General features: G+C 41.8%; 1 protein-coding gene across 1 annotated transcript; it reads left to right on the top strand.

Moving 5' to 3' along the window:
* The first annotated feature begins 50,871 nt into the window (after positions 1 to 50,871).
* Positions 50,872 to 137,505, top strand: jcada (junctional cadherin 5 associated a). Its single transcript, XM_028804341.2, has 4 exons — positions 50,872 to 51,177; positions 117,043 to 117,434; positions 129,945 to 133,558; positions 134,719 to 137,505. The coding sequence occupies exons 2-4, from the start codon at positions 117,136 to 117,138 to the stop codon at positions 134,751 to 134,753; spliced, it is 3,948 nt and encodes a 1,315-aa protein (XP_028660174.1). The 5' UTR covers positions 50,872 to 51,177; positions 117,043 to 117,135; the 3' UTR covers positions 134,754 to 137,505.
* Positions 137,506 to 144,179: the final 6,674 nt, after the last annotated feature.

The raw sequence follows: 144,179 nt of genomic DNA, 5'->3' as shown, positions 1-144,179 counted from the left end.
ATACCAGGGTCATTAAACCAGGTACTGGTACTTGTGGCAGTGTGGGCAGGTGCCAAGTCCTGGTGGAAAATGAAATCAGCATCTCCATAAAGCTCATCAGCAGAGGGAAGCAAGAAGTGCTCAAAGACGGCTGTGCTGACTTTGAACTTGATAAAACACAGTGGACCAACACCAGCAGATGACATGGCTCCCCAAATCATCACTGACTGTGGAAACGTCACACTGGACCTCAAGCAACTTGGGATTCTGTGCCTCTCCACTCTTCCTCCAGACTCCCGGACCTTGTGACGATGCAGGTTCTGCTCCATGCTCCCATCCGCTGTTCGGGAGCCCTTGAACCCTACACCGTCGATAATGTTATCAAGATGAGCTAGAAAGTGAGGCAACATAGCAAAGGGGATGGTACAAATATGCAAAGCTGCTTTTATTTAAAATCCAACAATCCAAACAAAAGTGTTCAAATAAATAGTGCAGTCAAACCAATAAATAATCCATTAAAAGACGATGAGGTTAAAACGTTGCTGGATGCAGCCCTTTAAATCAATTACAAGCCCAATCCCGGTGCTTCTTTTACATTAGCGTCTCACCTGCTTCTCCCGTTAGGGCCCTGCAGCAGGCAAGATGCTCTCTCTACAGCTGTCCTTCTTTCTCTTACACAGGTCTGAAGGTCTCCCAATCCTGGCTTCGGTCGCGCTCTCATCCCAGGCCTGAGACTTGGAGTCCTTGACAACCAGGACGCCCACGTCAAGGACCTCTCCACCAAGCCTCCCGACTCCCGCTGCCATCCTGGCCTTACGCGGCCAGTCGCCCTTCACTGGTCACTCCGCTACTCGATCACTCAGTGGGAGCGACCACTACTACGACTCCCAGGTGTCGGCCTAACACCCAGGTTTTCCGTTCAGCTGACTGCGAGCATTCACTCACTCACTCACTCACCCACACCGGCTCTCTCTCTCTCTCTCTCTTCTCTCCTGCTCCTCGCTCTCCAGCAACCTCCGTCTTTCTTTCTCTTTCGTCTTTTTTCCCCTTTCTTGTTCTTTTCCATTTTTCCCCTTCAAGCCGACTCGCGCTTCTATAAATGCTGAGAGGGCATAGCAGCTGCAGCACATTAGCATCCCCAGGAACAATCATGGATGTGGGCAGTCTCTCACCTGTGCACTTAGGTGAGAAACGTCCACACTGCAGATTGCCCTGAGACCCGCTTTAGCCACAACTACCATGCCCCCTCGCTAAGCTGCGAGCGCTGTGATTATTTAAAAAACTGGCCTTTGCTGAGAGAGCTGTGGACCCGCTATACCACAGACCTTGATTTCCAAATGAAATACAAAATTGACTTTCCTCTGAAAAGAGGACTTTGGAACACTGAACTATTAATAGTCCAGTCCGTGTTCTCCTTAGCCCAAGTAAGACGCTTCTGATGTTGTCTCTGGTTGACACAAGGAATGCTGTGACAGTTGTAGCCCATGTCCCCGATACACAGGTCTGTGTGTGGCGGCTCTTGAAGCACCAATGCCACGGTCCACTCCTTGGGAATCTCCCCCAAATTCTTAAATGGGCTGCGCTTCACAATCCTCTCAAGGCTGCGGTTATCCCCGTTGTTTGTGCACCTTTTTCTGTCAGATTTTTTCCTTCCACTCAACGTTCCATTAATATGCTTGGATACGGCACTCTGTGAACAGCCAGCTTCTTCAGCAATGTGGCTTAGCCTCCTCGTGGAGGGACGGTGTCAATGACCGTCCTCTGGACAACTGTCATGTCAGCAGTCAGATTGTGTGGCCTACTGAACCAGACTGAGAGACCATTTAAAGGCTCAGGACCCCTTAGCAGGTGTTTTGGGTTAATTGGCTGAGTGGAGTGGGACACCAGGGGCCTCATGTATAACGCCGTGCGTAGAACTCACACTATAACATGGCGTAAGCACAAAAGCGGGATTGTGCGTACGCACAGAAAAATCCAGATGCAGGAATCTGTGCGCACGCATACTTTCACGTTCTTCCACTACATAAATCCCGATTTGCGTGAAAAGTAACGCACGTGCACGCGCCTTCTGTCCCGCCCCAACTCCTCCCAGAATTACGCCTCTTTGAATATGCAAATCAGTATAAATAGCCTTCTGTGAAAAGACAATGGGAAAAGCACAGGGGAAAATATAAGAATTTCAGCGAATACCAAGTGGAGGCAAAGGAAAAACGTACTATTTGTTGGTTTAAACAGTGGGATAATCAACAAAAGGAAGCTGATCGAGTGACAGAGTGTCGGAGAAACTCGAAGGCTCAACTTCACAAAGTCGCACAGTGCCCGAAATAAAAAAGAAATCACATATCAAAGTCGCTGTGAAAAGGCAAGTTGTAGCCCACCGTCTGAGTGTTGTATGAAAGCGTATTAGGGTACAAACAAAAAACATAGTCACACAGTGGGAAAAAAGCACGAAATGTCAACTTTAATCTCGAAATTTCTTAAAATCGTTTATTTTAGTAGTTTCTCAAGTAGCATGTTAAATGCTTTTTTCTGTGTTTGATCTTCTATGTGCTCTATGTGTGTGAATCACTACGTGCTTCCGTTCTTTCTCTTTCTCCGACAGGACACAGAATGCATTACATTCGAGATATTACAGCTCTCTGAATAATTAAAATACTGAGATGTATACGTGATATCATTTTCATGATGATAGGAATGAAAGCATGTTATTAAACATGGGAACACGGTGGCGCAGTGATTGTTCATATCTCACGCAAGAGGCTTGTTGCACCATGTGTGACCTTCGATGAAATAATTTATTACAGAAGTACTGTCTCTTTCAAACGTACTAACCTCCAATTCCTGTCCATACTTTTCTTTCTCCAATCGCCACACAATCAGCTCTGTAATAGACGTGAAGCCATTTGTAAGCTTAGAACGCCGATTCTTCAAAACTTTTAAGGAACATTGAAATATCTTCGTAGTACATGTTTAATTATTCTATTCGTCTATCCTTCCAGTGTCGCGTCAGCACCAGCAAGAATACAGCGCAAGGCAGGAGCTATCCGTGAACTAGCTAGCGCTGCGGCACCGTGTCCTCACATGTTGAATTATTAGCAATACAGATTATTTAAATGAAGTTAAAGTTTTACCTGTATACTATAAGCAACATATTTTGCTGCATTTCATCTTAAAAATGATATTGTCATCATACGCGCTTTATAAAGTAGCGCAGGTTGTGCAATATTATAACTGTAGTGCAAGTTTACAGTGAGGTGATTGAGTGCGTTTATAGTTCTTGGGATGAAACTGTTTCTGAAACGCGAGGTCCGTACAGGAAAGGCTTTGACGCTTTTTGCCGTGGTTGAGGTAGTGTGTACTTGAAACTGTATACCGATAATTCTCTTTCCGATCATCTGCTGCTGTGATTCACACTCAGATACAGTGATATAAATACTCCGAGTGGTGCAGTGAGAGTAATATGGAAAAAAATGATCCGCAGTGGCAACCCTTAACGGGAGCAGCAAAAAGAAGAACAAGATGCAGTGAGCGTAACAACGCTAAAGCAGTTCTGGTATTTGGAATACTATGGCTATTCCCTGGCCCATTATATTGCAGCAGGTTAATTACAATCAGATGTATTACACTAATAAACAATATGCAGTTAATTTCAGTATATTTATAAAGCTGCGTCAGGAATGTGGAGCTAAGAAAGAAAGGATGAGCACACAGGAACAGTAGTTTGACCATTCTGTGGACCATTATATTGTTACAGGTTAATTACAATCAGATGCATTAAATTTATGAACGATATGCGGTTAATTTCAGTGTATTTGATAAAGCCGCCGCCGTGGATGTGGATCTAAGAAAGGGTAACCACACAGGAACAGTAGCACTGCTTTGACGCTGGGTGCCGCCAGTCTGCAAAACCGGGCGGAGAAATTGCGTACGCCAAGGAATGAGTTACCGTGGAAATGTGCGTGGCTTTACGCCAAGTTTAGGTTTTATACATCGCGATTTGAGCGTGGAAAGGTTCGTACGCAACATTTCTGTGCGTACGCACCGTTTATACATGAGGCCCCAGGAGTCTACAATATGCAACTTTTTCACAATATTCAAATTTTCTGAGATACTGAATTTTGGGTTTTCATTAACTATAAGCCATAATCAGCAAAATAAAAAGAAATAAAACGCTTGAAATATATCACTCTGAGTGTAATGAATCTAATGTATATAATATACGAGTTTCACTTTTTGAATCGAATTACTGAAATAAATTAACTGTTCAATGATATATTCATTTATTGAGATGCACCTGTATGAAACACCATTTCAAACCTCCAATAATCAGATACATTTCTTCTCACAGTAAATAACAGTGCTACATAGCATCTGTAGTGGGAAACTGCAATGTCACCGACATTTTATAAACTACTAGTTGATTACCCAGTTGCTTCACTCATTGAGTGCAAGGGAAAAAAAAAAATGTAGTCTATAAGTTATTAAACAGTAAAACATTAACATTTAAGAAGAAAACATACATTGAGCACTGCTGGAGTGGTTTCAGGTAAACTACATTTTAAAGGCTCTATAACACAACAGGTGAGTAGTAGATCCCTTGTGAAAGGCGCTACACGACAGCTGCGGTATAGAAATTACATTTTCTATGTGATCGTCCAAATTTTTGCCTGACAACCTTGCACTACATGCCTGTGATTTACTTGGTAAAATAATTAATCACAAAAGCAACCTTGAATGTTGTGGGGTTTTAGTGACCCAAACTCACCTTAAGGGACAGTAAGTAGTTGTGCAGGGTAATTTACAAACAGAGTCCTGCTTCGATGGCGCCGATTACACTCATTCACAAAGATTTCCACTCTCCCAGGAGCTGACAGGGCACTTGAAGTGTCACAAAAAGTGTGAGAAGAGAGGACGCTGCCCAAAACTGAGAAGCTCTCGACTCGGCGGAGCAGCCCAACATTCCGCACCTCCCAGCATCCACTTTGTTCTCACGACCCCTCGCCGCTCAAGGCGGTCTCGTCTTCACATTGTTTACAGCTCGGCGCAGTCAAAAAGTAGAAAGATGCAAAACTGTTTTCCTCATCTCTTCTACTATCAAGTACAGTGGAACCTCGGTTTGCGAGTAACTTGGTTTACGAGCGTTTTGCAAGACGAGCAAAAATTTTTAATAAATTTTGACTTGATAAACGAGCGAGGTCTTGCAGTACGAGTAGTATGTATATGCTTTGTCTGCTGAGCGTCATGTGATCACAACTGAGCTGATGGTTCTTCTCTCTCTCTCACTGCGGGATTGTGGGCAAACCTCTCCTATTCTCCATCTGAGTCGGCGTACCTCACTCATATAGTCAACATCCGTAAGAGCGTATAGTGTTTACTACAGCATTAGCATTGTGACTGTGTGTGCGCGCGCTCGTGTGTATGTGTGTGTGCTTGCTCACGTGTGTGCTGTGACGTGCAAGTCCCCATCTTGCACCCAAAAACACGAAGCTGAGTCTCAGTACTTTAGCAACACCAGCTTTATTCAGCTTGAAACAGCAACAGCGTGGTTATTTATTGTAGCGGGATCTGCCGCTCGCCTATACACAGACACAGCAGTCAGGCAGGGCCGTGCGCATTTATAATGTTCCTTGTTCCTTGTATCACCCATCGACGGCAGGCACTTATACCATGTTCACGATCTTTTCGGATTCACTTTTACGGCGAACTGCTACAGTGCTGGGAGTCTGCGATTGCTTTGGGAAGCTCTTCCACGTGTTGTCCCGTTGGGTGCAATCCCACAAGAGTTTAGAAACTCACTCACACCAGCCATGATTCTTTTCAAAGGTAAAGTGCAGGTTAATTTGTTTTATGTATTTTTACTTTATATTTTGTATTAATCATTTTTATATGAATAGTTTTGGGTTGTGGAACAAATCATCTGAGTTTCCATTATTTCTTATGGGGAAATTCACTTTGATATACGAGTGCTTTGGACTACAAGCACATTTCCGGAACGAATTATGTTCGCAAACCGAGATTCCACTGTACTGCCAACTAAAAAAAAGTTACAATGTGGCAGTTTCAGCGACAGTCATGTGGACGAATAAATAAAACTTCTCTGTCAGAACGCACCTGGCTAGTTCTTGTATTATAATATGTTCTGTGGTCTCTATCTATCTATCTATCTATCTATCTATCTATCTATCTATCTATCTATCTATCTATCTATCTATCTATCTAGGTAATTTCCATATCGTGTGGTCATACGTAATTTCCGTTTCATACGTAATTTCCATATCGTGTGGTCATACGTAATTTCCATTTCAAACGCGAACAGAATTTTATATACAGTATATAGATTCAGCCAGCAGGCTCTTGTCTAATGCCCTGCTAATTTTCTTCATATTAGGGTTGCACCCTTTTTGCCCCTTCATACGTATAACAAATAGACATTTGGTCTACTGTGGTGAGATTTAGGAATTTCTGTATCTAATGAATGCAGTTGTTTTTCCTAGAACTACATTTACAGACTTCTTTGCCAAATTGTTAATTCAAAGGTTTTGGTGCCAAGAATTCAAATGTTCTGGCCAACCTGAAGGTAACTGTTAAAAAAAGGAGGTAAATTGTTTCCTTTCATGGCAGCCTGAATCTCTTCCAGGTTGTAATTATTTTTGAACATGGACAAGACCAGGCAGGCTGCTAAAACAGACATTTGCTTAGCAGAAGTGGCGCTTGATCATCAACGTGGTCAACGTGATTAAATAAAACAAAAAGACATGCAAGAGTGCGAAGTGGACGACACTAGAAGTCTTCTGACGGCCGTGGATTTGAAATGTAGGTATTATCTGAAAAAGAACACAAAAGTGCACAAAGTTCTATAGTTTGAAATCGAAATTTCTACTTTTCTTCAATATCTCTGAACATCAGAACATTTCTACCTCTGTTTTGTAACTCCAAATCCTGTTGCAGGTTTGAGGTACCGTATAATTAAACCAAAACAAAGAATAGACTTAAGTGAATAAGATATACAAACACTTTTCAAATCACCTGCTTCTGCTTATTTTGTTTTTTTGAGACAACAAAGCACTTATGACTCAGAGAGGGGGGTAATTGTTATGGCCTGTTTGTCAGAATCTTCAGTAACTAAGTGAGCTCAGTTTACCGATGTTTCATGAAGAACGTTGGGTAGGGTGAAGTAAAATCAAAAGAAACTGCATCACCAGCTAGGGGGTAACTATAGAAGAAAGCAGGACTCTTGACCAACAGGTCTATTGTGTTGATCTGATAAGCAGTTAGTAATGGATGCACAACTCTGAATCCAAGAACTTCGACTTTTACTCAAGTATCATTTCTGAGTACTTTTTACAGCTCTGAAACAAAATATGAAAAGTAAAAAGAGCTCCGGGCGGCAAGGTGGCACAGTGGGTAGCGCTGCTGCCTCGCAGTTAGGAGACCTGGGTTTGCTTCTCGGGTCCTCCCTGCGTGGAGTTTGCATGTTCTCCCCGTGTCTGCGTGGGTTTCCTCCCACAGTCCAAAGACATGCAAGTTAGGTCCTAAATTGTCCCTAGTGTGTGCTTGGTGTGTGGGTGTGGGTGTGCCCTACAGTGGGCTGGCACCCTGCCTGGGGTTGGTTTCCTGCCTTGCTCCCTGTGTTGGCAGGGATTGGCTCCAGCAGGCCCCTGTGACCCTGTAGTTAGAATATAGCAGGTTGGATAATGGATGGATGGAAAAAGAGCTTCAATAATGGCTTACTGAAACAGTCTTATTCTGTCTCTGAATGTTCAAACTGTGAGAACTGATTTTTTATGTAGTGCTATATTTGTTCTTCATTTTCTTATTATGACTAACACATATGTAAGCTCTGGGAATTATTTTTAAACAAGTGCGTAAAAGGATTTGTAGAATCAGTAAATCACACTCATAATTATACAATAGCAGAAGTGTATCCTATCACTCCATTTGAAATATTTTATACTCTTCCATTAAATCAAATCAAAGCACATGGGCAATAAATAGAGTGTACCATCAAGGGTACAAGTTTAAGAACCCGAGACCACACACTAAATATGATCTCATACATCCTGCCACTTTATTAACACTTTTAGGGCTAATTATTTTTTTTTTGCCCTTCTGTCTCAGGGCTGAATATTCTTCCAAAAAGCTCAGTTTTCTAAAGCAATGGTTTCTTGCATATATCAACATAAAATACTGGGTCACAACACCACAAAGGTTGAGACTGGCTTAGAAGATGAAAATGTGTCAACATAAACCCACAACCTACGGAGGTTGTCTCCCATCTTGTTTACATGACTGTTGTTCCTTTCCCCATCATGCAGCACTTTGCACTTCTCTGTGTTAAACTGCTTTTTCCAAGTGTTCACCCAGTTCTGAAGATTGTTCTGTTTTTGCTGCCTCCTCAGTATCTGATGTCACTCCAATTTCAATTTAATTTGTACATTTCTCAAGTTTACTAACTACAGGTGCTGGTCATAAAATTAGAATATCATGACAAAGTTGATTTATTTCAGTAATTCCATTCAAAAAGTGAAACTTGTATATTAGATTCATTCATTACACACAGACTGATGTATTTCAAATGTTTATTTCTTTTAATGTTGATGATTATAACTGACAACTAATGAAAGTCCCAAATTCAGTATCTCGGAAAATTAGAATATCAATTAAGACCAATGCAAAAAAAGGATTTTTAGAAATGTTGGCCAATTGAAAGGTATGAACATGAAAAGTATGAGCCTGTACAGCACTCAATATTTAGTTGGGGCTCCTTTGGCCTGGATTACTGCAGCAATGCGGCGTGGCATGGAGTCCATCAGTCTGTGGCACTGCTCAGGTGTTATGAGAGCCCATGTTGCTCTGATAGTGGCCTTCAGCTCTTCTGAATTGTTGGGTCTGGCGTATTGCATCTTCCTTTTCACAATACCCCATAGATTTTCTATGGGGTTAAGGTCAGGTGAGTTTGCTGGCCAATCAAGAACAGGAATACCATGGTCCTTAAACCAGGTACTGGTAGCTTTGGCACTGTGTGCAGGTGCCAGGTCCTGTTGGAAAATGAAATCTGCATCTCCATAAAGTTCGTCAGCAGCAGGAAGCATGAAGTGCTCTAAAACTTCCTGGTAGACGGCTGCGTTGACCTTGGACCTCAGAAAACACCAACAGATGACATGGCACCCCAAACCATCACTGACTGTGGAAACTTTACACTGGACCTCACACAATGTGGATTCTGTGCCTCTCCTCTCTTCCTCCAGACTCTGGGACCTTGATTTCCAAAGGAAATGCAAAATTTACTTTCATCAGAGAACATAACTTTGGACCACTCAGCAGCTGTCCAAAGGCGAGATGCTTCTGACGCTGTCTCTTGTTCAAGAGTGGCTTGACACAAGGAATGCGACAGCTGAAACACATGTCTTGCATACGTCTGTGCCTGGTGGTTCTTGAAGCACTGACTCCAGCTGCAGTCCACTCTTTGTGAATCTCCCCCACATTTTTGAATGGCTTTTGTTTCACAATCCTCTCCAGGGTGCGGTTATCCCTATTGCTTGTACACTTTTTTCTACCACATCTTGTCCTTCCCTTCGCCTCTCTATTAATGTGCTTGGACACAGAGCTCTGTGAACAGCCAGCCTCTTTAGCAATGACCTTTTGTGTCTTGCCCTCCTTGTGCAAGGTGTCAATGGTCGTCTTTTGGACAACTGTCAAGTCAGCAGTCTTCCCCATGATTGTGTAGCCTACAGAACTCGACTGAGAGACCATTTAAAGGCTTTTGAGTTAATTAGCTGATTAGAGTGTGGCACCAGGTGTCTTCAATATTGAACCTTTTCACAATATTCTAATTTTCCAAGATACTGAATTTGGGACTTTCATTAGTTGTCAGTTATAATCATCAACATTAAAAGAAATAAACATTTGATTAAACATCAGTCTGTGTGTAATGAATGAATCTAATATACAAGTTTCACTTTTTGAATGGAATTACTGAAATAAATCAACTTTGTCATGATATTCTAATTTTATGACCAGCACCTGTATACTAGAATCAGTGTAATCAACCCTTTTAGGGCTAATTATTTTTTTGTCCTTTTGTCCCAGGGCTGATTATTTTTCCGAAAAGCTCAGTTTTCTAAAAAGCACACAGAGTAATGGTTTCATGCATAAATTAACATAAATACTTATTTATGACAAATGTTACTCTGTTTTATGTTCCATGTGCCTCTACAATATGTATATTTGCATATTTATTACATACTTATTATATTCCTGTTTATCTCATCACTCATAAGCTGAAAGGTACTTTCTGGAAAAAAAACGCTTGAAGTAGTGGAGTGTTTGGTAATCTGTAGTGTCATTTGATGAAGTCCAGTAGCCAGCTTGCCCCCCACGTAGTCACCTTGTGTAGTCATCCCAGGGTGAACATGAGAGTGTTCAGCACTATGATCAGCAGGCAACCAATCAGCTGGGGACTGATCAACTGAAGCAGGTACCTGTCTTTTGTTTTTGATTTCCAGATCATTTGCATCAAAAACAGAGTTCGATAAGTGTCTCTGTAGTCCTCTGAGGCGAACGTTGGCATAAGTGTGTCACCTGCACGATCAGTTGAAGAGCGATCAGCAGATGCAGGTACCTGACTTTCATTTCCAATCTCCAGATCATTTGAAAAAAAAGTTCGATAAGTCAGAGTCCGATTCATCGATAATACACAAAAAAATAATACAAACGGAGTATTTTGCTTTGCGCATTTGCTTTAGTCTCTCACCCAATGTCGATGGCATTCTAGACATCGTTTACTCTGTGCTAACTCACATACGTGCTCAAATTTGACGTCAAGTCAATGAGTCTAACTGTCCTTCCAGCAAGGACAGTCTACCTCGGTGATTCCCAATGTGGGGCAATTAGATTTTTTAGGGGGGCAATTCGAGAATTTAGGAACGTTAAACAATTTATAAAATGAAAAAACAGAAATTCGCTGTTAAAAATGTTAGAAAAATATAAATTATTTTTATTTTAATTTTTTACAGAGACATTTATATATTTATGTAAACATAGAAGGAATGGTGAAGAACCCTTTAATTTGATTTTAAAACCGGCTTGGGTTTTTCTACTTAGAAATCATTTTTACCATTAAAATAATATGAATTGTAACAATGATTATAACATTTTTGCAATATAAGAAAACATAAAATGATCAAAATATTACAGAAAAAGCTGTCATTAAACTTTTTTATATTTATGAATATCACATCTCTTATTATATGTTTTCAAAACTGTATTAGCTGTATTTTTGTATTACTTCATATTATATTTTTTCTGTGGTGGGTTGGCGCCCTGCCCGGAGTTTGTTTCCTGCCTTGTGCTCCAGCAGACCCCCGTGACCCTGTAGTTATGATATAACGGGTTGGATAATGGATGGATGGATGGATTATTATTATTATTATTATTTTTATTCTGCTTTTGCAGCCAGGGAAACTATACGGGTGGCTGCCCCAAACCTTCATTGTGTGTCCAGTCCTTTATTTCACACAATGTGTTTTGCTACTCTATGGTAACTCATCAAAATTTATAAGTTGGCCAGAGCCATCAACTGAAGCACGATGGCGTGTAAACAAACAAACTGACACCTGTAATATTAGCTTTGTAATAGCGTATAATAACACAAGGGGTGGGCGGCATGGTGGCGCAGTGGGTAGCGCTGCTGCCTCGCAGTAAGGTGATCTGGGTTTGCTTCCTGGGTCCCCCCTGCGTGGAGTTTGCATGTTCTCCCCGTATCTGTGTAGGTTTCCTCCCACAGTCCAAAGACATGCAGGTTAGGTGCATTGGCAATCCTAAATTGTCCCTAGTGTGTGCTTGGTGTGTGTGTGTGTCCTGCTGTGGGTTGGCGCCCTGACCAGGATTGGTTCCTGCCTTGCGCCCTGTGTTGGCTGGGACTGGCTCCAGCAGACCCCCATGACCCTGTAGTTAGGATATAGCGGGTTGGATGATGGATAGGTGGATGGATGGATTATATATACAGTGGTGTGAAAAACTATTTGCCCCCTTCCTGATTTCTTATTCTTTTGCATGTTTGTCACACAAAATGTTTCTGATCATCAAACACATTTAACCATTAGTCAAATATAACACAAGTAAACACAAAATGCAGTTTTTAAATGATGGTGTTTATTATTTAGGGAGAAAAAAAATCCAAACCTACATGGCCCTGTGTGAAAAAGTAATTGCCCCCTTGTTAAAAAATAACCTAACTGTGGTGTATCACACCTGAGTTCAATTTCCGTAGCCACCCCCAGGCCTGATTACTGCCACACCTGTTTCAATCAAGAAATCACTGAAATAGGAGCTGCCTGACACAGAGAAGTAGACCAAAAGCACCTCAAAAGCTAGACATCATGCCAAGATCCAAAGAAATTCAGGAACAAATGAGAACAGAAGTAATTGAGATCTATCAGTCTGGTAAAGGTTATAAAGCCATTTCTAAAGCTTTGGGACTCCAGCGAACCACAGTGAGAGCCATTATCCACAAATGGCAAAAACATGGAACAGTGGTGAACCTTCCCAGGAGTGGCCGGCCGACCAAAATTACCCCAAGAGCGCAGAGATGACTCATCCGAGAGGTCACAAAAGACCCCAGGACAACGTCTAAAGAACTGCAGACCTCACTTGCCTCAATTAAGGTCAGTGTTGACGACTCCACCATAAGAAAGAGACTGGGCAAAAACGGCCTGCATGGCAGATGTCCAAGACGCAAACCACTGTTAAGCAAAAAGAACATTAGGGCTCGTCTCAATTTTGCTAAGAAACATCTCAATGATTGCCAAGACTTTTGGGAAAATACCTTGTGGACTGATGAGTCAAAAGTTGAACTTTTTGGAAGGCAAATGTCCCGTTACATCTGGCGTAAAAGGAACACAGCATTTCAGAAAAAGAACATCATACCAACAGTAAAATATGGTGGTGGTAGTGTGATGGTCTGGGGTTGTTTTGCTGCTTCAGGACCTGGAAGGCTTGCTGTGATAGATGGAACCATGAATTCTACTGTCTACCAAAAAATCCTGAAGGAGAATGTCCGGCCATCTGTTCGTCAACTCAAGCTGAAGCGATCTTGGGTGCTGCAACAGGACAATGACCCAAAACACACCAGCAAATCCACCTCTGAATGGCTGAAGAAAAACAAAATGAAGACTTTGGAGTGGCCTAGTCAAAGTCCTGACCTGAATCCAATTGAGATGCTATGGCATGACCTTAAAAAGGTGGTTCATGCTAGAAAACCCTCAAATAAAGCTGAATTACAACAATTTTGCAAAGATGAGTGGGCCAAAATTCCTCCAGAGCGCTGTAAAAGACTCATTGCAAGTTATCGCAAACGCTTGATTGCAGTTATTGCTGCTAAGGGTGGCCCAACCAGTTATTAGGTTCAGGGGGCAATTACTTTTTCACACAGGGCCATGTAGGTTTGGATTTTTTTTCTCCCTAAATAATAAAAACCACCATTTACAAACTGCATTTTGTGTTTACTTGTGTTATATTTGACTAATGGTTAAATGTGTTTGATGATCAGAAACATTTTGTGTGACAAACATGCAAAAGAATAAGAAATCAGGAAGGGGGCAAATAGTTTTTCACACCACTGTATTTTTTTTAACAATTTCTTAGTGATTTCTTTGTCAGTACCTTAACTCTTTGAGGGCTGAATATTGTCCTCCCTGTCGAACATTGTCAGTACAACAATTAGCTGGGGACCAATCTGCTGAAGCTGGAACCTCACATTCGTTTTCAATCACTTATATCAAAATCTGAGTCTGACAAGCCATAGTCCAGTTAAGAGATAATAGGCAAAACGTTGTCCACGGAGTATTTTGCTTGACGCATTCGCTTTGATCTGTCGCCAGATGTCAGTGCCATTTTTGCCATTGTTTGTGCCATGCTACTCATGTGAGCGCAGGAAATCTTGGTCAAACCAATGAATCTAACTTTCCTTCTAGCAACGAGAGTCCAACTAAAACATAACAGTTGGTTTTGTCACAGTTTACAGTTGATTACCATCGTCAACTCCTCCTTTTGACAAAAGTCGACATCAGCCCTGAAAGAGTTAACCTGTAATTGCTCCAGGGGCGCTGTACAATGGCTGACCCTGTGCTCTAACCCCAAGGGGTATGTGAAAACTAACAAATTCCTAATACAAGAAATTGTATAAGGCGAAATAAAGAACAATGACAATGAAACAATCCTTTCCCTCTTTTGTTTCCATGTTCTTTGGAAGCTTGTTTAGACCAAATTAATGACTTTATGGGCTTCCTCCACGTGAGTAGGAGTTCACTTTTTGAAAAGGTAATAATAAGAATAAGGTATATGTTAAAGTGGGGGACACCTTGATTTTAGAGAGGCCTAGGTGGGGCATGGCCAAAAAAAGGTTGGGAACCACTGGTCTACCTATAATGTAACACTGAATTTTATCGTTGTTTATAGCTCTTATTGACCTCTGCCCTTGGATGTTGACTTTAGTCCCTCAACACCTTGTGTCCACAAAAGTTGACATCCGCCCTAAAAGAGTTAATATAATAAGTATATTATAGCATCCTGGCCAGGGGGAAGACCAGGAGGGGGGAACGTGACTGTTGGGTCAAGTGAAGAGCATGGAGATATGATTGATAGTAAAGGGAAGAAAAGAGATAATGCCCTAAACGGAAAGGAAGTAGGGATCTCTGAATGGTTTGAGGAACAGCTAAGAAGTTGTAGAGGGAGAAAGATGGAGAGTTGAGCTCTGTACTTGAGGTGGGTTACGGATGTGGTACCGGAGTTTTTTTTTTTTTAGGTTCATTGATGGCGTCTCTCAATAAAAGATTCATAGATCATTTTAAATAGATGTGGTGGAAGGACCCCGGCCAGGACGACTCTCCCTTATATGGACTGGAGGAGCAAGCCTGGTCAGGACAGTACCTCCCCCGGAACACTAGATGCAGTGCCTAGGACTCCTCACAGGGCTTCATGGGAGTTTTAGTTTGGTGCAGCCCTGTTGGGATCCTTGGGAGCCACCAGGGGGTACTGTAACTGCTGCTGAGTCCTACAGAGCAGCTCTTCCGCCACACCCGGAAGTACTTCCGGAAGTAGGGCATCAAGCACCTGGAGCACTTCCATGGTGCGTTATAAAAGGACCCAGCAGCCACTACTCCTGGAGCCAGAGTCGGGAGGAGGGAGACGAAGCTTTGCCGGGAGGAGTAGAGGAGACAAAAGAGAAGAAAAGTAATGTGTGTTGTGATAGTGCTTGATGGGACTGTGTTGTGCCTGTGGGAAACGGGGAAGGCGTTTCCCACAGGCGAAGAAAAGAAAATAAGACTTTTAAGCGTTTTATTAGTGTGCCTCCTGCGTCTGCCTGTGTTGGGTTAAGTGCTGGTATAGCGCCATCTACTGTCACATAAATCAAGTTCAAAGTTGTTAATTTTGCTTTGACATTCATGTACTTTTCTTTTGACTGTTTGAGTAAACTTCAATCCCTTTTGATCCTGCTGTGTTTCTTCCATTTGGAACCTGTCATAGTGAGGTCTCTACAATATATTTGTAAAGAGTCCAGAAAAGCCCCAGTTTCTGAAGAAGACATTTGTGAACTGTGTGGCACGTGGCTGGGGGTGGTACCCAGTCAGGACGCCCAGCAGGACTGGAGGAGGACCACGAGGGGGCGACCTCCCTGGTTCCTTTGGGGGGCCACGGGTACAGAGCTGGGAAGCTCAACCCTGTAGGGGCCCGTGGTCACCGCCAGGGGGCGCCCCCATGCCTGGAGAACCCTGGACCCCAGAACTTCCACCACACCAGGAAGTGCTGGGGGGGAAGACGAGTGGGGACACCCGGAGTGCTTCTGGGTACGCAGCCGGCATTTCCACCACACTGGGGAGTGCCGGTGGGAGATTGCCGGGAAGCACCTGGAGCACATCCGGGTGATTATAAAACGGGCCATGTCCCTTCATGGAATGGCTGGAGTCGGGAGGTCGAGAAACGAGGTCTGGAGGGAAGAGAAGGAGGTGGCCTGAAGAGTGAGGCATAGTGTGGTGTTGGCCTGAACTTTGAGGGAGTATCTTGGGGTTTTGTGTGCGCACTTATTGACTTTGTAAATAATAGAACTGTAAATAAACGTGTGGTGGTGCTTTGTAACATGTCTTCCTGTCTGTGTCCGGGGCTCGTTCCACACTGGCGTAGCCTGCTAAACCTTCAGTATATATGACTCCTAGAGCATGGGTTTAGCTCTCCAATCCTAAATTCTAGGCTTAGGACACTCTTCTTGCAACATCCTCTCTTCTCTTTTCTTCTGAGGTGGAGTTCATTCCTTGTCTTGATCTGGAAATGCACTGCCTTTATTCAGCCTCTGCCCTATTGTCTCTTGTTCTAGGGCACAGGTGTCAAACTCCAGGCCTGGAGGGCCGCAGTGGCTGCAGGTTTTCTTTCTAACCTTTTTCTTAATAAGTGACCAGTTTTCACTGCTAATTAACTTCTTTTCTTTAGCCCTGTTTTAAGGATTCAGTCCCCTGAATTGATTCTTTTCTTCTTTAAATGACAGCCAAACAGAAATTTGACATGAAGCGAGCCAACAGATTATCAATTAAACTGGGAATTCAAACTCCAACCAATTTTACTCCAACCAGTTTGTTAATGAGATGCTGATTCTTGTTGTTAATTGAACCCGTCATTTAATTCCGTGACTTGTTGCTGCTCTCATTCTGCCACAGCAGACATTTCCAAAACTGTTGATCGTCTGTTTTACTAAGACCTTCACCCTTCTTTATTTTCAGCTATTGTGTGATGGACACAGGTTAGCTGGTCATTTGGCTGCTTGTTTTGTGTCTCATTATTGTTTGGCTGCTAATTAAGGACAAAGAAACAAGGGGTCTGAGTCACGTCAATTAAAACAAAGGCAAAAGAAGTAAATTAGCATCAGAAACTGATCACTAATTAAGGAGACGGTTAGAATGAAAACCTGCACCCACTGCGGCCCTCCAGGACTGGAGTTCGACACCCCTGTTCTAGGGTCACCTGACTGGGTGTGATGTCTGTCTGTCCATGTACCTGGTGGGGTGAAGCTCTAGGTATCTTACTTGCTGTCACTTTGCTTCAGAGAACTTCCGGTGCTTCTCCGAAAGCAAGTAGAACAAGCTCCGAGGCATTCAGAGTTTCTTTCTAAACCCCAACATGCCCTCCTTGTGCACCTGACCTGTACCTCATAATAATATACAGTAGAGAAGATGGAGTAAATGTTGAAATTTTCTTGCTTTGGCAGCCAAAAAATAAATAAACACAAGGCCAAGAACCTATCACACAATATTCCCAGTATATATTAAATGTGAATTATCTCAAAACAAATATTGTCCCTGTGCTTGTGTGACTGTGGCTAGGGTGAAGATGGGTACAAAGGGAGAAGACATTAAACCTAGCAATGAGCCTCCTAATGTGGGTATGCTAGAGTTTAGGCTGTAAATAAACAAGCTCCATTTCATGCCTTAAGTTCTCCGTATTTTTAGTTAGATGAGCCATAATGTTTTCCTTGCTGGATTCAGTCTTCAGAGTGAGTGGGTGTTCATTCAAGAACAGGGCAGAGCTGTTAGAAAATTATGCACTGAAATGGATCTTATTTCCAAGTACTGTTTAGATAGGTGTGAGGGCTTCAGTCTCCTCTAATAGGTTAGGAGGCCCCACACAAAACCTTTTTATTTGCTTTTGTTGTCTTTGTTTGTTGACATTTGGGCGAGGCCTACAAGTTTTGGAGATGAAGGAAATCTCAAGAGAGCACAAGAAGAATATTTTTCAATGAGCCAATGTGGCGTGTGTTAAGTACAGGAGTGTAAAAGATTGGATTCCTCTACATTTATACAGTCTTTTACTTTATCGCCATAAAGTGGATAGTTGTATGGAATTTTATTTGGTGTTGCCTAATTGTAAAAGACAAACAAAAAGTTAGAGAATGGGGAAAAACAGCAAAACCAACCAAAAATCTAAAAAAAAAAGGCGACTGAAATTCTAACACAGACAGCCAGTTTGTTAAATGAACTGCTTAAACCAGTTCTAAGTAGGAGGCCTGAATCATTTAATGCTGAGCAACAGCAAAAAGTTTATTTCCGGAGTGAACACCATCTTTAAGTGACAGGTATAGTACTTGTGAAAGACCAGACACTGGGACACACACAGAAGTCCAAACACACGCTTTTATTTTGTTTCTTCACTACACAGTCCTTTGTACCTCACACACAGTGCAACAACAACAACAACATTTATTTCTATAGCACATTTTCATACAAAAAATGTAGCTCAAAGTGCTTTACATGATGAAGAAAAGAACAATAAAAGACAAAGTAAGAATTAAAATAAGACAACATTAATTAACATAGAGTAAGAGTAAGGTCCAATAGCCAGGGGGGGACAGAAAAAACAAACTAAAAACTCCAGACGGCTGGAGAAAAAAAAAAAAATCTGCAGGGGTACCAGGCCATGAGACCACCCAGTCCCTTCTGGGCATTCTACCTAACATAAATGATCAGTCCTCTTTGTATTTAGGGTTCTCATGGAAGGACTTGATGAGGATGGTCATGCAGACTTCTGGCTTTTAATCCATCAATGTTGGAACATCATGATGCTTTGAGTAGATGGTGGTGGCGCATGTCGCCACTACAAAGAAACTGGAAAAAGAAACAGAACAGAGAGTAGGGGTTAGTAAGGATTTTAGAGCCATCATGAATAGTTATTATAATGAATTGAATATACAGAGGGCGGCACAGTGGCGCAGTGGGTAACGCTGCTGCCTCGCAGTTGTGAGACCTGGGGACCTGGGTTCGCTTCCCTGGTCCTCCCTGCGTGGAGTTTGCATGTTCTCCCTGTGTCTGAGTGGGTTTCCTCCGGGTGCTCTGGTTTCCTCCCACAGTCCAAAGATATGCAAGTTAGGTGGATTGGCGATTCTGAATTGTCCCTAGTGTGTTCTTGGTGTGTGGGTGTGTTTGTGTGTGTCCTGCGGTGGGTTGACACCCTGCCCGGGATTGGTTCCTGCCTTGTGCCCTGTGTTGGCTGGGATTGGCTCCAGCAGACCCCCGTGACCCTGTGTTCGGATTCAGCGGGTTGGATAATGGATGGATGGATGAATATACAGAGCATCAGGATTAAACTAAAGTGAAGTTATGAGAAGGCCATGTTAAAGTAATGTGTTTTCAGCAGTTTTTTAAAGTGCTCCGCTGTATTAGCCTGGCGAATTCCTATTGGCAGGCTATTCCAGATTTTAGGTGCATAACAGCAGAAGTCCGCCTCACCACTTCTTTTAAGGTGTGGCGGAAGTACTGCATGTGAATCCAGCTCCTCTTCTGGAAGCACTTCCGGGTGTGGTGGAAGTGCTGCAGACCTTGTTTCCGGAGCTGTTCAGGCACCCCCTGGTGGTGGCCACGGACCCCAACAGGTTTGAGCTTCTAAGCCCCCAAGCCCATGGCCCCGATGTAACCCGGCGGGGGGCGAGGCTGCCCTCTCATGTCCTGGAGTATGAATTGCCCTTTTCCTGGTCCCCTGCTCTTCCAGGCCTCCCGGTAGGGCACGATCCCCGGCCATCCATCGCGCACTCTATAACACTCAGACAGGTGGAGTGCTTCTCAGATGGTCATCCTTCTGACAGGTTCTCCCATATCACCAGAGGACTTCTAAAGCTCCATTTGAGTGACCACTGAGTACTTAGGCACTGCATTGACCAAAGCCCTTATTCCACGATTGCCCACTGTCTTCCCACTGTCCTCCTGGGAAATGACTGTATACCTCTTCCCTGATATGTGACTAACTACAATTGGCTGAATCAACATCGATAAAGGGCAGCATGGTGATGCAGTGGCTAGCGCTGCTATCTCGCAGTAAGGAGACTTGGGTTCACTTCCCAGATCCTCCCTGCGTGCAGTTTGCATGTTCTCCCCGTGTCTGCGTGGGTTTCCTCCCACAGTCCAAAGACATGCAGGTTAGGTGTATTGGTGATCCTAAATTGTCCCTAGTGTGTGCTTGGTGTGGGAGTGTGTGCCCTGCAGTGGGCTGGCGCCCTGCCCGGGATTTGTTCCTGCCTTGCGCCCTGTGCTGGCTGGGATTGGCTCCAGCAGACTCCTGTGACCCTGTGTTAGGATATAGCAGGTTGGACGATGATTGACGTCGATGACTGAACATCCATAAATCCAGCAGTGCCTCAGATCAGTGACTAGATTTTGTGTTTTTATTAATAAACCCCTAAGATAGAAGTAAGAATTAAACCCTGTGTCAGGAATTCTCTTTTAAATAAAAGTCGAGATCACCCTTCTAATGTTTTCAAGGTTGATGTCCTTTATTACAACAAGTTTGAGGCCATCCCGCATATGAAGGTCAGCTTTCTGTGCCAGACTGAGTAAGGTTTGGAGGACTTTCAGTTTACAAAGCAAGGATAAATTGCATAGCACAGATAAGTGAAAAGTCAAGCAAAATGACCCCTTTTATTGGCTAACTAAAAAGATTACAATATGCAAGCTTTCACGGCAAGTCAGGCCCCTTCTTCAGGCAAGATGTAATCATAGCACAAGTAGGAAATACATTAATTTGCACCGATAAACGTACATGTAAATGATAACATATATGACACCCTATATCTTTATATTGTGTATCTAAAGGTCCAAAAATAGTTACACAGATTAAAAGTCTTTGGCAAACATCTTATCATTAGATAGGAACTTCCTACAGTGCATCCGGAAAGTATTCACAGCGCATCACTTTTTCCACATTTTGTTATGTTACAGCCTTATTCCAAAATGGATTAAATTAATTTTTTTCCTCAGAATTCTACACACAACACCCCATAATGACAACGTGAAAAAAGTTTACTTGAGGTTTTTGCAAATTTATTAAAAATAAAAAAACTGAGAAATCCCATGTCCATAAATAAGTATTCAGAGCCTTTGCCATGAACCTCAAAACTGAGCTCAGGTGCATCCTGTTTCTCCTGATCATCCTTGAGATGTTTCTGCAGCTTCATTGGAGTCCACCTGTGGTAAAGTCAGTTGACTGGACATGATTTGGAAAGGCACACACCTGTCTATATAAGGTCCCACAGTTGACAGTTCATGTCAGAGCACAAACCAAGCATGAAGTCAAAGGAACTGTCTGTAGACCTCCGAGACAGGATTGTCTCGAGGCACAAATCTGGGGAAGGTTACAGAAAAATGTCTGCTGCTTTGAAGGTCCCAATGAGCACAGTGGCCTCCATCATCTGTAAGTGGAAGAAGTTCGAAACCACCAGGACTCTTCCTAGAGCTAGCCGGCCATCTAAACTGAGCGATTGGGGGAGAAGGGCCTTAGTCAGGAAGGTGACCAAGAACCCGATGGTCACACTGTCAGAGCTCCAGAGGTCCTCTGTGGAGAGAGGAGAACCTTCCAGAAGGACAACCATCTCTGCAGCAATCCACCAATCAGGCCTGTATGGTAGAGTGGCCAGACGGAAGCCACTCCTTAGTAAAAGGCACATGGCAGCCCACCTGGAGTTTGCCAAAAGGCACCTGAAGGACTCTCAGACCATGAGAAAGAAAATTCTCTGGTCTGATGAGACAAAGATTGAACTCTTTGGTGTGAATGCCAGGCGTCACTTTTGGAGGAAACCTGGCACCGCTCATCACCAGGCCAATACCATCCCTACAGTGAAGCATGGTGGTGGTAGCATCATGCTGTGGGGATGTTTTTTAGTGGCAGGGACTGGGAGACTAGTCAGGATAAAGGGAAAGATGACTGCAGCAATGTACAGAGACATCCTGGATGAAAACCTGCTCCAGAGCGCTCTTGACCTCAGACTGGGGCGACGGTTCATCCTTCAGCAGGACAACGACCCTAAGCACACAGCCAAGATATCAAAGGAGTGGCTTCAGGACAACTCTGTGAATGTCCTTGAGTGGCCCAGCCAGAGCCCAGACTTGAATCCGATTGAACATCTCTGGAGAGATCTTAAAATGGCTGTGCACCGACGCTTCCCATCCAACCTGATGGAGCTTGAGAGGTGCTGCAAAGAGGATTGGGCAAAACTGGCCAAGGATAGGTGTGCCAAGCTTGTGGCATCATATTCAACAAGACTTGAGGCTGTAATTGCTGCCAAAGGTGCATCGACAAAGTGTTGAACAAAGGCTGTGAATACTTATGGACATGGGATTTCTCAGTTTTTTTTATTTTTAATAAATTTGCAAAAACCTCAAGTAAACTTTTTTCACGTTGTCATTATGGGGTGTTGTGTGCAGAATTCAGAGGAAAAAATGAATTTAATCCATTTTGGAATAAGGCTGTAACATAACAAAATGTGGAAAAAGTGATGCGCTGTGAATACTTTCCGGATGCACTGTATATATGATAATTCATCATTTCCATGGTTCGTCGTGTGGTGGGTACAGCAATGTACTGTATCAGTGCATGGTCTCAACTTCCTCTCCTTTCTCCATGGTGAATGTGCAGGAAACTGGAATGTGAAGGTACAAAGGAAACTTGGTAACGTAGAATGTCACACATAGAAAGTTCTCCCCAGTACCTCTTTAGACGCTGTAACAAAAGGCGCTATACCAGTGCTTGACCCAGCACAGACAGACATGGTAGGCACACTAATAAAAACCACACGTTTTTATTTTTATATTTCTTCGCCTGTGGGAAACACCTTCCCCGTTTCCCACAGGCACAACACAGTCCCAACAAGCACTAAGTACACACAATACTTTTTTTTCTCTCTATCTCCTCCACTCCTCTCCAGCAAGCTTTGTCTCCCTCCTCCCGACTCTGGCTCCTTGAGCAGTGTCTGCTGGTCCCTTATTCAAGTCACCCGGGAAGTGCTCCAGGTGTTCGTTGACCCACTTCCGGTAGCACTTCCGGGTGTGGCGGAAGAACTGCCCACACAGGCTCAGGGACAGTTGCAGCACATCCTGGCAGCACCCCTGGCTCCCAACAGGGCTGTAATGAACTCCAATTCCCATGAAGCCCTGCAGGAGTCTGAGGTATCGCTGCCATGCAGGGGGGCTGCCATCTAGTGTTCCGGGGAAAGTGATGCTCTGTCCACACTTGGTCCCCCGGTCCTTCCAAGGTAGAGGCATCCCAGCTGGGCAGGGACCCCGACCACCCATGACAATGTTCATATTACACTACTCCAGGCGTTATGTAAAATCAATGGAAATGTATTTGTTTTTGTATACACTGCAGATATGAGGTATTTGACAGATCTTTATTTGCAGTGGGGACTGGTGTGTTTTATGGAACAGACAGATGATTTGTTTTGTGAGAACACTAAAGTGCTCTCTAATAAGAAGCTTGTATGTCCTCACCAGAAAAACATGCTGTTTTACAGAGAGAACTTGCCAAACCTCACAGGGCCGCACGATCAGTTAAGCTTATTATCTGTAGAGCAGAGGTATATTGAGGTGAAGTTGCTTCAGCATGGATAATCCATTAGAGCATCATTAGTTTTATTCTATCGACTTCCTCAGATGTGGGATTTCCTTTTGAATGTGAAAGTTCATAGTTAATCTGTGGATGGTGTTCTTTTTTAAAACACCTTAACAATAGATAATTCTGATTATGTAGTCAGTTGCTAAATATTCATTATTTGGTGGATGAATAGTTGCATTGAACTGGAGATGATGTTTGGAAAAACAGCAAATACACTTAGACTGTATAAATGTTATACTAATGTAATTCATAGATGTTAATGAATTTAAATTAATTTAAAATAACTTTTTTATATTACATTCAGATTAGTCATAAGTGGAATGGGATTGCTGATTGGATTTAGTTTTTAAAGATTTTAAATTTCCCGAAAAAGGAAATCAGTATTATTAAAAACTTCAACCATCCTACGCAGTCTCTTGTCTCGTGACTTTTTTCTAGTAAATGGTACAGGGTCATTGTCACTCACACAGTAGATTAAGGATCACTTTCTATACACAGATCATACGGTTAGTTAAAAGGCAATCATAATAACAAATATTGTAGGATCGAAAACACTTGTATGTGTGTAAATCTATATATATAAAAGCCAAATACCACTAACTCACTAATCACAAAATCTCCCGAATAATGAGGACTTGGGACTTGAAGATTTTTTTATATAATGGATACAGTAAATGTATATATCTTTGTGGACCTGGAGAAAGTATATGATAGGGTGCCTCGAGAGGAGCTGTGGTATTGTATGAGGAAGTCAGGAGTGGCAGAGAAGTACATAAGAGTTGTACAGGATATGTATGAGGGAAGTGTGACCATGGTGAGGTCTGCAGTAAGATTGATGGATGAATTCAAGGTGGAGGTGGGATTACATCAGGGATCGGCTCTGAGCCCTTTCTTATTTGCAATGGTGATAGACAGGTTGACAGACAAGATTAGACAGGAGTCCCCGTGGACTATGATGTTTGCTGATGGCATTGTGATCTGTAGCGAGAGTAGGGAACAGTTTGAGGAGTCCCTGGAGAGGTGGAGATATGCTCTAGAGAGGAGAGGAATGAAGGTCAGTAGGAACAAGACAGAATACATGTGTGAAAAGGTCAGTGGAATCGTGAGGATGAAGGGAGTAGAGTTGGTGAAGGTGGATAAGTTTAAATACTTGGGATCAACGGTACAGAGTAATGGGGATTGTGGAAGAGAGGTGAAAAAGAGAGTGCAGGCAGGGTGGAATGGGTGGAGAAGAGTGTAAGGAGTGATTTGTGACACATGGATATCAGCAAGAGTGAAAGGGAAGGTCTACAGGACGGTAGTGAGACCAGCAATGTTATATTGGCAGGAGACAGTGGCACTGACCAGAAAGCAGGAGACAGAGCTGGAGGTGGCAGAGTTAAAGATGCTAAGATTTGCATTGGGTGTGATGAGGATGGACAGGATTAGAAATGAGGACATTAGAGGGTCAGCGCAAGTGGGACGGTTGGGAGACAAAGTCAGAGAGGCGAGATTGCGTTGGTGTGAACATGTGCAGTGGAGAGATGCTGGGTATATTGGGAGAAGGATGCTAAGGATAGAGCTGCTTGTAATTGATTAATTACATCTGATTGTAATTAACCTGTAACAATATAATGGTCCACGGAATAGCCAAAGTATTCCAAATACCATAGCTGCTTTAGCGTTGTTACTCTCACTGCACCTTCTTCTTCTTCTTTCAGCTGCTCCTGTTAGGGGTTGCCACAGCGGATCATCTTTTTCCATATTACTCTCACTGCACCACTCGGAGTATTTATATCACTATATCTGAGTAGGGAATCACAGCTCTACAGCAGCTGATTGCAAAGAGATTTCTCATTATACAGCATCAAGCACAAGCTGCCTCAGCCATGCTGTCTATTGAACTGCTTTCATATGGCAAATGCTTCAGAGCCTTTCCTGTACAGACCTCGCGGTTCAGAAACAGTTTCATCCCAAGAACTCTAAACGCACTCAATCAGTCCATCAAGTGCTCCTTGTAGAACTGTTTGTACTTATTAGTACAATTACCTCACTGTAAATTTGCAATATTTGTGAATTTCCCATTGGGATTAATAAAGTATCTATCTATCTATCTATCTATCTATCTATCTATCTATCTATCTATCTATCTATCTATCTATCTACAGTTATAATATCGCACAACATGCACCACTTTATAAAGCGCATATTTACATATGATGATGATATAATTTTTAAGATGAAATGCAGCAAAATATGTTTATTATATTATGCAGATAAAACTTTAACTTCATTTAAATAATATATACTGTTAATAAATAAATGTGAGGACACAGTGCTGCAGCGCTAGCGAGGAGCTGGCACTCTGTTCATGGATTGTTCCTGCCTCATGCTGTATTCTTGTTGGTGCTGACGCGACACTGGATGGATAGATGGATAGAATAATTAAAACAGTACTACAAAGATATTTCAATGTTCCTTAAAAGTTTTGAAGAATCAGCGTTTTAAGCTTACAGATGGCTTATGTCTATAACAGAGCTTATCGTGTGGCAATTGGGTATTTGGAGAAAGAAAAGTAAGGACAGGAACTGGCGGTTAGTACGTTTGAAAGAGACAGTACTGCTACAATAAAGTATTTCATCGAAGGTCACACACGGCGCAGCAAGCATCTTGCGTGAGACATAAACAATCACTGCGCCACCGTGTTCCCATGTTTAATAACATGCTTTAACTCCTATCATCATGAAAATGATATCAAGTATACATCTCAGTATTTTAATTATTCAGAGAGCTGTAATATCACGAATGTAATGGATTCTGTGTCCTGTCCGAGGAAGAGAAGGCCCGGAAGCACATAGTGATTCACACACATAGAACACATAGAAGATCAAATACAAAACAAAGCATTTAACGTGCTACTTAAGTTACGATGGGATTTGAGAAACTAGTAAATGATTTTAAGATGATGTTTATGATGTTCTACTTTAATGACAAAATAAACTACGTGATTAAAGTGGAAATTTCGAGAATAAAGTTGACATTTTGTGCTTTTTTCCCCATTGTGTACTCTTTTTTTTTCTCTGTACCCTAATAAGCTTTCACATGACACTCAGATGGTGGGCTACGACTCGCCTTTTCTCTGCAACTTTGATATCTGACAACTTCTTTTTTATTTCGGGCACTGTGCGACATTGTGAACTTGAGCTTTCGAGTTTCTCCGACACACTATGTCACTCGATCAACTTCCTTTTGTTGTTTATACCACTGTTTAAACCAACAAATAGTACATTTTTCCTTGCCTCCATTTGGTATTCGCTGAGATTCTTCTATTTTCCCTCGTGCTTTTACCATTGTCTTTTCACAGAAGGCTGAGCTTAAGGGCTATTTATATTGATTTGCATATTCAAAGAGGCGTAATTCTTGAAGGAGTTGGGGCGGGACTGCAGGTGCGTGCACTTGCATTACTTTTTACGCTGACCAGGATTTATGTAGCGGAAGAACGTGGAAGTTGGCATTCGCACAGATTTATACATCTGGATTTTTTTGTGCATACGAACATTTCTGCTTTTGTGCTTACGCCATGTTATAGTGTGAGTTCTTTACGCACGCCGTTATACATGAGGCCCCTGGAGTCCTGTGTGCAGTTTTGCTCTCCGGGCTACAAAAAGGACACAGCAGCACTAGAAAAGGTCCAGAGAAGAGCGACTCGGCTGATTGCTGGACTAAAAGAGCTGAGCCTTTATAGTTTAAGCAAAAGAAGATTAAGAGGAGACCTGACTGAAGTGTTTAAAATTATGAAGGGAATTAGTGCAGTGGACTGAGACTGTGACTTTAATGTGAGTTCATCAAGAACACGGGGAAACAGCTGAAAAGTTGTTAAGGGTAAATTTCGCACAAACATTAGGAAGTTTTTCTTTACATAGAGAACCACAGACACCTGGAATAAGTAACCAAGTAACTTCCTAGTTACTGCCTGCTTAAAAAATGGTTGTAAAGAATGAAAAGAACTTTGCAGAATAAATAAATTATGAAACAATGAAGGCAATTATTTATGAATGTTTTAAATTTAAATTTTACACTTAATGCTTTGCAAAATTCCTTATGATGGTATTATCTGTGAAGGGCACTATATCAAATTACGATTAATTGATTGCATTTCATTAGGTCATACACTGTGATTAAATAGTTAATTTGCTGCAACCAAGGGATTTACAAATTAGAAGGTGCATTACTTCAATTTACTTAAATTAATTTGGCCAACTAATCAATGTTCTTCTTGTTCACACACAAAATACTGCATTTATCACATCCCTTATGCTGGTTCAAATTATTCATCCTCACTTCTTCATCATGAGACTAACACTTTAGCCTGCTGTCTAACAGTCTCACATTCCATTACTTATGCCAGACATTTTAAGAAAAAAACGTGTATAGTATTATTAAGAAACCTTGAATCATAAGAGCAGACAGAGTTTTTAAAAAAGAGCTGATACAAACACCCAGAAAACTTTAAACAGATATAACAATGCAATTGCAATATGCACAATAAATGAATTTTAAAATGGCAGTTTTCATGGTGAGCATTACTATGAATCACAAAGGAAGTCAAAGTAAGGAAATGCAAGATTACAACATAGACTAAAAAAGAATTCAAGTCCAATCCTAGATAGTTGACAGCAATTTTGCCTGGGAGCCATGCCTCCTAGAAACTCTGAATAACATCCATCCATCCATCCATTTTCCAACCCGCTGAATCCAAACACAGGGTCACAGGGGTCTGCTGGAGCCAATCCCAGCCAACACAGGACACAAGGCAGGAATCAATCCCGGGCAGGGTGCCAACCCACCACAGGACACACACAAACACACCCACACACCAGGGCCAATTTAGAATCGCCAATCCACCTAACCTGCATGTCTTTGGACTGTGGGAGGTAACCGGAGCACCCGGAGGAAACCCACGCAGACACGGGGAGAACATGGAAATTCCACGCAGGGAGGACCCGGGAAGCGAACCCAGGTCTACTTACTGCGAGGCAGCAGCGCTACCACTGTGCCACCGTGAATAACATATCTTACCAAACTAAATGTGAAACTTTATAATAATATGAATGCAAATAAAAATATAAATGAAAGCTTTAAAATTATATGACTGAAAATATTGCTTTTTAAGTGCATTCACATGTAATGCATGAAGCACTTTTGCGAAAGCACACATCTGTCTGTCTGTCTGTCTGTTCGCATGACACAACTTCAGCCCTCTGTGGACCAGTGTTGTTGAGATGTGGCACACTTATTTTTCAATGAACAGTTCAAATTTCGTTCAGATATCTTGAACAGATTGACTGTACAAAGTTTTATTGATTTTATTAAAATCAAATAACATTCCATACAAACAAGTCAAGTTTTACAAAGCTGGTTCGAAACAAATCATCCCCCACCCCATGAGAAAGAGAGCTAGGCCAGCAGAGTAAAACTTTAAACTAGTAAAAATAAGTTAGTCATTTTCCAACCCGCTATATCCTAACACAGGGTCACAGGGGTCTGCTGGAGCCAATCCTAGCCCAGCACAGGGTGCAAGGCAGGAACAAATCCTGGGCAGGGCGCCAGCCCACCACAGGGCACACACACACACACCAAGCACACAATAGGGACAATTTAGGATCGCCAATACACCTAACCTGCATGTCTTTGGACTGTGGGAGGAAACCCACGCAGACACAGGGAGAACCCGAGAAGCGAACCCAAGTCTCCTTACTGCGAGGCAACAGCGCTACCACTGCGCCACCCATACAAAAAAGTAAATAGATAAATTGATAAAGGAATAAAAAATAATTAGAGTTAAAAAAAAAGAAAAAAGGAAAAAAGGAGGGGAAAAATCTGCTTCCTCAATTAAAATGCTTATTCTAAAATGTTGTTGATTAGATCCTACCAGGTTTTGAAAATGTTTTGAACAGATCCTCTAAGAGAGAATTACATTTTTTCCAATTTCAAACAGTATAGAACATCAGTTACCCACTAACTTAACAGAAGTGGGTTAGGATTCTTCCAATTGAGCAAGATAAGTCTACGAGCTAATAGTGAAGTAAAGGCCATTACAGTTTGTTTGTCCTTCTCCACTTTAAGCCCATCTGGGAGTCCACTAAACACAGCTGTTAGTGAATTAGGAGGGATTGTGACACCAAGGCGCTCTGGATTTTGGTCCAGAATGATGTTAATTTGGTGCAGGCCCAAAACACGTGACCCAGTGAGGCTGGAGCTCGATTGCAGCGTTTACAGGTTGGATCTTGCTCTGGAAACATTTTGGACAATTTTAAACGAGACAGATGTGCTCGATATATGATTTCAAGTTGAATAATTGTATGCTTTGTGCATTTGGAGCTCGAGTGTATTCTGTGCATGGCTACCTTCAACTCCTTTTCTGATATGTTGAGTGAGAGATCCTTTTCCCACTGTACTCTTGGATCTTGGAAAGGGAGGGACTGTAAAATGTTTTTATATATTACAGCAATGCTGTCTGAGTCCTCGAGACTGATCAATATTCCTACCGGCATAGAAGTAGGTGGGATCTGAGGGAAATTGGGCAGGTTCTGCTTAACAAAGTTTCTGATTTGAAGATAGAGAAAGAAATGTGTTGCTGGATGTACCAAACTGTAGATTTTGCCACTCGTAATATTGTAGCAATTTCTCAGATGGGTTTTTTCTGTTTTCGCAGCTTAAGGATGGCTTCTTTCACCTGCATGGAGAGCTCCTTTGACCACATGTTGTCTGTTCACAGCAAAATCTTCCACATGCAAGCACCACACCTCAAATCAACTCCAGGCCTTTTATCTGCTTAATTGATAATGACATAACGACAGACTTGCACACACCTGCCCATGAAATAGCCTTTGAGTCAATTGTCCAATTACTTTTGAGCCCCTGAAATGAAGGGATTGTGTTCAAAAAATGCTTTAGTTGCCTCACATTTTTATGCAATCGTTTTGTTCACCCCACTGAATTAAAGCTGAAAGTCTGCACTTCAACTGCATCTGAGTTGTTTCATTTAAAATTCATTGCGGTAATGTACAGAACTGAAATTAGAAAAAAGTTGTCTCTGTCCAAATATTTATGGACCTAACTGTAGGTGAATCGTGCAATTCCAAACATGCAAAAGAAGATACACTTTCATGCTGACTTTGACAGACAAAAATATTATACAACGGTCCTCAGTCTGACTGCCCATTTCCCAGTTGTGTCTATCTGTCTTGTCTTATAATGCTTGCCTAGCAGTTCTTATATGGTGAACCCCTGTGCTAAATCGCTAAATCTGGCTCTGTGTCAACTGTGCATGTGAGTAGAAAAGGCAGATTTATAAGATATAACGTATATACTCACGTATAAGTCGGGTCTTGAAACCTGAAAAATCAATCGTAAAATCAGACCCCGACTTATATGACCGTTCAAAAATGCGACACTTCATTTTTTAACATCTTCTTGCTTCCTCCAATCTTGCACGAGCTTCTCAGACACATTGAATTTTGTTGCAGCAGCGCAGTTACCATTTCTTTCACTACATCAATGATGTTTAATTTTAAACCAGCTTCATATTTATTTTCTGATCGAATGCTCCATCATAGATAAGGGATGCTCTTACGATAAAGGTGTATGAGAGTGTGAAATACAAAAAACACAAATCAGTGCAAACGTTACTTCGGAATAGTTTGGGTCTTACCGTGTGGTCACATAGACACGAGAGAGAGAGTGAGAGAGAGGTTAGGAGCACACGCTGATACAGCGCATTGCTGCACCCACATAGAACAAAAAGGCCGTGTGCCCCGTGGTTACTTTCTCAAGTGTGCGTTAGCATATCATAATCTCTTGGACCAATAGTGTGAGTTTTCCACATTCGACCTATACGACCAACATTATAAAATACCAGGTGGCGCAGTGGTAGTACTGCTGCTTTGCAGTAAGGAGACTGTGGAAGATTGTGGGTTCGCTTCCCGGTTCCTCCCTGTGTGGATAGCGCTTTGAGTACTGAGAAAAGCGCTATATAAACGTAATGAATTATTATTACTGTAAAATCAAGTCCCAATTTATCTGTGGGAGAACTTACCTGCGAGTACTTACGGTACTTGCACAGAGTACAGTGACATATTAAACTTATACTCTTATTACACATGGAGCTATTGAATATGACTCAGTGGATGGTGATAAATAAGATCACTGCCAGCAGTTGACCGTACCCATTCCAATAGTGTTGGTGCATTATCATGAAGGAAGTCGTCGTTTTTGAGGTGTGTAAATTGTGGTTATGAAGAAAAGCAACAATTACCATATAGGCTGTGGCATTCAAGTGATAATTGATTGGTATTAATGGCCCCAAAGTGTGACAATAAAACTTTCCCCTTTAGCCCACCACCAGTCTAGACTTTTGACTCAAGTCAGATTGGGTGCATGAACTTACTTTGACATTGACACCATATTCTGACTCTACCATCAGTATGCATCTGCAGAAATCAAGATTCATTAGACCAGGCTATGTTTTTCCAGTCTTCAGCTATCCAGTTTTGGTGAGCCTGTGCCCACCGCAGCCTCACCTTTCTATTCTTGGCCGACAAAAGTGAAACCCGAGGTGATCTTCTGCTGTTGTAGCCCTTCTACCTCATGATTCAATGTGTTGTGGATTCTGATGCTTTTCTGCTCACCACACTATTAGAGAGTGGTTATCTGAACTCAAACCTGTCTGGCCAATCTCTTCAGACCTCTCTCATCAACAAACATTTCCATCTGCTGCTCACTGGATGTGTTTGGTTTATTTGGCACCATTCTGAGTAAACTCTATGGATTGGAAATCCCAGGAGTTCAGCAGTTACAGAAATACTAAAACTGGCCCATTCTGGCAGCAACAAACATGCAGCGGTGAGAAATCACCAAGATCACACTTTTCCCACATTCTTGTGTTTCATATGAACATTAACTGAAGATCCTGACCTGTATCTGCAGGATTTTATGCATTGTAAACACTGTACACTGCTGGTGGGCTTTATGTTAATCCTCTGAAAAAGTTGTCTCAGAAACCTTAAGCATACTGCAGGCACCCAGGAGGAGGCCAAAATCATTCAGGCCATAGAGGTAAGAATACTTTAGTGCTGCTGCGGTCCTAAATCTGCACTGTGACTTGAGTTTGCTTGTATGCAGATGAGAATATTTACCCAACTAAAACTTTTCATGATGAGGAGATACTTTAGGAGGGCTACACACATGGAAAGCCACACGGGAGTGGACCGAGTCTGTCCTCAAGCTCTTGAGGTCTGTGCTGGCCAACTTTGTGTCGTCTTCTTCTACTTGTTCAGTTGGTTTCTAAAGCTCTTAAAACATCTTAAGGACCCGATGGGCGCCACGATAAGCTGTGCCGGGGGACAATGGCGGGGTACTAACCTCTCTTTTCTTGTTCCTTCAGAAAGACCGAAGCCATAAACAAACCCAGAAATCTTTAATTTAATGTCTGTTGTACTGGGAAGAAAACACTGACGGTTTTTTGCATTTGCTTTACAGTATATGGGGCCTAAAAACCCCAAACCTTTATACTTGTGTGTGTTTCTTTATTACAAAGCATTGTTCCTATTCCAAACAAGGCTGGTGAGTACAGACCAGTGGCGCCAACGTCTCACATCCTGAAGACCTCCAAGAGGCTGTTCCTGGACTATATGAGTCCTCTTGTGACAGACCACTTGGACCTACAGCAGTCAGCCTACAGACAAATGCCCTTTTTTTGCCCTCTCTGCTCCATGAGGCTTATTACCAGCTGGCAGCACTCGTGAGGACAGTTAGAATTTGTTACTATCCCTCACCTATATTGTTTCTCTTCTCGGCACTCAAATGTGGCACTTGGTGCCCACTGCCCACCTGCCAAGTTTTTTTGCCTGCCTAAGGTAAAGTCATCTCTGATGGAGGATTGCAGAAATCATTGGGTAGAGGTGTCCTTTCATCGGATTGGCTGACCTCAGTTTGGGATGGCCAATGGGGGGAAGCAGCTTGATGGCCAAGGTCTCCAGGACTCTGAACAAATCCAAATCGTATTATGTGATATCATCTACTGTTGAGTTCTGCTCTGTACTTGTAATATTTCTATTGCTCTATTCTATTGTAGTGAGGATTACTTGTGTTCTGTTCTGTGTATTGTATTTACTCCATTTTTTGACACCCACTGCATGCCCAACCTACCTGGAATAGGGGTCTCTCTTTGAACTGCCTTTCCCAAGATTTCTTCCATTTTTTTTCCTAAAGGGGTTTTATTTTGGGGTGTTTTTCCTTGTCATCTTAGAGAGTCAAGGCTGGGGGGCTGTCAAAAGGCAGGGCCTGTTAAAGTCCATTGCGGCATCCTTGTGTGATTTTCGGCTATATAAAAATACATTGTATTGTATTGTATTGTATTGTACTGTAACAGCAACTGGTATAATGTCCCTGTTGGGAATCCCCTGACACACACAGGCACACACACACCGTTTCTCCCAAATTCACTCATACTACTCAGGGTCTTCTGGGCAATCAACCTAAATGGCACATGTCTTGAATTTGAAAGACACCACAAATACTTAAAGAAAGCTAAATAGGAAAAATATGAAAACTTCACAGGTGGTCCCTGGAAATGCCATACAATAGGACTAATTCCTATTCCACCATACCACCCTACATACAGTGCATCCAGAAAGTATTCACAGTGCATCACTTTTTCCACCTTTTCTTATGTTACAGCCTTATTCCAAAATGGATTAAATTCATTTTTTTCCTCAGAATTCTGCACACAACACCCCATAATGACAATGTGAAAAAAGTTTACTTGAGGTTTTTGCAAATTTATTAAAAATAAAAAAACTGAGAAATCACACATACATAAGTATTCACAGCCTTTGCTCAATACTTTGTCGATGCACCTTTGGCAGCAATTACAGCCTCAAGTCTTTTTGAATATGATGCCACAAGCTTGGCACACCTATCCTTGGCCAGTTTCGCCCATTCCTCTTTGCAGCACCTCTCAAGCTCCATCAGGTTGGATGGGAAGCGTCGGTGCACAGCCATTTTAAGATCTCTCCAGAGATGTTCAATCAGATTCAAGTCTGGGCTCTGGCTGGGCCACTCAAGGACTTTCACAGAGTTGTCCTGATGCCACTCCTTTGATATCTTGGCTGTGTGCTTAGGGTTGTTGTCCTGCTGAAAGATGAACCGTCGCCCCAGTCTGAGGTCAAGAGCACTCTGGAGCAGGTTTTCATCCAGAATGTCTCTGTACATTGCTGCAGTCATCTTTCCCTTTATCCTGATTAGTCTCTCAGTTCCTGACGCTGACAAACATCCCCACAGCATGATGCTGCCACCACCATGCTTCACTGTAGGGATGGTATTGGCCTGGTGATGAGCGGTGCCTGGTTTCCTCCAAACGTGACGCCTGGCATTCATACCAAAAAGTTCAATCTTTGTCTCATCAGACCAGAGAATTGTCTTTCTCATGGTCTGAGAGTCCTTCAGGTGCCTTTTGGCAAACTCCAGGCGGACTGCCATGTGCCTTTTACTAAGGAGTGGCTTCCGTCTGGCCACTCTACCATACAGGCCTGATTGGTGGATTGCTGCAGAGATGGTTGTCCTTCTGGAAGGTTCTCCTCTCTCCACAGAGGACCTCTGGAGCTCTGACAGAGTGACCATCGAGTTCTTGGTCACCTCCCTGACTAAGGCCCTTCTCCCCTGATCGCTCAGTTTAGATGGCCGGCCAGCTCTAGGAAGTGTCCTGGTGGTTTTGAACTTCTTCCACTTACGGATGATGGAGGCCACTGTGCTCATTGGGACCTTCAAAGCAGCAGAAATTTTTCTGTAACCTTCCCCAGATTTGTGCCTCGAGACAATCCTGTCTCGGAGGTCTACAGACAATTCCTTTGACTTCATGCTTGGTTTGTGCTCTGACATGAACTGTCAACTGTGGGACCTTATATAGACAGGTGTGTGCCTTTCCAAATCACGTCCAGTCAACTGAATTTACCACAGGTGGAGTCCAATTAAGCTGCAGAAACATCTCAAGGATGATCAGGGGAAACAGGATGCACCTGAGCTCAATTGTGAGCTTCATGGCAAAGGCTGTGAATACTTATGTATGTGTGATTTCTCAGTTTTTTTATTTTTAATAAATTTGCAAAAATCTCAAGTAAACTTTTTTCACGTTGTCATTATGGGGTGTTGTGTGTAGAATTCTGAGGAAAGAAATGAATTTAATCCATTTTGGAATAAGGCTGTAACATAACAAAATGTGGAAAAAGTGATGCGCTGTGAATACTTTCCGGATGCACTGTATATATGATAATTCATCATTTCCATGGTTCGTCGTGTGGTGGGTACAGCAATGTACTGTATCAGTGCATGGTCTCAACTTCCTCTCCTTTCTCCATGTGTGAATACTTTCCTGATGCACTGTACAGTATACAGTACATTGTGTGTATATGTTGCTTACCAATTTGATCCCCATTTGAGTAAATGCAGCCAAAATTATAAGGCAGATTTCCTTTTCTTTATGGGAAGTTCATTTACACTTGGACCAAAATTTTCAAGCTTTTCTGAGGAAAAATCCTCAATTGGACTCCTTTAAGTGCGTGATTTCCTCATTGTGCCAACTCCAACATGTGGCACAGAGACTCTTGTGGTTAATTGACTTAGTCAAAGACATAAAATATTCACTCACATGCAAGTTCTCAGATACATCTGGGGCAAACAGATCTGATGTTATACAATAAAATGGGACACTGCTTTACGCATATCCCCTGTGGCGATATCCTGTGATACTGCAGGTGCCATGTACTCTGGTGTCTGACAGACAATAAAACACTGCGAAGTATTATTTCATAACATAACGCAATATTCTTAAACCCAATTCATTCAAAATCAGTGCTGCAGTGGAACAGAGCCTGTGATCAAATAACATTTCTTAACATATGGTTCCCTTATTTTGTATTAGCTATTTTTATACAAGTCTAACAAATGTGTGTTTCAAGGCAGGCATTTGGATAGTGGTCTTTGGCCTGTTGTACTAAGAAGTGCCACTGAAAAAACACTTATGGCTGAGAAAGTAGGAAATGACTTGATGTGGTACTGTTACATTGTGTGCTTTCTCAGGTATTTTACTATGGCTTCCTTTTTGTTAACATTTCCAAAGTTAGGCAATCAGCATATCCTGTGGTCTCTCACATATGATGCAGATATTGTGTATTCATGTTTTCATGTTCTGATAACAGTCCAAGTTATTATTGGCATGACTAAGGCAGGCGTGTCGGTGTTGTGGGGGTGTTGGGGGAACTGCCTGGACATTGTGCTAGTTTGCTCTAGAAATAACCAGTCAAAACTGCAGAAACAAGAAAGCTGACTCCGTTGTTGTCCAACAGAGCATATGCTGTACACTTGCTGAAAAGAGCAATGGCATCAAATCAGGATAACTCAATTGTATGACATTGTACAATAGGAGAGGGCACCCTCGCAGTGGCTCTCTACACTCAAAACTATGCCAAGGAAGCCAAAAGTAAAAAAAAATTAGACATTTACAGTATATTGTTAGACAGGCTTGACATAAATAAAGAAGCAACACATAAGCAAACTGTAATGCTTAAAAGCAGGAAGAGCAAGTGGTCAGAGACAGAGCTAAAACAAGATCAGTGCCCATTTTTATCAGGCCTGTCAGAGCAGAAAAACAGGACTGACTGACTCAAAAATATCAGAATGAGGCAAATTTGGTCCTACTCTTAGGAATAGGAGTAACAGCATTTTAGCAATTTTCACCATTTAAGAAACTACTCCTGACTTTATGAGGATTTAGGAGAGATGGTTAGGAGAGCTGTCCTAACTCACTAGAAGATGACAGTGAAACAGAGACTGGCACACACGTTCCAGGAAAGGCTGAATATTTGGAAAAACTGGATAACATGGAACTTCTAAAAAGATATCGATTTGACAGAGATGGAATAATATTCACAACAAATCCTGCACGTCACTTGATCGCTTGATCTGCGCAAAGAAGCCATGCGCTGTCAGACGCAGTGAAGAAGCTTGTAACATGACATTGCTTAGCCATGGGGAAAATTTAGATTTGCAATAGTGATGATTTGGGTATGTGACAACCAACTATTTGTACAAAACGTTGGATTCCCTTACAACATGTATAGTAATGCACAGATTTATACATTTTCCCACCACTCCACATGAGGTTATGCTAAAGCAAGCTGCGTTCATGCAAATCACTGGTTTTCCTGTGGTTGTTGGTGTGACTGATGGCACACACATAAAGATCCTTGTCATAAGGCTGGATGATCATGGATATGTGAATCGTAATGTGATATCACAGTATCAACACACAGGTGGTCATGAATACTATCTGTATTATTCTTAATGTTGTTGTAAAGTGGCAACAATAATATGCAGCTTAGCACAATAATCTTACTTTATTGTTTTCTTTCTTCTTCTACTACTACTTTAATTCTTCTTCTTTTTCTACTACTACTACTACTACTACTATAATTCTTCTTCTTCTACAACTACTTTTCTTATTCTTCTCCTATTTCTGCTTTTCTTCTTCTTCTTCTCCTACTACAACTTTTCTTCTTCTTCTATTACTGCTACTTCAATTCTTATTCTTATTCTTCTACTACTACTTTTCTTATTCTTCTCCTACTAATACTTTTCTTATTCTTCTCCTACTTCTATTTTTCTTCTTCCTCTTCTTCTTCTACTACTACTACTACTACTTCTTCTACTACTACTACTATAATTACTATAATTCTTCTTCTTCTATTACTACTTTAATTCTTCTTCTACTACTACTTTAATTCTTCTTTTTCTTCTTCTTCTACTACTACTACTACTTTAATTCTTCTTTTTCATCTACTACTACTACTACTACTACTACTTTAATTCTTCTTCTACTACTACTTTAATTCTTCTTCTTCTACTACTACTACTATTACTACTACTACTACTTTAATTCTTCTTCTTCTACTACTACTACTTAAATTCTTCTTCTTCTTCTACTACTACTTTTCTTATTCTTCTTCTACTACTGCTTTTCTTCTTCTCCTACTACTTTTCTTCTTCGTCTTCTTCTATTACTACTACTTCAATTCTTCTTCTTTTTCTACTACTACTTTTCTTCTTCTTCTCCTACTTCTTTTCTTCTTCGTCTTCTTCTATTACTACTACTTCAATTCTTCTTCTTCTTCTACTACTACTTTTCTTATTCTTCTCCTACTAATACTTTTCTTATTCTTCTCCTACTACTACTTTTCTTCTTCCTCTTCTACTACTACTACTACTTCTACTACTACTACTACAATTCTTCTTCTTCTTCTACTACTACTTTAATACTTCTTCTTCTACTACTACTACTTTAATTCTTCTTCTACTACTAGTTTAATTCTTCTTCATCTCCTTCTTCTTCTAGTACTATTACTACTACTATTTTAATTCTTCTTCTTCTACTACTACTACTACTACTACTACTACTACTACTACTACTACTACAACTAATTTAATTCTTCTTCTTCTTCTACTACTACTTTTCTTCTTCTTCTACTACTACTACTACTACTCCTTCTACTACTTTTCTTCTTTTTCTTCTTCTTCTACTACTACTACTACTACTATTACTACTACTTCTTCTTCTACTACTGCTTTAATTCTTCTAAGTTTTATTTATGTAGTGCCCTTTATACACTCAAGACTTTACAATTCAATAAACACATTAACAAGACAAAAAAATTACATACGAGAAAATGAATAATACTAATTTAATAAGAGTTTGAAATGAATAGTAGATTTTTCCTCGTGAAGGCTGAGAGGAAGAGCATTCCAAATTTTAGGGGCTATCACACTGAAAGCTCTGCCCACCCATAGTTACCAACGTGTATTTAGGTTCGGTGAGTAAGTTAGCGTCCGATGATCTTAATGCATGAGCAGGAGTGTAAGGAAGCAGCAGCTCAGACATATAATGAGGGGCTAAACTATGAAGGGCTTTAAAGGTGAGAATTATTTTATATTTGATTCTCGAAAAGACTGGTAACCAATGCAAATCATAGATGACAGGAGTGATGTGAGCAGATTTTTAGTGTGTGTGAGTAGACAAGCAGCAGAATTCTGAATATATTGTAATCGATTGATATATTAAGTCGGAAGGCCATAAAACAAAGCATTGCAATAGTCCAGACGAGTAGTGATGAAAGCCTGAATCAATCTTGACTTATAAGGAAATAACAAAACACTTCTATGGGTGCCATTTTGTGGCTTAGGTGCAATAATATTGTGATGTCATTCATTCTCAAATGTGAACTCCTACTCTTTGCTGGAAGTTGGTGTGGGACACTTTATAACTATTTCTTATGTCATTATCTGGAGCAGGACAAATTCTTATCTTAGACTTTCAGCTCCTAGGAGTAATTTGGAGATGTCTGATAAATACGGGCACATGAGATGTATGCAAAATACAGAGTGAGTAAAGATGTTGTCAGGGTTAGGGTCTTTCTGAATAAACTCTTCATGACAACTGGAATACTTTTAATCAGAATCAAAATCAAACACCAAAGCTATGAGTTCAGTGTCTAAAGAATTATCTTAATTTCACTAAATTACTCTGACTTAGTTTGCTTTTGATAGTTTAACTGCCACAAACTAGAATGGCTCCTAAATGCCCAAGTAGTGATGATGTCACTAGTAACATTGTGAGTCACATGTCTGGTAAAGCCACACCTATGGCCATGCCTATGCACTTGTAATCACAAAATGAAACAAGCACACTTTCAAAAATGGCAATGATCTAGCATAGTCATGATAACAATAATAATATAAAACATATACAAAAGCAAAAGTCATTTTATACAGAACTTACCAAAAACCAGAAAACTCACAATCTTAACGTAAATGAAGAAAGGTGAACAATGAACTGTGAAGGTAAGTGTCAAACACGCAGGCATACAGAGTGCTTTATGGGTTTCTGTTGCACGAGTACGGGGAAGGATTTGAGTGTGACACAGGCCATTGCTTCTTTCCCGTCTGTTTCCAAAAGAATGGACAAAGAAAAACCTTACAATGCCTGCTGAGGTCACTTGCAGAAGCCATAAAATTCCACCTTTTCTCATCTGTATTTAACCAACACAGTTACCTGAAGTCGGTGTTCATTTTCTGACCATCTTTAGAGCAACACAGAGCCCCAAATTATTTTTTTTTCTTATTGGTTTATCAACCTTGGTTAAGTGGATAATCTATTTTATGTTCAGCTGTATGATTTAGTTTAATAATCGGGTATCTATTAATAAAGGAACTGGAACCCCAACCCTTCTTATGTTGTCCTTTGTTTGCTTTCAGAGTAGATGCTTCTGCCTGGCAGGTGGGTGGCATGGCTGCTTGTCCACTTTCCAAGTGCTAAAATAAAGCACTCCTTTCTCACCTCCCATCTCTCTCACTCTCAACTATTTTCATTAGTAAGCCCTCACCCTCAGCTTTCCTTCACTCTCTGCCATGAAGCAGTTTTGAACGTCCTGCCAACTGGGATCAAGGGCAGCTGCTTATTCACTATTGGGAAATCAGACTAGGAATTTCTTTGCACACTTGATGGGTGCCATTATATTACTACTATTTTTTACAATATTAATATAATGCTGTATTAATATTTAGAGAGTTGAGTATTTGCTCTTTAGTTTTTTAAATTCTAATGAGCAGTCTTGGAGTTCAACAACTAAGCATTTCACTGCATATTGTACTGTTTGTATAACTGCATGTGACAAATAAACTTTGATTTGATTTGAATCAGAATATCCAGAAATTCATCATTTTATAGAACTGTATTTCTTTAGGACAGGATCACAGAACCCACATGAGCAGGAGTGTGATCTATGACATGCAGACAGCACTCACATCATAAACACAACAGCCAACCTATCATTTTAGACTCTGATTCATGCCAGGTGACGTTACATCAGTTTTTAGGATTCACCACAATGTTTCTGGACAGACTTCATGATTATGCTATGCCTTTGTGATTATCATTAGTAAGTAGTGATGACCGTACAGCATTTGTTTTTCAGCAGTAAATGTATTTCTTGATACTTCAACACTTTTGAACAGTTATTTGTTTTTAACTGATGGTGAGGTAATCCCTGCCATTTTTTGTTTGATGTAGTTCACTTCACCCCTTTAAACACATTAAAGCCTCCTCCATTCTCCAGGCTCTATGGACTTAGATAGATAGATAGATAGATAGATAGATAGATAGATAGATAGATAGATAGATAGATAGATAGATAGATAGATAGATAGATAGATAGATAGATAGATAGATAGATAGATAGATAGATAGATATCAAAGGCACTATGTAATAGATAGATTTGAATAAAAGGTTTATTATTCACAAGTACCTCAACCAGGCTTCTTTATATAGTAGCACAAAACACCACACACTTCTTCTTCCTTTTCTATGTCTCCCTCTGTCTTCTCCTCCTCTCTCCACAAGTGTGGTTTGTCCATCGTTCACTCCCGACACCAATTCGCCTGGGTGAGGTGGAGTGACTCTTTTTATCTCAAACCTGGGGGTATTTTCGGTGCTAGGACATGGTCCATCGGAAGCAGGTGGAGGTCCCATAAAATAAGGGTGTAGCATCCTTCGGTGGCACCCACAGAATCCAGCTGCAGAGCTGCACTCCAGGACTCCTGTTCTCAGCATGCCTGGTGAGTATTTAAGCCCAGGGATGCTGCTCTCTAATATGACAGGGAGAAAGCACTCAGACGTTTTCTACCCCACACATTTAATTGCACTGACCTCCCAGCCAAATAAGGGTTCCTGGATGATATGTGTCATATGTTACAATAGATAGAACGTTATTTGACTTTGTACAGAAGCTCAAAATATACAGTAAACATTACAACAAACACGTACACATCAGAATTGCCAAAAATGAAAGAAAACACCTGACATAGCTAAAGATGAAATGAACGGTCACACTGAGGCATTATAAAGACGTACAGGTATAAAGACGTCCCAGGAGTGTTTCTTGACACACCTCTGCCAAATAATTTGTAACCTTAAAGTCCTCAATGTCAGAGTATCAGAGAATGTACAGTATAATTACAATTGACATCAGTTTTGTCTTCATTCTCTCTTCTGCTATTACCTCTAGCAGGACCCGCGTGTCCGATAACTGAATCTGCCTTTTTAATCAACTAGCTGATTTAGGGGATCTCTCTTGAAATGATACTTCCAGGTCCAGCTCACCACAGCACAGAAAATTACACTGGCCACCATAGAGTTCTAGAACATGTAAAGGATGTCACCACCCACATTACAGTAGCATAGTCACCTAAAGAAATAGAGTCTGCTCTGCCCTTTCTTCCCTGCTTCTTCTGTGTTACAAGACCAGTCCAGGTTGTCACTGACGTGGAGCCCCATGTGTTTGTAGCAGTGCACCACCTCCACATCCACTCCCTGAACAACCAGTTCCTTCATTTTGCTGATGTTAACTTGCAGACAATTCTCTTTGCACCAAGAAACAAAGTTAACAAAGTTATCCACCTGAGGTTATGTCTCATTTCCTTTATCAATACACTGCGTTATTGCAGAACCATCAAAGAATTTCTGCAAGTGACATGACTTGGTGTTAATTTTATAGTCAGAGGTCTGCAGAGTGCAGAGAAAAGGAGACAGGCCTGTTCCTTGTGGTGGTCCTGAGAGAATGAAAAATAAAACCTAGGAGGCTAATGTGACAAAATGATGACTTTCACAATAGAACATTTGGCGTAGTCAGCAGGATTCTTCAAAATATTAGGGTATTTTTGGGTAGCTAGCAGTCATACAAGATTTCCAAACAGTTTTTGAAAGCAGTTTAAGTCTCAGACTTACTCACACTCATATCATTGCTGAGGTTCCCAGGGATGAGTATTGTGGGACGTACATTTAAAACAAGGTGAATAGTTTCAGTTTAAGGGCACTTTTTGTGCACCGATTTAAAAAATGAACTTAAGAGGCTAGTGCATTGCCTTTTATGACAATACTAGCTTTCACAATAAAACACACATCAAAGCTGGATTCTATCTCTCATTGCAGGAATTGTAGTATGGTGATCTAGATTTTAATAGTTTTTGTTTAGCTTAATAGTATTTTTTTGGTGCAAGCAGTTCACACCCTTCAAATATTGTGTATTTCTTAATCAGCCTTGTCTTCATGTACAGTTCTGTAACTGAGACATCTCTCTATTATAATAAAAAAATCTTGGAAGGAGAGACGAGATGTGACTTTCTCAGAGAGACACTTTCACGCCCCTTGAGACGAGACTTTGTGCCAAGAGATGTAACCACACCCAGGTCCGGAAATAAAAGACAAAGAGTAGATGACAAAGTAGAACATCATAAAGAATTCAAAAATGTTGCCGCAATACACATGCAGAGCAGGTTAGAGAAAATGGAAGTACGAAAATTCGAAACTCTCAAAAAAAATGATAGTAAAGATCGCATTAGCGCAAACAAACGGAAATTATTACTCGGTGAAATAACAGAACAGCGAAAAGAGATTGAATATATTGTTCGGATTTAAACTTTAAGTCAGAGACTTGTAGATCGTCTAATTCGTGTTGCCATCAGGGAAAAGTAGTGTTTCTTCCCAATGAAAAGGCCTCTCCGCGGGAATTAAAAGATTTGTTGTTTGGTGAAAGTGAAATCCTGCGAAAGAAAATTTCAAGCCCTGCGAGACAAAACTTTATGCAAAGAGATTTGGAAAAGTCCCACCCACATCTAAAACATTTATAACCATGCACCCGGTTCAATCGTTTCTCATTTGTGTGAATGCTATTGTCAGACACAGTTCATGTAGAGAGAAAGAAATGATATTCACTCACGGGCAGTTATACGTTGTGTTGTCACGATGTAACTCCAAACACGGAATCAAAATTCAATGTGATATTGACGAAAAGGTAAAAGTGAAAAGAGATTGAATATATGGACATACAGCGCATCCGGAAAGTATTCACAGCGTATCACTTTTTCCACATTTTGTTATGTTACAGCCTTATTCCAAAATTGATTAAATTCATTTTTTTCATCAGAATTCTACACACAACACCCCATAATGACAACGTGAAAAAAGTTTACTTGAGGTTTTTGCAAATTTATTAAAAATAAAAAAATTGAGAAAGCACATGTACATAAGTATTCACAGCCTTTGCCATGAAGCTCAAAATTGAGCTCAGGTGCATCCTGTTTCCCCTGATCATCCTTGAGATGTTTCTGCAGCTTCATTGGAGTCCACCTGTGGTAAATTCAGTTGACTGGACATGATTTGGAAAGGCACACACCTGTCTATATAAGGTCCAACAGTTGACAGTTCATGTCAGAGCACAAACCAAGCATGAAGTCAAAGGAATTGTCTGTAGACCTCCGAGACAGGATTGTCTCGAGGTACAAATCTGGGGAAGGTTACAGAAAAATTTCTGCTGCTTTGAAGGTCCCAATGAGCACAGTGGCCTCCATCATCCGTAAGTGGAAGAAGTTCGAAACCACCAGGACTCTTCCTAGAGCTGGCCGGCCATCTAAACTGAGCGATCAGGGGGAGAAGGACCTTAGGCAGGGAGGTGACCAAGGACCCGATGGTCACTCTCTCAGAGCTCCAGAGGTCCTCTGTGGAGAGAGGAGAACCTTCCAGAAGGACAACCATCTCTGCAGCAATCCACCAGACGGAAGCCACTCCTTAGCAAAAGGCACATGGCAGCCCGCCTGGAGTTTGCCAAAAGGCACCTGAAGGACTCTCAGACCATGAGAAAGAAAATTCTCTGGTCTGATGAGACAAAGATTGAACTCTTTGGTGTGAATGCCAGGCGTCACGTTTGGAGGAAACCTGGCACCATCCCTACAGTGAAGCATGGTGGTGGCAGCATCATGCTGTGGGGATGTTTTTCAGCGGCAGGAACTGGGAGACTAGTCAGGATAAAGGGAAAGATGACTGCAGCAATGTACAGAGACATCCTGGATGAAAACCTGCTCCAGAGCACTCCTGACCTCAGACTGGGGCGACAGTTCATCTATCAGCAGGACAACGACCCTAAGCACACAGCCAAGATATCAAAGGAGTGGCTTCAGGACAACTCTGTGAATGTCCTTGAGTGGCCCAGCCAGAGCCCAGACTTGAATCCAATTGAACATCTCTGGAGAGATCTTAAAATGGCTGTGCACCGACGCTTCCCATCCAATCTGATGGAGCTGGAGAGGTGCTGCAAAGAGGAAGGGGCGAAACTGGCCAAGGATAGGTGTGCCAAGCTTGTGGCATCATATTCAAAAAGACTTGAGGCTGTAATTGCTGCCAAAGGTGCATCGACAAAGTATTGAGCAAAGGCTGTGAATACTTATGGACATGGGATTTCTCAGTTTTTTTATTTTTAATAAATTTGCAAAAACCTCAAGTAAACTTTTTTCACGTTGTCATTATGGGGTGTTTTGTGCAGAATTCTGAGGAAAAAAATGAATTTAACCCATTTTGGAATAAGGCTGTAACATAACAAAATGTGGAAAAAGTGATGCGCTGTGAATACTTTCTGGATGCATTGTAGGTGATTTGACAGAAGTATGTAGGTATTGTTTGGCTTTAAACTTTAAGTCGGAGACTTGTAGATCGCCTAATTCGTGTTGCCATCAAGGAAAAGTGGTGTTGCCTCCCAATGAAGAGGCCTATCCGCGAGAATTAAAAGTTCTGTTGTTTGGTGAAAGTGAAATCCACATACGCGAGTGGTAGAGATGCAAAGTTGCTGGCACGTAGAGCAGGCAGGGGGGTTGGTGAGCAAAGCAAGCAGGGGGCGAACCCCTAGTATGAATAGAGAAAATCACTATGATGGTACCCTTAGCATACTGGGAGGCATGGTGGCACAGTGGATATTAGTATCCATGACTGATCAATGTTGCCGTGGAGTTTCCATATTCTTTGCCCATGTGGGTTTTCTCCAGTTACTCTGGATTTCATCTGATCTCCTAAAGTGGTGTGTTCTGGGGTCAGCTGTGACTGCAAAATTGCTCCTTATGAATGAATTTAGATATTCAGGAGAGTTTGGACAAGAAGTGCTGGTTCTTACCATGCACCTGATGTTACCAGAGTTGCCTGAATTGGGTTTCAGACCCAGGGTCATAAATAAAACACAATGAATTAGAGAAGGTTCCAGTTTCTCCTTGAATGTACCCTTCTCTTTGGAAACTCTACCGAAAACATAAAAACAACTTACCTAGCAACTACCTTATCAGTTATAGAGGTAAAGCAATAGGAAATTATTGTAAAGCCAAGGCACAGAGGTACTGATTATGATCAGCTAGACACATTTTTGAAAATTTCCAGTACCATTAACAAATATAGACAAATATCTTTCTCTTTTGTTAAAGTCATTATACTGAAATCTCACAGAAAGGGTGGGAGTCTATTTTTTTTTAAAAAAAGCATATACTTTGTCACAGGATCACACCAAATTCTTTCCTGAAGAAAATTAGCAGTATTGCACTCAGAAGTTTTCACTAAAATTGACAAAATAATACAGTTATATCTGTTAACAGTCCATGAAAACAATACTGAAATATTCCATAGATTTACAGTTAGGTCCATAAATATTTGGACAGAGACAACTTTTTTTCTAATTTTGGTTCTGTACATTACCACAATGAATTTTAAATGAAACAACTCCGATGCAGTTGAAGTGCAGACTTTCAGCTTTAATTCAGTGGGGTGAACAAAACGATTACATAAAAATGTGAGGCAACTAAAACATTTTTTGAACACAATCCCTTCATTTCAGGGGCTCAAAAGTAATTGGACAATTGACTCAAAGGCTATTTCTTGGTCAGGTGTGGGCAAGTCCGTCGTTATGTCATTATCAATTAAGCAGATAAAAGGCCTGGAGTTGATTTGAGGTGTGGTGCTTGCATGTGGAAGATTTTGCTGTGAACAGACAACATGCAGTCAGAGGAGCTCCCCATGAAGGTGAAAGAAGCCATCCTTAAGCTGCGAAAACAGAAAAAAAACATTTGAGAAATTGCTACAATATTACGAGTGCCAAAATCTACAGTTTGGTACATCATGAGAAAGAAAGCAAGTACTGGTGAACTCAGCAACGCAAAAAGATCTGGACGTCCACGGAAGACAACAGTGGTGGATGATCGCAGAATCATTTCCATGGTGAAGAGAAACCCCTTCACAACAGCCAAACAAGTGAACAACACTCTCCAGGGGGTAGGCGTATCGATATCCAAGTCTACCATAAAGAGAAGACTGTATGAAAGTAAATCCAGAGGGTGCACTGCAAAGTGCAAGCCACTCATAAGCCTCAAGAATAGAAAGGCTAGATTGGACTTTGCTAAAGAACATCTAAAAAAGCCAGCACAGTTCTGGAAAATCATTCTTTGGACAGATGAAACCAAGATCAACCTCTACCAAAATGATGGCAAGAAAAAAGTATGGAGAAGGCGTGGAAAAGCTCATTATCCAAAGCATAGCACATCATCTGTAAAACACGGTGGAGGCAGTGTGATGGCTTAGGCGTGCATGGCTGCCAGTGGCACTGGGACACTAGTGTTTATTGATGATGTGACACAGGACAGAAGCAGCCGAATGAATTCTGAGGTGTTCAGAGACATACTGTCAGATCAAATCCAGCTAAATGTAGTCAAATTGATTGGGCGGCGTTTCAAGATACAGATGGACAATGACCCAAAACATACAGCCAAAGCAACCCAGGAGTTTATTAAAGCAAAGAAGTGGAAAATTCTTGAATGGCCAAGTCAGTCACCTGATCTTAACCCAATTGAGCAGGCATTTCACTTGTTGAAGACTAAACTTCAGACGGAAAGGCCCACAAACAAACAGCGACTGAAAGCTGCAGCAGTAAAGGCCTGGCAGAGCATTAAAAAGGAGGAAACCCAGCATCTGGTGATGTCCATGAGTTCAAGACTTCAGGCTGTCATTGCCAGCAAAGGGTTTTCAACCAAGTATTAGAAATTGACATTTGATTTCCAGTTATTTAATTTGTCCAATTACTTTTGAGCCCCTGAAATGAAGGGATTGTGTTCAAAAAATGCTTTAGTTGCCTCACATTTTTATGCAATTGTTTTGTTCACCCCACTGAATTAAAGCAGAAAGTCTGCACTTCAACTGCATCGGAGTTGTTTCATTTAAAACTCATTGTGGTAATGTACAGAACCAAAATTAGAAAAAAGTTCTCTCTGTCCAAATATTTATGGACCTAACTGTATATCATCCAAAAATTAGGGTATAAAAATTAAATTACAGAAAATATTCAGACTCCTTCACGTTCTGTACACTTTTTATTGTACATGATGGCTCACGAAAAACCGAACCATCTCCGACCGGCTGACTCGAGCTATTACATAGGTGGGTGCTGTCGCGATCACGGAGCCTCGTTGTTGCGACGGGGTCAGCAGCCCCAACTGTGCATTAGTAAGGAAGCTGTGAGTCAGTGGGTACAGACGTGCGTGAAAGAGATCCGGAAGATGTATTTTCTGCAGCAGAGGATTGGAATAGTGGAGGTGTATGTGTCTACCGGTTCTTTTAAGGAAATGCGGGACATTTTCGCACAGAAGTTTCCTGGCATAAACCTACCAGCAAAGAGCAGGATTCATGAGTTGGTGAAGAAGTGGCATAAGACTGGGTCAGTTGCAAACTGCAAAAAGAATCGGGCCCCGTCCGTTCGTACACTTGCGGTCATAACAGATATTCAGGAACAGATGGCCAGAAGCCCTTGGAAATCGACAAGTAAATTGGCACAACAAGCGATTGTTTCGCGCAGGTCTTGTCAACGTGTGTTGCACTCACTACAGATGAAACTGTACAGAATGACTTGTGTCCAAGACCTGAAGGACGACGACAAGGAAAAATGTGTATTTTATTCCACGTGGCTCCTTCAATTTCGTGTACGGGCTAAGAAACGTACGTCGACGTTGGAGTCGCAGATGGTACGGTTTTTTGTGTGCCACCTGGTAGAATTAATTTTAAATCAATACATTTGCCATTCATGCCCATCAATCTACAGTACACTGTGTCTGTGTCTCTTGTGATGTAAGGGAAGGATGGGCTGGCATACCAGTGGGGATGGAGGATTTGGAACCTGGCTGGGACGCCATCATAATGGATGGAGAGTGGATGGGTGTTCTGGCTGGGATGATCAGCAGGCAGGGCCGGATTTATATGAAAAGAGGCCCTAGGCTATTCCACTTATGAGGCACTTTCACCTTCCATTTTTAAGTTTGTAAATTACATGAGAGATAATAAAATACGTAATACGCATTGATCTTAACCAATACATTTTTATGTTTGTTTATTAGTCATATACGTAGAATTTCTCCTTATTTTCGGTTCAGTGTTTTAGTGTTCACTGTTTTTAGAATAGTGTAATTTTAATTTTGCTAACAATTTGAATGTAGGCCCCTCTTGATCTTGAGGCCCTAGGCTGAAGCCTAGTTAGCCTATAGGAAAATCCGGCCCAAGATATAATGCAAGGACAGCCAGTGCTAGGTAGCCTATGATACATTAAAAAGTTTTTGTTTTGTTCACGTATTAGGAACCTTTTCAGAGTCCAACGAACTACTTTCATATGACAAGAACCATTCCCAGAATGAAACGGTTCTTTGTGATTGAAGGAACTACACCACCCAGTAAAGTGCCATTAAAGAACCCTTATTTTTAAGCAAGAGCGGCGTTTGGGGGTAGCAAGTGGGGCGATCGCCCTTATCCCCGCTTTTGAGGTCCGCGTGTCCCGTTCGAGCGGACTTGTCAAGTTACGTTCTCCAGTTATATTTTGATAAAGTCAACGTGTTATTCTGCAATAATTTTATGTTAACATTATTTTTATTAAAATGTATACAGTCCACACATACCGGTAACAGCGTTTGACGTAACCGGCCCCGCGTGGGGTTGGTCAGCCCAAGGCCCCGCACACCCCTAAGGCCGCCTCTGTTTTTAAGCGTGTAGGTACATATTTACCCCCTTAACTCACATTTCCCGATAGAATCCTTTCTTGCTCGTCTGTTGGAAAAATTGTCAAGGTTTTCTATGCCGAATGCAGGCTGTAACACTTGTTTGAAAACTGGAAACATCCTTCCTTTATTTTGCTTCGTATGACTCCATTTCTCGACTTGGCATAGATGGCACTTCTCAGATGATGTCAGTGGAAGCATCGACTCTGGTCTCCCGCGGTGGTCACGTATCTCTTCGGATCCGTCGTAATAAAAAGTACGGTCATGCGTTTGAAAAAATGGGTGGGTGGGTGGATGAATGAATTAATTTAATTATACTACTTACGTAACCGATCTTAAATTATTTATTTTGGCCGAAACGGAAAGACGACATATCACCAACATATTTAGTTTGGTTTTAAGCCTTTAAATTGCGGTGAATTAAATATATTTTGAAATAATGGTGATTTTTTTTTTCTTAAACTGTCTAAAAACAATCTTTGGAATGCATCAAAACATTAAAGCAGTCTGGGCGGGTAAAAGAAAGCTGTAAGAGAGCATTCAAAGGCTGAAGTACAACACCCTCTTAACCACCTCCCCAAAACACTCCAGCTCAGACTCACAGGCACGCGCACTCTCGCCAAAAAAAAAAGTTTCCTGTCGGAGCTCAGCTCGCGCCTCCACAGCCGCGGCCCCGCCGCTGCATGAAGCGTGCTCGGCTCTGCTCGCCTGCGCCTGTGCGCAAACAGCTCCGACTGAGGAGCCGCCGCGAGAGCGAGCGCTGTCGCCGGGCTGCAGCGGACAGCCACGGAGAGGTGAGTGAGATCCTCATGCACCGCGTTGTTATCACAGCACACAGTTTCACCTTGAGCAAGTTTTGTCTCTTATGTATTTGTATTTTTTTAAGAACCGTTGAAATGGGTAGGATTCAACTCTGAAGGCAGAGCCTCATCTGGTAATGATTAACGTTAGGGCGCTCCAACTTGCCATCCTGGGCGCGTATATTTTTTGCCTTCGCTACCGTTACATGTATCGAGATAACGGTGTGATTTTCTGGTGAGCTGCGCGGCGGAGGGTATGCACTACGGCGCAGTGCACATCTGTATAGGACATGATATACGGAGTATTGCAGCGTAAAAGTCCTGCCGCCAACCGGGCTGGTGGCTTTAGCGAAAACTGTCTCAGCGTTGTCCTTCTAGACTGGCACATATTGATGCAGAAGACGATTTCGAAAACGTGCCCGCTTGTTGTGTGATGTTGCATTGTAGTTTGAGGCCATAGAGTTGCATACTCTTTTAGCAGTATTACGTATTCCGAAGGTAACGTTTCCGTTCGGACATGAGCCGCAGTTTAGAAAAAACTGGAGACTTGAAACTGCTGCTGCTCCGCATAGTGGTTTTAAGAGACAGGAGCCGGCGGAAAGCACGAGATAAGCTACGCTAAGAGGTGTCCTCCAACTCGCGACCATTACTGTGTACTGGCGCCTTGAAGTCGATCCGTATATTAGGAGTGTATGTGCATATATCGTGTGTGCGAGAGTGAGTGTTGGGGTCCGATTGGCGGCCAGTCCAGACAGTGATGGCGTATTTGTCCTTTTGCTGCCCAAACAGACTGTGGCTTTCACTTGACTCCTAATTGGTTTGATGGGCATCTTTTCAAATAGCAAGTTAGCAGCACTTCTTGCACGGACATTTCAAGTCTTTGCAGGTGTATTTTGTATTGCCTGAAACAACAGTTAATCCACCTCAAACTATTTATTAAATTGGATTCAAACAGAAAACATAGACATTTACATTCAAATTTCTTTCCAACAGGTTGGCACGACAATACATTTGTGCTGTAAATCATCAATAAAACAGTAATGACTGTACAGAAATAAACGGACTTAGTGGGAAATGCATGTACCTCTCAGTTTCAGGACACTGGATTCTTATGGTTCTTGAAGAGTTTGCATGTTCTATACATAAAAAATTTTATAAACGTAATCAAGTTTTCCTCCCACGTCCATATGCCTCCCACAGGTTTTTGGTGATACTGCACTGGTCCAAAGTGAGTGGGCTTGAGTAAGTGCAGAAAAGTGCCAGTGTAGTGTTTATCACCATTTGATCCCACAAGTGTATTGTATATATATAATTTATTCTTTTCCAGTCAACCATGCCACATGCCTGTGCTGTTCTCCCCCTGTCCACTACGGCATGTGACTGCACCACAGCGTGCTTTGAGAAGGACCCAAAATGTAATTGCATGGCCGAGGTAGCCTGCTCCTCCAAGTCCTGGGTTGTGCAATGCATATCACATCATAAACTCTCGACTAAGACTGAGATCAAGGCTCAGTGCTGAGTAGTTTACAAGTTTTTGCATGATAGACAGACAACTATTGGCATTTTGTATATACAGTATATATATAGATAGATAGATAGATAGATAATGTGAAAGGCACTATATAATAGATAGATAATGTGAAAAGCACTATATAATAGATAGATAGATAGATATGAAAAGGCACTATATACATTTTTCTTTTTACAGAAGCTCTATAAATAAATAAATACATAGATAAGTAAATATATATATATATATATATATATATATATATGCACACTTTATTGTCTGAACACCCACCAAAATGACTAAAAAGAAAGAAGAATTTTAAAAGAAAGAAAAGAAAACTTCTGACCATGCAGTCACTGTAACATTGAGGCACTATACAGGCATATGCTGTTGGTATAAAGATGCCCCAGTAGCATCTATCTATCTATCTATCTATCTATCTATCTATCTATCTATCTATCTATCTATCTATCTATCTATCTATCTATCTATCTATCTATCTATCATTTCTTGACACACTTTTGCAGAACAATTTGTTATAATACTTATATATATCTATCTATCTATCTATCTATACAGTATATATATTCAATTCAGTTATATTGTCCAATAAAGGAAATTTGGTTTGTCAGCAGGTTTTACAGAGAGACCACTACATAACATTTAAAAAACACCAACAAATAAGGCAGCCAATAACATAAACTCAGTACAAATAAATATAATATAGCAGTGAGTACTTATGGTGAAACATTATATGCATATTACACATAAAAATTAAATTAACATTTAGTCTTGCCTAATGATTGATGCAAATGATAGCCATTCATCCCATGATTTAAGCCTGTGAATGTTTATTAAAGTTGGATGTATTGAGAAGTTTAAGAACAGTTTGGATGAAAAATGGACCTTGGACCTTTGAACCTGTGACCTGATGGCATCAACTTGAATTGAGAATGTAGGTTTGAGTCCTGTCTGACAGAACACACTCAGCTGCTTTGTGTAATACTTGCATATTAAACAGGTGGGTGAGATTTGACTGTCGTGACATTCTTATTTTATTGTTCCATATATTGTGTTTGGGTGTACATTACATTCAAACGCCTTTGGTAACAAACCAGGAACCCTGCCTTTGGACATGGCCATGGCGATAACTGCCAAAGCCGTGTCATAACAGTAAAAAAAAAATACCAAAAACAATTCTAAGGCAAATCTCTAAGGAAAACAAACAAATAAGTGAAAGAAAGTAGAGAAAATTAAGACATTTACACAGAGACCTCGACGCCTGTTGGCTTCCCATAACTCGAACACTCCCACCCCAGACAGCACTAATCGAGCAACACACAGACAGCAAGAGAGATAGAGACATAGATAAATAGATAGATAGATGTGATAGACACTATATAATAGACAGATAGATTGGAAAGGCACTATATAATAGATAAATAGATAGATTGGAAAGGCACTATATAATAGATAGATAGATAGATAGATAGATAGATAGATAGATAGATAGATAGATAGATAGATAGATGTGAAAGGCACTATATAATAGATAGATAAATAGATAGATTGGAAAAGCACTATATAATAGATAGATAGATAGATAGATAGATAGATAGATAGATAGATAGATAGATAGATAGATAGATAGATAGATAGATAGATAGATAGATAGATAATATTTGAACAGTGGAGAGATGGAAAGAGAGTAGGACTTTAGGGACTTTCATAACTCAACTTGATGTTAGTTTGGAGAAATTAGATGGACAGGATTGGCAAGCCTTGTTTGGCTGAATGGCCTGTTCTCGTCAAAAGTTTTCTAATGTTCACTCAATGGTAATTTTGCAAAAATGTAAAGGACAGAGTGGCCAACAGTTGAGTTGTGGTTGAGTGTAGTGATAGGCTCTGGTTTTTGTTTACATGATAACATGGGAAGGTATTAAATATTTCTCAGATATCTGTTTTGGAATGTCAGTATATATACTATAGCACCCAGACTTTGGAATGCCATCCTGAAATTAATTCGATCAGCTGACTCCATTCATTCTTTTGAAAAACAACTTAAAACTCATCTGTTCAAGAAGGCCTTTAACTTAACGTAACTCTCTGCCCCTTCTTTCAGTTTACCTTTCTGTCCAGATGCTGAGGAAAATTTGTTTGTGTGTTATATCATAAATTATGTGATTTGTTCAGGCATTTCTTTTAGTATTGAATTTAGTATTATACTCTGGTTTATTCTTTCTTTTATTCTGTTCAATGCTTTTGTATATCCTGTGTTTATTCTACTAGATAGATAGATAGATAGATAGATAGATAGATAGATAGATAGATAGATAGATAGATAGATAGATAGATAGATAGATAGATAGATAGATAGATAGATACTTTATTAATCCCAATGGGAAATATGCAGAAACTATTTGTATTAATTTGTTTTAAGTGCGGGCGGCACGGTGGCGCAGTGGGTAGCGCTGTTGCCTTGCAGTTGGGAGACCTGGGGACCCGGGTTCGCTTCCCGGGTCCTCCCTGCGTGGAGTTTGCATGTTCTCCCCGTGTCTGCGTGGGTTTCCTCCCACAGTCCAAAGACATGCAGGTTAGGTGGATTGGTGATTCTACATTGGCCCTAGTGTGTGCTTGGTGTTTGTGTGTGTCCTGCGGTGGGTTGGCACCCTGCCCGGGATTGGTTCCCTGCCTTGTGCCCTGTGTTGGCTGGGATTGGCTCCAGCAGACCCCCATAACCCTGTGTTTGGATTCAGTGGGTTGGAAAATGGATGGATGGATGGATGTTTTAAGTGCCTTGAGGATGGGAAAGGTGATATATAAATAAAATGTATTATTATTATTAGTAGTATACACATATACATAGAATATACTATATATATATATATATATATATATATATATATATATATATATATATATATATATATATATATATATATATATATATATACAGGTATATATATATATATATATATATTTTTTTTTTTTTTTTCTTTCTGTAATAAAAGATGCAACTCAATACAATTTCCATGATAGGTAACAGGCAGTCCTTATTTCTCCTGTTTTGTATTTGATAAAGTTTATTTATTTCAGAATGTTATTTCTCTTTGATCTTGTTAATGACCTTCTCTGATCAACAGTCAACCTTGGACCCCCCCACCCCAGGGACCTGCCTGTGTTTGTTCTTATTGTTTCTCTTCAGCCCATCACGCTGACTGCTCGCTCTGTTTTACTGTCACAGTCTCTTGTCGCTTTCCACCCGCTAAATTCAATCAGCTCAGCAGCTTTCATCTGACTGTCAGCCTCAATTCACAACTTTTGTCTTAGAAGATTGTTGCAGCTTAGTTCATTTATGATGCACATGGATGCCCACTGTGAGAGATGAGTACAACTCCAAATTACAACAAGTGGTACAATTGTTTGCATAGTTTTGTAATTGATTGTTTAAAGTTGGTGGTATTTTTCTAATTGTTTTTGATGATAATGAAAAAGGTGAAGCTTTCAAAGTTTGTGTTTACCACATGTAATCATGTATACACAAGTTCTCGCTCATACGAGTATTCATGCAGTACATGACACATGCACTCAAAGCCATATCTCTATAGGTATAATTGAGGACTTTCTCAACACAATATACTGTAAGTCCTGTGTAATGTATTTAGTCCATTGTTAAACAGGGCTCAGTGTTTTTCTAGTTGTGATTTATGTTTTTTGTCTCACTCAGGTCATCACTTGTTCTGGTAAACGCTTCAGATCAATTAAAACTAAAGCTATAGAAACCTGAAAGGTTTCTGTCCCAGAGCTGTAGCCCTCACATAGCCCTAAGTAATTTAGCCAGTCTTTCTCACGTATTTTTGTGTTATTTCATATATGAAGGTGTGAGAGTGTGTATATGTACAGTATATGCACGTGTGTGTGTGTGAGCATAACTTGGAATAAAGTTACAGGACCACAGTGCAACACAGAACAAGTGTAAGACAAGTAAAGAACTATACAAAACTAAACTATTGTACTGTATAATAAAACACTTAGATCTGTATGTCCAGTCCCATGGAGCAATCTGATTGGTCGTTTTGGCTTTGTTGTGATTGGTCAGTTTGGCTTTGGCAACAAGACGAAAGAGGAAGATGCACAAGGAGGAGTAAAAGCGCATTCTGAGATAGTCGTCTTCAAAGATAGAAAGTATGACACCAGACAGGAGGTGAGAAAGGCACCTCATAAATTATGACTGAGTCTGAGAAGGAGGCTTTACGGGAACATTGTATTGGGGCAAATGATGAGGCAGGGCAAATTTCAAAAAGAAAAATTTAAATAAAACACGTGTTTGTTCGATGGCGCTTCCTCATTGGGAGAATTCCCTTGGTTTAGTGGTCTGTAGACAAGACTCATTCTACATATAACAGTCAGACCCGAAATGAGATGCCAAATTCAAGGAGCGTCTCCCTTTCAAACTGAGTGAACTGGGCTTTGGCTTCGTTAGCCTCGTTGCCCTCAAGGGTGTGGTTTCACAAGGCTGTGAGAAAATACAGAGACAAGACTGTTAGTGACAGCGCCCCCTCTCGTCCCGGGGTGGTACCGCATACCTTAGGTGAGTCCTGAATGTGACCTTCTGACGCACATGTGTGTCAACATGCTCAAGAAATGAAGCGCTGGTGAAGGGAGGTTCAGACACACACGAATACAGAAGAAAGGTGCTGATAGTACACGTAGGGCAAGAGATAGAAAATATTTTTTAATCATTCGGTTACAGTAGAAAATATTTTTTAATTATTCGGTTACAGTTATATGAAAAAGTTTGGGAACCCCTCTTAATTCTTTGGATTTTTGTTTATCATTGGCTGAGCTTTCCAAGTATCAACTTCCTTTTAATATATGACATGCCTTATGGACACAGTAGTATTTCAGCAGTGACATTAAGTTATTCGATTAACAGAAAATGTGCAATATGCATCATAACAAAATTAGACAGGTGTATAAATTTGGGCACCACAACAGAGATATGACATCAATACTTAGTTGAGTCTCCTTTTGCTAATCTAACAGCCTCTAGACTCTGTCCTCCTATAGCCTCTGATGAGTGTCTGGATTCTGGATGGAGGTATTGTTGACCATTCTTCATACAAAATCTCTCCAGTTCAGTTCAATTTGATGGCTGCCAAGCATGGACAGCCTGCTTCAAATCATCCCATAGATTTTCAATGATATTCAAGTCAGGGGACTGTGACAGCCATTCCAGAGCATTGTACTTCTCCCTCTCATGAATGCCTTTGTAGATTTCCAACTGTATTTTAGGTTATTGTCTTGTTGGAATATCCACCCCCTGTGTAACTTCACCTTTGTGACTGATGCTTGAACATTATCCTGAAGAATTTGTTGATATTGGGTTGAATTCATCCGACCTTCAACTTTAACAAGGGCCCCAGTCCCTGAACTAGCCACACAGCCCCTCAGCATTATGGAACCTCCACCAAATTTGACAGTAGGTAGCAGGTGTTTTTCTTGGAATGCGGTGTTCTTCTTCCGCCATGCAAAGCGCTTTTTCTTCTGACCAAACCACTCAATTTTTGTCTCATCAGTCCAAAGCACTTTGTTCCAAAATGAATCTGGCTTGTCTAAATGAGCATTGGCATACAACAAGCGACTCTGTTTGTGGCGTGAGTGCAGAAAGGGCTTCTTTCTCATCACCCTGCCATACAGATGTTCTTTGTGCAAATTGCGCTGAATTGTAGAACGATGTACAGATACACCATCTGCAGTAAGATGTTCTTGCAGGTCTTTGGAGGTGATCTGTGGGTTGTCTGTAACCATTCTCACAATCCTGCTCATGTGCCGCTCCTGTATTTTTCTTGGCCTGCCAGACCTGCTGGGTTTAACAGCAACTGTGACTGTGGCCTTCCATTTGCTTATTCCATTCCTTACAGTTGAAACTGACAGTTTAAACCTCTGAGTTAGCTTTTTGTAGCCTTCCCCTAAACCAGGAGACTGAACAATCTTTGTTTTCAGATCTTTGGAGAGTTGCTTTGAGGATCCCATGCTGTCACTCTTCAGAGGGGAGTCAAAGGGAAGGACAACTTGCAATTGACCACCTTAAATCCCTTTATATCTCATGATTGGACACACCTGTCTATGAAGTTCAAGGCTTAACGAGCTCATCCAACCAATTTGGTGTTGCCAGATATCAACATTGAGCAGTGACAGGCATTCAAATCAGCAAAATGACAAGGGGACCCACATTTGTGCACAGCCAGTTTTTCAAATTTGATTTAATTTCATACAACTACATACTGCTTCACTAAAAATCTTTGTTCAGAAAACACCCCAGGACTCAGATGTTCCTAGGAAATGAAAGACATACCACTGTTATCTTTATTGTTGAAAGGAGAGTCAATTATTATACAGGCTGAGAGGGGGTCCCAAACTTTTTCATATGACTGTACCTGTCCTTGACTAGAATCCATTTGTGAATTTCCCATTGGGATTAATAAAGTATCTATCTATCTATCTATCTATCTATCTATCTATCTATCTATCTATCTATCTATCTATCTATCTATCTATCTATCTATCTATCTATCTATCTATCTATCTTGACAGGTACCATGGCTAGTAAATCGATAAATAAGTAATAGATACGTGAATAGTTAGTAGTAATTTCAAACAGATAGTAACAAATTAAAAAACAATAACAAAAAAGAAACACAGTAAGAAGTGTAACAAATGTACTGCATATAAATAAGCTATTATGGGAAGAGTCTGAGGGCAGGGGGACAGCACAGAGTTCCGAATCTTAACAGCTGAGGGGTAGAAGCTGTTGTAGAACCTTTCTGAACTGGTTTGAATGCTACAGTGCCTCCCGCAAGGTGGAGATGGAGGGTATGTGTGGGGTAGAAAACGTCTGAGTGCTTTCTCCCAGTCACATTAGAGGGCAGCATCCCTGGGCTTACATACCCACCAGGCATGCTGAGAACAGGAGTCCTGGAGTGCAGCTCTGCAGCTGGATTCTGTGGGTACCACCGAAGGATGCTGCACCCTTATTTTATGGGACCTCCACCTGCTTCCGATGGACCATGTCCTAGCACCGAAAATACCCTCAGGTTTGCGATAAAAAGAGTCACTCCACCTCACCCAGGCGAATTGGCGTCAGGAGTGAACGATGGACAAACCACACTTGTGGAGAGAGGAGGAGAAGACAGAGAGAGACATAGAAAAGGAGAAAAGGAAGAAGTGTGTGGTGTTTTGTGCAACTATATAAAGAAGCCTGGTTGAGGTACTTGTGAATAATAAACCTTTTATTCAAATCTATCTATCTTATAGTGCCTTTGATATCTATCAATCTATCATATAGTGCCTTTCATATGAATCTATCTATCTATCTATCTATCTATCTATCTATCTATCTATCTATCTATCTATCTATCTATCTATCTTGACAGGTACCATGGCTAGTAAATCGATAAATAAGTAATTGATACGTGAATAGTTAGTAGTAATCTCAAACAGATAGCAACAAATTAAAAAACAATAAAAAAAAAGAAACACAGTAAGAAGTGTAACAAATGTACTGCATATAAATAAGCTATTCTGGGAAGAATCTGAGGGCAGGGGGACAGCACAGAGTTCCGAATCTTAACAGCTGAGGGGTAGAAGCTGTTGTAGAACCTTTCTGAACTGGTTTGAATGCTACAGTGCCTCCCGCAAGGTGGAGATGGAGGGGAGTGGTGAGAGTGGTTCTCCACAGTGCCACAGCTGTAGGTTGACCTAAAATTATTCCAAATTTTGGTTTACCCCCACTAGGCATTTTACCTTTCATAAATGTCTTTAAATAGCTCTTTATTATTTGTTTTTTTTTTAAGGCTTCATCTTAAAAGTATTCGACACAGTGGGTCTTGTGGAAGGTTGGGGTATTCCAACATTCAAACAACACAGGTGGCTAATCTAGAACTCCATCTGGGTAATAGTAATGTAGAAAGCCACCACAAAGAAAAGCAAAGATTAATAAAGATTGCAGATTCATCAAAGAGTATGGTAATACTGTGCATGTCTAATTTATAAAGGGTGGAACTAAATTTTAGTTATGTGAAGGCCAAATTAAAAAAGGTGTTTTTTTAGGAGTTTTTAAAAAATGATTCATGGTGTTAGCCTGGCATACCTTTATAGGTGAAGCTTTGCAGATTTTTGGTGCATAACAGCAGACGATCGTCACAGCACTCCTTTTATACTTGGCTCTTGGAATAATAAGCGGACAGCCATTAGACGATCAAAGGCTATGACTTAGAATGTAGTGGCATAGTGGCAAAATGTAAGAAGAAGCAATATTATTTAAAGCTTTAAGTACCATTAATAGTATGTTGGTCAGTCAGTCATCGTCCTAGCACAGGGTTATGGGGGTCCGCCGGAGCCAATCCCAGCCGGCACAGGCAGGAACAAATCCCGGGCAGGGCGCCAGCCCACCACAGGGCACACACACATACACACCGAGCACAATTTCGGATCACCAGTGCACCTAACCTGCATGTCTTTGGACTGTGGGAGGAAACCAATGCAGACATGGGGAGAACATGCAAACTCCACGCAGGGAGGACCCAGGAAGCGAACCAAGGTCTCCTTACTGCGAGGTAGCAGCGCTACCACTGCGCCACTAATAGTATTTTAAAGTCAATTCTAAAAGGCACGGGTAACTAGTGTAATGATGCTAAGACTGGTGAGATGCACCAGGGCGGGGACAAGGGTGAGGCAAATGAGGCACTTGCCTCGGGCGAACAATGGGAAAGGGCGCCAAATTGATGAAAATGAAAATTAATAAATTGCGAAATAAAAAAAAGCCAAATGATTGGTTGCAATGTTCATCAGATACCTTAAGCAAACTGATGCTTTGCATCGGACGCTCTCGCTCGATACACTTGTTTCCTCCTATGATATCGCCCTAGTAAGTATTTTTATTTAATACTTATTAGTAATAAAAAACTATCTACATAGGGGCGCAAACGTATCCTCCTGCCTCAGGTGAAAATGCCTCAAGGCCCGGCTCTGAGATGCACTTAGATTTTCTTTTACTTGGTAGGATTCTTGCTGTTGCATTCAAAACTAATTGCAACCAATTGATGTCTTTCTTAGGTAGACCAGTTAGGAGTGATATACATAAGAACTGTTGAATTTAAGTCAAGGGACCTTATGCTCAAACTCTATAATGCACTAGTAAGACCACATCTGGAGTACAGAGTGCAGTTCTGGTCACCATGCTACAAGAAAGACATAGCAGCACTGGAAGCTGTGCAAAAGAGAAGAACCAGGTGCATCATGGGACTTAAGGACATGTCCTACTCTCACAGACTCAGAGAGTTAAACCTGTTTCGTCCTGAGCAGAGTAGACAGCACGCGGACTTAATCCTGGTCTTTAAAATCCTAAAATGTATATCCAGAATCACTCTTTTGTCTTATGGGTGAATCACATACTCAGGGGCATTTGTGGAAAGGAAACGTGCATTTAGAACTGAAGCTAGGAAGCACTTCTTTATGCAAAGAGTTGTGGAACTCTGGAACAAACCTCTGGGACATGTAGTTGAAGAAGAAACCTTGACTGCTTTTAAGAAGAACCTGGATGAGTTATTTGGACAGCGTAGCTATTAGCTAAACAAACAGGCTTGAGGGACTGAATGGTCTCCTCTCATTTGTCAGATTTCTTATGTTTTCGTATGCATTACAGTAATCTAGCCAACTAATAACAAAAGCATGAATACATTTCTCAGAATCTGGCAATGTTATAGGAGGTCTAAGTATTGATAATGTCAATAATATATGACGTTTTATTGAATTGGTATACCAGTGTTATGTCTGATCTGTTATGGTGGATAGTTTAGTCTTGCCAGTACAGTTCTGTACCATTTTAGTTTATGTGTGCCAGTGTTTTGAACTTCTAATCTGGTTTGTATGTGGCGAAAAGTTTGTGTTCCAGTGCCAGTTCTTGATGTCTAATGCTTGTCCTCAGTCGTTTCTCACTTGTCTCTGTCAGCAGTTTACAGCCTGATGTGATGTATTGGATTCTTTTTTGTTCCTTGTGGCCGCATCTGCAAGTGCTGTCTGTAATGCTAGCATCCTTAAGTATATATTATATGCACGGTGGCGCAGTGGTAGTGTTGCTGCCTCGCAGTTAGGAGACCCGGGTTCGCTTCCCGGGTCCATCCTGCGTGGAGTTTGCATGTTCTCCCCGTGTCTGTGTGGGTTTCCTCCGGGCGCTCCGGTTTCCCCCCACAGTCCAAAGACATGCAGGTTAGGTGGATTGGCAATCCTAAATTGGCCCTAGTGCGTGCTTGGTGTTTGGGTGTGTTTGTGTGTGTCCTGCAGTGGGTTGGCACCCTGCCCGGGATTGGTTCCCTGCCCTGTGTTGGCTGGGATTGGCTCCAGCAGACCCTCGTGACCCTGTGTTCGGATTCAGCGGGTTGGAAAATGGATGGATGGATTATATTTTTTTTTTTTTCTAACATCCGGCGCCGCCAAGAGTGGCAGCCTTTTCAGCAGCTCTGTGTATGACTGTATGTGTATGTGTACTTTTCTACTTTTATTTTTCTATTTTTATTTTTTGATCACTCCTATTACTTTATTTTATGTGGATTCGTTCCCTGGACACACTTACTTTTACAACGTGGGCATGGATTTTTACACGCCGAGACTCGCCTATTCAAGTACTCAACTTCGAGCGCTGAGAACAAATGCCAGTGCCGGTGTGGTTCCCTATTTACCCGACGAGGTAAGAAGGCGGTATCGTGGCAGCAGAGCCGGCACTAAGCTAAAAATGAAGCGGCTTGCGAGAAAGTGGCGTTTCAAGCCTTCGGTGCCTTCTGTGATTCTGGGGAATGTAAACTCAATCTCAAATAAGATCGACGAACCGGCTGCGCTGGTGAAAAATGTCAGAACCTACAAAGAATGCAGTTTGTTGTGTTTTTGCGAAACCTGGCTAAATAACACCATCCCAGATGCCAATGTGGAGCTACCCGGGTTTAGCACAGTTAGAGCGGACAGAGATGCAAGTACCTGTGGGAAGCACAAAGGAGGAGGACTCGCTCTCTATGTTAATACACGGTGGTGTAACTCTGGACATGTTAACGTCAAAATCTCCACTTGCTGCAGGGATATCAAACTGTTGGCCATAAGTTTACGTCCCTACTACTTGCCCAGAGAGTTTGGACATGTCATTGTTGTCATCGTGTACATCCCTCCTCGGGCGGACGTGGAGTCAGCGAGTGACATCATCCATTCTGCTGTTGCTAAGTTACAAACGCAGCACCCTGAGGCGCTTGTGCTAATCGCTGGAGACTTTAACCATGTGACGCTGGACAAAACATTACCTGCATTCTCCCAGTATGTGGACTGTAACACCTGGGGAAATAAGACTATTGATTTACTGTATGCAAACGTTAAAGACGCATACAGCGCCACCCCGCTGCCTGTGCATGGGAAAGCAGATCATAACCTGGTTCTGCTTCAGCCTCAATATAAACCAAAAGTGAGAGTCCTACCTGTAACCACACGATCATTCAGGAAGTGGACCCCGGAGGCTGAGAATACTCTGGGACAATGTTTTGGAACTACAGACTGGGATATCCTGCAGGGATCTCATAGTGAGAACATTGAGGAAGTTGTTGACTGCACTACTGACTACATCAACTTCTGTATGGACATTGTAGTTCCAGTAAGAACTGTACGCTGCTATGCTAACAACAAGCCATGGATTACAAGTGACATCAAGGGCCTTTTGAACCAGAAGAAAAGGGCTTTTAAAGACGGTGATCAGCATGAGCTCAAGCACGTGCAGAAGGAACTCCGAGTCCAGCTCAGGGCGGCGAAGGAGCAGTACAGGAGAAAGCTGGAGCAGAAGTTGCAGAATAACAGCATGAAGGAAGTGTGGGATGGGATGAAGATCATCACTGGCTGCAGCTCGAAGCGGGGTACCACCATCGAGAGAGACGGGAAGAGAGCAAACCAAATGAACAACTTCTTTAACAGGTTTGACCACCCTAACCCACTCTCACTCTCACCTCGGAGTATTGCACCCTCCACACATCCTTCTGCTGATACCAGCATAGCAGACACATCCCCACCCGTAATTACAACAGCGCAAGTGAGCAGAGAGCTGAGGAGACTTCGTGCCAGCAAAGCAGCGGGTCCAGATGGAGTATTGCCACGACTGCTGAAGGTCTGTGCATCGGAGCTGGGGGGGTCCTCTACAGCGCATCTTCAACCTGAGCCTGGAACAGGGGAGAGTCCCGAGGCTTTGGAAGACATCTTGTATCACCCCAGTCCCAAAGGTATCACGTCCTAGTGAGCTGAATGACTTTCGGCCTGTTGCTCTGACATCACATGTGATGAAGACCATGGAGAGGCTGCTGCTTCACCACCTTAGGCCACAAGTTCAACACGCCCTTGACCCTCTGCAGTTTGCATATCAGGAGAAGGTGGGAGCGGAGGATGCCATCATCTATATGCTACACCGATCCCTCTCTCACTTGGACAGAGGCAGTGGTGCTGTAAGAATTATGTTTCTAGACTTCTCTAGCGCCTTCAACTCAATCCAACCTCTGCTCCTTTGGGACAAGCTGACAGAAATGGGATTAGATTCATACCTAGTGGCATGGATCGTGGACCATCTTAAAGACAGACCTCAGTATGTGCGTCTTGGGAACTGCACGTCTGACATTGTGGTCAGCAACACAGGAGCGCCACAGGGGACTGTACTTTCTCCGGTCCTGTTCAGCCTATATACATCGGACTTCCAATACAACTCGGAGTCCTGCCATGTGCAAAAGTTCGCTGATGACACTGCTATCGTGGGCTGCATCAGGAATGGGCTGGAGGAGGAGTATAGGGACCTAATCAATGACTTTGTTAAATGGTGCGACTCAAACCACTTACACCTGAACACCAGCAAAACCAAGGAGCTGGTGGTGGATTTTAGGAGGCCCAGACCCCTCATAGACCCAGTGATCATCAAAGGTGACTGTGTGCAGATGGTGCACACCTATAAATACCTGGGAGTGCAGCTGGATGATAAATTAGACTGGACTGCCAATACTGATGCGCTGTGTAAGAAAGGACATAGCTGGCTATACTTCCTTAGAAGGCTGGCGTCCTTCAACATCTGCAATAAGATGCTGCAGATGTTCTATCAGACAGTTGTGGCGAGCGCCCTCTTCTACGCGGTGGTGTGCTGGGGAGGCAGCATTAAGAGGAAAGACGCCTCACGCCTGGACAAACTGGTGAGGAAGGCAGGCTCTATTGTTGGCATGGAGCTGGACAGTTTAACATCTGTGGCAGAGCGAAGGGCGCTCAGCAGGCTCCTATCAATTATGGAGAATCCACTACATCCACTAAACAGGATCATCTCCAGACAGAGGAGCAGCTTCAGCGACAGACTGCTGTCAATGTCCTGCTCCACTGACAGACTGAGGAGATCGTTCCTCCCCCAAACTATGCGACTCTTTAATTCCACCCGGGGGGGGGGGTAAACGTTAACATTTAACATTATACAAAGTTATTGTCTGTTTTTCACCTGCATTATTATCATTCTTTAATTTAATATTATTTATTGTATCAGTATGCTGCTGCTGAAGAATGTGAATTTCCCATTAGGATTAATAAAGTATCTATCTATCTATCTATCTATCTATCTATCTATCTATCTATCTATCTATCTATCTATCTATCTATCTATCTATCTATCTATCTATCTACTGTAGTTTCTCGTGTGTATCACTTGATCTTGTGCGGCTATCATAAACCCTTCTGTCTCGGCTAAGTATGCTTAGCTGGCTGTTTGACCCAATCTTACCCACACAATGGTACTGACGTTCATGAGGATGTCTGTCGTGCCATGTTTTCTGGGCAGTTGCTTGTGTTTAAGTTACATTAGTTGGGTGGTCATTATATCCTCTGTGACGTTGTCTGTGGTGTGGAAGTTCAGTGGTGTTGAGTTTGTGCCTACATGGACTTCTGCTTTGTTTAGTGTTGAGATATGCTGCTTTGTTTTATTAACCGGTGTGTTGTGTAAATTATTTCTTATCTGTGATACACCTTCCTCTTTCAGTACGTTTAAAAGGGAGTCGTTCTATGGCTGCTTTGGGGTGTTGTTTTTTGTGTTTTCCTTTGTAGTTGTTGTAGGTCTGCTTATGACCAGTGTGTAACTCCTGAGGGTAGGTATGGCATACATATTGATGGCTTTCATTGAGTGGCATGTGTGTCAGTGTGCTTTGAGTATTTGTGAAAGATGTGGCAAAGAGTTATTTTAATTTGTGTTGAAGTTAATCCTGTTGGAACCCAACATACAGTGGAACCTCAGGTCACGACCGTAATTCGTTCCAAAACTCTGGTCGCAACCCGATTTGGTCGTGACCCGAAGTAATTTCCCCCCATAGGATTGTATGTAAATACAATTAATCCGTTCCGGACCGTACGAGCTGAATGTAAATATATATTTTTTTAAAGATTTTTAAGCACAAAATAGTTAATTATACCATAGAATGCACAGTGTAATAGTAAACTAAATGTAAAAACATTGAATAACACTGAGAAAACCTTGAACAACAGAGAAAACTAACATTGCAAGTTCACGCTAATAACCTTACAAAACGATCGCTGTAAATACTTTTTTTAATGAGTTTTAAGCACAGGGAAAAAAAGGAACATTTGAACAAATCCTAACTTTATTTAAAAACCATCCATAAACAACCAAGAAAGTAACATTGCAGGAGTTCACGCTAATAGCCTTACGAACTGATGGCTGTAAACACTTTTTTTTAATGAGTTTTAAGCACAGGGAAAAAATAAACATTTGAAAAATTCGTAATTTATACAAAAACTAACCATAAACAACCAAGAAAACTAACCTTGCATGAGTCGAGTTCTGGCATGAAGGAAGTGAGGAGGAACTGGGTGGAGAGGAGGTTACAGTTTTGAGGTAAAGTCCCTCTGCGTGATGCACGTCTGACCGAAAACAATGTACTGCACAGGTACAGGGAGAGACTGAACATGTGCATAAATCACCGGCATGTACGAACCGGAAGGGAAACGAAATAGAGCATAATGCGTTCACAGTGAAAGCACAGGGAGAAACTGAACACGTGTGGAAATCATCAGCACGTACGAACCGGAAGGGAAACGAACTAGAGCACAAAGAGTTCACAGTGAAAGCACAGGGAGAGACTAAACACGTGCAGAAATCATCGGCGCGTACGAACCGGAAGGGAAACTGGCTTGTTTGTCACCCGAGTGTGTGGTCGTGAACAGATGCAAAAGTTTGGCAAACTTTTTGGTTGTAACCCGATTTGTACATGTTCTGAGATGTTCGTGACCCGAGGTTCCACTGTATTTGCAAAGTTCAACATTTTCCATGACCTCGATTCGGCTGCATTTTTGAAGGTATTCCCACCTTCTCTAATGATTCCCTTCTCCACATGAACTGCTTTACACGTCTCCAGTCCAAACTCCATGTGTATGTCTTCTGAATACATTTAATTCTAATATCTGTTGTAATTGTTTGTTTGTTCCCAGTGGCTGCTGGGTGGTCTCGTGGCCTCGGAACCCCTGCAGATTTTGTTTTTTTTTCTCCAGCCCTGTGGAGTTTTTTTTTGTTTTTTCTGTCCTCCTGGCCATCGGACCTTACTTTATTCTTTATTACTTAGTATTGCCTAATCTTATGTTTTTATTTTTTTTTTTCTATCTTAATCTTGTAAAGCACTTTGAGCTCCATCATTTGTAAGAAAATGTGCTATAGAAGTAAATGTTGTTGTTGTTCATGCATATAGTATCTTAATGTAGCTCATATAGAATAGATGTGATAAGAGTGTATTGTTGCTGTTGCTTTTTGACTTTACATACATATTGTGTGTTACTTAATCTGTTAGATAATGGGCCATAATCAAGAAAAAAACCAGAGAGGGCTAAGTGAGTCTCCCTGGAAGATGCCTCGTCTTCTGTGTACCGAGTCTGTGTGTATTAACGTGCTGTTCATACGTCCATGTAGTGTTGTCCTCCATTGTCCCATTAGTGTTTGTAGCATGTGTATGAGTGTGGAGGGTATCTTGCGTAAGTTTAATACTTGTGCCAGCCATATGAGTGGGACAATCTCAAATGATTCTTTGTAGTTGATGAATCCTGTGTGTGGCTTTTTGTATTTTTTGTATGCCTACTGGAGTATCACAGAGTCCATTAGGAGTCGTTCCTTGTAACCCACGGGTTGTCTTCAGCAGCCTTTCTGTTGTTCTGTAAGTATATCATTATCTGTGATGCGTGTGTGTGTGTATGTTTTGTTTGTTATGTATGCAGTAAGTATTAGTGCGTAGGCATTTAGGTGATAGGTCTGTAGTTTTCTGGATCTGTAGTCTTCTTCTCCTTATTATTATTATTATTATAGTAGCTTAAAACTATTTTTTGCTACATATGGATAAACTTATTAATAGTATATACTGGAAACGCCAGGGGGGTTGCTGTTGCCCCTTAAACCCATCAGACAGATTCACAGGACACAGGGTTAAAGCACTAAGAAGTATTTTAATGTTTCTTCTTCTTAAACAGTACCTCCAAAGCACCCCAGCCACAACAAACAGGCAATTAAATGAACGCAATACTCTCAATTCTCAATAATAATAATAATAATAATTCTCTCCTCCACACCTCCCAGCAAGCTCTGTCCTACACCTCCCGACTCCGGCTCGCTTGCTGGGTCTTCAGCAGTCCCTTATGAATCCTGGACCCGGAAGTGCTTCTGTCCTTCTGACCACGTGACCAGCTAGCACTTCCAGGTCTAATGAAGAACTAGCTATAGGGAAAGGATGAGTCCCCAGGTCCTTCGACACTTCCCACTGGCAGCACCCAACAGGGTTGAGAAACCAAACTCCAAGTCCCAGGATGCCCTGCGGGAATCCAGGGCACTGCTACACTCCAGGGGAGCTGCCATCTAGCGTTTTGGTGGACCTTGAAAATTTGCCTTCCCCCATACTTCCAACACAGGGGCATCCCAGTCGGGTTGAGCTGCCGGCCGTCTTTTACAATACTGAAATACTCACTGTAGAATAAGAAAGTTTTTATTAATTAAAATCAACATATTATTACATCCAACAGCAGAAAAACTGAAGCATTTTGGTTCTTTTTACAAAGAGACTCTTCAAGACCTAATATTTTTTAACATGTTGTGTTGTTATTATGATTATTATTATAGATCTATCTATCTATCTATCTATCTATCTATCTATCTATCTATCTATCTATCTATCTATCTATCTATCTATCTATCATACAGTGCCTTTCATATCTATCTATCTATCTATCTATCTATCTATCTATCTATCTATCTATCTATCTATCTATCTATCTATCTATCTATCTATCTACCATTTTATTGAACAAATTTTGCAAACAACTTAAACTATAATTTTGACAACATACATGTATTTTCAACCATCCAAAAAGGCATTTAGACTTAGTAAAATATTCAGAGGTGCTTGTCAAAAGTTGTATTGCACTGAACATGTCTTAGAAAAGGAATAAAGAGTAAGTATTTTTTGTAAACCAACTATACTTTCTGTTAATGTTATCAATCTCTGTCCACTGACACGTTAGCTATATGGATTGTAATGGCGTTGGTTATCTCGATCCACCACTTGCTTTTATTGTTGTAGGCAGTACCTCTAGCAAATGCGTCTACAAGTGACGTCTGACTCGAGTGTCCTCTAGCTTTTTCAGTTTTACCTGAGGATGTGGAGGGTGCCAATCTTAGTTCCATACATTAATGGTATTCCAAAGCATGTTTGAGGCTCAGGTGGTACAGCAAATTACTCGTGTTACCGCCTCCAGCGACAACTTTAGCTCAACAGCATTTGTAGTAAATAGTTGTTTGGTCCACATCCAACCTTTTAAAACCAAAATCTCCAGACAACAGACACGGCTCCTTTTTTCGGCAAAAGTTCTTCTGTGTCATCATGTTCAACTTTATCGTCTGCTACAGCTTCAGTTTCGGAATGTTCACTGTCAATTTTCACCACTCAATACCTCCACTAACACATGTACTCTGTTGCATGCATGTTTAGCAGTGTAGCAGTGAAAAAAGTCCCCCCTTAAACATTTTCCCGCTGCACCACGTTCCAAACGTTGTTTAGGCTATTTAAACTGGTATTGCGTTATAAGAAAAATACATATCATAACAAAAATAAAAAACGGTTTTCAGTATGAACCGGTATACCTCCCAGCACTACATGTGACATTATTTATCTTGACTTTCAGAAAGCATCAAGATAATGAGGTGGGAGTTCAGGGTGTTATATGTAGATGTGCACAGACCTGGTTAAAACATAGGAGGCAGAGGGTTATGGTGAGAGGAACCTCTTCAGAATTGGCCGATGTTAAGAGTGTTGTGCCTCAAGGGGTCAATACTGCTATTTTTAATATATATATATATATATATATATATATATATATATATATATATATATATATATATATATATATATATGAATGATTTAGACAGGAATATAAGTAACAAGCTGGTTACGTTTTGCAGATGATACCAAGCTGGGTAGTTTAGCAGATAATCAAGAATCAATTGAATCATTAAAGAGGAACTTGGACAGCATAGAGGGTTGGGCAGCTTTGTGGCAGATGAAATTTAATGTCAGTAAATGTAAAGTATTACATGCAAGAAGTGAAAATGTTAGGTTTGAATACACAACAAGAAGGTCTAAAATTCAAAAGTACAACTTATGAGAAGGATTTAAGAGTCATAGTGGACTCAACACTATCAACTGTCAAAGAATGTTCAAACGTCATTCAGAGAGCTAACATGATGTCAGGTTATATATATAGCACCTTGATATGTGGAGTACAACTCAAATGAGGTTATGCTGAAGCTTTATAACGCACTGGTTAGATCTCATCTGGAGTCCTGTGTGCAATTTTGATCTCCAGGCTACAAACAAAACTCTGGAAAAGTCCAGAGAAGAACGACTAGGCTGATACCAGGACTAAAAAAAAGAGCTTAGCCTTTTCAGTTTAAGCAAAAGGAGATTAAGAGGAGACCTGACTGAAGTGTTTAAAATTATGAAGGAAATTAGTACAGTGGATCGAGATGGTGACTTTAAAATGAGTTCATCAAGAAGATAGATAGATAGATAGATAGATAGATAGATAGATAGATAGATAGACAGACAGACAGACAGACAGACAGACAGACAGACAGACAGACAGACAGACAGACAGACAGACAGACAGACAGATAGATAGATAGATAGATAGATAGATAGATAGATAGATAGATAGATAGATAGATAGATAGATAGATACTTTATTAATCCCAGGGGGAAATTCACATACTCCAGCAGCAAAAAATATTAAATTAAAGAGTAATAAAAATGCAGGTAAAAAACAGACAATAACTTGAATAATGTTCAACGTTTACCCCCTCTGGTGGAATTGAAGAGTCGCATAGTTTGGGGGAGGAATGATCTTCTCAGTCTGTCAGTGGAGCAGGACAGTGACAGCAGTCTGTCGCTGAAACTGCTCCTCTGTCTGGAGATGACACTGTTCAGTGGATGTAGTGGATTCTCCATAATTGATAGGAGCCTGCTCAGCGCCCGTTGCTCTGCTACGGATGTCAAACCGTCCAGCTCTATGCCAACAATAGAGCCTGCCTTCCTCACCAGTTTGTCCAGGCGTGAGGCATCCTTCTTCTTAATGCTGCCTCCCCAGCACACCACTGCGTAGAAGAGGGCACTCGCCACAACCATCTGATAGAACATCTGCAGCATCTTACTGCAGATGTTGAAGGATGCCAGTCTTCTAAGGAAGTACAGGCGGCTCTGTCCTTTCTTGCACAGAGAATCAGTATTGGCAGTCCAGTCCAATAACGCCTTGATGTGTGGAATACAAGACCAAGGAGGTGACGCTGAAGTTTTATAACACACTGGTGAGGCCTCATCTAGAGCCCTGTGTGCAGTTTTGGTCTCCAGCCTACAAAAAGGACATAGCAGCACTGGAGAAAGTCCAAAAAGAGCGACTAGGCTGATTCAGGGCTACAGAGGATGAGTGATGAGGAAAGATTATAAGATTAAGAGGAGACCTGACTGAAGCATTTAAAATCATGAAGGCATTAGTCCAGTGGATAGAGACTCTGACTTTAATATGAGTTCATCAAGAACATGGGGACACCGTTGGGAACTTGTTAAGGGTAAATTTCGCACAAGCATTAGGAAGTTTTTCTTCCCACAGAGAACAACAGACACATGAAACAAGTAGGACTTTAGGGGCCTTCAAAATTCATCTTGATGTTATTTTGGAGGAATTAAGTGGATAGGAATGGTGAGCTTTGTTGGGCTGCATGGCCTGTTCTTGTCCAGATTGTTCTAAAGTTCTAAAAAAAATCTCCTTGTTGGATTAAGTAGATTTTAGAATTTTATGTTAATAATTAAGAATTATATTCCTTTTATTATTATAGCAGTAAAACTGTCCTAAATTATTCTACTGTAACTGTAGCACAACAGCATCAACTGTCTGAAATGTTGTATAATAGGCCATGTTTAGTAATACTTTTTTTTATAGCCTGTTGTTAGAAGGTGATGTCTGGCATGTATTACTGTTTGGGGAAAAGCCGCAATCACTGAAAACTACAATTACCTCTCAAAGTACAGTACTTTGTAATTATAACTTGTTTTCCTGTAAAGTCAGATGGATCATTTTGTGCAAAGCAAATTCCTTTAATCAGTTAAAAATAAATTTAAATTAAAATTAAAAAAAAAAAAAAACTAGACAAACCTGCCTTGGACTTTACGAAGCTTATTATTTTATTTCACTGTCTAGATATCAGTTCATTGTTCAGCTTTTGTGTGAGAGAAGTTGGACAAAGAGACTGATTGGTCTCTTGTCGTAATGAATTTTTTCCTCATCCATCCCAATTAACTTTCAGGAGGCAAATGTCTGTTAAATCCATGGCAGAAACAATTGTTTCTTTGTGTTATTTTTAGGTTTATACAAAGTTTGTTGCTGTCTGATTTAAGGGTTCTATGTTTAGATCGCTTCAAGTGGGCAGCTGCTGACCCCAGCAAAAGCCTGCCTTTCCTCCCAGTGCTTTAGTTTATGATGCAGATGTTTCTCTGATCCTCGAGTGGAAATGCATTCTATAGCCTGTTGGAAACCTGCTACTACCAGGCTTTGTTTTAAGATTCTGCACTCCCGGTTGCCTGAAGGAAGTTTACTCATTAATTCCAGAAGCAGAGGAAAGGGTAGGTCACCATCTTCTGAAAAGAGAGAGAAAAAAACATAATGCTTAACTTAAATAAGGTGCAAGAGCCGCTCATTTCAAAGCAAATGTTTTTAGTCAAAACTCTTTCTGAATTTAATAAAAGTAGATTAATTGAAAACAGAATTTTTCCTTTTCTCTGGGATATCCAGTCTATCTGTTATCACCTTTCCATCAAGAGAGCAATTGAGACATTTGTAGTTCACTTCCATTATTTAATGTGTTTTGCAAAGTAATATAAAATACAAGCACTGCAAGTGTCATTTACAGTGAGTTCTGATTTTTTAAACATTTTATAAAGAACACTACTGCATCTGATTTGCTAAGAGGCCTTGAAGAAAATGGTTCACTTCTGAAAATCCAATTGATAAGAAAATAGTAATTCGGGTTACATTATACAGTGCCCTCCATAATATTTAGGCCAAAGACACATTTTTTTTCCTTGACGTACCCCTCTGCTCCACAGTTTGAAATTAGTAATCAAACACTTCAGACATTGTGATTAAAGTGCACGTTGCAGACTTTCACATTTCGGTCACACCATGTGGAAATGACAACACTTTTTCTACTGGGTCCCCCCCATTTCAGGGCACCATAATGTTTGTGGTGTCACAGGTGTTTATGATCACCCAGGTGGGTTTCATTGCTTCATAAGGTACCTCGGCTTTCTTCTTCCCTTTGGAGTCTGTAGTTCCCATTTGTCAAGATGAGGACAAGAGCTGTGCCAATGAAAGTCAAAGAAGCCATCATGAGGCTGAAAAACAAGAATAAAACCATTGGAGACATTGATGAAACCTTAGGGTGACCTAAATCAGCTGTCTGGAATATCATGAAGAAGAAAGAACACACTGGTGAGCTCACTAATCACAAAGAGACAGGTAGGCCAAGGAAGACCTCCACTGCTGATCTATCTTACTAAACCACAGTTAATTTATGCACAGCTGACGCACCGAGGCGCATGCGTACTGCCACCAAGGCGCATGCGTACTGCACCGTGGCGCCCGCCCCAGAGTCAAACGCAGCGGCTTCCCAGATTCAGTAGATGGCGCCCAAACAACACAACCTGTGGAGTCCAGCGCTGCGGCTTCCCAAAACGCGGCAGTTTCCCAGAGTCAGTGGGTGGCGCCCAAACAACACATCCTGTACGCGCCCAAACAACACCACCTGTAAACTAGACTTAATGAATGAAGGCGCCCACACAAAGAAACCGCTTTAGTTCAAATAGGGTTATTCAGTTAAATGGAAACTTTACCATGCCTACGACCTGTGAACTAAACCTGAGGTAAAGCGTGCACGGCAGGTTGTACAGCCGCCCGGACAATGAACGAGCGCGCCCACAACGTGCTTTTGACACAGCACAGGCAAAGGAGGTACGTATCCAAATGGAGGGAGCTCAACGATTAGTAATACAAACACAAGCCCGTATGGCTATGACCTGTAAACGAGCCCATATGGATACAAACAATGAACGAAGGCACCCACACAAAGAAACCGCTTTAGTTCAAATAGTGTTATTGAATTAAATGGAAACTTTACCATGCCTACGACATGTGAACTAAACCTGAGGTAAAGCGTGCACGCCAGGCTGTACAGCCGCCCGGACGCATCCGCCCACACCACCACATATACCCTCCATGATATTTCATCACGCAGCGGCTTCCCACCGAGGCGCATATTGCGCCGTGGCGCACGCCCCAGAGTCGAACGCAGCGGCTTCCCAGAGTTAGTGGCTGGCACACAAACACCACAACCTGTAAACTAAACTTGCTGTGCTCCACTCTGCCAGCAGTCGGTATCAGCAAAGGCAACAGAATCACGTCTCCACAAAACGAAACCGCTTTAGTACAGATATGCTTATTTAATTAAATGACATTTCCCCAGACGCACCCACCCTTCATGATATGTCATCCATCCAAATATCGGACGGAACAGAAACTGATTGCCATTCTTGGATTTCCGATTCGCTAGCGAATCGCGGGCTTACTTGTGACAGAAGAATCCTCAGTATGGGAAAGAAAAAGCCCCCAAACACCTGTGCGACAGACCAGAAACAGACTTCAAGAGGCAGACATGGACGTGTCAGAGACGACTATCAGCAGAAGACTTCATGAACAGAAATAAAGAGGACACACTGCAAGATGCAAACCACAAAGACAGGATGGCCAAATTACAGTTTGTCAAACAGTCCTTAAAAGGGCCTGCAGAATTCTGGAAAAAGGTCTTGTGGACAGATGAGACAAAGATGAACCTGATAAGAGTCATGGCGAGAGCAAAGTGTGAAGACCAAAAGGAACAGCCCAAGATCCAAAGCAGACCACCTCATCAGTTGAACATGGTGCTGGGGGTGTTATGGTTTGGGCATGTATGGCTGCCACAGGTCATGGGACACTTCTCTTTATTGATGACTAACTGCCCCCCACGGCCCTACCCACGTATGTAGTGAAACAGGACAGTGAGGAGGTCCCCGCCTGGTTCCCTACTCCTGGCAACAACAACAACAGCATTTATTTATATAGCACATTTTCATACAAAAAAGTAGCTCAAAGTGCTTTACATAATGAAGAAAAGAAAAATAAAAGACAAAGTAAGAAATTAAAATAAGACAACATTAGTTAACATAGAATAAGAGTAAGGTCCGATGGCCAGGGGGGACAGAAAAAACAAAAAAAAACTCCAGATGGCTGGAGAAAAAAATAAAATCTGCAGGGGTTCCAGGCCACGAGACCACCCAGTCCCCTCTGGGCATTCTACCTAACATAAATGAAATAGTCCTCTTTGTATTTTAGGTTCTCATGGAACGACTTGATGATGATGGTCATGCAGACTTCTGGCTTTTAATCCATCAATGTTGGAACATCACGGTGCTTTGAGTGCGCCACCACCACAAAGAAACAGAAGAGAGATAGGGGTTAGTACGGACATCATGCTTCCTCCTCCCCTCGTCCCGCAGCCTCTCTCTTGGATTAGCGTGAATATATCCCTCCTGCAAGCGAACTATGATTCTTAGCGTGATGAGAGAAGCCACAAAATCAACCAGAATGTTCATGCAAATTATAGAAAAAGCCCGATTTAAATCCGTTAAGTAGTTCTCTCATTCGCTAGCTAAGCGGATGTAAGATACACCCCGAGGTTGGCACGTGAGTGAGGAGGTCCCTGCACCCCTCCCCTCGGCCTGCTGTATGTCTCTCTTGGATTTGTGTAAATAAACTATGATACATAATGCAATTGGAGAAGTCACAAAATCAACCGGAATGTTCAAGTAAATTCTAGAAAAAAACCTGATCTAAATCCGTTAAGTAGTTCTCTCATTCGCTAACAAAGTGGAGGTAAGATACACCCTGAGGCTGGCGCATGAGTGAGGAGGGCCCTGCCCAGTTCCCCCCTCCTGACATCATGCTTCCTCCTCCCCTTGGCGCGTAGCCTCTGTCTCGGATTAGCGCAAATAAATTGGTGCAACAAATGAACTGTAATATTGAGAGAAGTCGCAAAATCAACCGAAATGTTCAAGTAAATTCTAGAAAAAAACCCGATCTAAATCCGTTAAGTAGTTCTCTTGTTCCCTAGCTAAGTGGAGGTAAAGTACGCCCTGAGGCTGGCGTGTGAGTGAGGAGGGCCCCGCCTGTCTCCCAATTCCTGAGGTCCCACTTCCCCCTCCCCATGGCCCACAGCCTGTGTCTCGGATTTGCACAAATATATCGGTGCTGCAAGCAAACTATGATATTTAGCGTGATTAGAGAAGTTGCAAAATCAACCGGAATGTTCAAGCAAATTATAGAAAAAAACCCGATCTAAATCCGTTAAGTAGTTCTCTCATTCGCTAACGAAGCGGAGGTAAGGTACACGCCCCAGTGCGTGAGTGAGGAGGGCCCCACCCCCTCCCCTCGGCCTGCTGCATGTCTCTCGGATTTGCACAAACAAATCGTTAAAGCAAGAGAACTCTGATACATAGCACAATGAGAAAAGTCGCAAAATCAACTGGAATATTCAAGCAAATTATAATAATAATAATCCATCCATCCATCCATCCATTATCCAACCCGCTATATCCTAACTACAGGATCATGGGGGTCTGCTGGAGCCAATCCCAGCCACCACAGGGCGCAAGGCAAGAAACAAACCCCGGGCAGGGCGCCAGCCCACCACAGAATAATAATAATACATTTTATTTATATAGCGCCTTTCCCATGATAGAAAAAATACCCAATCTAAATCCATTAAGTAGTTCTCTCATGAAAAGCAGACAGACATACAGACGGACATTGGATTTTATATATACAGAGTTAGAAGTGATGATGGCAATGGACAATGAATTCTGAAGTGTACAGAAACATCAGTCAGTGCCTCCAAACTTATTGGATGGCACTTCCTCCTACAACAAGATAACGATCTGAACACAATGCTGAGCCAATAAAACAGTTTCTCAAAGCTAAAAAATAAAAAATTCTTGAATGACCAAGCCAGTCTCCCAATTTAATTCAAACTGAGCAGGCCTTCCATATGCTGAAGAGAAAATTTAAGGGGACGAGCCCCCCGAAACAAACAGGAGCTGAAGACGGCCTCATTAGAGGCTTGGCACTTGGTGATGGTGATGTCTATGAATCGCTGACTTCAAGCAGTCATTGCATGCAAGGGATGAGTGACAATGTCCTAAGTATGATGGCTTTTACAGACCTGCAAACATTACAGTGCCCTGAAATGAGGTGACCATGTCGAATGGTCTAAATACATTAAGTAGTTCTCTCGTGAAAAGCGGACAGACAGAGAGACATTGGATTTTATATATTATATATTAGTAAACCTTCAAAATAATGTGCAGTTAAAGTCTCAACAGCATTCTCAGCATTTCTGGAGCTTAGTAGAGCCAGATAACTATAAGAATCTTCACCAATGGGCTCTGAAAATGTCTGTTTTGTTTGGGTCTCCATACCTCTGTGAGTCTGACATGAATGCCATGAAATCAAAGTTCAGAACAAGACTGACAGACGAATATTGAAATGACTCCATACGAGTGAACCAAAACAAACAGGAGCTGAAGATGGCCACATTAGAGGTGATGTCTATGAATCGCAGACTTTAAGCAGTCATTGCATGCAAGGGATGAGTGACAAAGTCCTAAATATGATGGCTTTTACAGACCTGCAAACATTACAGTGCCCTGAAATGAGGTGACCATGTCGAAACAGTATTGCCATTTCTACATTTCTACAAATAGCCTTAAATGAAAGTCTGCGATGTGCACTTTAATAACATCTGAATTGTTTCATTTGTAATTTTGAACTGTGGAGCAGAGGGGCAAATCAAGGAGAAACGTGTCTTTGTCTTAAAACGTTATGGAGGGCTCTCTATGCTTTTCTCAGATTGATTTTGGTTTTGGAGCTTCTCCGTTGTTTCAAAGAGCCTGTAAATTTTAGAACATCCTTTCAATGGGCAGCTGTAGTTTTAATAAGTATGTTCTGAGTTCAGCCGTCACTTTAAGTGATCCTAATGGCTGAGTCGTTTTTTTTTTTTTGCTAAAGTAAACAAGCTGTGGGCTCAGGTACAGATCATTGAAATATGCTTAGGGATTCTGCAGCTCGTGGGAGAGCTGGCTCTTTTTTTGTAAACTATGATAAAGGCATGTAAGAGATGTCAAGAGCTTTTAGATCTGAGCACTCTTCAGCTGGCACTATTTGGTTGTCTACAGGTCGGTATTTTCCTACACAGAAAACTGCCTGAGTAGCTAACCGAGTAAGCTGGTGAAGCACAAAAAATATGTTTAGCGTGATCAGTGTTTGCTGCTTCCAGTGGCACTCGAGTATATATAATTAGACGTGATGTTTATATCGCATGGGATTTCCAAATTCCTGTTTTCCACTCTATGGAACAAGTCAGGTGCTTATTATATATTTTCACAGGATGAAACTTGGAGCAATCGTGCCTCATAAAAGTTTTCTCTAAATGCCTTTACATTGCGGATGGGTGCATGGTGGCGCAGTGGTAGCGCTGCCGCCTTGAAGTAAGGAGACCAGGGTTGGCATCCCTGGTCCTCCCTGTGTGGAGTTTGTATGTTCTGCCCGTGTCTGTGTAGGTTTCCTCTAGGGCAGGGATCTCCAACCTTTTTTCCCCTGAGAGCTACTTTTACAAAATGAAAATTGTCGACAGCTCCTCATGTTTTCTAACGTTTATTCTCATAGCTGATTTCAACCCAAACAAACTGAATACGCTTGTTTTGCCTGAATATTTGCAAAATGTTGGTGTCCACAACTCACATTTTGCATTAAAACATCACACAAAAAATATTTAGTTCACCTGCAAGTGCATGTTGTATGTCTGTATGCATTTTCTAGTGTATCTCACACTATTGAATGAAAACATGAAACCAAACAATGCAATTCCAAATACACAGATATGTCATTTTGTTCCATGTCACTGTGTCACTTTATTTTGCCCAGAGGGGACTGGGTGGTCTCGTGGTCTGGAACCCCTGCAGATTTTATTTTTTTCTCGAGCCGTCCAGAGTTTTTTTTGTTTTTTCTGTCCTCCCTGGCCATCGGACCTTACTCTTAATCTGTGTTAATTAGTGTAGCTGCCGAAATATATAAGGTGCTGTTAGGCACGGGTAAAACGCGTGTCGAAAGAATTCTCACAGTCCAAAAGTTAATTTTAATATATTAGTGAAAGTTAAAATAAAATGATCCACACAAGAATAAAGGAAAAAATAGTTACACACGTAGAATAAAAGGCAAAAAAAAAAAAAAAAGGAAAAATGTATCTTAGCTTTTCTTGAAAAACTTTAGTTATTTCTCTACTTAAAGGTTCTTAATTTCTTCTTCTGTACGCCTTATACTTCCTTAGAAGGCTGGCGTCCTTCAACATCTGCAATAAGACGCTGCAGATGTTCTATCAGACAGTTGTGGCAAGCGCCCTTTTCTATGCGGTGGTGTGCTGGGGAGGCAGCATAAAGAAGAGGGACGCCTCACGCCTGGACAAACTGGTGAGGAAGGCAGGCTCTATTGTAGGCACGTAGCTGAACAGTTTGACATCTGTGGCAGAGCGACGGGCGCTGAGCAGACTCCTGTCAATCATGGAGAATCCACTGCATTCACTAAACAGGATCATCTCCAGACAGAGGAGCAGCTTCAGAGACAGACTGCTGTCACCATCCTGCTCCACTGACAGACTGAGGAGATCGTTCCTCCGCCACACTATGCAAATCTTCAATTCCACCCAGGGGGGTAAACGTTAATATTATTCAAAGTTATTGTCTGTTTTTACCTGCGTTTTTATTACTCTTTAATTTAATATTGTTTTTTTGTATCAGTATGCTGCTGCTGGAGTATGTGAATTACCCCTTGGGATTAATAAAGTTTCTATCTATCTATCTATCTATCTATCTATCTATCTATCTATCTATCTATCTATCTATCTATCTATCTATCTTAAGCATACGGTATGGTATTTAAATCAACAAATTTTCTTTACGTGTTACTTCACACATTCAAAGAGCCCGTAGGCCATCAAGTGCGGTCACGTGCACAAGCATGGTCACGGTTAAAAACCGTATGCCTCTACACCTTATACAAGGCAAGGCTGTCACTAACTGAAGAATAATATTTACTTGAAGCAGTTAGAAATGGCAAGAATGTACCAATACGATTCTATTTACGGGGGTTACAGGAACCTCCCATAGATTATGCATTGTCATCTAATAAATATTCATACATTTTATAGAACTAGATAGATAGATAGATAGATAGATAGATAGATAGATAGATAGATAGATAGATAGATAGATAGATAGATAGATAGATAGATAGATAGATAGATACTTTATTAATCCCAATGGGAAATTCATATTCTCCAGCAGCAGCATAATGATACAATAAAAAATATTAAATTAAAGAATGATAATAATGCAGGTGAAAAACAGACAATTACTTTGTATAATGTTAAATGTTAACGTTTACCCCCCCGGGTGGAATTGAAGAGTCGCATAGTTTGGGGGAGGAACGATCTCCTCAATCTGTCAGTGGAGCAGGACGGTGACAGCAGTCTGTCGCTGAAGCTGCTCCTCTGTCTGGAGATGATACTGTTTAGTGGATGCAGTGGATTCTCCATAATTGATAGGAGCCTGCTGAGCGCCCTTCGCTCTGCCACAGATGTTAAACTGGCCAGCTCCATGCCAACAATAGAGCTTGCCTTCCTCACCAGTTTGTCCAGGTGTGAGGCGTCTTTCCTCTTAATGCTGCCTCCCCAGCACACCACCACGTAGAAGAGGGCGCTCACCACAACTGTCTGATAGAACATCTGCAGCATCTTATTGCAGATGTTGAAGGATGCCAGCCTTCTAAGGAAGTATAGTCGGCTCTGTCCTTTCTTGCACAGAGCATCAGTATTGGCAGTCCAGTCTAATTTATCATCCAGCTGCACTCCCAGATATTTATAGGTCTGCACCATCTGCACACAGTCACCTTTGATGATCACAGGGTCCATGAGGGGTCTGGGCCTCCTAAAATCCACCACCAGCTCTTTGGTTTTGCTGGTGTTCAGTTGTAGGTGGTTTGAGTTGCACCATTTAACAAAGTCATTGATTAGGTCCCTATACTCATCCTCCAGCCCATTCCTGATGCAGCCCACGATAGCAGTGTCGTCAGCGAACTTTTGCACATGGCAGGACTCCGAGTTGTATTGGAAGTCCGATGTATATAGGCTGAACAGGACCGGAGAAAGTACAGTCCCTTGTGGCGCTCCTGTGTTGCTGACCACACTGTCAGACGTGCAGTTCCCAAGATGCACATACTGAGGTCTGTCTTTAAGATGGTCCACGATCCATGCCACTAGGTATGAATCTAATCCCATCTCTGTCAGCTTGTCCCTAAGGAGCAGAGGTTGGATTGTGTTGAAGGCGCTAGAGAAGTCTAGAAATATAATTCTTACAACAATGGCTCTTACAATTAGTGTTGTCTTAATTTAATTCTTACTTTGTGTTTTTTTCTCTTTTCTTCATCATGTAAAGCACTTTGAGCTACATTATTTGTATGAAAATGTGCTATAGAAATAAATGTTGTTGTTGTTGTTATTCACATGTCCAGTTACATGTGTGATGTGTTTTTTTAGTTGGTCAGATGACTGGAACTGCATGGAGTCAACAAGAGGGGTAGGTGTATGGTGGAGTGAAGCCACTGAGGTTCACTCGTATGGAGTCATTTCAGTGTTCGTCTGTCAGTCTTGTTCTGAACTTTGACTTCATGACATTCATGTCAGACTCACAGAGGTATGGTGACCCAAACAAAGCGGACATTTTCAGAGCTGCTTGGTGAAGATTCTTATAGTTATCTGGCTCTACTAAGCTCCAGATGTGCTGAGAATGCTGTTGAGACTTTAACTGCACATTATTTTGAAGGTTTACTAATATATAATATATAAAATCCAATGTCTGTATGTCAGTCTGTCCGCTTTTCACGAGAGAACAACTTAACGGATTTAGACCATTCGACATGGTCACCTCATTTCAGGGCACCGTAATGTTTGCAGGTCTGTTAAAGTCATTATATTTAGGACTGTTGTTGTTCATCCCTTGCAGACTGCTTGAAGTCTGGGATTCATAGACATCACTATCACCATGTGCCAAGCCTCTAATGTGGCCATCTTCAGCTGCTGCTTGTTTCTGGGGGCTTGTCCCCTTAGGTTTTCTCTTCAGCATATGGAAAGCCTGTATAGTTTGAATTAAAATTGGAGGATTGGCTTGGCCATTCAAGAATTTTTCATTTCGTAGCTTTCAGAAACTCTTGTATTGGCTCGTTATCTTGTTGTAGGATGAAGTGCCATCCAATGAGTTTGGAGGCACTGACTGGAACTTAAGCAGATCACATGTTTCTATACACCTTGGAATTCATTGTCAATTGCCATCATCAGTTCCTTCTCTCTATACAGTAGAACCTCTGGTCACGAACGTTTCCCAACACGTACAATTCGGGTTACGATCAAAAAGTTTTGTAAAATTTTGCATCTGTTCACGACCACGTGCTCTGGTGGTGAACAAAAACACTGGCAGCCAGTTTCCCTACTCGCATTCGTATGCGCCAATGATTTGCCATTCTCCATTTCCCATTTTCTTTTGCTTCCGTACACAGGGCCTAACAAAGCAGCTAATGTTGCAAAAGGAGTTACAATGTTAACCAAGCAGAGGCCTCAAGTGAAGAAAGAGATGGCAAAAACTGTTGCTAGTGTGGTTGAACAGGAAGCAACTTGCAGGGGATAGCGTAAGCGAGGCAATCACATGCGAGAAAGCCAGGAAGATTCATGGCGATTTGCTGAATAAAAAATCCTTCGAGTGGCGAAGGTGAGGAATTTAAAGCCAGTAGAGAATGGTTTAAAAAGTTTCGCAAGAGAAGTGGCATTTAATTTTTTTTTCCCTGTGCTTAAAATTCATAAGAAAAGTGTTTACAGCGAGCGGTTCGTAAGGGTCTAGCTCAAACTCTTACAATGCTAGTTTTCTCTGCTGTTCAAGGTTTTCTCAGTGTTATTCTTTTACATTTAGTTTACTATTACGCTGTGCATTCTGTGGTATAATTAACTATTTTTGTGCTTAAAAAATATATATTTACATACAGTTCGTACGGTCTGGAACGGATTAATTGTGTCCTCACAGGTGCCGCAGTGGTAGTGTTGCTGCTCTGCAGTAAGGAGACTGTGGAAGATTGTGGGTTCGCTTCCCGGTTCCTCCCTGTGTGGATAGCGCTTTGAGTACTGAGAAAAGTGCTATATAAATGTAATGAATTATTATTATTTACATACAATCTTATGGGGAAATTACGTTCGGGTCGCGACCAAATCGGGTCACATCCAGAGTTTTGGAATGAATTACGGTCATGACCAGAGGTATCACTGTATATAAAATCCAATGTCTCTCTGTCTGTATGTCTGTCCGCTTTTCACGAGAGAACTACTTAACGGATTTAGATCGGGTTTTTTTCTATAATTTGCTTGAACATTCCGGTTGATTTTGCGACTTCTCTCATTTCGCTATGTATCTGAGTTTCGCTTGCAGTACCGATTTATTTGTGCGAATCCGAGAAACACACAGCAGGCTGAGTGGAGGGGCCTTCCTCACTCACTCGCCAGCTTCAGGACATGTTCCTTAACTCCGCTTAGATAGCGAACGAGAGAACAATTGAATTCAGCTTTGTTTGATATTTAAAATAAAGTGTTACTTAGGTCTTGATGAGTTTGAGTCCGGATATTCTCTTAAGTGTATGACACATTGAAAAGATAGATTGAAATTCAGATTGTGGATCGTGATTTTGTGTTAAAAGGATTGTGGTATGATTTTTTGGAAAGATGGGCCACCCCTAATTTGACTAATCAAGTTTTCAAATTTATGTAGGATTCATTAACCCTTTGGTGAGCTACTTGGAAAGGGGTTGTGAGCTACCAGTAGCTTGTGAGCGACATGTTGGAAACCCCTGCTCTGGATTCTTCCCCTTGTCCAAAAACAGTTTTAGATAGATTGGTGACACTAAATTGGCTCTAGTGTGTGTTTGCCCTGTGATGGACTGGCACCCTGCCCAGGTTTTGCTCTTGCCTTGTGCCCTATACCATCTGGGGTAGGTTCCAGCACTCCCCATGAAACCTAGTCTGCATTAAAGTGGGTTAGTAAATGACATATCATGACTTTGTAATGCATTTGTCACTTGACTGAACACATTGCCACCATCACCCTGGCACAGTGTGCTACGTATCTTTGACACTGAGTAAACATGTAGGAGGCAGCTGGGCATTTGAGCAGATAGAAGTTAGCAGTGAAGAATTATTTTCATCTTCTTCTGAGCTATATTTATTTTTTTAAACAGCATGCAAAGATCTTTTCTTTCCTGTTGTCCTCATGTTCTTAACCATTCCAGGGCAGTTCCATCCTCAAAGGTTGTCCGGATTGTAAGGGATCTTTAACTTTCAACATTCTCCTCGCTCAGAGACATAACTGCTCGACGTCGTTGGCAGTGCATCTTTGGAATCACTGATACTGCAATCCTGTGAACCTCTTGTCAGACTTATTGTATGTGGCATCTTGGCTTTCATAAATTTAATCCTCGCATTTTGCCCTGGACAACACTGACCTTCACAATAACAACTTATTTTTTACATAGTGCTCGTAACATTATTTTATGATTTGAGCTGCTGACATATCACCAAGCACAAAAACGATTTATCAGCGTGGAAGGTCAATGCACACACAAAGTACGACTATACAAGGCATGCTTAAAATTTATATACAGAGCATGACCAAGGCTTAAGGGCAACAGAGGAGAAGAAGAAAATGAAAATGCTAAAGGGTGAAGTAAAACTGGTGAGTGGGTGTCAAATTGTTTTGCATAAAGAGACGCCATGAAGACGCATGCCAGCTGGCTTTCTGTCCTCCTCAGGCAGATATACCTTATCTTCAGGAAAGTCAGCAAAGTTGATTCATAACACACTAAAGCAGCATCAGTAGAAGGAAGGTACAATTCAAACATGCATGTAATGTCCATAGCTATAATGATAAACTATATGTTGAAATTCAAGGACTGTGTCTCTGATACGGATGTGAGCAACAGTGGAGCACCACCAGGAACAGGCTTGTCTGCTGTTATCTTCACTCTGAACACCTCAAACTGTAAATATAACAGCAGGTCAGGTCACTTGTAGAAGGTCGCAGATGATTCTGCACTTATGGGGTGTATTGATAACAGGGATGAGACAGAGGAGAGGAGTCAGGGGGAGAACTTTAAGAACTGCCTGCTACACAACATCAGCAAAATCATGGAATTGGTTATTGACTTTCACCACACCAAAGAGCCTCTATGCCTGGTCCTTATTCAGGGAGTGGTGTACACCTGCAGTTACTTGGGGGTCCACATCAATGACAGGTTGGACTGGTCTTGAGGTCCAGAAGAAAGGACATTATAAGCTCTTTTTCTTAAGAGACTGAGTTCCTTTAATGTTGGAAGTGACATCTTTCACATCTTCCACAATTATGTGATGGCCAGTGCGATTTTCTACGCTGTGGTGTGCTGGGCTGGTAACATCACATTAAGAGAGGCCCACTGAATTAATAAGCTAAAAGGGCAGGCTCAGTTCTGGGACACATTCTGGACCCCCTGGAGGTCATAGCAAAGGAGAGAATTAAAATAAAACTGAGTGCCATTATGAACAATGCTGCACATTCTCTCCCTGACACACTAACACTGAGGACTTTCAGCCAAAGAATTATTCAGTAAAAGTCAGTCAGTCATTCTTCAACCCGCTGTATCCTAATACAGGGTCACGGGGGTCTGCTGAAGCCAATCCCAGCCAACACAGGGCGCAAGGCAGGAACAAATCCCTGGGCAGGGCACACACACACCAAGCACACTCTAGGAACAATTTAGAATCGCCAATGCACCTAACCTGCATGTCTTTGGACAGCGGGAGGAAACCCATACAGACACGGGGAGAACATGCAAACTCCACGCAGGGAGGATCCAGGAAGTGAACCCAGGTCTCCTTACTGTGAGGCAGCAGCGCTACCACTCCGCCACCCGTGCCACCCATTCAGTAAAAGTGTGTCAAGAAATTCTGTTTAATCTTAACAAAAAATGTATTAATTTCTATCAAAGTCATGAAAATTTCTTGGTGACTGTAAACATTTTATTGGTACTGTATATTGGGGCTTATTACAAATAGAGGATTCAACAATACCATAAATTGAAGAGTCAGAGTTGAAGGTTTTGTATCTCGATCACTACCGGTTCCTTCCGAGATCCTCTTTTACCTGCCACCGTTGACAGCGTTGCCAAGATGAGCTGGGCAAATGAGGACACACATAGCAAGGGTTAAGTGTAAAAGTGTCACCGTACTTTTATTTAGAACAGAAACAAACACTGTCCAAAGGTGCAGTGCTCAAACATTCAGTGAGTTAATCAATAATTGTTAAAGCAGTGACGATCTGTGGGTTTAAAATCCAGAGTTTTAAACAAGAATAAAACCATCACAGTCATCAAGTCATTGTTTCATCCGACGAGCCCACGTGTTTGAGAAACTGATGTGAGATTAGAGGAGGCAAGAAGATGTAAAAAAAAATTAAGTGTTGCATTTTTGAACGGGCGTATAAGTCGGGGTCTGATTTTATGATTGATTTTTCGGGTTTCAAGACCCGACTTATACAAGAGTATATACGGTAATTTTTCCATGTGAAGCCTATAAACCATGAGGACTGATTGAGATCATTTAGTTAGGTAGCATGCCCAGTGGGCGTTGGGTGGTCTCGTGGCCTCGGAACCCCTGCAGATTTTGTTTTTTTTTTTGTTTTTTTCTGTCCTCCTTGGCCATCGGACCTTACTTTATTCCTTCCTAATTAGTACTGCCTAATTTTTTCTTTCTTCATCTTGCCTCCTCCAATCTCAAAATCAAGTCCCGACTTATCCACGGGAAACTTAAACGCGAGTATATACGGCAGATGATGATGGTCATGTGGATCTCTGGCCTTCAGTCCATCAGTGTGCTTTGATCAGGTGGTGGTGGTGCACTTTTTCTGGATCCACCAAGCTAGCTCTGATGGTGTTTCTTGTAGCAAGCTGTAGCTTTTTCTGAGTTGGCCATTCCTTCAGAACCCAGTGCACATCCTTGGCTCTTCAGTTCCACAGTCCTTGAAAAAACATGGGGATTTTGTAAGCACAAAATGCTGACCCATTAAGATAACCCATAACTTTCAGGCCTCCACATATTATTCACCTATTTGGCTGACACCTTTATCCAAGGCAACTTACAGCATTTCATACACAGTTGGTTACATATCTTTTGTTTCTCCCGTTGCAATACAGTCAGGTGAAGTGACTTGCTCCTGGTCACACAGTGTCATTATTGGGATGTGAACCCACAACCTTAACCACTACACCACACTGAATATCAGCAGTTCTTATTGGAGTTAATTGTGTCACTGCTTTGCTTTACGCATAGATTATATTATTAGGAAATATGAAAATCATGCATATTATCATTAAAATACACTATCCATCCATCCATCCATTTTCCAACCCGCTGAATCCGAACACAGGGTCACGGGGGTCTGCTGGAGCCAATCCCAGCCAACACAGGGCACAAGGCAGGAAACAATCCCGGGCAGGGTGCCAACCCACCGCAGGACACACACAAACACACCCACACACCAAGCACACACTAGGGCCAATTTAGAATCGCCAATCCACCTAACCTGCATGTCTTTGGACTGTGGGAGGAAACCGGAGCGCCCGGAGGAAACCCACGCAGACACGGGGAGAACATGCAAACTCCACGCAGGGAGGACCCGGGAAGTGAACCCAGGTCCCCAGATCTCCCAACTGCGAGGCAGCAGCGCTACCCACTGCGCCACCGTGCCGCCCTAAAATACACTATTGAGGTTTAATTAATTATAGTGTGAAAACAATAAAAAAGTAATTAACAGGTAAAAAATGTGTTTTGTTCTGCGGTGGGTTGGCACCCTGCCCGGGATTGGTTCCTGCCTTGTGCCCTGTGTTGACTGGGATTGGCTTCAGCAGACCCCCATGACCCTGTGTTCGGATTCAGCGGGTTGGAAAATGGATGGATGGAAAATGTGTTTTGTTAAGAAATGTTATGAGATGGAGAAAAATGGTTTTCAATTTTGAATTCAGTGCCCAATATTAGATTAGATTAGATAAACTATATTAATCACATGGGTGCAATGGCTAACACAGTACAATACCATGTTAATCCCATGGGGAAATTCAGATGACTCTTCCTAGATGGATTGGGGGGTCATGAGATCGCTGCAAAGGGGTGTGTAGCGCTCCTAATATCTATGCAAAAGGACGAAGGACCAAGTCTTTAGAGTCCTGGTGCTTCCTGTTTGTGAGACATGGACGCTAACCAGTGACCTGAGATGCAGACTGGACTCCTTCAGCACTATGACTCTTCGGGGAGTCCTTGGGTACCGCTGGTTTGACTTTGTGTTGCTCACGGAGTCCCGAATGAGGCACATTACCTGCATTATGATGGAGTGTCAGTTACGGCACTACGGCCATGTGTTGTGATTACCCGAGCGTGATCCGGCTCACAGGACTCTCATTGTTTAAGGACCCAAGCGGCTGGACCAGGCCAATGAGATATCCACGTAACATTTGGCTGCAGCAGATAGATGGTCATTTCCGGAAGGTGGGACTGGACCACATGTCTGTCTGGGAGGTGTTGCCATCCGGGGATCCTGAGTTGTTTCATTGTGTGGTGGGTGCGTTATACCAGTACTTGCTCCCCAACCTGTCCTGACCTGGAAATTCAGATACATACAGCAGCAGAAACATACAAAAACAAGGATATAGACTCACAGGATAGATAATACAGCCAATCGATTGAGAAGTAAATAAATAAATAAAAATACACTTAACGAGTACATCTGGGGGAAAACATTGAATTGGCTGACAGCAGTGGGCAGAAAAGACCCCCAGAGGTGCTTTCTAGCAATATGTTAAAATCATTATTTAAATCACATTATATAAAACAATGTATACCCGTGCAGTCAATCTTAATTTACATAATTAAGGAGTGTGATTTTTTTTTTTAGAAATTTACAAAGTAACATTGTTCATAATTACGTTTGGAATTTTTCTAGTACATTTCCTACCTCAACACAGTGTAGTGCATTTCAGAGTGCCTCCCCACCGTGCCTCTTATTGTGTTGTACTGCCGACTTCCACTGTGGTATTTGTGGTATTTTGCATGTGTTACATAAAAATATTTAAAAAGTGTTTTGCCAGGCTTTTATTCTCCTAAATTGTGAGCTGAAGGGCTTAGCCAAGTCCAGGCCTGGTTTGTGGAATGCTAATGTGTCTTATCCCTTTGATCACCGTGGGTCTGCTTGATAAAGTGTGTCACTGTCATCTCCAGGCAGCCAAAAACTGTGATGGCTCTTAATTAATATTGTGGAGTGGAGACAAGAAAGAGAAACATAATTACACTTTTAAATCTGACTCCAGCTTTAAGAAAGGAACAAAACATGGATGTTAGGGAAGACCAAAACTATTTTTTTTTTTTTTTCATTCATTCTTTGTTATTTAACTTTTAATGCTGTGTGAAGTTAATCTGGGTAGCTGTACTATTGACCAGTGGCTGCCTTGAGAGCAGCCAGGAGTTCAAAATCCATCCAGCTATATCCTAACCACAGGGTCACGGGGGTCTGCTGGAGCCAATCCCAGCCAACACAGGGCACAAGGCAGGAAACAAATCCCAGGCAGGGACGCCAGCCCACCGCAGGGCACGCACACACTAGGGACAATTTAGAATCGCCAATGCACCTAACCTGCATGTCTTTGGACTGTGGGAGGAAACCCACGCAGACACAGGGAGAACATGCAAACTCCACTCAGGGAGGACCCGGGAACCGAACCCAGGTCTCTTAATTGCGAGGCAGCAGCGCAACTCACTGTACCACCGTGCCACCCCGAGTTCAAAATGATGAAACAAAACAAAGGCTTTAATAACAAAGTATTATAAAACACTAGAACAATCTAGACGAGAACAGGCCATTCAGACCAACAAAGCTCACCAGTGCTATCCACTTCATTTTTCTAAAATAACATCAAGTCGAATTTTGAGAGTCTCTAGTGGCCTACTGTCCGCCACACTACTTGGCCACTTATTCCATGTGAATTTCCCATTGGGATTAATAAAGTATCTATCTATCTATCTATCTATCTATCTATCTATCTATCTATCTATCTATCTATCTATCTATCTATCTATCATGTGTCTGTTGTTCTCTGTGAGTAGAAAAACTTCCTAATGTTTGAGCATAATTTACCCTTAACAAGTTTCAAACTGTGTCCCTGTGTTCTTGATGAGCTCATTTTAAAGTCACAGTCTCGATCCACTGGACTAATTCCATTCAGAATTTTAAACACTTCAATCAGGTCTCCTCTTAATCTCCTTTTGCTTAAACTGTAAAGGCTCAGCTCTTTTAATCTTTCCTCATAACTCATCCACCTGTAATCCTGAAATCATCCTAGTTTCTCGTCTCTGGACTTTTTCCTAGCGCTGCTATGTCCTTTTTGTAGCCTGGAGACCAAAACTGCAAACAGGACTCCAGGTGAGGCCTCACCAGTGTGTTACAAATCTTCATCGTAACCTCATTTGAGTTGTACGCCACACTTCAGGGTGCTATATAACCTAACATTCTCTTAGCGTTCTGAATGGCATCTGAACACTGTCTGACTGCGACACCTAGATCCACCTCATAAGGTGTACTTTTGATTTTCAGACCTCCCATTGTGTATTCATATCTAACATTTTTATTTTCTACTAGCCGTCCCTTGTGGCACCCCCCGCGTAGTAGTGAATCAGGACAAACGTTAAAAATCAATACACACACAGGTATCTCTAGGTAAATGGAGGCAAGGTGTACTCCAATATGCAGAGGTAGACTGACTTGAACAGAGGCTGGTGCGTGAGTGAGGAGGCCACTGCCCGTCTCCCTACTCCTGATGTCATGCTTCCCCCTCCCCTCGTCCCGCAGCCTCTCTCTCGGATTAGCGTGAATATATCCCTCCTGCAATCAAACTATGATTCTTAGCGCAATGAGAAAAGTCACAAAATCAACTAGAGTATTCAAGCAAATTATAGAAGAAAACCTGATTTAAATCCATTAAGTAGTTCTCTTGTTCGCTAGCTAAGCAGATGTACAGTACGCCCGAGACTGGCGTGTGAGTGAGGAGGGCCCTGCCCCCGTTCCCTCACCCCACTGCATGTCTCTTGAATTCGCGCAAATAAATCGGTACCGCAAGCGAACTATTATGCATGGCACAATGAGAAAAGTCGCAAAATCAATCGGAATGTTCAAGCAAATTATAGAAAAAAAACAAACTAAATCCGTTAAGTAGTTCTCTCGTGAAAAGCAGACAGACATACAGAGAGACAGATGTTGGAGTTTATATATATAGAGATGTGTAATGCTTTACAAAGAAAATGTATTATCATTATTATTATTATTATTATAACACTTACATTAAAAATTTTCTGCCATAAATCTGCCTAGCGTGTATACTGTCTAAGTCCCTCTGTGATGATTCCATGGATTATAGATTATGTGCCAATCCACCTAGCTTGATATCATTTGCAGACATAACCAGCTTGTTACTTATATTCCTTATCAAATCATTTTTATATATTAAACACAGAGAGACTATATACCTATCATATAGGTAATTTAGGTAATGACATCCTCCACATCTTCTACAACTCTGTGATTTTCTACTCTGTGGTGTGCTGGGGTGGTAACATCACTTCAAGAGAGGCCCACCAAATCAACAAGCTAATTAAAAGTTAAGGCTCAGTTACGGGAGGTCTTCTGGACTGGCTGGAGGTAATAGTGAATTAGAGAATGAACTCAAAATTGACGGTCTTTATGAACAAAGCTGTACATCCTCTCTCTGTGACACACTAACACTGAGGACTTTCAGCCAACAAATTATTCAGCAGAAGTGTGTCAGGAAATACTACGGGGACTTCTTTATACCAACAAGACTACGGCTGTGTAATGCCTGACTGAGCCTGGTGCTGCCAAGGCAGACGCTTTCTTTCATTTTAAATTTTTTTTTAGTAATTCTTGTGTGTATGTCAATATACAAGGAGATTCACTCGAAAGAGGCCCTGAATATTCTGTAATAACTCTTGTTAGGACTAAGCAATGTGAACAAAACAACGTGCAATGTGCTCCGCAGTACATGGAGCTTTGAACAAGCCAGACCAATGAGGTAGGTGCCGGACAGCCATCACAACGTTTAACCTCTGTTTGCAACTTCTAAGTGCATACCGGCCGTACCCCTTCACCCAGTCACTCGACTTCTCATCTGGATGGTGGTGTACAGTATTGAGAAGCGTGTCTTCATAGTGCAAACCAAATGGGTGACTAATTCATTTAAGCAATGTCAGAATCAACTGGATGATCAGGAGGTAACGGAAGGTTACTTCTAGCAAGATGGAGCAACGTGTCACACATCGGCAAAAAGCATGGCAGAAATTGAGTCCTTCTTCAGTAACAGGGTCATTTCAAAGGAGCTTTGACCACCACAGTCATCGGATCTGACACCACCAGACTTCTTTCTTTGGGGTATGCACAAAGGAAAAGTCTATCGGAACAAGCCTCGCACTGTGGAAGATTTGAAGGAAAACATTCAACGTGAAATTGCTGCTATTCCCCACAGAGACGCTTGCCGATATGTTCAGGAACATGGAGTATCACATCGAAATGTGTCTGGCAGAAAATGGAAACCACTTCCAGCATCGCATGTAACGCAATCGATTACACAAACGTCATGGTATATAGTGTATTGTTTTGGTTCAGATTGCTTCATCCTAACAGAATATTCGGGGGCCTCTTTTCAGTGAATCTCCCTGAATATTCATTTATTGACCTGTTTATTAATTTAATGAATCTTCTGTAAAAAAAATGATGATTTTGGACATGGAATGGGAACTTTTCAGAAAGGACATACTGTACACTGTCCACATAATGTTTTCATATTATTCATAATATTTTTTACCAGAGTATTTCCCCCTCCATTTTGGCAGACTCATATTTGCAGTATATTTAGCTTGTCTGAAGCTTGATGAGTTGAAAATAGAGTTTATGCTCCGTTTGCAGTGAGTGCATCTTTCCTCCTATATAGTTACAGATAAACATACTCTTTTTAAAATCAAGTACTATTTTTGAGACAAGTACTATTTAGGAAAAAATACATTTTAACCACTCCTTTAAGTTGTTAGATTAAACTTCAATTATCTTTTTAGAAATGAAAGAAACTAAAGCACTGCATGACTATAATTAGGATGAAAGAGATCTAAATGAGCAATTTAGATTAATGCAAAGGAAAAGGGGCCCAGCTTTGTAATGTTATGACTTTGAATATGTCAGATTATTGAGCACATGGGAAAAGACAGAAGACTGTATGTAGTTTAAGTTTTTTTTTTTAATTATATATTAGCTTGTTTATAAAGTCTGAGAGCTGATTAAAGATCACCTTTTGTGAAATAAGGAAGCCCTCACCACTTCTTCCACTCAAAACCCATGGCCTGGTAAAAATAAAAAATACTGGATGGTTGCTGACTGGGTTTATGGTTTATAATGGAGGACATATGGCATCTAAGACACTTTAGAAAAGGAACTTATCTGCCGGTAATGGACTGACTAAAGATTAGGGATGAGCTTTGTGGAGTGCTGAGGGTAAGACGCACGGCTTTGAAAGGCCGTGTTTGATTCCTTGACCTCAACAGCTCCCTCTGAGTCAAATGACAAATATGGTGCCTTAACTAATTTTAGGTATTTATGTTGGAGCGCGTAAGGCTAAGTATGGGGGTATAAGTTCAGATAATAAAGTTACATACTGAATTTTCACGTTTTACTAAAAATAAGAAATATGTATTGTGGTAGTTCAGCCCGGACACAAACCGGCAGACACAGAATGTCCCAAAAACACACACGGTTTTATTTACAGTTCCAGCACACAACACCGTGACAGTGCACCAAACACCCTTAATTAGTCCGTTTCTCCCGTTTGGACTTCTCTTGCCGCCTTTACTCCTCTTCTCCCAAGCTATGTCTTCTTCCTCCCGACTCTCGAGGGAGGCCACCCGGATGTGCTCCAGGTGCTCTGTGACGGTCTTCCGGTGGTACTTCCTGGTGTGGTGAAAGCGCTGACATCCGGGGCTTTACACTTCTCCTGATGTGCCCTTGTGGTGGCCACGGGCCCCAATAGGGTTCAGCTTCCATACTCGGTTCCTGTGGCCCCCATACAGACCAGGGCAGCTGCCCTCTCATGGACCAGGGTAGGTATGAATCCTCTCCCAGTCCATCTAGGCATCCCAGATGCGCACAACCCCCAGCCGTTCGCCACAGTATATAAAGCAATATTTTGGATTCAAAGCATAAACACCTTTTTAATATCTATATTGTCATGGATGGTGTGGAATACAGCCTGGACACAGACAGGTGGACAGCGATGGTTCAACCAACACACGTTTATTGTCCATACTCATATTTACAATAAGTGCAACACAACCCCAAACTCCCCCAAAGTCCAGGCCTTTCTCACATTACCTCTTCTTTCTTCAGGCCGCCTCCTTTCCTCCGCCAAGACCTCGTCTCTCAACCTCCCGACTCCAGCCCACGAACGGAGGGAGGCGGCCCCTTTTATGACCACCCAGATGTACTCCAGGTGCCTCCCGACAATCTTCCGCTGGCACTCCCCAGTGTGGTGGAAGTGCCGGCTGCACACCCGGAAGCACTCCGGGTGTCCCCGATCCTCTTCCCCCCAGCACTTCCGGGTATGGCGGAAGTGCTGAGGTCCAGGATTCTGTAGGCATTGGGGCACCCCCTGGAGGTAACCACGGGCCCCCTACAGGGCTGAGCTTCAAAGTTCTGTACCCATGGTCCCCATAGCCACTAGGGCGGTCACCCCCATGTGGTCTGGGGGAGGCGTAAGCCCTCCTCCGGTCCTCCAGGGCGTCCTGGCTAGGTACCACCCCCAGCCACCTGTGACAATGGCCAGGGTCCTTGCCCGGTCGGGACGCTTCTGCCATGGAAGGACCGGGGGAGCAGAGTATGGGCAGAGCACTACCTCCCCTGGAACACTAGATGGCAGCCCCCCTGGGTGGTAGCCATGTCTCGGACTCCTGCAGGGCATCATGGGAGATGGAGATGGACACAGCCATGTTGGGATGTGGGGGCGCTGCAGCTGCTTCTGAGCCCGTGTGGGCGGTTCTTCTGCCACACATGGAAGTGGGGCAACGAGCACCTGAAGCAATTCTGGATGCATTATATAAGGGGCCAGCGAACAGTGCTCGGTGAGGCAGAGTCGGGTGGAAGGTGGATGAAGCTTGCCGAGGAAGAGTGGAGGAGAAAAGAGAGAAGAAAAGGATTTGTTTATTGTCTGCTGTTGTGCTTGTGGGACTGTGTTGTGCCTGTGGGAAACGGGGAAGGCGTTTCCCACGTGGTGAAAAACATTTGTGTTTTTATCAGTGTGCCTCCTGCATCTGTCTGTGTCGGGCTTGGTGGCCAGCACACCCCCTAGTGGTTCTGTCACAATATTTATGTACCAGAGTATCGCATTTTCAATGTTTTTTTTCTTAATTAACAGCCAAACAATAATGAGGTACAAAATGAGCCAAAACAGGACCAGCAAACTGTGACCATCACACAATATCTGAAAATAAAGGAAGGTGAAGGTCTCAGGAATGCTGATCTGCTCTTAGAAAAGAGAAAATCCACAGTTTTGGAAATGTCTGCTATTACACAATGAGAACAACAACAAACCATGGAATTAAACAACGAGTTTAATTAACAACAAGACTCAGTGCCTCATTAAACAACTGGTTGGAGTGAAATTGGTTGGACTTTGAGGCCCTGACTTAGTTGGTCTTCTGTTGGCTCACTCACTTCACATTTCAGTTCTGTTTGCGTGCCATTTAAGGAAAGAAATGAAGGAATTCAGAGGAACATTTCTTAAAAACCAAGTCAATTAAATGAATTCAAAAGAAGTTAATTAGCAGCAAAAACAGATCACTAATTAGGAAAAGGGTTAGAATGAAAACCTGCAGCCACTGCGGCCCTCCAGGACTGGAGTTCGGCACCCCTGCTGTAGAAGGTGCTCTAGCATGCCATCCCTGCAGGCCAGCAAGCACTATGTCTGACCTGCTGGAAGAGGAAAGCCAAAGATTCTCTTGAGTTAAGTTAGAATGATATTTCGAGTGAAGGCTTACTGGCAGCAAGAAGAGAGAAGAAAACAGAGTGAGAGGAACATGAAAAAGAATGTTTTGATGTTGTAGTTGGGGGGCATTGAACAGAAAAGCTGAGCCACTCCTCATCATGAATAGGCACATCCTGCACTGGAGAACCCGGAAGAGATTGTTTATTCCTTTGTATTTTGTGATTCCATTTTGAGTGGCTTTCCCTTGTGTAGATAGATAGATAGATAGATAGATAGATAGATAGATAGATAGATAGATAGATAGATAGATAGATGTGAAAGGCACTATATGATAGATAGATAGATACAGTGCATCCGGAAAGTATTCACAGCACATCACTTTTTCCACATTTTGTTATGTTACAGCCTTATTCCAAAATGGATTAAATTAATTTTTTTCCTCAGAATTCTGCACACAACACCCCATAATGACAATGTGAAAAAGGTTTACTTCAGATTTTTGCAAATTTATTAAAAATAAAAAAATTGAGAAAGCACATGTACATAAGTATTCACAGCCTTTGCCGTGAAGCTCAAAATTGAGCTCCGGTGCATCCTGTTTGCCCTGATCATCCTGGAGATGTTTCTGCTGCTTAATTGGAGTCCACCTGTGGTAAATTCAGTTGACTGGACATGATTTGGAAAGGCACACACCTGTCTATATAAGGTCCCACAGTGACAGTTCATGTCAGAGGATTGAAAATCAAAGGAATTGTTTGTAGACCTCCGAGACAGGATTGTCTCAAGGCACAAATCTGGGGAAGGTTACAGAAAAATTTCTGCTGCTTTGAAGGTCCCAATGAGCACAGTGGCCTCCATCATCCGTAAGTGGAAGAAGTTCGAAACCACCAGGACTCTTCCTAGAGCTGGCCGGCCATCTAAACTGAGCGATCGGGGGGAGAAGGGCCTTAGGCAGGGAGGTGACCAAGAACCCGATGGTCACTCTATCAGAGCTCCAGAGGTCCTCTGTGGAGAGAGGAGAACCTTCCAGGAGGACAACCATATCTGCAGCAATCCACCAATCAGGCCTGTATGGTAGAGTGGCCAGACGGAAGCCACTCCTTAGTAAAAGGCACATGGCAGCCCACCTGGAGTTTGCCAAAAGGCACCTGAAGGACACTCAGACCATGAGAAAGAAAATTCTCTGGTCTGATGAGACAAAGATTGAACTCTTTGGTGTGAATGCCAGGCGTCACATTTGGAGGAAACCAGGCACCGCTCATCACCAGGCCAATACCATCCCTACAGTGAAGCATGGTGGTGGCAGCATCATGCTGTGGGGATGTTTTTCAGCAGCAGGGACTGGGAGACTAGTCAGGATAAAGGGAAAGATGACTGCAGCAATGTACAGAGACATCCTGGATGAAAACCTGCTCCAGAGCGCTCTTGACCTCAGACTGGGGCAACGGTTCATCTTTCAGCAGGACAACGACCCTAAGCACACAGCCAAGATATCAAAGGAGTGGCTTCAGGACAACTCTGTGAATGTCCTTGAGTGGCCCAGCCAGAGCCCAGACTTGAATCTGATTGAACATCTCTGGAGAGATCTTAAAATGGCTGCGCACCGACGCTTCCCATCCAACCTGATGGAGCTTGAGAGGTGCTGCAAAGAGGAATGGGCGACACTGGCCAAGGATAGGTGTGCCAAGCTTGTGGTATCATATTCAACAAGACTTGAGGCTGGAATTGCTGCCAAAGGTGCATCGACAAAGTATTGAGCAAAGGCTGTGAATACTTATGGACATGGGATTTCTCCGTTTTTTTATTTTTAATAAATTTGCAAAAACCTCAAGTAAACCTTTTTCACGTTGTCATTATGGGGTGTTGTGTGCAGAATTCTGAGGAAAAAAATGAATTTAATCCATTTTGGAATAAGGCTGTAACATCACAAAATGTGGAAAAAGTGATGTGCTGTGAATACTTTCCGGATGCACTGTAGATAGATAGATAGATAGATAGATAGATAGATAGATAGATAGATAGATAGATAGATAGATAGATAGATAGATAGATAGATAGATAGATAGATGAAAAAGATGAAGACAGTGCCTCCTCTCATTCTGGAGTGGTATTACATACCTCGGCAGAGTCTGGAAGGTGACCCTCCAATGCACCTGCATGACACTGTTATATTGCACACATTAAACCAGAACAGCGGAATACACCACTGGATTTGCACTCCCTAACTTTGGGAACATTTCCACCTAGCAATGTCAGACCAGGGCAAAGAAAATAATCAGTGACACCATCTATCTCAACCACAGCTTCTTTTCTGTGCTGCAGTCAAATAAAAACGACCACTGCCTAAAGTCCAATGTGTGCTCCTCTCTACAATCCACCCTGTGTTGAATAAGGAAAGTGTCTAGGAATACACAATGCCTTATTGTTAACTCTCTTACATTGTTGTTTTTTTTATCACATATGCATTTATAGTACTGTTAATGATTTTTGAATATTATTAAAGTCATGTATTATTTTCCTTTTATATTCTTCTTAAAGGCATAGTCATTAGAGTTGAGCAACTAAACATTTCACTACATGTTGTATATTTTGTATGTGGCAAAATTAGATATGATTTTGATTTGAGTTCAGAATGAATTAAAATTAATTTAAATCACAGAGGATCTTAACAAAGAAAAGCAGAAAAGCCTTATGGAGTATACAAGGCCTTAGAGCTTTAATTATTTTAACTTTAATACTGTAAAGTGGCCAAAAAATGTTTTGCAGTGCAGCATTAAAATCCCAAGATGGTTGTGTTTTCTATTGCATGTGCGGCCTCTAGTGGTTATTGTGTATAATACAAAGAAACTGCTAATGTCCCTGAGCTCAAGTACAGAGTAGAGAACAATGTATTGCGTGGAGATCAGTATTCATTGGAATAATATTTTCAGTGCAGAAAAATTAAATCTTGCAGTCAGTTGCAAAACTGACTACAATGTAATGTATATTTAAAGTTTTAAATAAACAAGTCTAGACCCTTAAATAAACTGACATTTTAGACAGATAGATAGATAGATAGATAGATAGATAGATAGATAGATAGATAGATAGATAGATAGATAGATAGATAGATAGATAGATATGAAAGGTGCTATATAATAGATAGATAGATAGATATGAAAGGTGCTATATAATAGATAGATAGATAGATAGATAGATAGATAGATAGATAGATAGATAGATAGATAGATAGATAGATAGATAGATAGATAGATAGATAGATAGATAGATAGATATGAAAGGCACTATATAATAGATAGATAGATAGATAGATAGATAGATAGATAGATAGATAGATAGATAGATAGATAGATAGATAGATAGATAGATATGAAAGGCACTATATAATAGATAGATAGATAGATAGATAGATAGATAGATAGATATGAAAGGCACTATATAATAGATAGATAGATAGATAGATATGAAAGGCACTATATAATAGATAGATAGATAGATAGATAGATAGATAGATAGATAGATAGATAGATAGATAGATAGATAGATAGATAGATAGATAGATAGATAGATAATTTGTCACCATGAGGAAATTTTGCTTTTTGCAGAAGCTCTTTAAGCAGTGAGAAATATTCACTTAATCCATGCATTTTTCTGATTTGTTTGCATGAACATCTGTACCCATTTAAATTATTCTTTTAATGTTGATCATTTCTGCACGTTGAAACTGAGTTTGTTTGCTCCTTGACGCTCTCTGTCATTCAATTCATAGATTTTATTGCAGCACATTAAATGATTTTTTCCAAAAGCACAAAAAGTGCCAGTCTCACCTTCTCTGGATTAATACATCTCTCTATTATAAAAATAAATCTTGGGACGAGACGAGACGTTTTTTCCAGCGACGAGACGTGATCTTTTGAAGAGAGACAGAGAGACACTTTCATGTCCCATGACACGGTCAAGTCACGTCATACTTACAACTTTTGGAAGCAAATCCCATGAGACGGTGACTTTTGCAAGTCATGCCCTACTTACAACCATTTTCAAACAACACCACAGTCATCTAGCCTGTCAGTTGTTAGAATGCTTTTGGCAGACACATTTCCTGTGCTCTCAGCTCTTAGAAATTTTATAAAGTAGAATGTCGTAAGGAATTCAAAAACGTTGGCGCGATACACATGCAGAGCAGGTTAGAGATAATGGAAGTAGAAAAATTCAAAAGTCTTAAAAAAATGATAGTAAAGACCGCATTAGCGCAAACAAACGGAAATTATTACTCGGTGAAATAACAGAACAGTGAAAAGAAATCGCATAGTATTTGAGGATGCCTGGGGGAGAAGAGAGACAAGGCAGTGAGACAAAGAGTAGGACAGCTGCTGTACCGGCTTTTAAATGTTCGAAGCGCTGTACGAGAGGCAGAACACGGAAGCAGCAGCAAGCCACCAGCTGATTGAGCAAAGAGGAGGTAAAACAAATGTATTTGTTTCCCATTGTATCACTGTTTAAGAGGGGGTTTCAGAGGAGTGACCACGTCTCCTTGGGTGTGCGTTCAGCCCCCCTCTTCACAACGGCGTGTGACACGGGGGGTGGGTTAGGGGTTGACAAGCGAAATGAGCAGGGGGCGAAGGCCCCTATTATAATCCATCCATTTTCCAACCCACTGAATCCGAACACAGGGTCACGGGGGTCTGCTGGAGCCAATCCCAGCCAACACAGGGCACAAGGCAGGAACCAATCCCGGGCAGGGTGCCAACCCACCGTAGGACACATACAAACACACCCACACACCAAGTACACACTAGGGCATTTATAAGAGCCTGTCGCACTCAGTATATTGCTGTGGATGCAGATGTCTAATTCTGTTTGCATCTTATAGTATTTTTATGACTGTCAAAGGAAGTTCTCCCTGAATGTGAATTTGTTAGTTTGTTACTCCACCAGAACTTTGGCTATGAAGGGCCTCCCACAATGTTTGGGACAAAGGCACATGTTTCTTTGATTTAGCCCACTTTCCTCCACAGTTTAAAATGACAAATCGTAATTGCAGACTTTCATTTAAGGAGATTTGCATCCATTTTGGTCACTTGTAGAAATGACAACACTTTTTCTAAATGGTCCTCCCATTTTAGGACACAGCTTCAAGTGCTGCTCTGTCTTTCTTGTAGTGTGGTGAGCAGAACTGCACACATTACTCCAGTTGCATTCTCACTGGTGCATTCTATTGTGTGAACATAATGTCCTTTGATTTGTATTCCAGTTTTTTATGATATAACCAAACATTTTATTTTCTTTTTAACGAGTTCTCTGCACTCCATAAACCACTGGGTGTGGGCTGATGCCGGTGGGTCGTGAGTTGCTATTCTTTATAATGGTAGTGAGTAATGAAGTAAGTCATGGTTGGTCGCGGGTGGGTTGTACAGTGTGTGTGTGGCAGATTGCTCTCTGCTACTGTTCTAACAATCGCACTCGATTCACCGACACCCCTATTGGCGGGTCGCAAAGACACTTAACATGGGGAAAAAATGGGTCACAGCACCAGAAAGGCTGAGACTGGCTTAGAAGATGAAAGTGTGTCAACATAAACCCACAACCTACGGAGGTTGTCTCCCATCTTGTTTCCATGACTGATGTTCCTTTTCCCATCATGCAGCACTTTGCACTTCTCTGTGTTAAACTGCTTTTTCCAAGTGTTCACCCAGTTCTGAAGATTGTTCTGTTTTTGCTGCCTCCTCAGTATCTGATGTCACTCCAATTTCAATTTAATTTGTAAATTTCTCAAGTTTACTAACTATACTAGAATCAGTGTCATTAACCCTTTTAGGGCTAATTATTTTTTTGTCCTTTTGTCCCAGGGCTGATTATTTTTCCGAAAAGCTCAGTTTTCTAAAAAGCACACAGAGCAATGGTTTCATGCATAAATTAACATAAATACTTATTTATGACAAATGTTACTATGTGGGCGGCACGGTGGCGCAGTGGGTAGTGCTGCTGCCTCGCAGTTGGGAGATCTGGGGACCTGGGTTGACTTCCCGGGTCCTCCCTGCGTGGAGTTTGCATGTTCTCCCCGTGTCTGCGTGGGTTTCCTCCGGGTGCTCCGGTTTCCTCCCACAGTCCAAAGACATGCTGGTTAGGTGGATTGGCGATTCTAAATTGGCCCTAGTGTGTGCTTGGTGTGTTTGTGTGTGTCCTGCAGTGGGTTGGCACCCTGCCCGGGATTGGTTCCTGCCTTGTGCCCTGTGTTGGCTGGGATTGGCTCCAGCAGACCCCTGTGACCCTGTGTTTGGATTCAGCGGGTTGGAAAATGGATGGATGTTACTCTGTTTTATGTTCCATGTGCCTCTACAATATGTATATTTGCATATTTATTACATACTTATTACATTCCTGTTTATCTATCTATCTATCTATCTATCTATCTATCTATCTATCTATCTATCTATCTATCTATCTATCTATCTCATCACTCATAAGCTGAAAGGTACTTTCTGGAAAAAAAACGCTTGAGTAGTGGAGTGGTTGGTAATCTGTAGTGTCATTTGATGAAGTCCAGTAGCCAGCTTGCCCCCCACGTAGTCACCTTGTGTAGTCATCCCAGGGTGAACATGAGTGTTCAGCACTATGATCAGTAGGCAACCGATCAGCTGGGGACTGATCAAATGAAGCAGGTACCTGTCTTTCGTTTTTGATTTCCAGATCATTTGCATCAAAAACAGAGTTCAATAAGTGTCTGTGTACTCCCAGTGTCTCATCCTGGTTCTTCTTAAAGGTCGTCAAGGTTTCTGCTTTAACTCCATGTCTCAGTAGTTTGTTCCAGATTCCCAGAGCTCTTTGACTAAAGTAGTGCTTCCTGGATTCAGTCCTAAAATGCATTTCCCCTTAATTTCCAGTGATGCCCTCAAGTATTTGATTCACCGTCAACTTGAAAGAATTTAGCTGGGTCTACTTTATCAATACCTTTGAGAAACTTGAACACCTGGATTTGGTCCCCGCGAGTCTCATCTGCTCAGACTAAACAGGGTTCATTCTCAGAGTCTGACACAGTGTGACATGTCCTTAAGTTCTGGGATGTGCTTGGTTGCTCTCCTCTCCACAGCTTCAAGTGCTGCTATGTCTACAGTTTTCATGATATAACCTAAAAATGTTTTTGCCCTTTTAATGGCTTCTGTGTATTGCTTTGATTGGTGTTTCTTAACCACTGGGCTGCAGACAAATGCGTCTCGGGTTGATGTCAGTGAGTCATGAGTTGCTATTGTTTATAATGGTGGTGAGTCACAAAGTGACTCATGGTGGGTCACACAGTGTGTCACAGTGAATTGCTGCTCTAGCGATCGCAATTGACTATCCCCCCCCCACCTTGGAGGGTCCCAAAAACACCTAAATGGAAAAAATTACACTTGGTTGCTCTCCTCTGCACAACTTCAAGTGCTACTATGTCTTACTGATGGCATGGTGACCAGAAATGCACACATCACTCCAGATTTTGTCTTACTAGTGCGTTATATAGTTTCAGCATAACATCCCTTGATTTATATTCTACAATTTTTATGATATAATCTAAAATTTTATTGGCCTTTTTAATGGCTTCTGTGTATTGCTTTGATTGGTGTTTCTCAACCACTGGGTTGCAGACCAATACGTCACGGCCTGATGTCGGTGGGTCATGAGTTGCTATTGTTTGTAATGTGTGAAAAGCATGACCCCAGACACAGACAGACAGACACCAAAATGTCCAAAATGCACACGTTTATTATTTCACAGCACCACAATATCAACAGTCTCAGGCTCTTTTACTTCTCTCTTCTCAATGACCTCCTCTCCCCTCCTCACAAGCTTCGTCTCCTTCCTCCCAACTCTGGCTCCCTTTCTGGAGGGATGCGGCCCCTTTTATAATGAACCGGACGGGCTCCAGGAGCTCATTCTGACGTCACTTCTTGGTGTGGCGGAAGTGTCAGGAGGGCAACCGGAAGCACTCCGGGTGTCCTTGGAATTTCTTCTGGCAGCACTTCCTGGTGTGGCAGAAGTGCTGCCATTCAGGGTTCCAACTACGTTCGGGCACCTCCTGTTGAGGGAGGGTTGAGTTTTGCAGCTCCGCGACCCCCATGCATTCCAGGGAGGCCACCCACCTGCGCTCCAAGGAGAATATTGTCCCATTTCCGGTCCCCTACTTCTTCCAGCGTCATGTCCCTGGGAATCTGTGACAAATGGTAGTGAGTCATGGTGGGTTGCACAGTGTGTCATGAAGAATTGCTGCTCCAGCGATCGCAGTTGACTACTCCCACACACACACACTCTGTTGATATCACTCAATTTACCCCCCCCCCCCAACCTTGGAGGGTCTCAAAAACACTTAAATGGGAAAAAGTGCACTTGGTTGCTCTCCTCTGTACAACTTCAAGTGCTGCTATGTCTTACTGGTGGCGTGGTGACCAGAACTTCACACAGTCCTCCAGAAGCAGTCTCACTAGTACATTGTGCAGTCTGTAATCTACAGTATTCTCAAACACTTGGTCATGAGCCGCTTTTGGGTAGTGGGTTGTTGCTGGTGGTTCACGAGTTGCCTTTGTTTATAATGCTGACAAGTTGAGGTGTTTTGTGAAGGTGGGTCACAAGTGTATCATGCAGTGGGGTCATAGCACCGACTATCATGCTCGATTCACCAAGGGGTAAGCTCTCCATCGTGATTCACCAAACTGGACCAAAACAGGGTTATGAATAAACTATCATCGGAAAAAAAAGGGTCATGACCCTATAAAGGTTGAGAAGTGCTTGTCTAGTGTACACACACACACACACACGTACAATGTGTCTGGTGGGAATGTTGAAAGAAACCCATGGAGACATAAGGAGACATTGCGGCACTTCTTGTGTGATTTTGGGCTATATCAAAATAAATTGAATTGTACTGTATTGTAATAAGTAAACTCCACATGAACAACAACAAGGCACATAGTTTGAACCTTGGGTGCAGGGTCCATGAGGCAGCCATGTTTCTACTGTGCAACCCTTTTGTCTTTGATTAGCCCCATAGAAATTGAGTTTCTGGGAAGGTTGCCATTTTTAGTCAAAAACATTCAGCTATGTTGTTAGAATGAATACTTTAGGAAAAATGTTGTACAGTAAAATGTGCTTATTGTTCCCTAACAGTCTGGTAACATTTAAAAGAGTATGAACAAAAGCATTAAATGAAATTTAGAGGGAATATTAAATAGAATTTGATTATGGTTGTTCAGGCAGAGGGAACACTTTGTGCTAACTTTAGAATATGGCTGTCATAACTTGGTGATCATGTAAATCTGTGGGATAGCTTTTTAGTGTCAATAGCAGATGTGTCCGTGAAAAAAAAATAATTGAAATTTCGTTTTTTACCTACAAAATCACGGTGATGGTATCAGGAAAGTGAGGTGTAGAAAACGAATGGATAACTGAATGTTCTGTTTTTAAATCAAGGTCAGTGCTGTCATCTAATCGCTGTTAAAGTGTATGAAAGCAGGGCCGCCGTATTTCACATGAAAAGACTACGGACAAAATTAAATCTCTCCGTTATATAAAAAATATCTTGGGTCGAGACGTGACCTTCTCGGAAAGACACTTTGACATCCCGCGAGAACAACCAATTTATAACAAGATCACGGACGTCTAACCTCTCAGTTGTTAGAATGCTTTTGGCAGACACACTTCATGTGCTCTCAGCTCTTCAAAATGTAATACGTTCTAATATATTCTTGATGGCACATCAACGACTAAGCGAAGAAGAAAGAGCGGTGCATCGAAAAGAGACTCAAAAGTGGAGAGAAAAGAAGGCAAAAAAGAACAATAATAATCTATGTGCAAATTCTGAAAATAAGGAAAGTAATAATCAGCCCAGACCAAGTGGAATTGAAAAGCTCATACTGTAGGTCCAATCGGGGTTAGAAATAAAAGACTTCATAAAGACGTTTAAAAACGTTGGCACGATACACATGCAGAGCAAGTTAAAGAATATGAAAGTAGTAAAATTTGAAAGTATCAAAAAAAAAAGAAAGTAAAGATCGCATTAGCACAGAAAAGGAAATTATTACTCGGTGAAATAATGGAACAGCAAAAAGAGATCGAATATATGGACATAGGGGATATGTCAGAAGTATGTAGATATTGTTTGGCTTTAAAGTTTAAGTCGGAGACTTGTAGATCGTCTAATTCGTGTTGTCATCAGGGAAAAGTAGTGTTGCCTCCCAATGAAGAGGCGTATCCGCGAGAATTGAAAGATTTGTTGTTTGTTAAAAGTGAAATCCCGTGAGAGAAAATTTCAAGCCCCATGAGACAAAAGCTTATGCCACAAGATTTGGAAAAGTCCTGCCCACATAACCACCCACACGGCTCAATCATTTCTCATTTGTGTGAATGCTATTGTCAGACACAGTTATTGTAGAGAGAAAGAAATGATATTCACTCACGGGCAGTTATATGTTGCGTTGTCACGATGTAATTGCAAACACGGAATCAAAATTTAATGTGATACTGACGAAAAGGTAAAAGCGAAAAGATATTGAATATATGGATATTGGTGATATGTCAGAAGTATGTAGATATTGTTTGGCTTTAAAGTTTAAGTCGGAGACTTGTAGATCATCTAATTCGTATTGTCATCAGGGAAAAGTAGTGTTGCCTCCCAATGAAGAGGCATATCCGCGAGAATTAAAATTTTTTTTGTTTGTTGAAAGTGAAATCCCGTGAGAGAAAATTTCAAGCCCCACGAGACAAGAGCTTATGCAAAGAGATTTGGAAAAGTCCTGCCCACATAACCACCCCCACTGATCAATCATTTCTCATTTGTGTGAATGCTATTGTCAGACACAGTTCTTGTAGAGAGAAAGAAACGATATTCACTCACGGGCAGTTATATGTTGCATTGTCACGATGTAATTCCAAACACGGAATCAAAATTTAATGTGATACGGACGAAAAGGTAAAAGCGAAAAGAGATTGAATATATGGACACAGGTGATATGACAGAAGTACAGTATGTAGATATTGTTTGGCTTTAAAGTTTAAGTCAGAGACTTGTAGATCGTCTAATTCGTGTTGTCATCAGGGAAAAGTAGTGCTTCTTCCCAATGAAGAGGCGTATCTGCGAAAATTAAAAGACTTGTTGTCTGGTGAAAGTGAAATCCCGTGAAAGAAAATTTCTAGCCCTGCGAGACAAGAGCTTATGCCAAGAGATTTGGAGAAGTCCTGCCCAAGGCAGGAAACAAACCCTGGGCAGGGCGCCAACCCACCGCAGGGTGTGCACACACACACACACACACACCAAGCACACACTAGGGACAATTTAGGATTGCCAATGCACCTAACCTGCATGTCTTTGGACTGTGGGAGGAAACCGGAACACCCGGAGGAAACCCACGCAGACACGGGGAGAACATGCAAACTCCACGCAGGGAGGACCCGGGAAGCAAACCCAGGTCTCCTAACTGCGAGGAAGCAGCGCTACCCACTGTGCCACTGTGCTGCCCAAGTTTTGAGAATGACACAGATATTAATTTTCACAAAGTTTGCTGCCTCAGTGTTTAGGATGGCAATTTGCATCGACTCCAGAATGTTTTGAAGAGTAGTCAAATGAATTGCAATTCACTGCATAGTCCCTCTTTGCCATGAAAATGAGCTTAATCCTAGAAAACCTATTTGCACTGCATGCCAGCCCTGCCACCAAAGGACCATCATTGCTTTGCACAAAAAAGGGCATCCCAGGCAGGTAAGATTGCACCAAAATCAACCATTTATCAGATCATCGAGAACTTCAAGGAGAGAGGTGCAGTCGTGGTGAGGAAGGCTTCAGGACACACCAAGAAAGTCCAGGAGGTGCCAGGAGTGTCTCCTGAAGTGGATTCAGCTACGGGCACCACCAGGGCAGAGCATACTCAGGAATGTCAGCAGGCAGGTGTGAGTGAGGTGAAGACTTAGAGGATGGCCTTGTGGGTGTCAAGAAGGGCAGCAAAGAAGCCAAGGAACACATCAGGGACAGACTGATATTTCTGCAAAAGGTCACGGGATTGGACTGCATTCTCTGATGAATCCCCTTTCCGATTGTTTGGAAAGGACTAGCAGGTCTAACCATTTCTCCACTATGGGGCCCACTCCTAACTAAGTGTTAATATTTCCATTGGAATGTATTTTGTAATGCATGTATTAATAAAATGCATTGCATTTGTCTTTCCAGCAGATGGCACATTACAAACATACATAGCAGTGTTTCACAACCTTTTTCCTATGGTGGCACACCGTTTGTAACCAAAAACATCCCAAAGAAGACCACTGTTCTACTGACCACAAACACATTATATCTCATACACGTCCTCAACTGTCCGAAGTGAGGGGACTGCTGAAGAAGCCAGTAACAAAAAAAGCCCTGATAATCGGATTTGCAGGTCCACTCATTTGCACTTCCAGCTGCTTTGTCCCTTTGCCAGCCGCTCTCTGCCTCAGATGACAACTCGTATGTCTACTATCCACCAGCTCTGTGAGGCTTACTGGTGACCACACACCCAGGCAGATAACAACAACATTTCTATAGCACATTTTCATACAAAAAGTAGCTCAAAGTGCTTTACATAATGAAGAAAAATAAAAGACAAAGTAAGAAATTAAAATTAGACACCATTAGTTAACATAGAATAAGAGTAAGGTTCAATAGCCAGGGGGGACAGAACAAAAAAAAAAACTCCAGACGGCTGGAGAAAAAAATAAAATCTGCAGGGGTTCCAGGCCACGAGACCACCCAGTCCCCTCTGGGCATTCTACCTAACATAAATGAAATAGTCCTCTTTGTGTTTAGGGTTCTCACGGAGGGACTTGATGATGACGGTCATACAGACTTCTGGCTTTTAATCCATCAATGTTGGAACATCATGATGCTTTGAGTAGATGGTGGTGGCGCAAGCCGCCACCGCAAAGAAACCGGAAAAAGAAACGGAAGAGAGTAGGGGTTAGTATGGATTTTAGAGCCACCATGAATAGTTATTGTAATGAATTGGATATACAGAGTATCAGGATTACATTAAAGTGAAGTTATGAGAAAGCCATGTTAAAATAATGTGTTTTCAGTAGTTTTTTAAAGTGCTCCACTGTATTAGCCTGGCGAATTCCTACTGGCAGGCTATTCCAGATTTTAGGTGCATAACAGCAGAAGGCCGCCCGCCTCACCACTTCTTTTAAGTTTTGCTCTTGGAATTCTAAGGAGACACTCAGTTACAATTTGGAATATAAGATGTCAGACATTCCGATATATAAGATGGGGCGAGATTATTTAAGGCTTTATAAAACATAAGCAGAATTTTAAAGTCAATCCTGAATGACACAGGTAACCAGTGTAGTGACATCAAAACTGGAGAGATGTGCTCGGATTTTCTTTTCCTAGTTAGGATTCTAGCAGCTGCATTCTGCACTCGTTGAAATCGATTGATGTCTTTTTTTGGGTCGTCCTTAGAGGAGAGCGTTACAGTAATCTAGTCGACTGAAAACAAACGCGTGAACTAATTTCTCGGCATCTTTCAATGATATAAGAGGTCTAACTTTGTAACGGCCGACCCCTTACCCAGCCGGCAGCTACACCCCCAAGACCTGTGGCCTGGATAATTTACTGAGAATGAATCTAACTATCAAGCCGTACCTCTAACAAAGTACACTTTTCCCCACAATCGACGGTGTAAATATAAACTCACAAAAGCAGACATGTAAAATTATACTGATTAAAATGTATTAAATGAAACAACAAGACAAATACAAAAATAGAAAGAAACATCCATCCATCCATGCATTTTCCAACCCGCTGAATCCGAACACAGGGTCACGGGGGTCTGCTGGAGCCAATCCCAGCCAACACAGGGCACAAGGCAGGAAACAATCCCGGGCATGGTGCCAACCCACCACAGGACACACACAAACACACCCAGCACACACGAGGGCCAATTTAGAATCGCCAATCCACCTAACCTGCATGTCTTTGGACTGTGGGAGGAAACCGGAGCGCCCGGAGGAAACCCACGCAGACACGGGGAGAACATGCAAACTCCACGCAGGGAGGACCCAGGAATCAAACCCAGGTCCCCAGATCTCCCAACTGCGAGGCAGCAGCGCTACCCACTGCGCCACCATGCCGCCCAGAAAGAAACATATAAAATATAAATATCCCACCACCACATCAACAACGAGACACCACCATATATAAATACAACAAAACCCTCCCTTGCCCCTGTAACATATAACAAACAACACGAATAACAAAAAATGAATGAGATATGGAAATGATCGTGAACTTGAGTCCGGTTATAAAAACTGTCCTGAATACGGTTGACTGAATTAATGATAAATGAGTCATTTGATTTTCCCGGAACAAAATGGAACAGCCTCACCGTGAATCCTTGGTACGTGGTGGATGATGAAGTCCAACCCCGGGGTCTCTCGTGATGAGGGTATGGAGGTAAATCCGGCGGATTGACAAACAAACGGGATGAAAATGCGCGATGTGGAATGCTGCAGGTAAAGATGGCTCGTGGTCGTGAAAATGAAAATGAAAAAGTCAAAGTCAAAAAGTCTCCTTCTCTTCCTCTTCTCCCCTCTCCTTCTCCTCTCTGATTGCTTAAATAGTCCTGTGACGGCTGTAATTGATTAATAGTGAACAGGTGTTTTCCAGGTTAGAGGCTGTGGTCTTCTTCCATCATCGGGGGACGGCATTTACTGATACACACACATAAACAGCAAACGGGACAATGGAAACGAGACGCAGTCAGTACTGACATTTTACAACACTAACTATGTAGCCTCGCTACAACTTTTGCTATGTTTCTTAAGTGAAAAAATGCTGTCCTAATGGTCTGATGAATATGCGATTTAAAATTCAGATTACAGTCAACAGTTACCCCTAAGCTTTTTACCTCCGTCTTGACTTTTAATCCTAATGCATCCAGTTTGTTTCTAATAGCCTCATTGTATCCATTATTGCCAATCACTAAAACTAAGATGGACTCTAACAGCCAGGAGACGCATCCCAAGTGTTCTAAGTGCTGTGCCTGTAACATAGCAATTGCAGAGCTTCTTTTATGGCCTCCTCTTCAGGTACTCCTGTCCTCCTCAGATGGATCTCGACCACCTTGGGAGCTTGTCCCTCTCAGGTTCAGACCTAAATAAGCTACACTACAATTTCCACTGCACACCTGGGTAGCTCTCATGATGCACCACTGTGACACTTGTTGAAACACACTGATTTATAGTAATAAAATACATTGCAGTAATTATTCCAGCAGATGGCATATGACAAACATTTGTAGTGATAAAATGCATTTCATTTGTCATTCCAATAGATGGCGCAGTAAAAATATTAACTGTACTTTTACGAATCCCATACCAAATGGCATATAACAGAGAGCACTTCAGATGTCAACGCTGAGGTCTACATTGATTTGTTTGTAATGTGCCATCAGTTAGGATGGCAGACACATACATAGTAAGCAGAGAGACACACCCTCGGTTCTCGTATTAAGGTGATATGACGGATTGCCAGGACCAATACCCGGGTGGGTGGAAGGACTAAGGCAGAGAATCTCTTTGGGGCAATGTCCTCCCTGAGATGCTAGAAGGCAGCCCCCCTGGGTTGCTACTGCACCATGGATCACCGCAGGGCATGCCGGGAGTTGTAGTTTGGAGCAGCCCTGTTGGGCTCCATGGGTGACCGCCAGGGGGTGCTGCAGCTACAGCTGAACCCTTTGGGGCAGCTGGAAGAAGGTCAAAAAACACCTGGAGCACTTCCCAGTGCACTATGGAAGGAGCCGCTTCAGCATCAGTCAGGGAGGCGGAGGACAAAGCTTATGAGGAGGAGTAGAGGTGAAGAAGACAAAGAGAGAGGAAGAAAAGAACTGCGTGTTAATAATAATAATTCATTACATTTATATAGCGCTTTTCTCACTACTCAAAGCGCTCTCCACACAGGGAGGACCCAGGAAGCGAACCAACAATCTTCCACAGTCTCCTTACTGCAAAGCAGCAGCAGCACTACCACTGTGCCACCTGTTATATTAGTTGGTGCTTTTGTACTGTGCTGTGAAGTGGGGAGCAAAAGAAAAACGCTTCCCCACCTGAATAAAACGTGTGCTTTGTTGATCTGGTGTCTCGGTCTGTCTGTGTTGGGGATTGGGGAGCGGTACGCCCCCTGGTGGTCCACAGTGGATATAGAGTTTTGTCTCTTTTGGAAATGCTTGTTGTTGTTATTTTCTATTTTTATTTTGTTTGTATTTTTGGCTACCATTTTTGTTTGCCACTTTCGCTACCATTTTGGCGCCCACAGATACCACCATTGTGCATTTGTTGCCATTAGCAACAAGGATATTTCTAACTGGAAGCTGTGTAGTTTGATGCCAGCAGGTCACCGATATTTAAGATGGTTGAACACTATAAATAAAATGTATTAATATTAAGCACCTTGAGCATGGGAAAGGTCCCATATAAATAAAATATATTATCATTATTATTTTTGCTATTATTATTATTGTTATGAATGTTGTCCGATATTTTGGATTAACACCAAAAACTCTATGCTAGTTTCAGAAAGAACTTTAGTCGGAACTTGTGACATTTCTAAGTTTTCGTTACATATTGGGCCTTGGTTGTTTTTTCTGGCTTTGGTCATTTACAGGATTTTGAGCACGCCTTTTCATCATGGCGGTAGATCATATGGAAAATAAATAGACATAAAAGTAATTAAGAGCTTCTATAAGCATTAAACTTAGTGTGAATAAGATATGTCAAGCAAATAGTTAAATAAAGGCATTTGCCATATTTCTTTTTTAGTTAAGCTCAGACCAAAACCACCAATATTGAGTAACTCGGAAAGACAGAGCAGGAAGAGAATGATGTACAGAAACTGTCCGAGGACAAGAGAAGGGGGAACAGGGGGAACACCGGTTGTTTGAAGGTCGGCTAAGAAATGAGGGAAGCAGAAAACAGTATTGAATGACGAGAAGCAGAAAATATTGGTGGCCAAGAAAGGCCCATAAGAAGCCAACTGGAGTAGTGAGTCAGAATAGACAGCAAAGGCATTGTTTCAAACGAGGTCAAGATGATAAGAAATGATTATATAAACTGTGATTTTTGGCCCTGCGGTGGGTTGGCACCCTGCCCGGGATTGGTTCCTGCCTTGTGCCCTGTGTTGGCTGGGATTGGCTCCAGCAGACCCCCGTGACCCTGTGTTCGGATTCAGCGGGTTGGAAAATGGATGGATGGATGGATGATTTTTGGCCTGTTCGGGGCTCAGCTCAGTTTGGCTTAATTGGGTTGAGTCCGTGTAATCGTTTATTGCAATAAACCTCATTACTCTGTTTGCCTATCCTTTGACTCCTTCAGCCTTCATTTAAGGTGAGACCCTTCAGCGTATTTTTGGCTTCCACAATCAGCAAACTGTTAAAGCACAGTTCAACTCACGATAAACTTCTCAGCTACAAATAGAAGAGCAATCATCAATACCAAACCAACAAAACAACACTCAGCCACTTCCACTAGGGTAGGAAAGCTGGAAATTATTAACTGAGGAGTCAAATGCTTAAAAACCCCTGTGGAAACCTTAGAGTGCTGAGCCACGAGAGTTAACCGGCTGTGCTGTGGAAATTATAGATAGCGCACTTCGGTCTGAGCCTGAGAGGGACAAGGTCCACGGGTGGTCGAGGCAACAACAACAACAACATTTATTTCTATAGCACATTTTCATACAAAAGATGTCGCTCAAAGTGCTTTACAGGATGAAGAAAGAGAAAAGTGACAAAATACAGAAATAAAATTAGGCAATACTAATTAACATAGAATAAAAGTAAGGTCCGATGGCCAGGGAGGACAGAAAAACCAAAAAATCAGCTCCAGACAGCTGGAGAAAAAAACAAAAAAACAAAATCTGCAGGGGTTCCAAGGCCATGAAACCAGTCAGCCCCAGAGAAAGTAGGGGTTAGTACAGATTTCAGAGCCACCAGGAATGATAATGATAATTAAATGCACATACAGAATATCAGGATTAAACTAAAATGAAGCTATGAGAAAGCCATGTCAAAATAACAAGTTTTAGCAGTTTTTTAAAGTGCTCCACTGTATTAGCCTGGGGACTTTCTATCGGTCAGCTATTCCAATTTTGAGGTGCATAACAGCAGAAGGTTACGATTTGGAGTGTAAGGTGACAGACATTCTGAAATATAAGATGGAGCAGATTATTTAAGGCTTTGTAAAATATAAGCAGAATTTTAATGTCAATTCTAAATGACACAGGTAACCAGTGTAACGACGCTAAGACTGGGGTGATGTGCTCAGATTTTCTTTTCCTAGTTAAGATTCTGGCAGCTGCCTTCTGCACTCGTTGTAACTGATTGATGTCTTTTATTGGGTCGTCCTGAGAGGTGTGCGTCACAGTAATCCAGCCGATTAAAAACAAAAGCGTGAACTCATTTCTCAGCATCTTACAGAGTTATAAGAGGTCTAACTTTTGCTATATTTCTTAAGTGAAAAAATGCTCTCCTAGTAATCTGATTAATATGTGATTTAAAATTGAGGTCTGAGTCAATAATTACCCCTAAATTCTTTACCTTTGATCGTAATGGATCAAGATTATTTCTAATACCCTCATTATGTCCATTTTTGCCAATCACTATAAAGTTCTGTTTTTTCCTTATTTAGTTTGAGAAAATTACTGTTCATCCATTCAGAAACACAAGTAAGAGACCTGGCTATCTCTTCCTTCAAATCCCAGACATGTATAATGTGAAGCTAAGAGACAGGGACCTGTCTGAGGAGGACAGGACCACCTGGAGAAGTTGCCGTTAATGTAGCTCCTTGATCACTATGTTGCAGACACAGCACTTCGGACGCATCTCCTGGCTGCTAGAGTCCTTCTGCCTGGGTGTGTGGTCGCCAGTATGCCTCCCAGACCTGGTGGATACTGGGCATTGAAAGGGGCAGACAAAGGGACGCCGTAGCTGGGAGATGCCACCAACGTGCTCACTAAGTGCCGCATCTACGAACGTTGATATCAGAGCTGCTTTTGTTACTGGCTTCTCCAGTAGTCTCGCCCCTTGGGGCAGTTGAGGACGTTAATGAGATATAATGTGTCTGTGGTTAGTAGGACAGTGGTGTGCCTTTGGGATGTTTTTGGTTACATGTGTGCCACCACAGGAGAAAAAGGGTTGGGAAACACTGCTTTAAACTGTCGGAGTCGCCAATACTGCCATGAACAGCAAAGTTTCAATTGTGGAGATTGTATATTGTTTTGCACTTGAACAAAATCTGTTATTCTATGCATGACATAATATTAGCAAGAGTCAGTTGGACATTGCCTTACTTTTTTATTTTTCTTCAATATTTTTCAGTGATGGCTTCTTCTGTATTGTTTTACTGTGGCAGAAGCTGCAGTGCCTAGTATATGCTCACAGAAAAAAAAAGGAAAATACAAAACACCCACCATGTATAGCGTGGAGGATCTGCTGATTTCTCATGGCTACAAAGTGCCCAGAACTGCTGCTTCATCAAACGAGAGCCGATATGCTGATTACCACCATGAAATCAAAGAGAACAGGACCAGTCATGGAACAGCAAATGGGTATGAAACAGACACAGGGGTCTACGGCTGCAGCAGACAAGTACCAGCTAAAGGATATTTCAGTGACAATGAAAGCAAAGAAATCAACCAAAGGAGAAAAGCTGGCAGCGGTAACCAAGGTGACGCGCGGCCGCCGGGCGATTTTCACACAACACGTACAAGGTACATTTTCTTTTCTAAGAAATTTTTATCTCGCCTCCACATTTTCGTCCTAACAAATCTCTTAACTTGGTTGAACAGCAGAACAAATTTTTATGGGTGCAGAGTATTTACCGCAGTTATAGGTGGAAACCTCATACTGTACACTCTCAGCGTATGGAACCGTTGGTTCTTTTCAGATTACCCCGTGTGGCAGACCGCCGGGGTCCATGCCCAGCTGGGACGCCCCTGCACTCTATATTCAGGGGGAGCAGCCCTGGACGGTGCAATACTTCCCCTTGGACGCTAGATGACCGCCCCCCTGGGTTGGAGCGGTGCCTCGGTTTCCCACAGGGCTCCATTGGAATTGAAATTGGGTGCAGCCCTGTTGGGTCCTGCAGGCACCGCCAGGGGGTGCTGCAGCTGGGACTTCTGAGCTAGTATGGGCAACGTATTCTCCACACCCGGAAGTGCAGCCGGAACACGGCAATGAAGCATCTGGAGCACTTCCAGGTGAACTATAAGAAGGGCCAGCAGCCACCACTCCTAGGGCCAGAACTGGGGGGAGGAGGACGACAAGGTTGCCAGGGAGGAGTGGTGGAGGAAGAGAAAGAGTGCTGTATTGTGTGTGTTGGTACTTGGGACTGTGTATTGCTTGTGGGACACGGGGAAGATGTGCGCCCACAGGTAAAGAGAAAAATAAATATTTGGTTTATTTTATACATGCCTCCGCGTGAATCTGTGTCGGGTCAGGCACATATAGAGCGTCTTTGTTATACCCGTGACTATAAATACCTGGGAGTGCAGCTGGATGATAAATTAGACTGGACTGCCAATACTGATGCTCTGTGTAAGAAAGGACAGAGCCGACTATACTTCCTTAGAAGGCTGGCGTCCTTCAACATCTGCAATAAGATGCCGCAGATGTTCTATCAGACGGTTGTGGCGAGCGCCCTCTTCTACGCAGTGGTGTGCTAGGGAGGCAGCATAAAGAAGAGGGATGCCTCACGCGTGGACAAACTGGTGAGGAAGGCAGGCTCTATTGTAGGCACGGAGCTGGACAGCTTGACATCCGTGGCAGAGAGACGGGCGCTAAGCAGACTCCTGTCAATCATGGAGAATCCACGGCATCCACTGAACAGGATCATCTCCACCTGTCACTGTCCTGCTCCACTGACAGACAGGAGATTGTTCCTCCCCCACACTATCCGACTCTTCAATTCCACCCGGGGGGGTAAACGTTAAAATTATCCAAAGTTATTGTCTCTCTGTTATACCTGCATTGTTAACACTCTTTAATTTAATATTGTTCTTTATCAGTATGCTGCTGCTGGATTATGTGAATTTCCCCTTGGGATTAATAAAGTATCTATCTATCTATCTATCTATCTATCTATCTATCTATCTATCTATCTATCTATCTATCTATCTATCTATCTATCTATCTATCTATCTATCATATAGTACCTTATCTATCTATCTATCTATCTATCTATCTATCTATCTATCTATCTATCTATCTATCTATCTATCTATCTATCTATCATTTAGTGCCTTATCTATCTATCTATCTATCTATCTATCTATCTATCTATCTATCTATCTATCTATCTATCTATCTATCTATCTATCATATAGTGCCTTATCTATCGATCTATCTATATCTATCTATCTATCTATCTATCTATTATATAGTGCCTTTCATATCTATCCATCTATCTATCTATTTATCTATTAGAAATTGCTGTTAAGTAGGCTTTGAGCAGGTAAAGTGGCGAATTTGAGCTTTGATCGACTCCATTTCAGAGTCTCCACAGCTTCACATTATACGTGTCTGGGATTTGAAGGAAGAGATAGCCATGTCTGTTACTTTTTGCCTATATTCTGTTATTGATAAATAAAATTAAATTATAACCAATAATAATAATAATACATTTTATTTATTCATAGGCACCTTTCGAAACACTCAAGGACACCGAGCAATAGATAAAACACACATTATAAACAAAACTAAAAATACAAAATTTAAAATCAGACAGCAATTGTAGTCAAAGAGAAAAAGCAGTCTTAAACAAATGAGTTTTAAGTTTTGATTTTAAAAGTGAGAATGATTCAATGTTTCCAAGCTCAGGTGGTAGTGAGTTCCAGAGCTGGGGAGCAGAGCAACTGAATACTCTGCTCCCCATGGTGGTAAGATGGATGACGGGGACAGTCAAATGGATGGAGGAAGAAGATCTAAGGGTGCGGGAGGGAATGGCAACATGGAGGAGGTCAGACAGATATGGAGGGGCAAGGTTGTGGAGAGCCTTGAATGTTAACAGGAGAATTTTGAATTAAATTTTGAACTTAACTGGAAGCCAATGAAGCTGCTGCAAGACAGGAGTGATATGGTGAATAGAGAGGAGTTCTAGTAATGATGCGGGCAGCTGAATTCCAGACCAGTTGAAGCTTATAAGCGAGAAAGACCAAAGAAGAGGGAATTACAATAATCCAAACGAGAAGTAACCAGGCTATGAACAAGAATAGCAGTGGTGTCGGGGAGAATACGATTAATGTTACACAGGTGGAAATATGGCAGACCGGGAGATGTTATTGACCTGGAACTTAAAACATAAAGTACTGTCAAGGATGACACCCAGACTCTTAACCTGTGGGAAAGAGGAGACAGAGGAATTATCAATAACAAAGGAAACATGATCAGTTTTGGATAATGTTGATTTTGTACCAGTGAGGAGAACCTCAGTTTTGTCACTTGTTATTTAATTTAAGAAAATTTGAAGAAAACCAGGATTTAATTTCTGCTATGCAATCAATAAGTGAGGAGGGTGTAAAGGAAAAAGTAGGTTTGCTAGTGAGATAGAGCTGGGTGCTAATGTTATATTTACAAAAGATATTGCTGAGGGGAAGGAGTTAAACAATGAAGAGGAGGGTTCCCAGGACAGAGCCCTGGCGCACACCTGAAGTAACAGCGGTGGGTTAGGATGTAAAAGTTGAGTCACGCGTGTAATTAGTATAATCATACTAATTATTGTACTAAAGGTAGCGATAATAAAGTCAATCACTTCCTAACCCGTTTAGTCCTGAACAGGGTCGCCGAGGGTGCTGAAGCTATCACAGCTACCATAGGACGCAAGGCAGGAACAAACCCTGGACAGAGTGTCGGTCCATCACAGAGCAAACACACACTAGAGACAATTTAGTGTCACCAATCTACTGAAATCTACACACACGCAGACAAAGAGGCCATTGTAAGATCGTCAATTCACCTAAACTGCATGTCTTTAAACTGTGGGGAGAAAAAAAGAGCAAACTGGCATAGACATAAGGAGACCCTGAACACCAACCCTGGTCTCCTTACTGCAAGGCAGCAGTGCTACCGCTGCTCTACCATTCTGCCCACGATACTAAAGTCTCTTACTTAAATAAATAAGGCTGATTGTAAAGTATATATAACTATCCATCCATTTTCCAACCCGCTGAATCCGAACACAGGGTCACGGGGGTCTGCCGGAGCCAATCCCAGCCAACACAGGGCGCAAGGCAGGAACCAATCCCAGGCAGGGTGCCAACCCACCACAGGACACACCAAGCACACACTAGGGCCAATTTAGAATCGCCAATCCACCTAACTAGCATGTCTTTGGACTGTGGGAGGAAACCCATGCAGACACGGGGAGAACATGCAAACTCCACGCAGGGAGGACCCAGGAAGCGAACCCAGGTCCCCAGGTCTCCCAACTGCGAGGCAGCAGTGCTACCCACTGCGCCACCGTGCCGCTATATATAACTAGACAAGCTAAATTAAGTAAGAGCTTTAGACATACAGTGATCCCCCTCTGTATCGCAGTTCATCTATCACGCCCCCGCTATATCGTGGAAAAATTCAATAAGAACATCCTACCTGTAGTGTACTTTGCAGCCAATTCATAACAAAGCATACGGTTTTCAGCAGTCACTACGGTAGACAAAGAGTTTCGTGTTACAGTACCCAGATGATTTCTTACAAGGCCCGTTATTGGGTGAAAGAGGAGACTCAACCAATCAGAGCGGGATTTTCATTCTCTTGCGCTCTGATTGGCTGCTGCTAACGTGGTGTAATCTCATAAGAACAGCGAGCGTGGGTCCCCGACGCATCTCAGTTCTCTGCATATCGCATACCTTGCTTGTGGTCCGATTGTTGTGAGCACAGTTTTTGTGAACTTTTCGTTTTGTTTTAAGCCCTACGATGGTTCCGAAGCGTCCTGCATCTTCTAAGCCTTCTGGTAGTAGTGAGCCTAAGTGCCAGAGGAAGACCTTGACCATTCAGGAGAAGATAAAACTCCTGGATATGCTTCGGGAAGGAAAGCATTGCGCGGACGTCAACCCTAATTTTTACCTATCGCTGCTGGGTCTGGAACGTAACTTCCGCGATAGGCAGGGGATTACTGTACACTATATTGCGAAAAGTATTTGGACCCCCCCCAGATCATTGAATTCAGGTGTTCCAGTCACTTCGATGGCCACAGGTGTATAAACTCAAGCCCCTAGACATGCAGATGGCTTCTACAAACATTTGTGAAACAATGGGTCGCTCTCAGGGGCTCAGGGAATTCAAGTGTGGTACCGTGATAGGATGCCACCTGTTCAATAAGCCCATTTGTGAAATTTCCTCACTACTAAATATTCCATGGTCAACTGTCAGTGGTATTATAACAAAGTGGAAGCAAATGGGAACAACAGCAACGTAAAATCACAGAGTGGGGACAGCGCATGTTGAGGGGCACAGTGTGAAAAAGTCGACAACTTTCTGCAGAGTCAATAGCTACAGACCTCCAGATTAGCTCAATAACAGTGCAGCGTAGATAGAGCTTCATGGAATGGGTTAGCATGGCCGAGCAGCCTGACACCACCAAGTGCAATGCAAAGCGTCGGATGCAGTGGTGTAAAGCCCACCGCCACTGGACTCTAGAGCTGTGGAGACGTGTCCTCTGGAGTGACCAATCACGCAATCCGATGAACAAGTCTGGGCTTGGCGGTCCTTGCCTGACTGCATTGTACCAAGTATGAAGTTTAGTGGAGGGGGGGATTATGGTGTTTTTCAGGGGTTGTTCTTGGCCCCTTAGTTCTAATGAAAGGAACTCTTAATGCTTCAGCATACAAAGCTATTTTGGACAATTTCAGTTTAGGGATGGCCCCTTCCTGTTCCAACATGACTGCACAGGCACCTGTGCACAAAGCAAGGTCTATAAAGAAATGGATGAGCGAGTTTGGTGTGGAAGACTGGCCTCAACCCGACAGAACACCTTTGGGATGAATGAGAGCGGAGACTGCAAGCAAGCAAAGGCCTTCTTGTCCAACATCAGTGCCTGACCTCACAAATGCTCTCCTGGTCACAAATCCCCATCATCACACTCCTACATCTTGTGGAAAGCCTTCCTAGAAGAGTTGAAGCTGTTAGAGCTGCAAAGGGTGGGCCCACTCCATATTAAAGCCTAAGTATTAAGAACGGGATGTCATTAAAGTTCATGTGTGTGTGTAAAGGCAGGCGTCCCAATACTTTGGGCAATGTAGAGTATATAAATGAAAAACCTGTGTGTGTATGGAGTAGTCTGCTCTGCTCACGCTCCACCACAGCCACTAGATGGCGCATGCATGCACCTTTAAATTTTTGTGAAGCTTGCACACACCTCACTTCTTACTACGAAAGAACAGTGGGCAGCGAACGCCACTGTGCAACAAAGACTGTGCTAATGACACAGATGAAGAGACACAACATCGAAACAAAGCAAACGCCACAGCTCAACAATGTGCAAGTGAAACACATCAGCAACTGAAGGCAAGAGTTGAAGTTTTCACTAAAAACATTGTCTATCTGGAGGTATTTTCTCAAGACAAAGATTAATAGGACCACATGCCAGCGATACGGCTAAGATATGGTGTCGCCAGTGTGTCCTTACGAAACCCAGTGGGGCAGCAAGCACAGGTGGGTCCACATCCTCTGCCTTGGGTCATTCTTAAGAGTTAGCTGACGCCTCTCCAAGTTCACCAATATAGTAAAATTGCTAGGGGGTCTTTGGGTTGTTTTTTTGTCCTGAAGACTACACGCAGCTAGTAGTATATAATTTAGGAGAGGAGATTTGCTGGAAACATCCTGCATGTTATAGAAAGAGTTACAGCAAAAGATTAGTTTTGTATTAAATAACATGTTTGAAGTGACTAATCCAAAATCAATTTCATATACAGTGGAACCTCGGTTTGTGAGCATAATTCGTTCCGGAAACATGCTCGCAGTCCGAAGCACTCGTATATCAAAGTGAATTTCCCCATAAGAAATACAGTGATCCCTCGCTATATCGCGCTTCGCCTTTCACGGCTTCACTCCATCGCGGATTTTATATGTAAGCATATTTAAATATATATCGCAGATTTTTTGCTGGTTCGCGGATTTCTGCGGACAATGGGTCTTTTAATTTCTGGTACATGCTTCCTCAGTTGGTTTGCCCAGTTGATTTCATACAAGGGACGCTATTGGCAGATGGCTGAGAAGCTAGATTGCTTACTTTTCTCTCTCTTGCGCTGACTTTCTCTGATCCTGACGTAGGGGGATTGAGCAGGGGGGCTGTTCGCACACCTAGACGATACGGACGCTCGTCTAAAAATGCTGAAAGATTATCTTCACGTTGCTATCTTTTGTGCAGCTGCTTCCTGAAGCGACATGCTGCACAGTGCTTCGCATACTTAAAAGCTCGAAGGGCACGTATTGATTTTTGACTGAAAAACAAACTCTGTCTCTCTATCTCTCTCTCTTTGTCTGCTCCTGACGGAGGGGGTGTGAGCTGCCACCTTCAACAGCTTTGTGCCCTTAAAAGCCAAACAGCCCTATTGATTTGTTTGCTAGAGATTGTTTTCTCTATCTATGTGACATTCTGTGCTCCTGACATGCACTCCTTTGAAGAGGAAGATATGTTTGCATTCTTTTAATTGTGAGACAGAACTGTCATCTCTGTCTTGTCATGGAGCACAGTTTAAACTTTTGAAAATGATACAAATGTTTGTTTGCAGTGTTTGAATAACGTTCCTGTCTCTCTACAACCTCCTGTGTTTCTGTGCAAATCTGTGACCCAAGCATGACAATATAACAATAACCATATAAACATATGGTTTCTACTTCGCGGATTTTCTTATTTCGAAGGGTAGCTCTGGAACGCAACCCCCGCGATGGAGGAGGGATTACTGTAATGGAAACTCAGATGATTTGTTTCACAACCCAAAACTATTCATATAAAAATTAATACAAAATATAAAGTAAAAATACATAAAACAAATTATCCTGCACTTTACCTTTGAAAAGAATCATGACTGGTGTGAGTGAGTTTCTAAACTCTTGTGGGATTGCACCCAACGGGACGACACGCGGAAGAGCGTCCCAAAGCAATCGCAGTCTCCCAGCGCTGTAGCAGTTCGCCGTAAAAGCGAATCTAAAAAGATCGCGGACATGCTATAAGCACCTGTTGTCGATGGGTGATACAAGGAACATTATAAATGCCCAGGGCACAGTATTACTTGGCCACGACCCTGCCTGACTGCTGTGTCTGTGTATAGCAGAGCGGCAGATCCCACTACAATAAATAACCACGCTGTTGCTGTTTCAAGCTGAATAAAGCTGGTGTTGCTAAAGTACTGAGACTCAGCTTCGTGTTTTGGGGTGCAAGATGGGGACTCGCATGTCACAGCACACACACACACACACACACAGTCACAATGCTGTAGTAAACAGTATACGCTCGTACGGATGTTGACTATGAGGCACGCCGAGAATAGGAGACGATTGCCCACAATCCCGCAGCGAGAGAGAGAGAAGAACCATCAGCTCAGTTGTGATCACATGATGCTCAGCAGACAAAGCGTATACATACTACTCGTATTGCAAGACCTCGCTCCTTTATCAAGTCAAAATTTATTAAAAATTTTAGCTTGTCTTGCAAAACACTCGTAAACCAAGTTACTCGCAAACCGAGGTTCCACTGTTTACATTTTTAAGTGATTTGGTTTCTTCCAGCATCCCAAAGATGGACAGATTAGGTTAAATGCCTTGTATGAATAAGTGTTGGTGTGAATGAGCCCACTTATATGGTGGTCCCTGCCTTACATTTGATGCTGCTGACATTGGTTCCTTTGGCCCAACAGGTTTAGTAAATTGATGAATGAATAGTCACATTCTGCTTTATATTTCAAACAGAAGCTTGACATAATCTTCTAATTGTATAAAAACATAACAAGCACAAGGGCAATGCAATAAGTCTTTTTGGAAAATAATTACATTTTAGATATTTCTGTTAAACCATCACTTACATGCAAAGAACATAAAAAATTTGACAAACGAGAGGAGACCATTCAGTCCATCAAGCCTATTTGTTTAGCTGTCTCCTCCAGATCCTTCTTAAATGTTGTCCAGGTTTCTCCATGTCTTGGTAGTTTGTTCCAGATTTTCAAAACTCTTTGTGTAAAGAAGGTCTTCCTGCCTTCAGTCCTAAATGCACTTCCCCTTAATTTCTGCTGATGTCCTTGAGTACCTAAAAGCTGAAAGATTGTTGCTGGATCTTCTTTATCAATGCCTTTGTTGGTTTTAAATACCTGGATGAGGTCCCCACACAGTCTCCTCTGCTCGAGACTAAACTGGTTGAATTCTTGGAGTCTGTCACAGTAGGACATGTCCTTAAGTCCTGGGATGCACTTGGTTGCTCTCCTCTGCACAGCTTCAAGTACTGTTGGCTGCGGCTGTCTGTGGAAGTGGGCAGCAATGATTCAAAGATGGGGGCATGGCAAACCTAAGAAAAGAGAAGGTGTGTGTTTAAAATTCAGAAGGGGTGTGAAAAACCAGTAGTAATCGACAAGTGTTAGTTTAATTTACTGCATTTATTATAGTTTATAGTCTAGTATTACTACCAATGTTTGTGATGCATCATTTGTTGGAATGACCAATGCAATGCATTTTATTGTTATATATGTTACAGTGAGAAGTTAAGCAAAATGACACCTTTTATTGGCTAGCTAGAAAGATTACAATATGCAGGCTTTCGAATCAACTCAGGCCCCTTCTTCTTGACCTGAAAACTTGCATATTGTGTTCTTTCTAGTTAGCCAATAAAAGGTGTCATTTTGCTTAACTTCTCACTACATCCATAATGGCTAATGTGGTACAATATTCTAGTACTAAATACATATGTTACAAAATGCATTCCAACAGGTGGTGCACTGCAAACATAAATGCTGAGGTCTACCTTGATAATTTACATTTCAAATCGTCTTAGACAAGGAGCACAGCTAATTAAGCATATAAGCGAGTTAGGAATATGGATGGATGGCAGTTCCACTTTACTTTTAACTCTTGGAAAGCAATAAAAGAAAGACATTTTGAATGCCATTTTACCAGAACATCAAATATCTGGGTATATAATCCATCCATCCATTTTATAACCCGCTGAATCCGAACACAGGGTCACGGGGGTCTACTGGAGCCAATCCCAGCCAACACAGGGCACAAGGCAGGAACCAATCCCAGGCAGGGCGCCAACTGGGTATATAATATACAAGTTAAAAAAAAAATCTATATATTTACAAGCGTTTTAATTCCTGTTGCTGTCTAGAAGTTAATTTTAGTCCTTCTATGACTTTTTTTCACATTCATGTCATGCTTCAATCAACTCCCAAATGCAGAAACATATCATTAACAGTCATGAAGCTGAAACATGCCGTTTTATCCGATTATCTCTTGCAGCCTCCTGGGAGAGTTGCTCAGCAGTTTTTACATAAAAAAATTGTATTTTGAATATTGGCATATCGAGGCCATTGCTCATTCATCACTCGCATTTGAAGAATGTGGCCAAAGGGAAGAAGCAGGTTTGCAGGAAACAAATGTCCCTGTAGTTGACTTACTCAGTGTGATGTCAGTAAATTTGAATTTTCTTCACTGTCTGGTGTAAGGTACTATTTTGATTTTTAAGATCCATCCATCCATCCATTTTCCAACCCGCTGAATCCGAACACAGGGTCACGGGGGTCTGCTGGAGCCAATCCCAGCCAACACAGGGCACAAGGCAGGAAACAATCCTGGGCAGGGTGCCAACCCACCGCAGGACACACACAAACACACCCACACACCAAGCACACACTAGGGCCAATTTAGAATCGCCAATCCACCTAACCTGCATGTCTTTGGAATGTGGGAGGAAACCGGAGCGCCCGGAGGAAACCCACACAGACACGGGGAGAACATGCAAACTCCACGCAGGGAGGACCCGGGAAGCGAACCCAGGTCCCCAGATCTCCCAACTGCGAGGCAGCAGCGCTACCCACTGCGCCACCGTGCCGCCCGATTTTTAAGATTCTATACATTATTATTCATAGCAGATTTCCTAAAATTCTACAGTTTGTCAAGCACCTACAATATCTATTTAGATAGATAGATAGATAGATAGATAGATAGATAGATAGATAGATAGATAGATAGATAGATAGATAGATAGATAGATAGATAGATAGATAGATAGATAGATAGATACTTTGTTAATCCCAAGGGGAAATTCACAATTGATTAGAAACCAATGTCTCCAGAACTCGTTAATTTTCAAAGGTAGCAGACAGTTCTGTATCCCCACATTGTGTGTAGATGAGATACTAAATCAAAGCAGTCTGACTATTCAAAGCAGGTGACTCTTTAGCAAGACAGGTAAATATTTATGTCCTGTAGATAGCCATCAACAATAACCTGTAGCAGAATTTTCCAGAAATTCTGCCTTTTCTTTAAAACACTGGTTTATAGCCCATTACACTAAGCAACACACAGAAATGTCATTTTCTTTCAAATACTGAATTCTAGTCCATTACACAATCATGCAAGGTTCGAGACACGTTCACCTACACACAAGATGATTGTGATTTGCACAGTTACATTGTGTAGAAATGCACCAGATTTTATAAATCCAATTTTTTGTTTGCCTAATTTTTCTGTTTTTTAGTGTATGCATTCTTTTACGCTCAAATCCATGCAATCCAATGCATTTTATTACTATAAATCCTTTTGTTAAGGTGGACTAGCTGTGCTACCCATCTAAGACAATGTCAATGTTGACCTCAGCAGTAACGTTTACAGAACACCATCCATTGGTATATTATTTGTAATGCATGTAATAATAAAATTAAGTTCATTTGTCATTCCAACAGATGGTGCATCACAAACATTTGTAGTAATAAAATGACAAATGCTGCGGTGGGCTGGCGCCCTGCCCAGGGTTGGTTTCCTGCCTTGCACCCTGTATTGGCTGGGATTGGCTCCAGCAGACCCCCGTGACCCTGTAGTTAGGATATAGCGGGTTGGATAATGGAGGGATGGAAAATGACAAATGTGATGCATATATTTCTGTTATATGCTGTTTCATATGTGATTCATAACAGCAGTGTTTGTGATAATCTGATGTTTGTGATGTGTCATCTGTTGGAATAACAAATGCAAAGCATTTTATTACTAAAATATTTGTGCTGCACCATCTGTTGGAATGGCAAATGTGATGCATATATTTCTGTTATGTGCCATTTCATATGTGATTCATAAAAGGAGTGTTTGTGATCATCTGATGTTTGTGATGTGTCATCTGTTGGAATGACACATACAATGCATTCTGTTACTATAAATGTTTGTGATACCTCATCTGTCAGAGCAACAGATACATGGCAAATGAATGAACACACAGGCAGACACACAAACACTTTATCCTTAGGGTTAATGTGGACTAGCTGTGCTAAATCTAAATAGTCAACTTTAACCTCGGCGTTGACGTTTACAGAGCACCATCTATTGGAATGTTATTTGTAATGCATGTTATAATACAATGCGTTACTACAAATGGTTGTGAGGCGCCATCTGTTGGAATGAAAAATGTGATGCATATGTCTCTGATATTTGCCATTTCATTTACGATTCATAAAGCAGTGTTAATGTTTATGATGTGTCATCTGTTGGAATGACAGATGCAATGCATTTTACTTCTATAAATGTTTGTGTTGTGCCATCTGTTGGAATAACAAATGCAATGCAGATGTCTCTGTTATATGCCATTTGGTATGGGATTCATAAAAGCGGTGTTAATGTTTTTGAAGCATCATATGTTGGAAAGTCAAATGCAGTGCATTTTATTGCTATAAATATTTCTGCTGCACCATCTGTTGGAATGGCAGAGACATAGCAACCAGACAGATATACAGACACACAGACATTTATCCTTTTATTAAGGTGGATTATGATGTGTTAGAAGTGATCTAACAGCCTCGTAATGATTATGTGAAAACACCATATTCTCTATTTCTAAAAAAAAACAGACCTACAAGTACAGTTTAACATCATTCATTTTGCATTACTAGTTCAATCTGCTTCTGTGTACAGAATTAATTATAAATAATTATGTGGCTCAGAAGTTACCAATTTAATGTGAATTTTCGGTTGTTGCCAGTTATTAGTTTTGGAATTAACACGATTTCTTTTTCCAATTTAAATTTCAGAGTCTTTGATGAACCGGCTAGAGTATATTCCTCTCAGACGAAAACTGAGAGGGATGTGGCTTACTGGAGAAGACGGGGCCAGGATTTCACGATTTTATTGGATTACACAGACAGCAGGGAGCCAAAAGCAAATCATTTTGCAGAAAGGACAAGTAAAGACCCCGGTCGACATCCAATGGATGAAGAAAGGGAAAGGGACTGGAGAGAAGATGATGGCTTTTTGAAGCAGAATGATATAGTAGCAGATAAGTGGAGATTCACAAGCGATAGAAAGTGGCAGAGCCTTGGAACTGATGAATGGACCCCAGCTGTTGGTCTAGGGAGACCATTTTTAGACAATGATGGGGACAGGTTAGCACAGGGTTTATTTTACCAGAGATGTTCTGATGATGCTGCTAATGTAAAGATAAAAGGGAAATCCCAGTCACTTCCTAGAGTCTTATCCCCCGAGAATCTGCAGCACGTAGAGTTGTCCAAAGACGACGTTGAGCAGGTATTTAAAGGAACGAGCAATACATTTCCCGACGGGACCGCCAGTAAGGAGCATTACACTGAAAACTGTAAGTCACTGAGTCATGCTGCACTTTTGCCAAAGCCACGATTTGGCAGGCCACTCAAGCCTCCTTCGTATGAGACGCACCAGCAGCTAAGAAACAGTTCAGAATTCATTGCTGGAACTCAAGATTCAAAGCCAAAAGATACCACGGTATCCAATTTTGCAAAGAGCAGGGAAACAAAAAGTGACATTTTTGCACAGGATTCTGCGGGTTCAAATCTGGAGCCTCCGGTTTATGTACCTCCTCCATCTTATAAAAAACCTTTGCAACCAAAAGGTAACCAAAAGAACTTTATTGAAGTGCCTAATCCTAAAGAAAGGATGGAGGTTCAAAAGGTCCATGTAGGCAAGGACACTGGGAAGTGTCCATCCTGGGCAGAATACCAGAAAGACACAGACATCCCGAGCAGGAAACAGATGTATCCTTTTTATAAAGATGAACATTTAGGATGTGTACAATATATTCCCTTTGATGATCCACGTGTTAAACACTTGCCCCCTGGATCATGTGAAAATTTGCTGAGTAACTCTACCAGTAAAGAAAATCTTGCAGGTAAAATAGTAGGACAATCTACACAAGACAGTGCCTTTATAATCCAAGCGGAATCACAATATATTATGCCCGGTAAACTACTCACGTCTAAGAATGGTAAGGACATTAAATGGCAAAATGCTATTCAGAAAGGCAATAAAGACTCTGCATTGTCTGACCAAAGCTCTGTCTTTTATCACAAAGATCCCTCAAGCTTTGGTCATAGCAGCAGATCAGCACAGCACAATCAACAGCAAGACATTGAATGTTCTGATACCGTAACCCAACTCAAGAAGTTTGAAGTGGAAGGAAAGCCAGAGAATAAAAATCCAAGACGGAAAAAGAACGAAACCATTTTCTGCTTAGTTTCCATGCCAGTTCATTCGCAGCCTGACAACGAGAGAACAGATCAGAATAACAATAAAAGTAACGCGGAGCAAAATGCTGCAGGGAAACATCTGAGAAACCTTCAGAACCAGCATCTGCTGAGCACCTCCTCGACAGATTTAGAGTTACAATCACTCACAGGGTCCATGATAAATTACAGAGGCATTAGGAAGCCACAGTCGGGACCGCCGGAGGGCAATTATAAGGAGGTGGATGAACTTCAGCCATGCCAACCAAATAAGCATAAAGAACTCAGATATTCAGGATCCTGGCCTGGAGATCAGTATAAGGACCAGCAAACTCAGACAAGCTTTGCTGAACGGCCCAAAGGTGCCGTAATGAGTCAAGCACAAAATCCAAATCATTCCATTGCTCCGACAAAAGACAATAAAAGTAATCCGTTTAACCATTATGGGTATCCCATGAAAGGGCAAACATTCTTGAGCCCCTCTAGCAACAGTGCTTTTTCGTGGACAACCAATTTTTCTAATCAGGTAAATAAAAGTTCACAACAGAAAAGCCAATCAATGGAGAATAACCTAATAGACAGGAAACCTACCAGGGGGAGCAAGCTGGAACCTAAAAGTCCATCCAGTGATGGAAAAGAGGCTTTCGGTCAGTTTCTGCTTAAACCAGTTAGCCGTCGTCCCTGGGATGCAATTGGGGAGTTGGAAAGCTTCAACAAAGAGCTTCAAGATCAAATTTGGACCCAAATAGAAAGCAATGAGTTACTTGAAAATGTTGATATGGCTGAAGAGTTTACGGACTCTCCAACAGTTAACCATAAGCCCGCCGATGTGCAGACAGAAATTCCGAGTCAAAAACAAGAACGGTCGAATGTTCTTAGAAACAGTGGAAAGAAAGGCTTCTCCGAAAATGGGGACCCTAGTAGAAATCCTCAGAAGAGACCCAAATTTCCAAATCTCGGCAGACCAATTAAACAAGATACCCCCTTTCCAAGGGAACCCGAGTATGTAGATGTTGACTCTGTGTGCTGGACCTCCCTTGAGGCAGCCACCGTCAGGCAGTTGCCCCAGGAGGTCTTATCCAGTACGACAAATTACAACCAAATACAAAAGAAGCAGGTCAGTGAGTCCACGAAGGAGGGTGGAAACGGTTTAGATGGTCATTACAGCAATGGATTCATGGCAACTGAATGTGTTTACAGGCTACCGGCAAAAATCAGTATGAACGGCTTGTCGGAGCTCCGTGAAAAACTAGGTGGTCCTATTGGAGATGATGAGGAAACTAAGCAGTGGATCAAAAACTTGACTCGAGAAGATAAATATTTGGAAGGATTAGAATCAAGTCATGCTTCATTAATCCACCCAAAGGCCCTAGCAGCTCAAAGTGAAAATCTTAATGAGTTATTTGAAATAAAATGTGCAAAGGGTATCCCAGAAAATGAGACCCTAGAAGCAAGAGCTGCCAGAATACTTGGGATTGAGGTAGCAGTTGAGACTTTGGGTGTTGCAGACCAAGAATATAAAGATACAGAGGCAGAAAAACTGATGGCAACTAGTGAAACTGGTGGTGGAAAGACCACTGCAAGTGTAAAAGATGGGCTGGAATGTGACAATTGGAGGTCAGGGTATGTCAGTAGAGAGGCGGAGGAATTGTGTTCAAATGAAGATGAGGAAGATAAGGAAAATAAAATAACTGAGGGAAGAAATGAAAGGGCAACCAGCTGGCAGACTGAAACGAGCCGTGCAACAGTATCTCTGAAACATCTGCCTGGTACAGGGGAACAAAAGGCGTGCACAACATCTGTCTCGGAACGGAAGAGTCGAGTCCCATCAAGGATGATTGAAGCTCTTCAAGGAAAGCTGGCCACATCACCAAGTCGAACTGTCATGGAGCGCATCGTGAGGATGAAGGAGGTAGACTCTGTGTCTCGCATGAGACGACTCAGCATCAAGAGCTCTGACTCTGGCGATGAAGGTGAAAATGAGAAGCCAGCTAAACAGCAGCAGGATGTGGAGGATGTGTTGTCCTTTTTAAATATACAGGAGACATTGAATAACAGCTCAAAAAGAGATGGAGCCGTAACCAGGAAGACTATAACTCTTACCCAGGATTTATCAGTACTCACTAAGAGAAAGGTGCAGAGAGATGATGAAGATGGGGTGTTTATCTCAGGTAAGCACATATTAGATATTTCCATAACTTACTGTATGTATACCATGGAATATGTAATGATTAGATGGAATTAATTGTACAAACATGTGAGGGAATCCTCTGCCCAAAAATAATAGTTTTATGCTAATTACTCAATGTGGTTTGCACACAGTGGGTAGCGCTGCTGCCTCACAGTTAGGAGACCCGGGTTCGCTTCACGGGTCCTCCCTGCGTGGAGTTTGCATGTTCTCCCCGTGTCTGCATGGGTTTCCTCCCACAGTCCAGAGACATGCAGGTTAGGTGCATTGGCGATTCTAAATTGTCCCTAGTGTGTGCTTGGTGTGTGGGTGTGGGTGTGTATGTGTGTGTGTGTGTACGTGCCCTGCGGTGGACTGGCGTCTTGCCGTGGGTTTGTCTCCTGCCTTGTGCCCTGTGTTGGCTGGGATTGGCTCCAGCAGACCCCCGTTACCCTGTAGTTAGGATATAGTGGGTTGGATAATGGATGGATGGATGGTTTGTACTGACGGCCTTTTTCCAGCCTGGAGTCTTCTAGGGCCTGACATGACAGTCTCCCCGCACCTGGATTTGTGGATTTTCTACTATTCTTCCCTGCACCTCCTTTCAAGCTCTGTAAGTTTGGATGGAGACTGGTGGTTGTCAGCTATTTCCAGGTCCCTCCAGAAATGTTCAGTTGAGTTCCTGTCCGGTCTCTGCATATTTCCAGAGTTGTCCCTAAGCCACTCTTGTGTTGTGTTTGCTTTGTGTTTAGTGTCATTGTTTTGTTGTAAAGTGAACCTTTGACCCAGTCAGAAGTCCAGAGACGTCTAGAGTTAGGTTTCATTCAGGGTATCTCTGTACTATCTGCCCAGTCTTCCAGTTCCTGCCTCTGTCAAACCGTCCCCCAGAATGATGCTATCACTGCCGCTTCACCACGGAAATGTTATTGTCAGGTGATGAGCACTGCCTGGTTTCCTCTAAACTCTTTTTTTTTCACAGTCTGTGAAATAGAGGGGTAAATCAAGGAAAAATGTGTCTTTGTCCCAAACATTATGTTATGATGCCCCAGTTTTATCGGTTTCTAGAAGCAGAAGTTTGACGTTTGTTCAAGTGTGTATTTTTCATTTGTTCACAGCTTGACAACATTAACTAAATTTTATTTATAACTTTTATTTATGTTTTAGAATGGTATGACCCCAGCCGAGTTGAGAGAGTCTGACCCAGACCAGACCATGACTAAAAAGCCAGAAGTTCCACTACTGTTAAAGATCAGCACTTCCTGCGACACTGTGATCAGGCTTCCTACACTATTGCCTTCATTCCATCCTTACTATCAGGATTGCCTTTCTTCGACACGAGCATTGTTTATACTGTATGCCCTAAATATGCTATTTCACTGCCATGAAGAAGTAATTTCAGAAAGTTCCCCAAAGTTCCACGTGGTTACTATCTATGAAGCCCTATGTTATTGGTCAAATCTAAAATATAAAAAAGGCCCCCGTTATTTCTGCCAAGGTTTTAACAAGGAAATAACATTGTTGGATATTTCTTTCTGTGAGCATTTACAAAAAAATATCAATTGAAATGGTGTTTTCCAGAGATCACAGCATTAAAACAAAGTTCACTTTCCTTCTGGCTTATAAGTTATCATAAAGCTTGTGTATGTTCTTCTCACTTTCATTTTCAGTATTGTATGTTGTAAATTCTGTATGGTGCCTATTGCAGTAGCTGAACTGGGACAACTTAGCTGTTCACTAACCACGCCAGCTGGACAGAATGAGTGGTTTCTTCTCATGTGCCACCCTTCTTCTGTTCTTATTTTCTATCCGTCCATCCATTGACTGAACCAGGCAGGCCCTGTAGCAGCAAAGAATCCTTACTCATCAAATGTGTCTCAGCATTACTCCTAGGAATTGCACAAAAGTTTGACTAGGATAAGAACTTGTTCTACCTCGGAGTAGGACATGAGAAGACGTTATCCATTTCCAGCGAGGAGTTAGAGTTCACGTTTTAGAATGAATGACGTCTCAATTTTACGGCACCAACGAATCGCAAAATGGCGCTCATGAATGCACTTTGTAGTTTCCTTGGAAATCATGGTGCCGTATTATTATAATATAAAGATTTCACCACAAATATAATAATAATATTTAAAGAGATGCGATTAAGTTGAAATAAAAGGTTTATAGCTATCTGATGAAGAACTTTGTCTTGTGCGTTAAACCAGGCCACTTTGCAACGACACCAAGAATAATACTGTAACGTGCACCAAGTTGGAAAGACTGTGGCACACACCAAACGCGAATTAACCTCGATTATAGGCAGGTTTATTTAACAATAAATTATCCACATCCATACTTCCAGAAGAATCACCTTCCCGCTGTTATGGCCACGGAAAACACCCTGAGGAATAACGGCTATTGAAACTAGCCACAGCTATTCCAGCACTGTCTGAAGTCACGTTCACTCTTTCAGTGTTCCTGATCATGTGACACTATTATCCCCCCCTTATGCTCAGCTGGACTCTATTTATTTAATGAAGTGCATGGATTTTTCGTGTAACTGGAAGTATCATGTGACGTACAAGGCTTAGTCTTATATATAAACGTCTACACGTGGAAGTGTGTGTGTCTGTCTGTCCGGCCCGGAAGTGCAAGGCTACAGCTTGAAGCACAAAGAAATCGACTCTGCCGCCAAAGTGAAACCGCTGACAAAAGAGAAACTCACTTAACAGCTAATACACAAGCGAGGCGAGCACATCGGCAAAACGAAACCGCAGAGGAGAGAGAAACTCACTTAGCCGCTGATAGACAATGGAGGCGAGCACATCGGCAAAACGAAACATCTGAGGAGAGAGAAACTCTCTTAGCCGCTGATAGACAATGGAGGCGAGCACGTCAGAAAAATGAAACCACAGAGAAAAGAGAAACTTGCTTAGCCACTAATACACAAGCGAGGCGAGCACATGGCAAAATGAAACATCTGAGGAGAGAGAAACTCTGTTAGCCGCTGATAGACAACGGAGGTAAGCACGTCGGCAAAACAAAACCGCAGAGAAAAGAGAAACTTGTGTAGCCATTAATTCACAAGCGAGGCGAGCACATCGGCAAAATGAAACCGCCAAGGAGAGAGAAACTTGCTTAGCCACTGATAGACAATGGAGGCGAGCACGTCAGAAAAATGAAACCACAGAGAAAAGAGAAACTTGCTTAGCCACTAATACACAAGTGAGGCGAGCACATCGGCAAAACGAAACCACAGAGAAAAGAGAAACTCGCTTAGCCACGAATACACAAGCGAGGCGAGCACATCAGCAAAATGAAACATCTGAGGAGAGAGAAACTCTGATAGACAATGGAGGTGAGCACGTCTGCAAAATGAAACCACAGAGAAAAGAGAAACTTGCTTAGCCACTAATACACAAGCGAGGCAAGCACATCGGCAAAACGAAACCACAGAGAAAAGAGAAACTCGCTTAGCCACGAATACACAAGCGAGGCGAGCACATCGGCAAAATGAAACCGCCAAGGAGAGAGAAACTTGCTTAGCCACTGATAGACAATGGAGGCGAGCACATCAGCAAAATGAAACATCTGAGGAGAGAGAAACTCTGATAGACAATGGAGGTGAGCACGTCTGCAAAATGAAACCACAGAGAAAAGAGAAACTTGTTTAGCCACTAATACACAAGCGAGGCAAGCACATCGGCAAAACGAAACCACAGAGAAAAGAGAAACTCGCTTAGACACGAATACACAAGCGAGGCGAGCACATCGGCAAAATGAAACCGTCAAGGAGAGAGAAACTCGCTTAGCCGCTGATAGACAACGGAAGCTGTTGATTGCTTGAAGTGCCAGAATCCTTGGTTTTTAGGAGCCCAGGCTTTTTACAGCACAGGCTTACACCAATGGTGTACCTCGAGTTCGTGCCACTCAGGGTGGGGCGGTGCTTCAGTTTGCCGCCCTCCAACATATCTGAATGTGTTAACCTATTTAAATAGAAAATTAAAATGATGTATAGAGAAAAATTAAGAGAAATTTTGCATAGATTTATTCATATATAGAGAAACAGCAATAATTTTTCACATATAATTATTTATAAGTATCAACTAGACGAGAATATAGTATAGACTGATAAGCCGTGTTCTAATTATTCATTTCATATAATTACGCTGCGAAAACCAGAACCAGTGTAGTGTACAAGTAATTGGTGGAGATGTTTTCTGCGCAAAGCAAGAACGCATTCAGATTGATAAGAAAACGAAATTATAAATCGTAAATTAGTTGTTTATCTTCCTAGAAATTATTATCGATGTAATGTTTATTTTTGTTGTTGCCTCATAAATTTCAACTGCTGTGTGTGATGCCATCACAGAAGGACAGTCTGAAAATTATTTTTGAAGCATTTGTGGATAAAAATCAGAGAATTTTACTTTTTTCATTCATGAGTGATATTTTTCCGAACCCTGCTGCTTACACATGAATTGTACTTAACCTTTGGGCCAATAATGCCAACCCCAAAAATGTGCCGCCCGCCCCTAGCTACGCCACTGTCTTACACAGCTAGTTATGAATATTATTCCAGCTCTCTCAGATCGATATATGAGTTTATCGTTGTCCAGAGTTTTCCAAATGTTCTACCTTTACCTGAATGTGTGTGCCGATCGCTGCCTGAATGTCATCTCCTAGTGTGTTAGGACAGCTCATGAGCTATCCTGGTGAAGTTAGCAATAGTTTCCTACATTAGGAAAACTGATAAAGTGCTATTACACCCAGTCCTAAGAGTAGAACCAAATTTGTGTCACAGTAAGATTTTTGAGCCTGTTAGGATTGTCTCCTTCATCTCCTCGCTCTGAGATGCTTGATAAATACGAGCACATCAACGCAGAATTGGGGAGAGACAGGAGCCCACCCTGAATGGGATGTGTGTCCATCGCAGGGCACTGTCATTAACGCACATCCAAAGATTCATTCCTTACTGGGCTATCGTGGAGTCGACATGCTGCCAATTTAGGCTTTCTGAACTCTACTTCAGTAGAGTAAAGCTACAGTTTGGCTTTGTTTAGCATTTTACTATCGTCAAGAAACACATCGTTCGGATTCTTAATCCGTGAAATGTGGTTTAATAACAGAAAAACACAGTAAAGTGACATCAACAGCTGGTGATATTTTATTAGAAAGATAGATAGATAGATAGATAGATAGATAGATAGATAGATAGATAGATAGATAGATAGATAGATAGATAGATAGATAGATAGATAGATAGATAGATAGATAGATAGATAGATACTTTATTAATCCCAATGGGAAATTCACATTCTTCAGCAGCAGCATACTGATACAATAAATAATATTAAATTAAAGAATGATAATAATACAGGTGAAAAAAACAGACAATAACTATATATAATGTTAAATATTAACGTTTACCCCCCCTGGTGGAATTAAAGAGTCGCATAGTTTGGGGGAGGAACGATCTCCTCAATCTGTCTGTGGAGCAGGACAGTGACAGCAGTCTGTCGCTGAAGCTGCTCCTCTGTCTGGAGATGATCCTGTTTAGTGGATGCAGTGGATTCTCCATAATTGATAGGAGCCTGCTGAGCGCCCTTCGCTCTGCCACAGATGTTAAACTGTCCAGCTCCATGCCAACAATAGAGCCTGCCTTCCTCACCAGTTTGTCCAGGCGTGAGGCGTCTTTCCTCTTAATGCTGCCTCCCCAGCACACCACTGCGTAGAAGAGGGCGCTCGCCACAACTGTTTGATAGAACATCTGCAGCATCTTATTGCAGATGTTGAAGGAAGCCAGCCTTCTAAGGAAGTATAACCGGCTTTGTCCTTTCTTGCACAGCGCATCAGTATTGGCAGTCCAGTCTAATTTATCATCCAGCTGCACTCCCAGATATTTATAGGTCTGCACACAGTCACCTCTGATAATCACGTGGTCTATGAGGGGTCTGGGCCTCCTAAAATCCACCACCAGCTCCTTGGTTTTGCTGGTGTTCAGGTGTAGGTTTTTTGAGTCGGACCATTTAACAAAGTCATTGATTAGGTCCCTATACTCCTCCTCCAGCCCATTCCTGATACAGCCCACGATAGCAGTGTCATCAGCGAACTTTTGCACATGGCAGGACTCCGAGTTGTATTGAACAAAAAACTTCAGTCTGTGCCTTAGAGCAAATGCAAATGTGTGAACGCGTTACTTGGATTGTTTCGTAAGGAGCGGTATGGTGGTGCTGTGATAAGCACAGGTTCAGATCCCAGCCTGGCTGCTGGTTACGTACGTGGACTTGGAATGTTGTCCAAGTGAGTTTTCTCAGGGTTTTCTGATTTTCTTTTTCTTCATTTCTAAAAAAAAAAAAGTGCAGGATAGGTTGGTGAGCAACATAAAACTGATCAAGTGTGAGAGTGTGCCCTGCAGTGAGTGGTCTGGTGCCACTTCTAAAGTTGGATGATGCTCTGTACCAAAGAAAACCAGGATGTGTTCTGGCTCTCCTCAAGTCAGTGATGGAAAAAGCTGGTAAAGATAATGCAGAATGAAGGAATGGGTTTCAGTAGATCATTCAGGTGGTGTGGTGGTTCACACTCTGACCTCACAGCTCCAATGATATGGGTTCAATTCTCATTTTATTCTGTAGGTTTAGCACCTTCTCTCCACGTGTATTTACATTTTCTCCAGGTAACTCGGGTCTCCTCCAAATGCAATAGAAGGTTACCTGGTGATTCTGGATTTGCCCGGCATGTGAGTGTACCTTCTAAAGGACACAATGAGTGAGTTCTTGGTTTTTACACCTAATCCGCTGCCATTTGCTAAAACACTTGAAAGGAAACTTCAGAAAATGGATGGATGGATCAGTTAATAACACAGCATACACAAGTAGACCATAAGCAATTTAACTCATTTCTTTTTTAATTTGTATTTTAATCAATCCATGAAATATTTATGAAGCGTATTGGTGTATTGGTATTAAGAGTGTGGCTGAAATAACTCATTCCTAAAAAGAAAGCTTTTACTTTCTTGTAAATTGTTTTATATGTAGTAATATGCAGTCCAAAGTTGACATATGAATCCTATTTCGGGAAAGATGTTTCCATAGATTAAGGAAGTTAACAGTTTTTATGTATCTGCTCGGTGCTGCCAGCGATTGGAGCTTATGGGTAATTTGCACAGCCAGTTATCTTAATGTTTAACTTGTGCACCACCTAGTGGCGAAAAACTTAAACTGCAGCAAAAGAGCAGTTAAAGCTGCAATATAAATCATACAATGAATAGTAATTTTAATCTCACGCTTCTTCCTGCCTAACATCAATTAAGCTGCTGCTTAGTATGGAAACTTTAACTGCTTTTTGTAGCATATGTTCTAGGTCGGATTCATATTTTCTTACACTTCTTTGTATACATTTTAAGATAAGCCAGCACAGCCATTATGCAATAGACATATTTTACCTGTGTTAATATATGTGTGTACTGTATATTCCTTAAAAATGTAATTATTCTGTTTTAGGGCTAATATTCAGTCAGGCAATAATAAAAATGCTACCACTCCAATCATGCCTCCAATGACATTTTAATTGTTAAAATGGTTTTAATGCTGTCATATTATTTTATTAGGCTAAACTTCTGTATAAATGCAATGCACTATTTTTTTTTTCTTTTTTATTGAAAATGTACAACATCAATGGTTAAATGATGTATTTGGCAGAGCTTGTGAAGAAATGTTGGAATTCTTCCTTTTCATTTTTAACAACATCTGCTAATATATTTAGGCGTACAGACCCCCCCTGTCTTGAAGACTTGACATTTTGAGTTTTTGTGAAGTTGTCATTTTTAAAAGCCGGCTCTTCGTTGGATGCCCACCCAGTAACCTACTCAGATGTCAGTCTTCTTTCATCATCTTTGTACCTCTGAAGTTTATCTCTTGTGTTTCTTGCATTTTTTTTTATCTTTTAATGTGGTCATTATTTTTACTTAAAGCTGTTTGCATTTCAAATAATGTTAAGTCAGCAAATTGTTTTCTATTTTCATACAGCATTAAACACACGTTATGAATTTCTGTTTTTAATTTCAGATCTGCGTGTCAGCTTTTGAAGGATTAAAGGCAATTGCTGTTTTCATTATCTCTAATTAAGCACATTTTTGAGAGTGCAGATATGTATTTATCCATATGTATAAAATATACAGACACAGACTGCTCTGTAAGTATACAAATATTATTTTGTTCACTTAAGCTCAGTATGTAAAGTTATGAAACCTAAACTGTATGTATGGCCTATTTTTAAAGGGAAGCCATCTATTTTTGTTCAAAGCATAATAAAATGTTTGTATTTATAAACATGTACATAATATCATCTTATAAGTATGCTTACGTTGTATAATGCTGCAGGTTATTCATTAATAAAAGTTTTGCATGGATGTTTTTGTTTTGACATTTTTAATTAGATTAAAACAGACATGTAGTTAGCATTTCTATTTATTTCAAATCTACTGTGTTTGTGTGGGTGTGTCCGGTCTCCCCTGAGCGATCTGATTGGTCAGTTTGGCTTTGGTTGCTCAGTGGTAGGGATGATGACATCATACAATAGGCTTGCAAAGTTCAGTTCCTCATTATGACAGTTTTTGTACAAAAAAAGTTAAAATGGAATATTTCATTGACAACAAAACAAATAGCTTACTGAGGGTTACTAATAAGGTACAACCCGAATCGCCATCAAAGACGGGAATTATTCACAAAATTATGTTTTCACAGTAGGTAATGGGGGCTTGTGTACCATTGGTGGTAGTCAAATAGGGGACAGGAGGCAAGCAAGAGGCCTTGAAATGACAGAGTCTGTGAAGCAGGCTTCACGGGAACGTGATCGAGAGAGAGGAAGTACTGGGAGGTCGAGACACCTAAGGATACTGAGGAAGGGTGTAGACAGGGACACATAAGGTAAGAGAGGGTAAGACACAGAGGTGTAAAAGGAGACAAATGGTACATGTGCAGTAAGAGAGGTTGAGACACACAAGGATACCAAGAAGAGGCATATGGGGACGCTGATGATATGCGTGCATTAAGAGAAGTCGAGATATGTGAGGATACTGAGAAGATGTGTAAGAGGTCCCTGAGGGTACATATTAGGTAAGAGTTTTAAAGACGTGAAGATACCAAGAAGAGGCTTAGGAGGACGCTGATGGAACACTTGTGGTAAGAGAGGTTGAGATGTGTGAGGATACCGAGAAGAGGCATACGGGGACGCTGATTGAGATATGTGAGGATACTGAGAAGATGTGTAAGAGGACCCTGAGGGTACACATTAGGTAAGAGGTTTAAAGACGTGAGGATACCAAGAAGAGGCTTAGGAGGACGGTGATGGAACACTTGTGGTAAGAGAGGTTGAGATGCGTGAGGATACCGAGAAGAAGCATACGGGGACGCTGATTGAGATATGTGAGGATACTGAGAAGATGTGTAAGAGGACCCTGAGGGTACACATTAGGTAAGATAATAATAATAATTCTTTGCATTTATATAGCGCTTTTCTCACTACTCAAAGCGCTCAGCAATTGCAAGTTAAGGGCCTAGCTCAAGGGCCCAACAGAGCAGAGTCCCTTTTGGCATTTACGGGATTCGAACCAGCAACCTTCCGATTGCCAGTGCAGATCCCTAGCCTCAGAGCCACCACTCCGCCTAAAGATATTTAAAGACGTGAGGTTACCAAAAAGAGGCTTAGGAGGACGCTGATGGTACACTTGTGATAAGAGGTTGAGATGCGTGAGGATACCGAGAAGAGGCATACGGGGACGCTGATTGAGATATGTGAGGATACTGAGAAGAAGTGTAAGAGGACCCTGAAGGTACACATTAGGTAAGAGATTCAAACACGTGAGGATACCAAGAAGAGGCTTAGGAGGACGGTGATGGTACACTTGTGGTAAGAGGTTGAGATGCATGAGGATACCAAGAAGAGGCATATGGGGACGCTGATTGAGATATGTGAGGATACTGAGAAGATGTGTGAGAGGAACCTGAGGGTACACATTAGGTAAGAGATTTAAAGACGTGAGGATACTAAGAAGAGGCTTAGGAGGACGGTGATGGTACACTTGTGGTAAGAGGTTGAGATGCATGAGGATACCAAGAAGAGGCATATGGGGACGCTGATTGAGATATGTGAGGATACTGAGAAGATGTGTGAGAGGACCCTGAGGGTACACATTAGGTAAGAGATTTAAAGACGTGAGGATACCAAGAAGAGGTTTAGGAGGACGCTGATGGTACACTTGTGGTAAGAGAAGTTGAGACGTGTGGAGATACCAAAGAAGAGATGTTAAAGAATGCTGACGTTACACATGCGGTTAAAGAAGTTGAAACACGTGAGGATACCAAGAAGAGGGATGGGGGGGGCGCTGATTATGCATGTGTGGTAAGAGATGTTGATATATGCAAGAATACCAAAAAGATGTGCAAAATGACACTGATGGTGCACGTAAGGTAATCGAGGTTGAGACACACAAGGATACTGAGAAGTGGTGTAGGAGGACCCTGAGGGTACACATTAGGTAAGAGTTTTAAAGACATGAGGATACCAAGAAGAGGTTTAGGAGGACGGTGATGGTACACTTGTGGTAAGAAGTTGAGATGCGTGAGGATACTGAGAAGAGGCAT

The sequence above is a fragment of the Erpetoichthys calabaricus genome, chromosome 6 (assembly GCF_900747795.2).
Source record: "Erpetoichthys calabaricus chromosome 6, fErpCal1.3, whole genome shotgun sequence".
In the NCBI taxonomy this organism is placed as follows: domain Eukaryota; kingdom Metazoa; phylum Chordata; class Cladistia; order Polypteriformes; family Polypteridae; genus Erpetoichthys; species Erpetoichthys calabaricus.
Note: the sequence above shows the minus strand (reverse complement) of the source record. Positions and strands in the feature narration are given on the sequence as shown.

What these genes read in the sequence shown, in the direction of transcription:
- jcada (XM_028804341.2), top strand. Translation starts at nt 117,136, where the DNA reads ATGTATAGCGTGGAGGATCTGCTGATTTCTCATGGCTACAAAGTGCCC. An exon ending in TTTCACACAACACGTACAAG is followed by an intron (nt 117,435 to 129,944) that starts GTACATTTTCTT and finishes TTTAAATTTCAG; the next exon opens with AGTCTTTGATGAACCGGCTA. An exon ending in AGATGGGGTGTTTATCTCAG is followed by an intron (nt 133,559 to 134,718) that starts GTAAGCACATAT and finishes TTTATGTTTTAG; the next exon opens with AATGGTATGACCCCAGCCGA.